Genomic DNA, 127,604 nt, shown 5'->3' on the forward strand with positions numbered 1-127,604 from the left:
CTTTTCTCTTAACCGTTACCAGAATTAATCAAGAATTTATCTTATAGCATGCAGAAATTCGCACAACGTGCTACAGCCAGCTACGGTTTTCTTCTTCTTCTAATAATTTTTCTGCTGTCTAAACCAGAGTGTAACTCACAAGCCACCTGCTGGCGGTTTCTGGTATGACAAGAAAACTCAAAATGAAAATATAAACTGAATTTCTGGGAACATTTAATAACAAAACAAAATCCTACAGAAATAAAATACTACTAACAGTATCACACATATACATGTGGGTTACATCCTCCCCCCCATTAATTGCATGCGTCCCTGCATGTCAACATCTCCTAAGCATCAAATACAGGGGCATAAAAGTCACGTTCAAGGGCTATTTGTAGTGCTTTGTCTAAGCCACTAAGTAAAGACTGCATAACTACCACAAGTGGGTTTCCTAAGGATGGGTAGGTGAGTCTCTTGGGATGGGTTCTTTCTCTTGTTGATCTCCGTACTTCAACATTCTCTTCATGGTTGTCCGTTCCAATAGGGATAACAGTTTCAGATGTTTCAGGGTTGTCAATATCTATTATGACATGGTCTGGTGGTTGGATGGACATTCGAGGTGTGGGTGACTGGGTTAACTCACCCTTGAGCTGCTGCTCTTCTGATATGGTCTCTTTTGGCTCTTGTGGCTCAAATGGTGAAGCTTCAGGATTAAGTGATGGCACTGAAACATGTTCGTTTGTCACGTCCTGTTCTGTATTGTCAGTTTCTGTTCTCTCACTGGCAAGTTCATTTATGTCCAACATTTGGTCTTCAGATCCAATTTGCATGTCTCTGTCCTGTTCATCATCGTTTCGGGTTCCAACATCAGTCACCATCTTTATTGGAGGATAGTAATAATACTCCACATCTTCATCCTCGCTGTCCAGCAGCGAATCCTCTGGAACTTCATTTCCAGCACCTCTTTTTGTTGCACTTGACTGTAGTCTTTTAGACTTCCTTGTTTGGGTTTGTGTTACGGGCTCAGGTTGCTCTTTTGCAACTGACAGAAAACCACAGGGCAGTAACAAGTCTCTATGCAAGACTCTTTCTGGACCCACATCATCAAAGGGAGCTACTACATAAACAGGGAGGTTTTCCATCTGTTTGATCACTTTGTAAACAGTGTTAGTCCACCTGTTGGAAATCTTGTGTTTACCACGGAGACCTACATTTTTCGCTAACACACGATCTCCCACTTCGAGTTTAGACTCCCTCACCTTGTTGTCAAATCTCTGTTTGTTGTAAGAGGCAGTCTTTTCGCTATGTTCAATAGCAATTTTGTAGCTCTCTGTCAAACTGTCTCTGAGGCCTTTTACATACTGACTATGTGTTTCGCCCCTCCCAGTAGGCTTGTCGAGTCCAAATGCAATATCAATGGGTAAGCTTGGTTGTCTTCCAAACATGAGCTGATAAGGTGAGTATCCAGTCGTGTCATTTTTTGTGCAATTATAGGCATGCACCAATGGCTGCACAAAATCTCTCCACCTTAACTTATCCTCTTCTTGTAAGGTGCCCAGCATGGCAAGGAGTGTCCTATTAAATCTTTCCACAGGATTTCCACGTGGATGATAAGGAGTCGTTCTTGTTTTTTTTATTCCAAGCAGATTGCATAGCTCTCTGATCAGCGTGGACTCAAAATCCCGGCCCTGATCACTATGCAAACGCTCCGGCAGGCCGTAGTGAATAAAAAAATTATTCCACAAGGCTTTGGCCACGGTTTTTGCTTTTTGGTCAACTGTGGGTACTGCCACTGCGTACTTGGTGAAGTGGTCAGTGATTACGAGTATATTTTTTGACCCTTTTTCATCAGATTCCAAGGACAGGTAGTCCATGCAGACTAGCTCCAGCGGTCTGCTGGTACAAATGTTCACCAAAGGGGCACTGTGTTCAGCTCTGGCTTTTTGTCTGATGCACCTCTCACATGTGTGTATTTTGTTGTTTATGTCAGTGAGCATGCGTGGCCAATAAAAGCGTGCACGAACCAGATCTGTGGTGCGATCTACACCCATATGTCCCATACAGTCATGTAGGCTGTCCAAAGCCTCATTTCGAAAAGTCCTCGGCAGAACTAGTTGGAAAGATGGTACACCATTTAGAAGTCTTTTCCGGTAAAGCACTTCATCTCTCATAACTAGTTGGTCCCATAGCCGTAACATGAGCTGGACTTCTCTGTCTTCCCTTTGTTGCGTCCTGTGAGGTGGTCTCCTCCCCCCCATTAGCAAGGTTATGACCCTACTGATGGATGGGTCTTTCTTCTGCTCTAAAGCCCAGTCACGTTGAGACATTTGTGGTAAAGTGCATGAGCCAGGCAAATTGTCTGTGTGGCTGTAATCTGGTGGAATAGCATTTGCATCAATAGCAACACACTCAATAAAGCCAAGGAAGGGCAACTCAGACTGTGGTTGAAATTCTGAGTGGACAATGTGTCGTTGGCATATTGCACGTACTACTTCTGGAGAAACAGTTATGTTCTGAGTGATGTCAGACATGAACCGGTCAATACGGTCGTCCTCATCTTTAGCAGAGTTGTCCATTTCATCTTGTACATGAGGTCTGCGGGAGAGACCGTCGGCATCTTGGTTTGATTTTCCAGCCCTGTACTGAATACGAAAGTCAAAGGTGGCAAGTGCAGCCAACCATCTGTGACCAGCTGCATCTAACTTGGCAGACGTCAGGACATATGTTAGAGGGTTATTGTCCGTCACAACAGTAAACTTGGCACCATAGAGGTAATCGAAAAACTTGTCCGTTACTGCCCATTTTAGGGCAAGGAACTCCAGTTTATGTGTTGGGTATCTTTTTTCACAGTTGGACAGACCCCGGCTTGCAAAAGCTATTACTCTCAGATGCCCATCTTGCTCTTGGTAAAGAGCTGCACCAAGTCCATGAATGCTTGCATCCGTATGAAGGATGTAGGGCTGTTTAGCATCTGCAAAGCCTAAAACTGGAGCTGTTGTCAGTTTATGTATCAGAGTGTTGAAGGATTCGTCACAGTTTGCAGTCCACTTATCATCAAAAGGTTTCCTTGGATCTATAGTAGAGCTGTGCTTTGTTCCTGCTCTGTTAGACTTTCTGGGGGGATAATAACCTGCAGTGAGATCATTTAAGGGCCTTGCGATTTTAGAGTAGTCCTTAATGAACCTCCTGTAATAGCCTGCAAACCCTAAAAACGATTTGAGCTCTTTTATGTTTCTGGGTTTTGGCCAGGTGGTGAGGGCAGCTATTTTTTCAGGGTCAGTCTCCACACCCTTCCCCGAGACAATGTGACCGAGATATTTAACAGACTTCCTGAAAAAATGGCACTTGTCCGGGGAAAGTTTGAGTCCAAATTCTCTGAGTTTTGACAGGACACGCATGAGGCGCTCCTCATGCTCCTCCAATGAACTTGAGAACACAATGAGGTCGTCTAGAAAGACTAGGACCTCTTTGAGGTTGAGACTTCCCATGCACTTTTCCATAACACGTTGAAATGTGCTAGGCGCATTGGTGACTCCCTGGGGCATTCTATTGAACTCCCAAAATCCCACAGGAGTAACAAATGCTGTCTTATGTTTGTCACTTTCCTCAACCTCAACTTGATAATATCCGGACTTTAAGTCCATAACAGAAAACCATTGTGAGCCTGTTAAGGCTGAAAAAGCTTCTTCAATGTTTGGTAGGGCGTATGCATCTTTGATGGTTTGATTGTTTAATTTTCTGTAATCGACGCATAACCTAATGGCCCCGTTTTTCTTTTTAACCACCACAATCGGTGATGCGAATGGACTCTCAGATTCACGAATAACGTTACCCTCACAAAGTTCTTTTAAATGCTGTCTGACAGCTTCATAGTCCGAGGGGTGTATAGGTCTGGGTCGTTGTTTGAATGGAGTTGCATCCGAAAGTCGAATGTGATGCTTCACAGCAGTTGTGTGTCCATAATCCAAATCATGCATGGCAAAAACATCTGACATTGAGTTGAGCTTTTCCATAATTCTCTGCCTCCATTCTTCGGAGAGAGGAGTATCAGTTAAGTCAAACTTAAGTGGGCTGTCTGTAGTGATGTTGATGTTATCAAACTCAGCAACAGACTTGGGAGGCTGAGAGCTAGTCCTTGTGTTGCTACTCAAGCCTGAAGCTAAAGAGCACACTGACAAGGGGGCATACAGTTCAGCCACTGTTTGACCAGCAGGGATTCTGATTGTATGAGCACTCTCGTTCTTGACCAGAATAGGAAGCTTAAAGGAAGCCTTTGAGGGAGCTGTCATAATGTAGTTGCAAAATAGGAAACCCCCAGGCAAGCATGATGCTGCGGATTCTACTAGCAGAGGACTACCTGGGTTTATATCAACATGTCTGGCATAGCCTGTCAATACAGCTTTTTCACCAGCTGGTACTGCGACACATTTCCTGCTCAACAGCTTGACTTTTCCTGTTTTACCACTCCTCTTATCAACCTTGATCCTGTTGAACATGGTTTGGATCACTGGAATGCTGTCACAATGTCTGACACTTGTGTCTGACTCTTTGTAGGATGTGAATGTCTCATAAAGCACATCCAAAACATTTGTCCCAATGAGAACTGGAATCTCTTGGTTTGATCTGCAGTCTGGTACAATGAGTGCTAGGGTATTCACTTCCTCAGGTCTCCCAGTAACCTCTTTTGGAAAACACAAATTGAGTTCTATGTATCCCAAGTAGGGTACTTGCTGACCCCCTGCGCCCTCTATGTCAAGCAATTTGGCCACAGACTGAATCGGGCGTGCAGGTAGGTGTAGTTTGTGAAATGTCTCTGATACTGTGGTTACCTGGGAGCCAGAATCTAGAAGACACACGCTATGAACCCCATCAATAGTCAAGCTAGCAGTACGTTTTGATCCAACCAGAGCACTCAAAAGAGCCTCCTCCGATAATGCTGAACAGGAGTTGGTAATGTCATCTATTTGTTTCAGTCTTTTATTCTCTTGGTTATCTTGTGCTGGCTTTGGACTTTGCTCCGAATTGGGACTAAACTCTGGTAAGGTCTCAGTGCGTCCCTCTACTGAAACCCTGTCCAGTTTAAAGCTGGGGCATATTTAGCTTGCCACTCTTGCTGTTTCGCCTTTAATTCTTTGTTCTTTTTATCAACAAGGTCTTTGTTTGGAGCATTGATGCACTCTCGGGCAATGTGGTTATTTTCACCACATTTAAAACAAAACCACGCTTTTGGAGCTGACCTGTGTACAGGTTGATGTGCTTGCAGTTCTGTAAAATGTGGTGGTTGAGGTTCTGAAGCACTGGCATGTTTCTGTTCGTGTTTCTTTCGTCTTTGGGCTCTTTTTTCAGTTAGCTGTAGTTTAAGTTCAGCCACTTGTTTCCTTAAGTTCTCAGTCTCTGATATATACTTCTGCATTAAATCTGTGTCTTGATTAGTTGTGGGGGTGGGATCTGGAATGCCATGAAACTGGGCAAGAGGTTTTGCTTTAAACCCTCCAAGGTGACGTTGCATTCTGTCTACTTTTAAAGATCTTCTTTCTTCTTCAGTTCTTAATTCAAGAAGAAGCTCTGAAAAATTTGGGGCAGGATCATTTCTCAGTTTCTGTTCCAGGGTCAACAGTAAAGTCTGGTCCCAGCAACCACGCACAAACTGTTTGTAAAGTTGTCTATTAGCATTGGCCTCACTTACACCACCCCGTCTGATCGCAGTGCTGAGAAGTGTCTGCAGTCTCTGAATGTATTCAGATGCTTTCTCACCTGCGTCCTGATGAGTACTGAGGAACCTGGCAAAAATCTCCTCCCCGTCGTCAACAAGGCCATAGGCTGACTGGAGGAGTTTTACATAGTCTTGAGGAGGTGACTGAGAGCCTAGTTGTTTTACAATGTCTGCTGCGGGCGACAGTAAGCTCTCCAGAATCAGTCGTCGCTGCACATCCATTGTATAGCCATCCTGAAACATAAGTTCAACATGTAAACACCATGTTTCAAAATCCACTTCACCAGGCGGTTTAGGAACTCTGCCTGAGAAGGAACGCAGTCTCTTGGAGCCTGGAGCTGTCGTAGCTTCACTCTTAATGACATGCTCCACTATTATTCGTTGCACATCTGGTGGGTTTAGTATGTCAGAGTCTAGGGTTGTGGCAGTGCCCTTGGCTTGTTCTTTTGGTCGTACTGCCTGTCCCTTTCTTGTCCTCTTAAGCTTCTCTGTTCCACCTTGTGATTTGGAGGCAGATTTTAATGGCTTACTGGGTGGAGGTGGTGACTTTTGAGGACTGAATATAACAGATGATCCACTGCTGTCTGATTCACTTCCCGTACTATCTGAGCTACCCCGTTCATTCTGCACAGTTTTAAAGGAACATGTGGCTTCAGGGTTTTCATCAATGGCTGACTGTGATTGTGTGGGAGTAGTTAAAACCTCAACTCTGTCCAAACACCATTTTGAGACTGGGTTCTTAGGAGACTGTAGCACAGAGGGGAAACTGATGAGCTTTAGCGACTCTTCTGAGTCAAACTCAACAATCACTTGAAAGCCTTTGAGTCTCACTATTTTACTGACACTACCATATAATGATACAGCCTCTACAATGTCTTCATCTGTGTCATCATCAAGTATGCCCTTCAAAAGGATTGATTTTCTGTCATTTACACCATGCTCGCTACCAATGTCAGCAACAGAAGCCATATTTTGTCTGGTTATTATCAGACAATATTTGATCACACTGATCGCTAATCAATCATTTATGTTGATTGTTTATAGCCTAAAATCCTCCTGGCTGGCTCGCCACTTATGTAACCAACTAGTGTAACTTACGGATAGATAAGTTGAGAAAACTTAGATTTCAATGTTGAAGTTACAGTTAGTCTATCTTTCTAAGTTCAAAAAGGAGGATAATAAGCACAAACAACCATATTATCAAGAATGAACAGATTATTTAATACAACTTGAAACAGAATGTTACTGTACAGTTTTTTTCCCTTCCTTTTTGTTCAACATAAAGTGTCCACCTTTTTTATATCAGGCAGTGTATTTTCTTTGGTTCAGATTCCTTATAGTTCAGTTCGTCCTTTGGAAGTTTTGTTTTCTTTTGTTCAGTAATTTAAGTCAGTCAGTCAAGTCTTTGTTAAATGGCCATGTGTTTCTTCGGATCCAAAAAAAATCTTATCTTATCCAGTGCAAAATAGGCGGCGGTTCCAGCAGTCCTGGGTCTTGGGTTGAAACCTGGAGCTCAGCAATCCAATCCAGGCCTGCGATGTTATGCAGCTGGACAGTCTTCAAAGTTGAATGGGGGTTCTAAAAAAACCAACCTGCATATATATAGAACTTAATTAACTATTAAGTTTCAAAAGTATGCAGGAAGTGATAAATTCCATTTATCACAAAAATAATATTCAACTAATGGCAAGCTTGCAAAACAAACGTATCACACTGTATCCGACCTCTTAGTTTGTACATAACAAAAAATGCAATACAGTGAAAATCATCATTTTAATCTCACACGTTTCTCCGATTGGTTTTATTTACGTTTCTCTGTCCTTCCTTGTCGGAATATATGAGCAGTAATGCCTGTGACGCCAGTTAGCATTAGCTTAATTTCGGTTGCAAAAACACGTTACAACACTCACCAGAGAAAAATCACAGTAAAATTGTGTTTTACTGCCAGGGATCAGGTCACGGATCTTCTTTTCTCTTAACCGTTACCGGAATTAATCAAGAATTTATCTTATAGCATGCAGTAATTCGCACAACGTGCTACAGCCAGCTACGGTTTTTCTTCTTCTTCTAATAATTTTTCTGCTGTCTAAACCAGAGTGTAACTCACAAGCCACCTGCTGGCGGTTTCTGGTATGACAAGAAAACTCAAAATGAAAATATAAACTGAATTTCTGGGAACATTAAATAACAAAACAAAATCCTACAGAAATAAAATACCACTAACAGTATCACACATATACATGTGGGTTACACAGACAATCAAAACCCCACGAACCCCATTTACATAAAACAGCCACTGGCTCTTTTTTTCCCTCTAAAAATAAAATCTTTGAAAGGAGTCTGTAATAGATTTGTAGGATACATCTGTTTATAGGTATAGAATCTATTGCCTGCTAATTTACCTCACCACATAACAGGATATTTTTGCTTTTGTCTGCTTTAATGTAGAAAGCAGTTTCATTTTGCATTGTTGTACATGCAAGATTTTCCACTGAAGAGAAAAGTGGTACATTAAAAAAGTCAAAACAGGGAAAAAGAGAAAGGGACTTTTTTTTGGCTGCTACATTTAACACCAAATTTAACAAGACCTTTGTAAGGCCGTTAGCAGAACCCTGCCACGCGTGCAAACAAACAACTTATCAGATCTATACAAACATATTGGTTGCTGTTGCCCTTATTCAAATTTGCAATGGCTGCATAAAATACGCATGAAATGTGGCTTACACTTTGGTTCTAAAACAGAAGCTTCTTCTCTACAAAGAGAACACGACAACACAACTTAGATTTTTAATTTTAACTGGAAAAAACACGTAACTTTTGGAACAGTGTTCTTTGGACAGATGAAAATAGATTAAAGACATTTGATTTTACTGCACAATACCACATTTAGCAAAAAACACAGAATTCAAGCTAAAGCCCCATACCAACTGTCAAGCATACTAATGAGCAGGTAAATATTTGGGATTGTTTCGTAGCCAGAGGATCTGGGCATCATGTGGTGATTGAATTGACTATGAATTCTTCTGTAAACTGAAGTATTTCAGAGTCACATCTGAGGCCATCTGTCAAAGAGCTGAAGCTTGGCTGACATTGGGTCATGTGAAAGAACAATCTTAATCAAGCAAGCATATCTGCAACATAATGAATGAAAAAGAAGAAGAATCAAGCTAAAATGGCTCCTTCAAATTCAAAAAGTCAATCTGATTGAAATACTGCATCAACCCTGAAATGAACCAATGTTCATTCTTCACAATGGGACTGATACGGTCATACAGGAGATAACTAATATGAGTTGTTGTGGACAAAACCTAAATATGAAGTATATTCAATTTTTAGAAACTACTTTTGTAATTTATCCTAATTTTGATCAAATTGATAATGACAGCGTCTAACATTTTAGGTGTTGGTCATCAAAGGTAGCATTTTACCTAAATTTACCTTTTTACTTTATTTTTTCTGTTATTTTGCCCCAATACAATAAAACTTTAGAAACTTTAGAGATTCTGTTGTCTTTTAATGTCAAATATAGGTCATAATTTCCTTCACGTAAAGAAAAAAAATGACAAAATCACCAGCCATGGGATCAAACAGTCTCTGCACACATGTGCAAGTAAATAATCATGAGCTGCAACTCCTCATGTGCCTGTGAGATGGAGGCTCATTTTCCTTGGCTGTCCTGCCCCATCAGACAGGAGCTGACTGGTGTCAGAGGCAGTCTGAAGGAATGCTGGGATTTTCGTGGCTTCAGAAGCTATCCGGAGCACACAGACTCTGCTGGTGACACCGTTTTAATGTGGGGGGGAGACGACAGGTAGACAAGGCGACGCAGGTACCGAAAGGCTATTAGAAATGTGCAGGAAAGGACTAATGAAGATACTGGGCGCCACCTGCGCAGACAAAACCACAATTTATTCAGCAGACATCTCAGATAAGGCAGAGGGTGTTCTGTGTAGCTGGCAGACAAATGAAAATTCAAGTTGTATGATGGCAAATTAATTGACAGCATCTCTATGGTGTCCAGGAGGCTAATATATCCCTGTGGTGGCAGCCACATCATCTCTTCCTCTGTTTTCTCCTAGGATTCAAATCCCTTCAGAAAACCAATCTCACTGAAGCCATGGCTGGATTGTGAGGATTTTCAGGATTTTTACTCTTGGGCCAGAAAATGGATCAGTGTGCTGTTAAAGTGAACCTAAAGAGTTAAGCTTGAAGGTCATCAGGGTCTACTTTCAACCTCTTTGTCATCCTTTTTTACCTCATCCTAAATTTATACAAAGAAAACAAATATTGAGTAATAAAAGTGCACATAAAATAGACAAAACTATTGACGTTTATCCCTGATGAATACATAAAAACTTAAGACAATAATCTTGCCCAGTTGACTTAGTAAAGTTTGCATCAAGTTACATGATGCTGAACTGATCTCACGGTCTTTTAATTATTTTTTTATTTAAATATAGATTTGAATTACTTGCAAATACCAAAATTATATTAGTTTTTATTTGTGTTCCGTCACTGTTAGAAGTAACTCAAGTGATGCATCATTCTTATTATGAGATTTTACTTTATACGTTTTATTTATTTAACAAAAACAAAGATGACTACATTCTGAATCACTTAGATTGAATACAAACAAATGTATTTTTCAGTTGTGTTCATGATGTGTTAAGCCTTTGTTTTAACTTATTAGAGTTTTGTTTTACAGTCTCAAAGAGCCTTATGTTTTTTACCTTTTTTCTTTCAGAATATTTTGAATACACAAGTAGGCAAAATACTGAATGCAAACAGGGAAAACACCAACAGAAAATAGGCATTCTGGTCCAGGTAATGAAATAAGTGTTGAATAATGATTTACAAAAACAGCCAAGCAGCCAAACCCATCCAATAAAGTGGCTTTGCAGGAAGCAAATAACACAAATTAAATGACTGATCATGTAAAGTTGGTGACCTTTGGGAAGCTACTCAGGCTTCATATCTGGTTAGTCATAACTTCATTATCACTGTTTCTCTTACAGGATGAAGGATGACATGAATCTGTCTTTTTCCTTGTAATATAATGGTGGTTACACAGCAGCAGTCAGATATAAGGTCAAAAGTCCCAAGATATGAAACAATACTGCCATCTGTTGGAGGAATTTAAAGGCAGCGCTTTGCAGCAGTCATGTATTGTTGCACTGTGGGAGAATACCAACAAGCAAAACAACATATATATCTGGATATGTTTATCTCTAACAAGTAATTAAATTAAAAAATGATTATTCAGTGTATTTAAAAGCTTTATTTTTTTCTTTTTTTTCCAGAATGGTTTGATTTGACCTTACAATATGAAGAACCAAGACCTTAAAAATGCCTTACAGAAATAATTTTAACATCAGATTATGTGACTTCTCACAGGGAAAGATGCAATTTTTTACAACTGAATCACTGGATTACATTTTATGAAATACAATTTACCTTCAGTTTTTGCTGATTTGAAGTGAGAAATTTATTTTCAGTTTCAATATTTGTTCTGATTAAACTGAAGTTATACTAATGAACATCTTACTTTAAACTCAAGTGACTATTTTAAACAGTGCCATGCCTTAACAAAACTAATGTTTAATGTGTTTTTTTTTTTTTCAAATAATACAGATATTCATACGATCTTTCCTGCATGCCTAGGAGTGTATAATAAACAAAAAAAAGATGCAAATATGTTGCACATTAAAGCCAGTTACAGTTGCGGTAAATATGCAGTGAACAAGTACAAAAGCGAATGTTGGCAGTCATTCAGTCACTTAGAAACGTTTCAGCTGAAATCTTGGTCCAAGTGCAAATGTCTTGCATTTTTGTTTTTAACTGCAATAATTGAGTTTTAAGTCTGTTCCCTTCAATTCTCCATCATTTCACAATGTTGTCAGGTTGTTTTAGATGTACTGGGAATCCATGATGTCCAGATACTTGGATTCAATCACTCTGGGAAGCAGGCTGGTCCTGAGCAAAGCACAAAATACATTCATACCTATCACTTTTAAAAAGAAAACTTTGTAGTGTGGGTAAATGTTCAGGAAAAAAACAAATTGTGACGACTTGTGCTGGGAACCTGCAGTCTAAATGCTCTCAGTTTCCAAAAATGCAAACACTTCTTTTTATTTTAAAGCAACATGGCAGCTTCTTTCCGGTAATTCTACTTGACTCATAAACAATACCCTCCCAATCCCAAGACTTCTTTGACTAAACATGGTAACTTGTGAGCTGATATTGATGTTGAGAATTTACCCCAACAAACTTATGTCATCTAAAACCAAAGCGCTCCTTATTGGCCTTTTTTTTTATCTCACCTGACAGGGACCAGCAGGATCATCAGGAGAGGGAAGACCATCTTCATGTAGGGCAGAGGATACATCCCAAAGACACATAAGATGATCAGTTGGATCATCTGCAGCCCGGTGAAATAGTGAACCTTCCTCTGAGGTACACGGCGAATGTAGTGAGTGGGAGGATAAGATGTCTGCACAGACAGGAGCAAGCACAGGCAAAAGGCAGATTTGTATAAGTTTATTTAGATTTAGTTCTGATTAACTATCAAAAACCTAATAACAGAAGTATTTTAGAAGCAAATCAAGAATAAAAATACACATGTTCTTGTCACACATATTACCAGCTCATATATTAAAAAATAGCTTTACTTTCATTTATAAATTGAAACTTTCCATTTGCAGAAATTAAATTATTTTTTCTCCACCTAGTTCTGCTTCCAGCCACACACAAAGGGAACGCATAACTCTGCCTCACTGTATCAGAAACTCAAACATACCTCATGAAAAGAAAAAGTTGTTCTGCTCATAACAAGACAAGTTAGGATGTTGAGCACCAACTTACCATCCAAGAGTTTCTTCATATAATACCGTGGTTGCTCGTCATGTCACAAATTTGTGTTTATTTTCTAAAGAAAGATTTAATTCATTTATAGTTTTAAAGAGTACAGGTGTTTCCCTTGACAGCCAAGTTGCCTTATATGTTTGTTGATTAACTTTCCAGTTTACTGCCTATTTTTTATGCAGCTACTTCTTGTCAGGGTGCTACAGCAGGGAGGAAATGATGATACAAAGTGGTAGAAGCAGGTACCAGCAAATAGGAAACAGAAAAATCTGACAAACCCTTCTCTGTAAGCTCTTCCTGCTCACCTGTTCCTTTAGCAGCAAGGTCATGCGGTCCACCATCTGATTTCCATCAAGTGAAGTGGCTGCAATGTAAAGGAAGAGGCCGTAAAGGACAGGCTTGGGGATCCACTGGAGAGGGATGGGCAGCATGAATGTAGACAGGCCAATCAGGATGTAGGCTGCTAACGAGGTTAGACGGGTCTCTTTCACACTGACGATCCTATTAAGACAAAAAAGGAGGGAAAGTACTCAGCATGTTAAGTGTTTCTTGACTTTATAGAGTGTGTGCTTATCTTGATTACAAGGAACCATTTCTTTTTAGCTGTGACACAAGCTAGGGGACAACAGTGACAGTCGAACCTGAAGATAATGATCCCTTCATGGATTTGAAAAAGTTATGTGGAGCCCAGAAAGTGACAAGTTTCATACAGACATTGAAGAAACGCAGTTCCTAAAATCCTGAGTGTAATAAACTATACACACAGATCGAAGTTTAGAATATTTGTGTGAAAGTTTATAAGTTTTAAACTCACTTTACTTATTTTTATATGTTCATAACCCTGTCTTTTTTAATTTGACACATAGCAATAATTATATTCATATTGTATTTATTCAGAAAAAACACACTGCTTTAATTTTACCTCACTTTCTACAAGCAGCTCTTTTAAATGATTTCACCAGAAAGACTCTCCTGCCTGCACCAGGTTTATGGGGTGAAAGGCACCATTATGGTCGGCTAGAAAACCTTAGGAGTGATGTGTGTTGTGTGAGAAGGTTTTTAATGCTGGTATAAGATTTGGGTATACTTTCTATGCCTAACAATGCCGTTCAAAACAAGGAGAAGAATACAAAGAAGCATCTTTAAACAAAACATTGTTACATATTTAGTATGCCACTGAATTAAACATTTGTTCTGGCATAAATAAAATAAAATGCTCACACTCTTCAGACAGACAAAATGTGTTTACCTGAGAACTGTATATTGTGCTATTTAAGTTTTTCAAAAAGCTAAGCTTGTCATCACTGAGAACTGAGCAGACCATCAGTTTATAAAGTTTATGTAATATAACTTAAAGGCCAGAGGTCATTTTTCCAAGCTCAAATGTAAGCATCTAAACATTACTCTTTTTGTTTGATTTCCTGTTGATAATTTGTTTACATTTTAGAAAACATTTGAAATATCTGCAAAAAAACAGCACCACATACTAGGGTTATTTCAGAAAGCTAAATTTGAGGCCTGACTGTGGAAAGTCTTCCACATAAAGCATTAAAGTGATTTATACAGCTTGCTTTTTGTTTGTCCTGTGTTAACTTTACTGACGTTGTGTAGAGGTGTCCGTTCTCTACGTGCTGTTCTACTTTGGCAAGCTGACGGGCATGTAGGGAGGAATGTGGGAAGGCAGCATGCATCCATGGCAACCCCAGACAAGACATGAGGATGTTGATGAAGCCAGTCAGCATTAAGTCCCAGTGGAACGCTGTGCCTTTTAACAACCTGGTGCAAATGTACACACACACACAGAAAGTTTCAACTTGTTTGTCAGTGTAAAAGCAGTAATATTTCTGTTCAAATTCAGGAGCTACCACTGAACAAACAGAACAAAAAAATAGGATATAACTTTTTATCTTTTGCACCAAGTAATTTTATTCAAAGAAATAAAAGAGAGTCTTACTTGTGTTCTGGAACGTGTGTGAGAGAAATGACAATGTTCTGGTCAATAAAGATGAGCAGCGCGAGAAGAAAACCCAGCCCGACTGCGCTTAATGCATTCAGTCCTGTCAGTTTTTCAAATGAAGGATATTTGAAGACAGGGCCATCATGGACACTGAAAACAGGAACTGACAGAAGCAAAACAAATAAATATGACTCACATTTGCAAAGTGTAAAAAGCTAAACATAAAACCTACAAAAACATTATTTAAAACAAATCCTAATAGGAACCTTTCTTGCCTGAAAGTTCTATTTTCCAAACATGTAATATCTCCACATTTGGCAAACATCAAAACTCACAGAAACATTGAATCTTTAAAAAGGTGTGACTTTAAATCTCATGGGTAATCTTCTAACAATGCTTTGATTGGAAGGATCTGTACTCACGCTGTATGTCAATGAAAAGGTAGGAGCCAATGAAGGAGAAAATCACCACAGAGATTGGCAACGCGCAGTCAGACACCACCTCTCTGATTTTACCATTCAAATATGGGCTGGAGGGAAAAGAAGCACCACATATCATATTTGACCTTTTTTACAACCTACAGTAAATAATAAGCAAATCCTACAAGAGGAGTCACAGCAGTAGTTACTCTTTCAGATTGAACAAAAGTAAACTCCTGAATGTCAGTAACAAGAATTAACAGTGATGTTTTCAAGTGGGTCATATACACCTGTTTCATTTATTAAACATAAGTAAATGAAATTCAATTTCTGCATAATCTGGAACTTGACACTCTGACTTTTTCCTTATGTCAATGCCCTTACACGAGTCTACATTATTTTAAGAAAATTTGAAAAATAACAAATCAACCTAAATATACCATAAGATACTTCTGCACTTTTATTTTCTGCTGTATCAAACAGAAATGCTCAATTAAAAAGGCATTAAGAATCTCATTGAAGTAAACAGCAACACTCAGATCTAACATGTACGTTTTAAAGATTTTGAAGTGAACATTGCTAACCTTTACATATACAACCCCAATTTAAAAAAGTTGGAATAGGGTCTAAGATATAAGTAAAACCAGACTGCAATGATTTGCAAATCTCATAAACACAAATTTTAGGCTCAATGGAACCCAGTAAACATAGCAAATGTTTAAACTAAGAAATTGCACCATTTAAAAAAGTTTAAAATAAATAACATTTAGAATTCTACAGCAGCAACACAGCTGAAAAAAGTGGGGAGAGGGGCAAAAAAAGACTTGAAATAAGTGGTATGAATAAAAATAAGCTGGAAAAACAGTTTGCAACAAATTAGGTTGACTGGCTACAGGTCAGTTAGAGGACTGGGTTTAAAAAGAGCATTTTAGAGAGGCTGAATCTGTCAGTAGTAAAGATGGGCAAAAGTTCACCAGTCTGCAAAAACTGCATCCTGGAACAACTTCAGGAATAATTTTACTCAGTGGAAAATTGGGAAACTGAACACTCGATTATCGACATTGTATCATCAAAAAAATGAGAGAATCTGGAGAAATCTTGGACAAGGACAAGGCTGAAAGTCAATCTTCAGGCCCTGAGGGGCCACTGCATTACAAACAAGTCTGATTCTGTTCTGGACATCGCTGCATGGCCTCAGGAACAAACACAGTTCACCATGCCGTCCACAAATGCAGGATAAAGTGAATAAAATATGGGTTTATGAGACTTGAAAATAGCATTGTGTTTTTACAATTTGCTCTACTCCCAACTATTTTGGAATTCGGGTTGTAAGTTCACTTCACAGAAACTTTTATTAAATGTTAAAATAAGTCTTAAAAAATGGCACGTATATAAAATGTTCATGAGGCGCCTTCCAGGCACAACCAAGGAAAGAATGTTTGTTGTTGTTGTTGTTTTGCAGAGTTTTAATTTGAAAGTAAAAGCAGATGCAACACTGCCTATACCACATAATCATGTCAGGATTTCTTTGCTTAAGCATACATTTTTAAAGCAAGATGCACCTTATTTGAACATTTGTGCATGTACTTTAATACTGTATTTGTTCCAGTGTAATGTTGGCACTGACTGCAGGAACTGTCTCTCTAACAAAGAGATGCTTTACTCAAGTGAGGCACAAAGATAGGATTATGAAATAAATCTGAATAAATCACTACTTCATAAACAGAAGGCAATAAGTGGATCCACTGTACCTCCTCTTGATGAGATAGAGAGTGTACCCCAGCCACAGAGTCCCCAACATGAGCAGCAAACAGAGGACGGGTCTTTCCCTTGTGCATACTACCAAAGACTCCGGCAAGAAGACAAGATTGAGGACTGACATTTGACTTTTACCATGTCCATGCAGGGACACATTCCCAATTTGATGCTCAAGCACGTTTGTTGTCTGGTTCTCAAATTTATCCAGAATCTCATTTATCTCTTGAAGCACCACAGTTCTGTTTGTGGTTGTGAGTGTTGGCCCATAGTAGAAGTGCTCAAAAACTGCAGGGAGAAAAGATACAAGATGGAAGGGATAAAACTGAAGACAAAATACAAGACTAAATCTGTTCATTTAACATCCCGTTTCTTTTTTCAGTGTTGTACTTTTGTATCAAGACTTAGTATAAAAAATAAAATCATATTTTGTTCTTATTTTATTTCTAAAGACTAATACTTTATAAGACCACAGTAAACAAAAAGAAGGTCATTTTATGCTTATGTTTACTTTTAAGACTCCCTTGTGGTTTTTTATAGGCTACATTACCCGTTAACACAAGTATTCACTGCATGTTCAATGTAATTTAACCTTGACTGATCTCACTTTTGACTGTGCCTTTCACTGCATCCCCAACAAAGGCAATGGAGATGAACAACGCAATGACTTCTTCTGTTGAGCTGAGAAAATAAGCAGAATAATGGAGGCATATCGTGACATGTTTATCAAAACAGGGTTTTTTTATGTTCACACAGACATAACCGCCTGTTCAAGGTAAACCAATAGCATTTGTCACAATTGTACACTACATAAATTGTAGAGAAATGTCTAACAAACAAGCCTTTTTCTCAAAAATTATTTAACAGAAGAGCATGATCATGTTGGATAATGTCTGGTTTTATATATTTATGTACAAGTACGGGTCTGAAGCATTTATTAGAGAAAGTCTTGTTGTGCATTCACCGTTTGAAGAGTTTCATCAGCAGGCTGACATTGAACAGGCCTCCGAGGATAAGGAAAAAACTGTTCCATAAACCAATGCAGGCATAGAAAGCATCAAAGTCGAGGTTGTAGTCATCACAGATACCCCGGATAACTATAAATTATACACACAAGACATCCACAAACACTGACTCATAAATATTTTTCATGTTCACAGAAGCTTTTCATTTAACTACTTGGGAAAAAAATATTTAATGACTTGTTCTGAATAGTAAAGGACTTTTAAAACATCACATGCAGTTACTGGAGATGTTAAGTAAGCCTAAGACTTACAATAAGTTTGATGTAAAACAAAGAAACTTTTATAACAACTTCTACTAAAATATGATATATTAAGTTATATAAGTCACCCATGAAGATGGCAACATTTCTTTGTTTAACTTTGCCTGAAGATTAGCATCTAACTCAAACTGAGTTGCATTTGGTACTCAGCATGTTATTATCTGCTTTACATTAGCAGCTTTGACAGATTTTTGATGCAACAGATTTACATAACTCTTAAATAAATGACATTTTCAATCTTTTCTTTAGTCTTTTTTTTGGTGAAACAGCTGGATACGATGCACGCACCGCTTATGAAGATGGCCAGTGGTGCAGTGGTCAGTGGAATGACAAGAGGTGAACCAGCAAACAGAGCATAGATCACTCCTCCAATGCTTTGGCCAATAATGGTCTTCTGAACATCTGTCAAAACAGAAAATACACCCCCAAATTTAGTGCATATCACATTCCATTAAACCCAATTTCAATAGATTATATATGTTGGAGTTTCATACTCCAAATGGCTAAATTAAAGACAGCATCATTACCTATCTCCCCTCTTGTGCTTTCATCATTCAGTGAGCCAAAGGCAATGGCAGGAAGTAATATGGCAATATAGAGGAAGAGAGCAGTGGTGGTATACTTCAGCAGACAGCGGTCTTTCCCCGTTATACCTAATAATTGGATATACCAAAGACACATGAAACCCACAATAGAAGCATGTCTACAAAACCAATATTTTCTGGTGTTTTTAATACCATCTGTGAAGTCTGAGGGATAAAGAGGCAGTCTGCGACGAAGATCATTATAAACCCCTTTACCAGCTTTGAGGAAATCACAAAACTGTGAAGAACAAGGCAGGACAAAGTCAAGACTTATTTAGCACATATAAAGTAATGAATTCAGGGAACAATGCATGGTCATATACTGAAACTCTTATATTAAAACTAATTTGATACTAATTAATACTTATTGTTTAAGAACAACAGATGAAAGCTCAAATCTTCTGATAAACAAACTTGGGAAACCATTTTTCTTCAAAAACTAAAGTAACTGCCTCCTTGCTCATATAATTGATTGCATGTATTTGTTTGAGAGACAGAATCTGACAGAAACTCAGTGTCAAAATATTCTACCTTACATAATGAGGAAAAAAAGAGGGAATGGTCATTTATAAAAGAGGTATTTCATTTGCAAACTATTTCTCATTTTGTCTGGCTGGTTAATTGGTGTTTTGAGCAGTAAATATAGAATGGATATAAAGTCAAACATACTGACATACCTTGTTATCTTTTGTAGTTATTTTGGAATTGAATAATAGTTTAAAAGTCTGGCTTGGCAGCAGCAAACCTATACTTAAGTGCTGTTTTCATCCCCATCAGGACATCAGGTGTAACCACAACCTGTTAACTGCAGACTTTTACAACCCAAATACATGCTTTCTCTCTCAGAACCTTTTAGGGGTTTCCATACACTTTAATTTAAAAATGGGACATAATAAATTTCTTCATCATTCCACAGGGCTGCACACACTCTGTTCTCAGCTCCATGGAAGGCTTGGCAGCTTTTTTATTCTGTTTCCCAGCTGCTCCTCATTTAACATGCCTGGCTAATAGAGTGTGGAAACAGGATTTTCAGATAATTTGACTCAACTACTTTACTGCCCCACATCTTTATGTGCCTGGGTAAAGTCAGAAAACATGATGGTGGTCTCCACATCTGGAGAGATCTCGCAGTTAATAAAGAGTCTAAATGTTGTTTGCACAAGTAACTCTGTCAAACAGATTTATGTGCCGATAACTTTTTTAGGTTGATGTGTTTTGGCATCCATTGTTCATCTTGTTAGTTTTTTATTTCAGTAAATTCTACACTGATTACAACTGCCTGGTTTAGGTCTTCTTTGCTCAAATCTCACACCTCGAGTGGTTTTCCTTTACGTGGATCTGAGTCCTCCACTTCCTCTACGACTGGCTTCTCTTTGACTATAGAGAGCTGGTGTCGCTGGAGGACCAGCTCCTGTTTGAACTCCTCCTGGGTTTTGGTCTCCAGAAGCGTTTGCCTGAAGGAAATGTCAGAGAACATTGTGGAGAATGTTCTACCTAGTTCAATGGCTGTCTTGGTGCTTTTCTGAAAAACATAAAAACAGAGTAACAAGAAGCTTAACAAACACTGTCTGTTCTGTGACATTACATATTTTTTTTGATAACATAGCATGACACAAAGGTGCAGTAGTAGCACTTTCAACACAGAGAATGTTCTTATTTGGCTCCTGCTGTCCAGTTAAGGCCATTTTGTAGAGCTGACATTTAGGTCTCTGCCAGTGCTAAAGCTTCCCCGCAGTGTGTTGATGTGTTAGGTCAGTTCATGAGCCTAAACTGTGTGAGCATGCCTGGTGTGTCCCTGTGTTAGCCCTGCATGGCTCATATCCAGTGGCAACTGTCCTCCAACTACTCCTCTGCAGGACTACATGGTAACATAAAAAAACAACATTCTGTTAGGTGTCTTGCTGTCCATTTGATGCTCATTTATCTTTAACAGTGCAGAACTATTTGTTTTCTTACCAATTTAACCTGTAACAGCAACTTTCAAACAAATTTACTTTTTTATATTCTCACAACATTGTCTTTTTTCTTTCATTTGGTGGTGTTTCTGTTTTGCATGATAGAATGGGTTTTTAAGGTGCCAGCAACCCTCAACTTACTGTATAAATCTGCAGTGTGCAGACTTATACAGTAAGTTGAGGTTTGCTGGCAGAATAAGAACTAAAGTCAAGTTTTAAATTTAAACCATGCTCATAAAAAGTTTACAAGCATAACATATAAAAAGCTTAGAAATCCAGCAAATATACACATTTTAGTGAAACAAAATGGGGAAATAATATCAGAGACAGCTGTTTCCGTTTTCTATTAAATCTTAGACTTACCGTTCTAGGCGGAGCGAGAATAAGGATGACATATCGAGCCTCACAGCAGTTCACTCCCCAGTTTTGTGGCCTCTCCAAGCGAGCAATGCAAACATGACGTCTCTGTAGTTTACTCATATTGGAGCTTTAGGAAAACAAATGAATTGATTTTAAAGCATTTTGTAAGGGCAGAGTATCCCACTTTCAACGAAAAAAAAGGTTGCCTCTTTAGCTTTTTTGTTTTATGCAATCAAACAAATTCAGCTATTATAAATGAAAAAGAGTATTAAAATTTAAGCAAAAACTGGATTCTAAAACAAGCTAAACAGTTTAGTTGTTGCAGAAGAACTCACAGAATGCAAAGCCAGGACTGCTGGTAATGAATACCAGTTGTAGTTGCAGTCACACCCTGAATGGTCTCTGACAGAAGGTGAACTAAAAAAAATACAAAACAATACAAGGACAAGTCACTAAAAAAACTTGTGCAGATTTTAAGGCAACATTTTCTTGTTATTAAATTAAGTGCTTTTCCTAACTTGTTTTGCTCACCATTATTGTCTTTCCCTCCAGCGTCTGTAAACAAAGAGGTTATCACCTCCTCCACATCACAGCTGCCGTGGCCGTCCTCCGCCATGTGAGCAATCATTCGCCTCAGGACTTCATCCAGAGTGGTAGCTTTTGCATCCAAAAGGATGCTTGCCTGAGCCAGGAAGCTGTCCAGATCTCTGTGAGCCCTCACTTCCTCTTGGAAGTTCATGGGCTTTATGTACTGGAGGGAGCAACAAGAACCAAAAGAATTTAGCTGATGAGTCCAAATTGGCAATCTGTTAGTATTATAAATTTGCTTTGAAGTTATATATATATATATATATATATATATATATATTATATGTGTGTGTATATCATTCTGAATGCCACTGGGTTAAAAAGAAGTTCATTCTTTAAAATTATACAGTATCTTTATTTACACAATTTTGACCTTAAAAATACATTTTTAGGATAGACATTTATGTTATTAATTGTATGTAAATATTTTGTATTAGCAATACTTATTTTTTTAAATGCAGCAAACATACAAACAGCTCTCAGCAGATACAATATTTTTTCATTGTGGTTTTTGGTATAGACACTATACCATCCTGCCCACATAAAAGCTACACTGCTTTGCTAAGAAGTCCACTACATATCTGATACAGGATGTCAGTTCTCAGTACGGACTGTTAAGAAACTATGTGGCTCGTGCAGTGAAGAATGTGGAATGTTTTGTTAACTGCAGAAGAAGTGTCTTTTGCTACATTGCAGAAATCCTGGCCTCATTTTGATTCATTACGCATTTCGTTAAAGTTTTTTAAATGTATTTGATTTTTAAGTAAAGCAGAAATTTTACCAAAGTATGTAAACAGTTGGGCTATAATAAATTATATATGCATATGTTATATGATTTAATCATTTTCTGTGCTTAATCAGAAACCAAACAGCAGTTTATATTTTTAAGTAAATGTTTGGTTGTTGTAGTACTCATTGCCTCTGCTGTGATAAAGGTATTCTATAATTTCATAAATGGAATCTCAAGATTGTGTGCTTTTTATGAGTATGTGTCTTTTCATGGGTAAAGGTGAATCAAAAATAGGAGAAAACTGAAAGCTTCATATTTAGTGGTTAAACATGTCCAAACAGACCAAAAGAAAAACTAAACAAAAGAAGACGAAAAAAAGAAAAGAAAAACAAAACAATACACTGATTTGAAAAGAAACCTTACTTTTCTTGTTGTGTTTAAAAGTCCAAACCCAGGTTCTTCAGAATCTGCAGCACAAGAAGACAATGAAATGTGATTTTAGATTTACAGCCTTTAAGTCTTTGCTTAATTTCCTGTTTTCAGCTTCAGTCACTGAAGAATGACAGTTTTCTTGTTCAAATGAACTGTTTCTCAGCTGATTTGAGTTGATATATAAATGTTGATTCACATTAATTCCTAAATTAATTCAAATCTGCAGATTTATCTTAAAGAACAAGTGTTCAAAAGAGGGATTCAGTATAATGAGTAATTCTCAATTTTTTAAAAACAATAAATATATCCCACTACGGCTTAACCATCTTTGTTAACTTTTAACCCACACCTGATTTGTCATTGTCATATATGTCCATGTCTTTGTCATATATGTCCTCCTTGTCAGTGGCCGGTGAGCCCTCCTTAAAATCCTCCTGCTCTTTGTCCTGCAGCTCTGTAGAACAAACATTAATGGACACAGTCACAAAACAACCAAGTCTTAGTAAATTCATTAAGACTGCAATATTTGAACGTTTCCTTTTACAGCTGAGCTTAACAGGTAAACTAAACAAATTTCCAATAAATGTTATTAGAGAGCATAAGACAACGCTGACTTCTCATCACCCTGACTTTAAACCACTTTTTGAGTAAATGTTCATATGGGATGCTCGCCACATTAAGAGTGTCTCCAGTAAAGGACAATTTATTTTGCCCTCCCACCACTTTGCCATCTGTTGACAAGAACACAGCAAGAGGGAGAGAGGGAGAGAGCCAATAAAAAATCCCCCTTTAAGCAGACATGCAGCAATATAACAACAGCAGCCTCTTGTAAATTCCTTCATTGTATGGAAGATAAATATGGCTTCTTGATTGCGGGTTTTATGGGAGGGAGAGAAACTGCTGCAGAATTAGATAATTAACCCTTCACAAGCACAGCTTTGAGCTATTATTATTCTTTCACCCCATCATTAACTCAGAGATCATCTGCCTTGTTATTTACCAATTAATTAACCTCCCAACACACAGAGAGAAGGGACTGAATGTGCTCAGCAGCATATGAAATGGGTCATCAGAGAGCAGTCAGACACATTGACATTAGCATGAAGAACTGATTAAATATATTGGCATCTGTATTATCTTCAGCGTACAGGAGGAAAAAGATGCAGATAAATTTTGGTTTAAAGTACATCATACTAGGTTTGTAAGTGAGCAGAAGTCTGCTGAGAAGCACGCTCTCAGTAAATATATTGTTTGACTTCAGCTACGTACCCATTTCCTGGAAAACATATCCATTCTTAGACCTCCCAGTGGATGGAGACTCTGTAGGAGTGAAAGAATAAAGAAGTTTACACAACTTCAAACTCAATTTCAAGCTGACACTTTCTTATATTGAAGCTTTTTTTATTGTTATGTTGTTTGCATTGTTTGAAAAGTCACCAGCCTATGCATAAAGTATGGAAAGGTTTGAGATGTATGTAAAAAACACAAACAAAGGAAAATAAAGAAAACATCTATTTTCAATTTGCATCATATAAAACACACAATGAAGAATGTTGACTTTTGATTTTTTCTTTTCTTGTCGTATAACAACAACAACAACCAGTCTGCAGGGGGTTAGGCATTTAGCAGACAGATAGGAGCATTTACATAAAGTTGTGGTTCATGTATTTTGCCTTATTACATATGTAAATAAATAAGTTTAGTTTAAATACATGCTTTGGACATGAACATATTTGGAGAATAACAATTTCTGCTGTTACAAAAATATGCACTGTATAAATTACTGTTGTAACTAGTTTAAAGTACATATTTTTAGCTTTATGGGTTTTGAAAGAAGGAGCTGTTTATTATTCAGATTGTTGTTTCTAATGGGCTGAAATGCATCTGTGCAGTTGAAAGCCTTGTGAACAGGTGTGGGGTGTTTTTTTTTAATATATTGCTTTAACTAAGCATAGAAAAGAAGATAACGTGTTTAGCATTTAAATTTAAAAGCTACAAATTACAGGCTACAAACTACGAATACAGCCCTGAAATTAGCCACAACCATGACAAATGTGACTATATCCATATGTTTTTGGCATATGTCATGTTAAAGCATTCATTATTTGATAGCAGTGACGGGATGACAACATGAGGTCTTAGAATGATGATATTCACAGAGATGTTTGAAACATTAAAAATAATCAAATATTGTGTAGGTAATTGCCTTGTGGGCTGAATTTCGTGTGGACTCACCGAAAGGCCTATTGCAATAACAGATCTCAGTTCAGAAATGATGGGAAATGTCAGTCTGCACCAGAAGGACTTCAGACTATATGAAAATGTCAACACTTTTACTGATTTCATATTACATGATGACAGTCTTTGTGACAATAAAACGTAACTTCCTTGTAAGATCTGAGTTAAAAGAGTTTTTGTTTTTTGTCTTTTGCTTTTTTTTTCTGTTGTGGTAATTTGGCTTTAAAATTCCTTACCAGATTAAATATTTAAATACTGAATATGGGTTATAAAAATACTAAAGAGGCAAACCAAAAACAACATGCTGAGAAGCTGAAAAGAGATCTTTTCACATTTAGTTTAAACAAAACTCTGATACCAACGGTGTGTGATGTTTTTACAGGCGATCGTGTATCTGCAAGGTGCTGCTGCAGGTGTACAGATGGGTTTCTCCTAGCCTCGGGCAGAGTTTGGCTTCAGGGGCTCCAGAGCAAGGCTACATTACAAATCTGATTAGACGAAACATTCCCAGGCCTCCTCCACATCACAGGAGTCTGTGCAGACAACAGGGTGCCTCACAGCCTCTGCATAGAGCTGTTTGTGCCAAGGTTGGCTGTGAAAAAGGATGTTTGACACATTTCAAGTCTGCTCTCAGAAAAAGTAAAAATGAGCTTTACAGTAAATTGTTTTTAATTAGATGTTACCAGATTTTAAAAAAATGTACAGTATCAACCAATGCTTGCTTTTTAAAAATGAATGAAGTAACCTTTAACTGAAGAAAATGACAGGACTGTAACTGAAAACATCATCGTCCTGTCTTCACTGTCAGTCAGAAAAATGTAAATACAGTAATTAATATAGCAATTTACGTTTTTTTCCATAAACCTGTGTTGTAGTGGTTCAAGTCATTTGCTTTGCTGCTGGGAGCCAGGCTCAGTTTCTCACATATGATGCAGTCCAGCAGAAGAACTGGAAGGTTTTCTGTAGGTTTTGATCAAAAGGATCACTGCATCCATGGCACTGAAACCAAAATAGCCTGCTCTATACGACCCTCGGACTTTGCTTGCTTGGTGTTTTCAAGCACAAGAAGGTTTACATTAATTATGCACCGATGGATTCACTGCTATAATGTTAGTAGTAATAGCAGTTTTTGCCCCAATGATTTATAAACTGTGTAAACATAAACATTATTGCGTAATGAACTACTCTTAAATTTGTACATTTAGAAGCAATCCTTTTCCATTTGCAATTAATCAGGACAGTTCTGTTTATTTTCTCACTGAGCAGGACCTCCATTAGTGGGATGCTCTCATTACTGTTGCTGTTCTTAAAAAATGGGGGGAAAAAAAAGAAATTCACCATGACAAAGGTTTATTTAAAAAAACAAAATATGATGGTTAATAGCAACACATCCACATTAATGGACTCTTAATTAGTTTTATTTTTCATAAAAAATAATTGCAGATTTTTTTTTATTTATTTATTTGGTGCAGCAGACATTATTTTCACATGAACTGTGACCTATATTGAAATGAAAAGTTAAAACCCCAACACCAAAATGTATAAAATGTGCATTTGTGTAAGTTTGTACATACAATGCACATCACAGCATAACTATTTTAACAGGGTGATGTCAGCTTGTGTGTTTTCTAACCATGATCTTGCAGCAATCATTAGTTTGAAGCCAGAGATTACAAAATATATTTGTCTATGTTCATCTCTTTCTTACAGTTATTGCTGTACAAAGACAAGTAGTTTTGATGTAACGTGTTTTGCTGCATCAAAGTTAAATGATCATACAAAATCACAAGGTCAAATTCCATGAAACCTGATGAAAATTGAACCATGGGCAAAGAAAAAACTAAATTTGGCATAATTCTAGATTAATGAACTACATTACAGGACCCTCAGTGCTTCTTTCTAATTTAACTCCCTGTTCTTCAAATCAGAGATGCCAGAAAACTGCCATGTTGACAACCATGACCAGATGTCTGAAGCTGATGTATTTTCTCTTGACTTTCTAAGCCATGTTTTGTTATTCTCAGCCTTCCTATCTGTGGCTAGACGGTGTCCTTGATTAAAAAGAAAACAGGGAAACTTGTTTGGTCTCTGGAAACAAAAGCACAAACAACACACACTTAGGAACTCTGTGCTGAATTTGAAAGGTCGTACTATTAGAAAAGGCATGGTTTTAATAAATGTATGAAAGCCAAATTTTCTGACATGTTTTATGTGCTGTTTCAAAAATATATATATTCAAATGGGTCATAAAATCTAATCAAGCCTTGAACTGAACCATAACTCGCATGGAAGTAGTTTAAGCCATCAGTGTCACTGCACACATTCATATAACTTTGTTATAAAGCAAAGAACAGGAAGGAACCGGAACTGCAGCTCATTCCACTTCAACACCTCAAAGGCTGCCGATAAGGAAAAGCTAATGTTTGTTTGTCAGAAGTACTGAATATGACCGCTGGACCAATTTAAATCCCTGCCATAACAGATGAAGTGAAGCAGCCAAAGAACATGTTCTGTCTGAGGGCAGTTTTTTCCTCACTCATCCACCAAAGCAGTCTGTGACATGTGGTACTAATCCTTGTCAGACAAACGGGTTTCAAACACCCAACTCCTCTTAATTACAGTGAAGAGATAAATAAACCAAAAGTTTGAACAAAACACTGAAATGTTAGTTTTGTGTCACTGTACATATATTTGTAAATGATTATATTGTAAGCTTTAAACATAGAATGAAGCTTTGAAAATAGGATTTGGAATTTGCCAGATTAGAATATTTTCTACCAGTTAATCTTCTTTAATCCTTGACCTGCAATAATTCCAGCAGTACTTTAACCCAATAATGGCACTGCATAGAGAATAGCCTTTTTAACTATTGCCATTATGCACTGCAAGTAAATATGTCTCAACTAATATGTAAACTAACACTGACCAATGATAAAAACAAAAACAACAAAACATAGTCTGAAGATAATCTGCAAAAGACAAACAACACAGGGAGGCATCTACTTCTACCAGAGATGCACGAGCTTTAACAATTTAGCATTTGAAACTCAGAAAAAAGTAACAACTTTCTGATCCTCAAGAATTAAAGAGTATCAGATTAATTTTCTGACAATTGTAGCCTCTGTTTGGTGTTCCAGATCAAGTGCAAACTGAGAAAATTACAGTTTAAAAGTTTTGTCAAGGAATTACCTGGAATTATATTAAAGTATTTTATTTGCCGCTGCGTTAAACAGACGGGCTGTAAATTTAACACAGTTGCTGTTAAAACCCTGCTTGAAAGACAAGTGTATCATTTATTGCTATAATGTAAATATTAACCCATTTGCTTATCTTTAGACTGACAAGCTGTCCTGGCAATGAAAGCATCTTTCTTGAAATAGTATCTAAATCACAACCACATAGGACCCAAATAAAAAAACAAGACTAGAAATGACTTGACTTTATAAGTGACCATAAACTATTTTATATAAACTCAAAAAGTACACATAAAGATTTGTAAAGAGGCTTTCTCGTGTGTTTGACTCGCTCAGGTTTCTCCATGAAAAAAAAGCTTCTCACCCTGTTTCATCCCTGTAAAAACTTACCAGATGGAACAAAATGGAGGACCTTTTTGGTGTCCATGTTCTCCAGGCTTTCAAGGTAGCACACTTTCCAAAGGTCAACCCATCATCTTTTTCTATTTCTCCAGTCCCCCGCACCCACTAGTGATCTTTGAGTTAATTTCTCTCAGACACACACCCATGCACTCTCATACTGAGGCAACATCATCACCCTGCACCTCCTCCAGGAGCACATGGGTTAGGGGAGGAGGAGGTGAGGGAGGGGGGGGGAGAGAGAGAAGGCACAAGGGTGAGAGAGGAGGTTTTTTTTTGCTGGGTTCTTGTGGTTCGTATGAACTTAAAGATAATGAGCAAAACTTTAGTTATAGTTAGGATTTGGGAAACATTAATGAAAGATTTAATTGGTCAGGAAGTGGGACATTATTCCACTTTTCCTCTCCCTGTCTTGGACTTATTAAAGGTGCTTTTCTTTTCTTGTCGTTTCATTTCTTGTCTCTTTTTTCTTTCTTTTCCTTTAAAGTGAATGTAGCAAGTAACTGTGTTACTGTGAAATAGTTCTTGGTTTTCTAAAAGTTTTCAGTTAGTCATGGAGAAATGGGTAACAGCATGCAGAAAGAGTGAGGGAGAGATAATGAGGAAAAACTGTCAGTTAAAGCTAGAACGAGTTCGCTCAAAGATCTAAATCTAATATTTACTTTGCAGAGAATTTATGAGATGAAGAAGAATTAAATTAATTTTGTAAAGACCACTATAAAGCTTTAGATGTTGGAGTGTCTTTTCTTTTACTTTAGCTAAAGAAATTAGATTGTTTGATTGATTGAAGCACCAAGTTATTGAATTCATATGATGGTTGTTAAAATCTGTATTTAAGTTCTGAAATTACACGCAGTAATAATTCTGTAAGGAGCTAACATGGAGTATTGAAGGTCAGTGTCCTTCCGGAGGACTGAAAGTACGGTGGATTTGCTCTCCCAAAATGAAACCTGTGCTGTCAAAAAGACAAACAACAAATCTGAAACATGTTCGTATTTTATCTGAACCTGCCAAATCATTTACATTTTCCATGCCTTTCTGTCTCTCATGAAAAACAAAAAGAAACTGTTTCGTGTCCAAAACGTGTAGTCTTTTGTTTTGATTTGTTGTTAGATTCATGTACTGTTCATTTCTGTCCTCTGCACCCTCGGAGCAGAGGAGGCAGGTGAAATAAAAATTCAACCCTCGCCACCCAGTGGCATAGCCAGAAATGAGTTTAGAGGTGAGCCTGATTAAAAGAGCGTGGCCCACAAAATTTAATATGGCTTGTAAAATACACGGAAAATAGAAACATGGTCAGGTTGACCCTGTTGTTTTTAGGAATTCACTCAGCAGTTCTTACAATCAAACCAGACTGCTGTAGAAATGCTTAAAAAACTAACTGCATTCACAGTTAAAGCAAATATCATTGAGCCTATTTAAACATCTTAAGACTCAGCAACCGTATAAAAAGTCATAAACAAGTATTTATATCATATCTGTAATGTGAAGTTGTAGTTTATCAACAAGTGATGAGAGGATTTGACCAAAATTTTAGACTTAATACATTTTTTAATGGATGAAAGAAATAAAAGGGTTGATATTTTGGTTGACTTCAAGGTCAGAATTACTGGGTAGGAGTTAGAATTCCAAGTAAAATGATTTAGGGACCAAAGTCAAAATGAAAATACAATTTTGGAGTAAAACAAATAACACGGACAAATACGATTTAAATTATTTAATTAGGGTTTTTAACTGGTAGCCTAAAACTGCAAAACATTTAGAAAACTTGGTCAGGTAAAAATCTCTGATCTTATGATGTAAAAGGCCATTAGGTAGTCACAATTAATGAGGGTAAACAGGAAAGTGTTAAAACAAGCATGAGTAATCTGAGGTTTACCGCAAGATGGCAGCAGAGGCTGTTCTGATGCAGTCTGTGATCTGTCACATGTGAGGATAATTTAATAAGCTTTCATTAAAAACCAGATTGTTTCTTTTTTATTTGCTTGTTTTTGTTTTTTTCTTGCACTTTAGGAATTGGTCTCAAGGTTGAAATTAGTAAAAGAGACCAGTCAAAAAATTTACTTATTTTATTTTTCAAGTTTTTTGTGGTCATTTAAGCTTGCTTTTAGTTTTGCATGACTATGAATTTTAAAAAGATTTGAAGATTTTAAGCTTGTGCTTGAGATAAAATGTTTCTGATTCGATATTTGAATAAAAAAAAAAACAACAACACTGGTTTGAGTGGCACAGCGCCAACACAACAATTATCCTTTCAGAGGTTTTAATTCCCGTTTCCTCCCACGTTCTCCTACGTGGTTTTCAGTGTTCTGTATATAGGGTGATTATATATGAGGTGATAAGTCTAAATCTAAAAAAATTTTAAAAGAATATGAGTTTCCCACAGAAAAAAATAACTAAGGAGTTTCCTAGGTTTGTTTGTTTATTTTAATTGATTGATTGATTTTCAGTTTTATGGCTAAAGGCTGTCTTGAAAAAGGTTTTCAATTCTAATTAAAGAAAAACACACAAACACACACAGTGCTCACACACACACGTTCACATTTTGTATGAAGGAATCATTTTCAATTTGCTAACCAGTTCAAGCATGAGATCATTAAACATTTTAGCAATTTCAAAAATTTACTTATCAAACTCTGCACATTATCTTAAAAATAATTGATTCTTAACATTGAACAGTTCTATTTTAGCATAACCTAATGTTCTGTGGTGAAAAACAAACACAAAAATATTGCAAATGCACAATGAGTTTGGCTCTGTTTACTGTGAAACATTAATGAAACTCCACAGTCACCTGCAGGGCATTATGGGTCCAAACACTCAGGTGAACACTTGAGTGGCAGCAATTAGAGGCAAACAGTAAAAGCAGACACTATCTGCATATTTGATTATACCACAAACAAGAACATGGTTTTAGGATCAAATCTTTGAAAGAAAAAACTGGAGCTAAAGAAGTTTCAGAATTTAGTGACGTCTCTCCTGCAAATGAGGCAATTGGGTCTCAATGAGCCAAACCTGTATAAATACGAAAAGTACTGGATGACATATAAGAGCTACTGAATGCATTTCTTGACAATATTTTACTACCTGGAAGCTATAAATGTGTAACAGGGCACATGTCAGAGCTTACAGTGATCCTTATTGCAGTCAAATATTAAATATGGACACACGTGTGGGCAAACTGTTCTGTGTGATTGTACAGATTGTGAAGCCAGTAAATTTTTACGCTCTGTTGATTTTGTGCAAACTGTCTCACAGAAAGCATTGTGTTACTTATAAAACTGCAGCATGTTTGAAACGACACAGTGCTGTAGGCCGTTATCTAATGAGACGGTAACTTCAAGCATTTGCCTAAAGATACTGTCCACTCTGTAGCGAAATTATTCTAAAATACACTCCTTACATTATATCAGGATGCATAAATGTTTTTGAATTTCATTTCTTACTGATTAGTATTCCATTTTTAATTTACAATAAAAGTCAATTAAAAACTGTAATGATTTTTTTTTAATATACAAAGTAAAATGGATGAGATTACACACACATGTAATGTATATTTTAGAAGCACAACATCACATATTTGTTCAATTATATTTTCCAAATAATGCATTTATTTTTAATGTGTTTAAGGCTGCATAATTTGGCTCCAGATTGTTACAGACAGGTAAACTCTGCCAGGAAAATAACATCACTTATTGGAATTTAATGAGCAAAATCAAGGTAAACCTTAGTTGATCTGGTCTAAACCACCAAAGCAAATTGTGAAAAACTGAAGCTCACCCACAGGTGGTATTTTAATTGCACTCTGAAGTTAATATATTCTCATGACCCTTACCTTCAGCAAATTGATTCACTGTGACTTCTGGCATCTCTTCCACCTCCTTTTTGGTCTTCATTATGCTTGTAAATTTTTGCAATGCAAACAAAAAAGTCTGTGATATTCTTGGATATGGCAGTAAAAATTCTTATTAGATGTAGGAGTAGTTAAAGTGGTTCCTCTGACAGAGCTGCCGTGTGAGTGGACTCACAACAGGCCCACAGGTAAACGGGAGGAGGGTCACTGGTAATGAATAACATCCTAATGTCTTCCCTGCCAATCACAGACGAGCTGACTTTCAGCAGAAGATAATGAGGAAGCTAAAGGTGAGGTTTGAGCAAGTTAAAGATAAAAAAAGGAGAAGGAAGGTACAATGAAACTATTTTTAGCACATTATGTCCTTCTTTGATCTTTAATGTGATACTCATTAAAAGTTGTTTAAGACATTACTGTTTCACTGATCAGTTGACGCAATAATGTAACTCATTGCTATAATAACATAAATAAGTCAGTCCAGTTGGATTTTCAGCTAAATCCAAAGCTGTCAAGGCATTTATCCATGTGAACTCAGCTGCTACTGCGGATTTCTTCAACCTATTTTTCTTTTTAAATTTATTACTTTAAAGATGACAAGGTTGTTTACAACTTTGCTTATTGTGAATTATATTCAGAACACAGCTGCTAAAGAAGTTTATCTGACCGTATTAAAGCAGGAAACAAATATTAAATGGCAAAATGTTTGTTTTTTAAAACTGCTGGGGTATATCAAAAGGAAATTAGTTCAGAGACATTCAGTCATCATGATATATATATATATATATATATATATATATATATATATATATATATATATATATATAAGCCACACAATATAAAACAAATGCAAATATTAGTTTTATATTTGTTTTTAAAAAGTAATTTCTGCATGAATCCAGTCATTATATGCATTTTTACAATAAAAGTTGTAAAAAAAAAATGCACATATTCTATTGTGCATGCTCACATGCGCCTGCCTTTTGATTTCATGTTTTTCATTTACAGGGCATCTTTTTCCACAAAAGAGCTAATGTATTTCATGTAAATTTATTGCATACTGTATTTGATCTTGATCTGACAGAAAACCCAATTTAAAAACCCTAAAACTTAATGAGGGGGTGTCTGTGAGCTCACGACCTTATTCTTCTTCTGCTGTCCAATGAATACTAGTGGAACAAAACATCTGAAAGAGGAGCATACGCCATCATTTATTCATGTTTGTTATGCTCTGAGTGCTAAATGAAATCAATCATTTTCATATCTGGGCTTTCAATCAAAGCGTAAAGTGACATAGGTTCCTTTAAACTATGCAGTTGAAGATAATTCAGAGTTTTACGACCATCTTTCAGAGGGGGAGATTCTGCTTCTCTGATCAGTGGTGCTTGCACACCTTGAAGTAATGTTTTTGATGAATTTATCCTTTTTATGTAATTTGTTAGTGTCTTAATTGTCCAAATTGAAAGCTGGTGTGTCTGCTGGAGGTTGGCACAGATACAAGATAATGTTTGTAAAATTTATCCATGCTGGCTAAACCAAGGCAGAAGTCATTTTGAATGTAAACATCACCTGGTTGTTATGAAATAACAAAACTTCGCAGTGCAGGATAAACAGACTCTCTTCTTCATCTGCATCTGCATTTAATTTCTGCTGAAATGAAAGCTAAAATTTATAGTAGTTCTTTGTCTATCACTCTAAATAATCTGTTAAAGTGGCAGCATTCAGATTTTTCCATCATTAAATATTTGTTTATAAGAGAATACATTTTCCAATATGTGTTTTAACAGTGTTTTGGTGAAGGTAGTAGTAAATCTTACTCTGTCTGACTCAACACCCATAAACCCCACCTCATGTCTCTGAATTAGTTACTAGAGCTGTTCGACCTCACTACAGGTCACAGGTTTTCATAGCTGTTTGAATTAAACACTCTGAATAACTTGTTTTTAAAGAAGCAAAGAGTAAACTAAATGTGGAAAGTATTTGTCAAAGATTTGCTCCTTTTTTATTTCCTAACATGTGAAAAACATTAAGTTTAACAATACTCAATGATAGGCACATTCAACAAGTACCCTGTCTACAAGGGTGGCTAATTTAATAAGAGACAAAAAAACAGTTACCGGTATGAAAAGGGCTTGAATTAAAAATAAGGACACAAAAATACCAAATAACTTGGGGTTTTGCATAAGAGATACAGTGGAGAGTAATAATAGAGTTTATATTAAATGTGTCAAGGCTGTACAGAGGTCTTTAAAATTTTATGACAACGTTGACAAGCTGCCAAAAGGCTGAACCAGCTGCCTAAAATAGTTAATCTTTATCGAACTGTTCCGGCATAAGCAGAGAGTTATTTATGTACAGACTGTTTTTCTTAATGTGATTGAAATGGAACAATAGAGGCAGCTTCCGTCCCTGGCCTTGTTGTGATTGTCCAATCCTCAGTTTGTGTTAATTAAATAATTTAGGTGATGGTGGGATTCCTTCTTTCCTTTCATTCATGTTCCTTCAGCTTGTGGAGCTCTACACAGACATAAGTTCTTGATGGTTCTATGCATTAACTTAGATGAGCCTTGGACAGAGATCTTTATTGTTGCTCCTCAAATTGGTTGGAGACACTATCCAAGTTTGGAATCACTGCCACATGTACTCTGACACCACTAAGGCCTTGACTTTCAACTACTTTCTTTTTCCCTCTTTTAGTCCTTTGGACTTCTCAATCTTCACGTGTTTCTTCGGCTTGATGTTATTGATGACGTTATTATAGTGGCTAATCAACCAGACATTGTTGTGGTTGACAAACTACACATGACAGCTAAAATGACATGTAGCCATCGCAATTCAATAGCAACATAAAGAAGAAGGAACCTGAGAAGCTCGAGAAAGACTGAGAGCTGAAAGAGGAAATGCAGACATTGTTAAAAGGGAAGTTGGTGCAGTCGTTGAAGCAGTTGGGGCTTTGAATCTTCATCTTTTGTAGATGACCATAAACTGATTTATTAGTTATCAGCAATGACTAGAAATGCGTAGCCTTGATTGGTAAACAGGCGAATGAATTGCTTTTTCAGAGCACTTTGGTCCATCCTAGAAGTTGGTATTTTAAGAGAAAAAATATGGGTTCATGTGTTCTGTAGTTAATGAGCAACAATTAGGTAATGAGTGACTCTAGATTTTGTTGACCCTGCCACACATGTTAGCTCTCTGTCCTTAACTGGTAAGTTTGAACAGGATAATAAACCACAGAAAGACCGAGAGGTGATCTGGGAGCTTCACAAAAATAGTGCATAATAAGTCAGATGGGGACTTATTTTCTGGTTGAGCAACCCTGAGGCACTGAAGCAGCACTAATAAGATGGCAGGGAGAACTTGAATCATGGTAGCATATTTTTACAATGCACTATATGTGACACAAACAGCTTGTGAAGAAGTTCTGCCAGTTTTAGGATTGCATTCATAAAATTGCATTCATTTGTTTTATATTAACAAGTTAAATGATTCTCAGATCAGACTGAGGATCCTGAAACAAATCTAAAATCACCTCTAAACCTTACTGAAAATGTGATTTTCTTTCAAAATTTTAAGTCTCACTTGCTGGGAAAAACTAAAACGAATGAAAAAGTTTTTTTTTTTAAGTCAGTTGTCTTTTCACAATCTTAAACTGGGATCAAAAAATTATTCAGTTGTAGCTCAAATGATTAATTTCTGCAAGTTTCATCAAAATCTGAGATATTCTGCAAACACACAGATACTCAAACACACACAGACATGACTTATCACCAGCTAACACTTGAGTTCTGGATTCTGAAATGATGTACGAGTTGTATTTTAACATTAAATAAATATTTGTAGGACTTTTGACTATAACTTTATCTTGCTTCACCAGTCAAACTGTGTCTCATTCAGACAGATGACACATATTATCTCTATCAGTTTGATTTTTTTGAGTTTTAGTTTTGTATTGTGTTTCTAAATTTAGCAAAAACAACTGTGACACAAAAATAAAATAAAAAACAAGGATTGATGAATATGGCAAGTTGGAGACATTGTTACTGAAAGCCAACCTACAGCTGTGTAATGTGGCAGAATAATATTATTTAAATGTGGCTTGTTGCTATTTGATGTTGCAAAGTGTGTTATTGCAGTGCCTCTTATTCTTCGTCTGATATATGTTTGTATCACCCATAATCACAATTTGCATTTCCAATTTTGCTGTGGCATTTCCCTCAGTTTGTGTGTAATTAAACCTGTTTTATTGAGTTCGTTTGAGCACCAAGACTGTGTTTTCTTTCCAATGGTTGCCATGACTGCAGGAAGCACAGGTTATTTCAGGTTCCATTAAAAAGATCTAAATGTTTGACCTCTGCTAGAGACAGAAGCTTAAGGCTATCACTGATACATTGATTTAATTTGATCTGACTTTATTTAATTTTACTTAGAGCGTTTGATTTTAGTGACTCTGATTTAGAAGTTAAACAAACTCGAGTGAGAGGAACCACTGTTTAGATGTGACACTTGTACTTATTAGCAGAATCATTAGGGGGCAGTGTAGGCTAAGTACAGATAGCTACTTTTTTATCCTTTTTTTTCAATTCATCTCTTGATTATAGGAGTTAAGTAAAGTTTCCAAGAAAAAGAATAATGATGTCAAATTCATATTTCAACAAGAGTGTTGACACCAGGAGGAGATGCTGTGGCCCAAGCACATAATGACCTTTTAAACTGTGGCTGATTAGGAAGGGTCTGTCTTTTGACTACTATGTTCCCTTCATTTATTTTTATAGATAACCCCTCTTATATATGAGTCTGTCTTCACAGAAATCTTTAAATAAACATTAAACTGTTCATACATAAGAAACACTAAATTAAACCTTTATCTTTAAATCAGATATCATATGTTGAAAAGGCTGAGATGAAAGAATCAAATAATCACTTTAGTAATTTAAACAGGAAAATAAATATACAAACAATAAATACCCCACTTTCTCAAATGTGATTATTATGTTGTGTCTAAAAAAATAGTGGTTAGACTCCTAGGAAACGAAAGCATTTCATGTAAATCACACTAAAGCACATTAACATGACACATCTAAAAAATAATCATTTCAAGGGATAAACAATCATTTATTTATCACTGATCACATGAATTTGGCCTGAAGCCCTTTATGCCACAATTTTAGACTAAGATTATCTTGTGTTTAAAAACGAAGGAAGTAAAAGTATTTTGGTCAAACCTTGAAATTATGTGCAATCACGTGATAATGTATTATTTCAAGTGATCTGTTACTTCTCAGAGTATGAGTTGTAAATCACTGAAAGCTACAACCAAACCAAATTTTAACTAAATGTTTGTTAAATTCACTGAGGTATCGCAATGACCATCTTGAATTGGAGTAACCTCACAAGTTAATCTGTTATAGATGGACATACAATAATATTTTGCTAACAGGCAAACAGGGTTGACTCTGACACTCAATGGCAAAGTTTTAAGCAAAAATGACACACAATGTTGTGCTCGAAGTATGTGCTGTGGACAATACTCAGCTGCTGCCACACCAAATCTTAGCTCAGTATCTTTAAAACTAGCAAACATATAGACATTTTGTGTTTACTAAGTTCAGTTGGAAATGGTGGTTATCTCCAAAAGTTATTTGGGTGTAAATGTAAAACCAATAAAAACTTTCTGAATTTTTTTTTTAAATCCATCCTCAAATTCATGAGATACTTTGCTGACAGGCATGACAAAGTTTTTTTAAAAACATGTTCAGTGTTCAGAGTATGAGTTGGGAATGACTCTCAGTTACCTCCACACCACAGTTTAGCTTAGTATCTGTAAAACTGACTTAGTTAAAGACATTTCTGTTTGCTTAGCTTTGGCAGCCATTTTAAATCAAATTGACTCCAAAAGTTAATCAGTTGTGCTTGGGAAATAACATATCTTGAAAATTTTAAAAGTTGTTTTGTCAAGACTGGCTGAATCAAGTGATGTGCTTCCACTGAGCAGGCATTGACTTGATTTATATCTGGAACTAAACCTGTGAAAAGGTTGCTGGATGTCTGCAGGAAAGGAGGAAACGTTTAAAGAATCCCCAGTTCTTATCTTTGCCCATTTGCAGTCTTCTCTTCAGGGCAAATTGCTGCTTGGTCTATCTAGTCCAAACAGCTTCAGTGCAGTGATTTTGAGGGCGGCGGTATGAGAAGTGGATGTAAACTGACATCCCCACACACTCAACCAACCAGCTTGTTGCCTTCAGACTGTGTCATTCAGCAACCGACCAGAAATGCTTCAAACTATTACTGTCAGGGAATAGGTGTAAGATTAATGTTTCGAATCATCAATGTTTTACTTTAAGTAAATGCTTGTGTGTAACTGTGTATCAGTCCAAGGCATTTACTTGATGTGGGAGCAAGTGAACACTTTATGTGATGGTGTGGTGAGCATTAGGGGGGTTGAAGAAGTTTGCACTTGAATGTCTAACTTGTTGGATAATGAATCTATTTTAAAACACTTTTCTTATAAATGCATGTAATTGATGTTCACCTGGAATCTTGTTTTACCACTGAAGAGCCATTATTCTAAAATGAAGTGGGCTCCTTTCATCAGGTCATCTAATTAATTGCATCAAAGGCTATGTTTCTATCACCTCTGCTCGCTTTCAACCTGAATTACAGTTCCCACTAAATTACATTCCATGGGAATAAAAATACATGGATGAAGAGTTTCATTTAATTAATGCACTTCAGCTCAACTAAGGCCGCCTATTTACAGACATTTCTTTGTGTTTTATGCAGTTTAAAAAGATACAGTAAGAATGTCTTATCGCACAAAGACCTGAAGTGAAACTGGAAACTCCAAATTCTGCTCCACGAGAATCAAAACCTCATTCGAAATCCGTTTTGTGATCATAACCTTGAGACAGGAGAGTTTGATATTGTTGTTAGATAAGTGTCAATTCCACTTCTTTAGTTTAATTCACAGGAAAATTAATTCTTGGAAATATATTTGCTTTCATGGTCTTATCCCTGTTGTTGCTGTATTATAGTCTGTGGTTTCTGAATATATTTTGTAAAGTTTTTTTAGTGGTTTTTGTGTCCGTGTTTTACTTTCACTCTGTTTTGGCTTTAGCTTTTTAGTTGAATTCTTTTCTTTTTATTTAGATTTTCACGTATTTGTACATCATAGGCTCCTTGTTAGGTTTTGTGAAAATCATCTCTTTTCTTATTTAATTTCTCGGTGTGTTCCTTGGTTCAGTTCTGATTTCTGACACACCTGGACCTGTTTCTGATTCTTACATTTGCATATTCTTTATCATTATGTCTGAGTAGCTGGTTTCATTATCCCTTGTCAGATACTGGTTTATTATTACTTTATAAACAAATTGGCTTTCGTTTTGGTTGGGTGGGGTTAACTTTACAATTTGGATTTATGTTTTTGAACCTTCTGCTTTTGTATCACATTTAGTTCCAATTTTCAGTAAAGTCAGTCTGCCTTATATATTTTCTACCTGTGTGCCTCCTATACAGTAACAGGTGCTTTTTAGTTATGAAAGGAGACCAGCATGGACCCCAAAAACAGACGTTATTAATATTCTGAATTTTAAACTAAAATACTGACTTTTTAAGACTAAATGCAACATACACCGAGCTTGCTGCTAGGTTCCTTTTTGGTTAGCCATGCCCTGCTAGTTAGAAAATGAGTTTCCTGCAAAATTTTGTGAGTTATTTACAGAACCATGCTGTGATGTTTTTGCTTTGATTTAAAGGATCATTACCAAGTCTTCTTAAGCAAATCAGGAAAATGAAACACACTCAATGTAATTTTAACAACCATTTCTCCTTCATGGTCTGAACGTACGCCAAGCTTGCTAAGTAAAGTGCATGCAGCACAGCAGCAAACTTTCACTGTGTCTGCAAACCTTTGGAATAATGAGTTTCAAAGAGCAGTGATGTCATTATTGCACGACGTCTTGAAGGTCCTTAAGCCTGATTGTAGTCACAGGGCAAGGATGCTCAAATGGTGCTGTTGGTTGGTGAACTACTCTTGTGAAAGCTTTCACTTTAACAACCAAAAAAGAAATGTAAAGCATAATCAAATAAAAGCCTAGCATCCTTAAAGGAATACATATCATCTGCCACTTTCCATGCCAGAGTTTTAAACTAAGATCATCTTATAATGAGAAATGATGGAGCTCTAGCTATTTTGGTCAAACTTTTATATGAATATATTTAAGATATCATGCAATATTATAAGATTGAGCAAGATTTGTTCAGAATATGTGTTGGCTATGACTCTCAGCTACCACCACATAAAATGCTAGCTCCATATTGGCTGAGTTATTTTCTAATGTCACCCATCTTGAATTGGGTTGACTTCAAAAGTTAATCAGTTTTAGCTGTAGGCTTACATCCAGGAATTACTTTCTGCAAGTTTCATGAGACAATCTATGTGTTTTATGTAATAATTTGCTTATAGACAGAGACAGTTGACTCGAAAGGTTAATGGTAATGTTTTGAACAAAATTATTGTGCAATCAGTTAGCATTTGGAGTATGACTCCAAATGCTAACTGATGGTTCCCAGTTACTGAAACAAAATTTAAGCTCAATATCTATAACACTGACTGAGTCATAGTCCATTTTATATTTGCTAAGGTTGGTTAGCTGTGGTGATTATCTTAAATTAGACTGACTCCGAATATGAACCATTTTATTGATTATATTCACTTCTTTTGAGTCCAGTTTTCAGAACCTAAACCCATAAATTCATATTTACACATATTCGAAATGCTCTTCTTTCTCAGATTTCCCTATGTAAAATCACTGTCCTATAAAGACTATTGGATGCTGTGTCTTCTAGAATGTGGAACATGATTCAAGCCCAGTTAAGATTGGGCATGGCATTTTTGAAATGTCAAAAGGGGTGAGGAGTTCAGAGCTGCTGGCTGGCTTATCTGTTGTTTGTCTTTGTGTTGTAGTATTGCAATATCAGGGGTGTAAAGATTTCATTTCACAGTCAGCTGTGTTAGGGGATTGTGGGTGGGCGCCTTTGTTGCTGGTGGTGTTGAGGAAACAACAAAGAATATTAAAAACTGTTTGTTGGAGCAACAACTACACATTTGTATGAAAGTACCTCTATTATATATTTATTTTCAGTCTGCAGCAGAGACTAGACATTGAGTGAGGTGAGGTCAGTAGCCCTTCTGGTATTTTGAGATGTTTGTCTCATGGAGTCTCTGAACATTATGTGTTATTAGGTTCCATCAAAATGTTATTGACAGTTATCTACAAATATAAAACCAAAAGTCTTCACACCTTCAGAGTTTAGCACAAAAATTATGAAGGGACATTCTTTAAAATACTAATTAACAGTTTATGAAACACATATTTACTGAAGATGCTTTTAACATTCATCAACTTTTTTCAGTTATGTTTTTCTTTGATAGCTGCACAAAACAGTACAGATATAGCTTCTTAAGTTATTGTTTTGTATGTTGTACAAGACAAACTAACAAGAAATCTATTCAGAGGTGTTACTTGTACTGATTAAACCAAAGAAATACCACCAAACCTTGAGAAGTATTTTAGCATTAGTTAGTTTTTAGTTTAAGTAACTTATTTTAATTTATATCAATTTACATTTAATTTTTAAAAAACACACTCCTTGTGCTGTTTTTAAAATGTGTTCAACCACCTATTTGAGCAGCTTTTTCATTTTCAAATTTTGATATTGAAATGTTTGTCAACAGTAAAAATGTCCCCTGAATGGGCACACTGTGTAATGCCACCACAAGTTTTTAACATTAATTGGTGATGAACAAACAAATAAATTCAGTCAGAGAAACATCCTGAATTTGTAGTCTCATCTGAACAGGAGCTTTAATAAGTGGTCAGCCACAGACTTTCTTAATGGTCACTTTTTGTAAATTGTTGACACTGTAGACGTTTTTAATCAATGACTGACACCAATGCAGGCTGTTCATGTAAGATTAGACTTGTTAGGGAGAGCAATATATTTGGCCACATCAAGCATTCCAGTCAATTCCATTTATTTTACCTACTTAATGCAAAAATGTAACATGTAAAAATGTGAACTGCTATTATTGTCATAAGTTTACTCATAAGTTGGTAGAAATAGTAAAGTTTTATGTACCGGTACAAAGATAAATCAAACAAACAAAAAAAAAATAATAATAAAATTTTACATGCAATACACAACAAACCACTTAGTTAAAGTTTATGACACCACAGTTACTGCCACATTACAAACTCTATATTATCTATATATCTTGCTTTCTTTGCAGCATAAAGATCATGTTTTTTGCTAGTTCAGTCCTTCTGATAGCTGTGGTTCAGGTGAACAAAAGGACTTCCAAGAAGTGAAGGATTCTGAAGGTCTGATTATCCACATCTTTGATTTGTCAAAGTGACCTTGAGGAAGAAAATTAACCCTGCAATGTCCTTGATATGTTCAGTGTGTAAGTGTATAGAAAAAAAATGTTAAGAACTTGTTACAGGTTAGAATAGATATAAAGCATTGATGACTGTAAAGGAAAAATGTGTGAATGTTTGAAAGAATGAATATGTGTCATGATTTGTGTACTAAGAACCAAATTATGTGGACCACACAAAGGTCCCGAAAAACGGCATGGCACGGCATAGAGAGCATAAATATTGAAGGAATAGTGAGGTAAGTGGCAACACCTGAGTCTGATGATTACAAGGAACAGGTTTGAGATGAGGGACAGGACAGATTAACAGAGGAAATAAAATTAGAGTGACTGAAAACAAACTGAACACAAGGGATCTCAAAAAATAAGGGAGAAAGTCAACACAAGACAAATAAAACAAAACAGTAGAGAAAAACCACCCAAAAACCGCAGATTACGACAATATGAAACACTCTGTAGGACCAAGGCATGGTTAAAAAGTTGCTGTATACAGTAGGTGCATCAGATACACTGTGAATAGAACAAGCTTCTATGAGATCCCAGTTGTTACTCATATAGGCAAAGACCAGTGAAGGCTGCGTGAGGAGAAGGCAGTCATTACTGTTCAGCTGCTACGGCTCTGACACTTTGCTGCTTAGGGACTTGAATGTGTCTTCTCCAGCTGCAACATATTGAAAATGTTTGAACATGTCAATTTTTTTAGGTGCATTTGAGCACCTTGAAGTAGGTAAAATACACCACAGCAGGACCGGGTATCCAGAGTACTCTTCTTTTTAGAAAACATACACAGAATGAGCAACAAGAATGCTTCTTTAAAAGGCAGATTCATGCTCATCTATTCATGCATATTTGCAAAGACAGAGATATGCATGGACATACACTGATCTCACACACACACTAAGCAGATGTTTGCAGACATACGCCTACATGCTTCACTCGCATATGCATGAACACAGACTTGCACAAAACCCAGATGTGAGTAGACAAATGAGAAAATACGTACATGTACATTCTGCAGTCAAATTTTTAAAAGCAATTTTTAACTCACTGGTCAAAGATGGTAAGAAACACAGTTTCATTTTATGAATACTCACTGCTGATTATGGACTATAATTGATTAATGGAGTAATGAAAAAGAAAGGAAGGAGAAAAGGGAGGAAGCAGGTTTCATGATTTAATAGGAAAGCACAAAATAAAAAGACCTGATTAACCTCCTATAAGGTAGGCATCCACTTTATATAGAGGGCTGTGCCTTTATTTCTAAGGACATTCAGTTTTGTATAATGAATAACAAATACCAAATTGAAATGGTGTCTTTGAATTAATTTGTTTCTGTCTAAGAGGACTGGCCACAACCTTTGCCAGGGAAACACACATATGTTATTCAGACTGAAATACGCCATGAGGTAAATGTCATGATCTGATGCAGAAACTGACATTCTGATGAGAGGCCTGGTTTTAATGGCGTGTGTATTCATCCCAGGCTGTTTGGTGGAGGATTTCTGGTGCATTATCATCCTTCTGTTCAGAACTGTGATCCAAATAACCCCTTTGATGATAATCTGTTTATGACTTCCTATTTGCACTCACAGACAGTAAATCCTAGAGTATCTCCCATGCAAGTCCATCTTGTATGATGTGTAATCTCACACAATATGCATTTCAGTCTTTTCATGATCCTGATCAGTTTGATCAAAAGGTAAATGTAGTAATAACCCCTGTAGTCAATGTTAGATAAATACAAAGGAGAAGCTTTACTTTGTATGGTTCTAAATGTAATATTTGCTGCTGGAGTTGATGAATAAAATCAGTCCTGAAAACTGCATGTGAACTTGGTGTCACAACAAAATGTATAAAAGCTTTGCTTTCTTTGATTTTAGTGTTTCTGATTAGTTTTGTTTTTAATAGAAATTTTGACAGGGTTTATTTTTAAAATGTTTTTGTATTAGGTTTTAATATTACAGTTTTAATGTCATTTCTCAAAGCTCTCCTTTATATTTTTTCTCAGCCGCCACAGTTTCACAGTTAGGTTTGTTATTTTCTCACCAATGCTGTAAAAGGTCTTTCACTTGCATTGTAAAGCAACATATACAGTAGCTATTGTTCATCATGAATAAAAAAAAGGAATATTTTGTCATTTATATCTTATCTTAGAATATTCCAGTCTAGAAGTTGCCATAAAATATTACTGATGTTAGACTGTTTTTAACAACTTTATGAGCACAAATTGAGAACAAATGTATTAGGTACCATTGTTTATGTAAGAGTGATCGCCAGAGATATTTTTTTTAAGTTTATACTTTTTTATTAAATTTCAAAATTCATTTTTTTCTAACATTAGTACATTACTGAATGCCGTTGGATTCACAGCCACCCCAGGTAGGTGATGAACTGAATTCAGGGACAAAGACAGTCCCTGATACAGATAGATACAGGAAAAATAGATGCTGTATACATGATGACATTTTCTATATCTTAATAGAAAAAAGTATTTTGTCATTAGTGCATTTAAGGAGTTTTATAGCCCTGAAAAGGAGGTTGGAAACATTCCTCTGGAGCAACATTAGTGACATTTTTGATGACCATCATTAACAACTGAAGCACATTATTGTCCTACTGCTGGAGAACACAGCAGTCAAGTTTAGCTGGCACCATGTGGCGTAAAACTGATCTGTCACAGTGTTTCTGTAGGTGGAAAACCCAAACTACTGTCTATAAATGTTCTTAGGAAATAGCTTTAAATTTCATGTTAAGTTTGGAGGGGGTGTACATCTCTAAGGGCGGATATGGCAGTAGCAGCCTCTCTGTCACTGTCTGAGGGCTTTTATGTTTTTGTGTCATGCTGTAAGACGTTTCTTTGTATTTCACACTGTTTCAGTCATGTCTATAGTTTTGTTACATTGCTTTCCAGTTTTCCCTCAGCTCTTGTGGTTACTCAGCACCTTAAACACCTGTGGTTCGTCTGTTATTAGTACACCAGTTCTCACTCAGGAATCACCCGTGCCAGCAGATATAAGCTCTTTGTTGTTGCTCAGCCTTTGTCAGATTCTTAAATGTAAGCTTGTTAAGTCCTGGAGTTTGTTGCCTGCTTTTAGAGTTTTCTTACATTAAACACTTTGGATTTCACCTGCCTGACTGCACTTTTGGATCGTCAGCAACTAGCAACTAGCAACAACATCAAAACATTACACTCTCTGCCCTTTTCAAATCTGCTTTTTAGTTATGCTGTAAAACCCATTTCAGTTTTACCTGCTTTTATAATGACTGGCTCCAACAGGAAGAGGCTATTTGATTATTCTGAAAAAAGAAAACAGACAAATGAAATCAATATTTCTTTATTTGAAAAATATTTGTAAAATAGAAATAAAAATGTCTCACTGTCTTTGTAATTGTCTGAAGCAGGTATGTTAACAATGCTTGAAAGAATAAATATATTGTGTTGTTGAATTTTGGGTAAGTGGATTTCTTAGTGCAATTTAATATAAAGATCCTACTAGCAGAGAAGCTCTTGATGCATGCTAATTGTCTGGATCATGTTTTTATGCATCTAAAAGACAAGCCTCTCAGTAATGACTCAGTCCATTTCTATTCAGATGAACAAGCAAACTAAACGTTACTGTCCCTCCTTTTAACAAGTTAAACAATTTTAAACAATTAATAACAATGGTGACATTTAAACTTCCACTAATGTTGTCTGAATGTGCTTAAAATCAAATTTCCACATGACAGTGGCTTCTTGATTTGCTGATTTGATAAAAAAAAAATAGCAAACCTGTTTTTGATCTCTCTTGAATTTGTAACTTCAACTCCTGCAAAAAGCATACACTCTGTCCTAAAACACAGCTTATATTGTGTAGGAAGTTGAGTGGTGACACTGCATCCAGGTCAGTAATCCACTCCAGTGGGTGTTTATTTTGTAATTTAGCAGCACAGTTCATTTTCTCTAAGGTCCATTTTCTTTTTCTCTGCCTGCTGTTTGTGTTGATGTAATAACATGCTTGTCGTGGTATCATCACCTGTAATTTATTTCGGAATTTACAATGAATGCTGTTTTCTGATTGAATAATAGAAGCTCATTAACTCATATAGAATATATTATAACCACCCATCATGAAATACTGATGGTATTTATTTATTTTTTTATTTCCATTAGGAGAAATACAAGATGTGATTCGTGATCATGTGAATCGGCTGAAAAATGTTTCTCACGATTATCGCACAAGAATTCGGAGCCACAAAAATCAATGTTATTTATTTGGCTTATGTAGCCTTAAAGTTGTGGCTAACCAATACACATATTTATGTTTAATTACATCTGAAGCATTGCTGTCCAGCTGACCTTGTTGTCCAAATATGAATATATTTGACCACAGTGGTGAAGGCCAAACGCAGAACTAAAATATTTAAAATAGTGTTTAAAAAATGGTTATAACATTACAGCAACATTGTTTATTTGCAGTTAATTCTACTGTCTGAACATGCTTTATTAGTGTATTGTTGTTTAAAGTAACTTTATTAGTCTTTTAGGAATTTATATCCATTTACCAGTGTTTTCCTTTCTGGGTGGTTGGGGAGCATCTCCAGCAAGAGAGGCAGGATACACCCTGGACAGGTCACATGTTGGGTTTTTATATGTGGTAGGAAATATTTGTTATTAAAGAAAAATGACCTGAACATTATTATAAATATTGATTGAATTCTTACTGCTACTCTGGCAATTTTCCACACACAGAAACTTGTATTCATGACCCACCTCAGCACAATCATCTTAAAAATACCAGGGACGTTATCATCTAACTAGCTCATTTATTATCTTGCTTTACATCTTGCCAGATAATTATTCTGCCTTTTCACACAATAATGCTAATTTCTTTTTGTTGTGAGAATGCATATAACAACTTCAGCTACATATAAAATTTCCCAGGAGTGATCAGATAAATGATTAATTTGATTAATTTTGTGAAAAAGCAAACCTAAAAACATGTAGCACTGATGCTCGTCGGCTTTATATTCCATGAGTCGAGTTTGTGCAAAAGCATACAGATGGAAAACTGAGGATCCCTGTGAGCTCTGATCTCTGAAGGGACCATTTTAACAAACATAAAGGCTAATTGGTTTAAAAACCTTTTAGTTTTTCTTGTTGGGTTAGTACACTTTGTTAGAGCTGATGTGAGAGCTGTCAGTCAATTTGCCTAAATTGCTATAATAATTTTATTATTATTATATTATTGTAGAATAATAATATTTATCAAAGTTATTTTAATTTTAAAGTGCAGATACATATAAGGAAAGTGAACGAGTTGAGAGTCTGTTCACATTAATTTTAAAGTCAGCTCAAGGTTGAAATCCTGATTTTTACCAAAGTGTTGAGATTAAATTTAAAATCAGCATTTGTTGAAACTCCAAAGAATATATATTTTTTTAACAGATGTAAAAAGAATAAAAACGAACAAAAAAAAGACTAAACACCAACTCGTTGCAGTTTTACAATTAGTAATTGTAAAGTTATAGTTTTCAAGTAAATGTGCTTATTGCGTAGAATATCACCTTTTTTTGTCATTTTACTCCTTTTAAAGTAACATTAGGAACTTGACAAGCTGGTGTTAACTAGATAATTAGCCAAATACTGATAATAGTGCCAGCAGCACATTACTTCACTGATAAGCATGTTAACTCATGGCTTGTTGTAAACATTTGTTTTGCCTTAAAAGGAGGAATGTTTTCGGTAGAAATGACCATCTGAATCATTTTCAAAGAGTCCACTTTTTCTTTTTTAACAAGAGGAAATATTTATAGGAACTACCTTTTTTCAGCCATCATACAGATGATTGACAGCTAGCAACAACAGATACAGATGGAGATATAAGACCAGAGAAAACCCCCCCTCGGGAACAAAAATGGTATAAGTTGAAATTTAGTGGTTTTGTCACCATGAATTTTTTAAAGCATTTTATATCTTTAAAGCAGCTTATAGATAGATGGCTCTCTTGGCATTCAGTTGTTTGTCTCAGAGCAGAGATCACTGTTCAATTTTTAAAACCAGATTTTATATAATAATCTTTTATTCATCGTGTGTGGCCAATAACACATTTCTCTTTGGTGTGACAAATTCAGAGTGTGCATTTTTTTATTTCACACACTCAAAAAGCAGTTATTTAAATGTGTTTATAGTCTTCACCCCACACTGTATATTATATAAGTCTGGACAGATATGGATGCAAACTGCAATTCTATTAGCCGTGGTAACTGCGAGGCGGTAATTCTAATTTATTCTTGTTACATGCTGTGGTTGTGTTAGGAGTGAGTGATTTGTTCAGCACAAACCTTAAGTTTGACAAATAGTTTAATGGGTCATCAGAGATAAGAGATGATTCTAAACTATGGTGTTTATTTTCAGAAGGCTGCGACAGGAAAATGAAAAAGCATCACTCATGGAGTAATGAGTCTATTATAAATCAACTGGGCAGATTGTATTCAGAACATTCAGATTCATCACAGCAATCTGTTTCTCATTTACACTTGTAGTATAATGAACACGGGTTCTCCCTGTAGAGTGAAGCTTTGGAAGTTGCTACTGTGTGGTTTTGAATTCCTGCAGTAAACTCTCACTGTGTGTACAAATTGTTACAACCTCAACTTATTATTGATAAAAAATATATATATATCCACACGTCTCCTTTTTCTTAAGCTGAGTGAATACTCTGTCTCAGTACAAGACCTATTTTCTTTCCCAAAACCAGCACTTGAAAAATGTTATCTCAGTTTTATTCTGTACTACCTTTTATGAAGTTATTTTCAACACTCTGATTAATTTATTAATTTAATAATTTCAACTGCTTTGCCTCCTAACTCAAAGCAGTTACTCTTTATTTGTTTCCCATGTGATCAATATAAAATCTGTAAGTTTCTGATTTAATGAAAAATATTTTTATGTATTTTTTAATATGTTTTGTTAATTAAAAGAAAGAAAAACAAAAATGTCACAAAAAAGCTAAATGAACAATTCCAAACTTTAATTCATTTTCTCACATGTGGTTGTTTATTATAATAATTTAAGTTCAAGAATTAAAATATAAATTTCTTGTTACTGATCAACAAATAACAACATTTAATGGACTGAGTTACTGTCTTTGATGGATGAGATTCATATCACTGTCACAAAAATATAAATGTTCCTGTTTATTTGATAAAACATAATGTAAATGCAGCTTGTTTTTGACTGGATTGCTGTCTTGACCGTTCATGAAGAGGTTTTTTTTCAGTATTTCCTTAGTCTTTGTTCAGCTGTGTGCCTTATTTATGTGTTGTAGAGTAAAACAAGTTAACATTGGCAGGAAGTTGGTATTCATCAGGATTAAATTTGTTTAAATTTGTCCTGAAGAACTTTGTGTCCTGAGTAAATAAAATAAAAGCACTTGGCTCAAAAATGAAGCAAGTCATTTTTGACACCAATCATATCCTGAAGGCTGGGTTACATTTCAAATCCTGTTTTATTTTCTCTTAAAATAATGCACTTCACAGTGCTTCTGGTTGTTCAGTTTGCTCAAAACTTAACACCTTTTTTAGCTCCTGTGACAACAAACAACTTTCCACTTTAGCTGTGTCAAAGAAAGCAAATGATGTTTATTACAAATACCGAATGGTGCAAATAGGTAATGATCTGAGAACGTTTATTTAACACTTGTCTGATTCTGTTCAGAATTCACCGCGTGTCTACCTTTTCTCATGTTTCTGAACAAAGAAGTACTGAATCATTCGTTCAGTCAGCCTCCATATTGGGGTTGGCAAGACAAGAATGAAGCATCACTTTCTTCTCTTGCACAAAAACTCAGAGCGCCATGTTGCAATGTTCACTAACACAGTAAGAAATAAAAGGGTATTACACTCACAAACACACAGCACAGCAGCTAACGGTAGAGTTACTGCTTTTCTGGATATTTCCTTTTATGTCCAACAACATGTCTTTGCTGATAAAAGCCGGAAACTTATATCTTCTGTAAAGTGTGACGTTATCACTGAAGCCCAACAGTCTTGATGGAGAGAACTCTTACAAAGTTATATCGGCTTCACAGAAAGAGTGATAACTGTGTCAGAGTTTTTTATGTACTTCAAGCTGAGGCAACTCTTCCATATTGAGTTTCTGGACGTGGAATCAGATCTTTATTTCAGGATGTCTGAGCAGTATGTAGGTCCATGTTGTTCCAGTTCTGGTCAGAAAATATTGTTCTTCTTTTGGCCAGTTGAGTAGAGTGTTGTTACTTGTTGTTCTTTTCTGATTTAATTTTTTTAAATTTTCTTAACGCTTATGACACTGAGAACAGTGCAGACAGAGTTCACTGGTTTTCTTCCATAAGGTCTCTATACAAGTACATACATCATGGCATTGTACAGAATTACATATTTGTGTTACAGTTTCAATATACTACAGCTGAATAGCTGAAACTGGATTTGTCCATAAAAGCAGTACTTTGATTACAACTCAGTTTGGCTTGATCACAATGTACAAACGTACAGATTGGCATTGGTCTGCAAAGGCCTCACCACTGTGAGTGAGAACACAGGCAGATGAAAGCAGACGGTTTTGACACAAAATTAGAAAAAAAACAGAATCACTGTACATGTTTAGATGGAGAAATAATAACACATGGTCCTCTGAACCGAACCAGTCCTCCCATCTGCTCAGAGGGTCCTCAGCGACATTCCCCATGGTGTTTATTGTCCATAGAGGAGATGAAGAAGCGATAACACCAGGCTGAGTGCAGCTTTAAGCATTAGCTTGTGAGATGAGGCTGAGTTTGGGAGACCGTCGGAGGGCAGGGTGGCGAGGCCCACAAGTAGTTCATTTCCAAGGATCTGGAACAAACAAATTGCATGCAGACAGAGTGTCAAAAAATGGTTTACTTTGAAAGAAGGATTTTAACAATTTATCTTGAACTCAAACAGCATCTCCAATTAGATGCAATCTCTTCAATAAATTAACCCACCCATTAAATAAAACCTCAACTAATTGTTATCTCATTTAAGTATTTAAAAGATTCAGAAGATGTTTTACTTGGATGAGTGTGTTTGAATGGAGAAATGTAGATGTTTCATGTACATTAATATTCACAATGTGCTTTAACTTCTTTGAAATAAATAACTTAACGTGAAATAAATAACAACATTCAGCAATGACTAGGCTTCTTGTTTCTTTCTTTGATTGGATGATAGGTAGAACTATTAAATGTCTAAAATACAATTTAAAGAAAATGTTATGTGTTTTAAACCAGTTTGGTTAGAATATTCTGAGGGATTGACATAATTTGTGTTTTGTTTCATATGATCCATGTTTTGCAGGTCAGGTAAATTATTTAACTTCAATTCTGTCCTCCACCTCTTTCTTTTTTATTTTAGTGAGGAGCCTTGACAAAAAAGAGCTTCAATTAAAACAATGCAATATATTTAGTACATGGAAAACATAGGTGTCAAAACTGAAATGGTTTGACCTCAAATGTAGAATTCTTTGAGCTGCTGTAGAGACCATAAGAAGACTGCACACCTGTGTAGGTATTACTGGATCCAGAATGTTGCTCATTGTTTTGAAAGTTTCTGGTTGAGATGTGCTGCTCCGGTTTTCTCCTCTTCCATGGGTGGGAGTGCTGGTCTGCTTGAGGATCGACTGCTGGTCTGATTCACTTCCGAACATCACAAGAGCATTCTCTGAAACATGAAACATGAGAACATGAAAAGAAAAAATGTCACTGGACTTCATCAACATTTAGGCTTGGCGTGTTTTCATTGAGTTTCACTATCTCATTCAGACAGATGCCTCCTGTTCTGCATTGTAAATTTATTGTCAGAGCTTCTGCTAGCCAAAAAAATATTTTGGATCAGATGAAGAAAAGAGAGGAGGGGAAAGTGAATATTCAGTATTCTCTTCAGGTATCCAGACAGCACCTGCCTGTCAACAATGACCTCATTACCTCTTATACCATTTACACTGACCAAAGAACTCTCAGACCTCTTTTTGGATCTCCAGGCAGGGGGCCCGAAGAAGGACTCGCCAAACACTCACCTTGACACGTACACAAAGAAAATCACTGTGTGCACAGGTTCCATGACAGATAGATCAGTACAGACTCACTGAGGTCAGCGAGCAGGGCATTAATTATTTACCCTTTAGGGAAGGGGGTCACAAGAGGCTGAAGAAAAAGGTGAAAGAATGAGAATTAGAAGGAAGGAAGGGAGATGCATCAGCAGAACAGAAGCTTTAACAAATTTAAAAGTAGTGTGTAACTTCCTAAACAGAGCAGATGAATCACCCTAATGTGCCAAAAAATTTACTTAAAGGTTAGGATTAATCTTAGTGGACATGATGCTAGTTCTAAAATGTCTAAATTCGTAAGCCTAACGTTTTAAATCACATCACACTGATATGTATATTTCAAGTTTTAGTATGCACTCCACTTTTAGAGTCATAGTTTCAATTGATTGATTAAAACAAAAAACATGACATTTCTAATAGTTTATAAATCTACTCTACAGGCAGGTTTCAGTATATATTTTTAGAAAATGAATTTATTTTAGCAGCGATATACTATTTATGCAAAGACGCATAAAGTATTTGCATTCTTGGCAGAGCAGGAAGTCATATTCCTTTTGTTAATCAGATCTTCTCTTCCCAAGTTTTGGTAGCCCCTCCATCTGTAAATGCATATTGGTATTTGTCTTTTTTTTTTTTTTTTTACCAAAAAAGCCCCTTACAAAGCAGAATCAAAAATCTTCTGGCATTGTTTTAATAGAGAACTTTACAAGCTGCTAATGATAATGATAAAAATAAATAATTTTTTTTTTAATTATTGATATAGTCCTTCCTGGTGGTAACCGTAAGAAATAGTTACTGTATGTAGAGTCACAACATTATTGGGAGTTTTTACCATGCTGTTAATGCTTTGCCAGTACTTGTACTTGAGTGAATAATAGCTGCAGCAGCTGAGGATAAAAAAGTAAAAGGGAAGTAGTTCAATTACTTCAGTGACATAAATGTGGTTCAATCCTTCAAATGGACGTTGCACAGCTAAATCATAGCAGCCCATAGGATGACCTTGATTATAGGACACTTTCAGTCACCATGATGGTTTTTTCTTCCTATAACACATAAGCCTTTAGAGACTTCCACAGGTTAAACTGAGATAATGAAATGGTTATGGCTGGCTCCATTAATGTGTGTATACATTAGTGTGTGTATATGTACATATATATATATATATATATATATATATATATATATATATATATATATATATATATTGTGACTCAAATATTATTAGGAAAAAAGCTTGTCATAATGCAGATTTGTTTTTTTACAGGATCTTGTTGCACTTCTTCTATTCAAACAACTTTAAAGTAGACCTCACTTTTTCAAATCTATTTCAATAATAAGTAAACAGTAAACAAGATTACTGTAGATAAATGGAAACACAGTGAGACACACGAACAGGAATGAAAGCATAATTGTATTATACTGAATGCCTTTGATTAGAGTAAATAACATTGTTAGAAGTGAAGATTTTGCTCCAGTAGAAACCTTAGGTTTCAGCATTCTTGTAGATGGTACTTTGAGGTACCACCAACCTAAACACTATTGCAGACAAAACACTCCCCGTGAGCAATATTTAAAATCCAAGTGTGTGAAAATCAAGACTTGCATATTGTGCCTATTTGATATTTGAAAAATACACAATAACCCCAGTCTCCGTGGGCTATAATTTACTAAGATGAGACTATGTGAGCTTAGAGGTGGCCTTACTAAGTAAAATATGTGTGTGGGAAATCAGTAATAAAAAAGAAGAATGTCAGCATGTAAATTGTAGATAGAGAGCATGCTGTTAATGCCGCAAAAACCACAGAATGTCTGATTTAAATACATTTTGCTCTGCTTCCGTAGGAGCATGCTGAGAAACATCTGTCTAACTAAACCCAGACGGCTCTGTCCTATCACTGTTGCCAGCCATGAAGCTCACTTTGATTTTCATATTAGGTCTGTTTGAATAGCTCCTGTTACAGCTTATCAATGCAAATTATTCTGATTAGTAAATACAGTTTTGTGTTTCATTTGAATGTAAATGCTCTGCTGTGCCAGCAGTGAATTTAAATGACATAAACCTAGGAAATCAGAGCGAGTCACAACTTTCTCTTTTTTCCTTCTTGTTTATTAGTCTTAAAGCGTCCATGTGCTTACTTTCAGCTGTCAGGCGAATCGGTACTGCAGCATATGAAGCATAAATGCAATGAGGACCTTCAAGTTTCCCTATTTTTCAATCTGGTTTGCAATAATAATAAAAGCATTACCCAGAAAAGTGCCACTATAAACATATATAAAAGCAAATTCTCAATATTCTCTTACTCTGCATTCACACATCCACTCTGATTCAACAGATTTCAGAGCTGCAAGGACATTTGTGATAATAGTTTGAATGAGTCTCAACATTATGAAGAAAAATTGTTCAAGTCCTTGGAGTTGAATGAACTCTATTTATTCATGTTTAATGGTTGCTGTCGTTGCTCTTGGTCTAGTTTTCTTGTAAAGCGTTTTATTTTCATTTAAAGCATCTTGTATTTTTCCAATGTAAAGTTATGGTTTCTCTAGCCATTAGTGTAAAAAAATTATAAAATTGAAACATTTCTTATTTTATCTTAGATTGAGCCAATCATATTTGCTGTTTGCACCCTTTTTCTCCTTGGTCATTCATCTTGTTGCACAGATATGTATTTACAGTATATAGCGACTTCTCTGAGCACTCATAAACCAACAGCTAAATGTTTTACTCACCCATTCTTTCTATTGAGGCTATAGAATTGCTACGATCTGGTTGTAAAGTGAAGTTTGTGAAGGAAACTTAAAAAGCAATTTCAATAGCTGCAGAAACTTGTCGCTTCTCCAATTTTGTTTTTACAAAGTACTGTGCAAGTTTGATGAAAGTTCCTGAGGTGATTCTCAGTTTTATTTAAATTCAATTATTTTTATTTGTTGGACTCCACAACAAAGGCCATCTTTACAGTACATCTCAATTCAGTTATGAGTAAGTTTCATTTCACTAAGTCAAATAACATTGTTGATGGCATCTTAGTAATTTGTGCCTTATTTTCAGGGGATAAGATGTTCCTCAAAATTATAGATGTTAAGTCAAACTCAACAACAGACAGAACTTGGTTCCTCAAAAAGCTGCATTACTGAAGCAAGTCATTTCTACAAGGTCAATTTTACACACTGCATGTGTTTTACCTGGCTCTGTATTCCTCTGCCATCTCTACATTAATTAAGGGGTGAGGGCCTTTTGGCTCTTGGCTAGGGTTAGGGTCTCCTTAGGGTTTAAGGGGTGAGGGCCTTTTGGCTCAGGGCTAGGGTTAGGGTCTCCTCGTGGTTTAAGGGGTGAGGGCCTTTTGGCTCAGGGCTAGGGTTAGGGTCTCCTTAAAGTTTAATGTTAAGAGTTCCTCTATTCAAAAACTGTAGAGCAGATTCCTAGTTCTAAACAGATATAGAAAAACTGTGAAAGAAATGCAGAGAAAGCTGAAATAGAATAGTCAGAAAGGTTGATAAAGAACTTTCCAGTTTTTGTGGATAGATTGACACTCACTGAGACAGATGTTGTCAGTAAAATATCCCAGAAAATGATCACACTCCTCTCTCGTGCTCCCACTTGCTGAGCAGGAGCACCATGGGGCCACATTGGACGTTGAGTTGTCGACATAGTTGGGAGTTATTGTACTTCCTGCAGACAGACAGCAGCAGCCTTCGATCAGTATTAAATATTCATCCTCCTTTGAGTTTTACACTACATTCACAGTGCTTTATTTTCTAAAACATTAATGGACACCGCATTTCCTGTACACAGACCTGCACCGAGGAGATAATAATAATGTCATTTTACAGGTCTGAGAGCTTGTGCACTGACTTGAGAAATGGAAAGATGCAGAGAAATGCTCTAATTCTTTTTCTTTTTTTAGGTCACTGAAGTTTTTTTTTTATTTTTTGTTCCAACACAGCGGAGGTGGGATTCAAGTGCTTTAATAAATACAAGACGGGAATGAAAATGCCAAGTGTGTGTTTGTGCTGAGGGGCACCATTTGACGTTCTTGAAATGCATTAGGGTAGCGCCTCCTTCCAGTGTGTGGAAAATTATGTGCCTGTTCTTTTTCTTTTACAGACTGTTATATGGCAGATTGAACCTTACATTATATAAAATACATTTGTTTTTCCATAATGAGAAATCCTTATGCTTTTATGAGTTATGCCAAACTGAACTTCGTCTTTTGGTTTATAAATTTAAGTTTCATTTCATACTCCCACTCGCTCTCAACCTGTTGTGTAAACATTAATTTACCTTCTAGCCAAGTTTCACTCATTTCTGCTTGTTTTTTCTTGCACATATGCCACATACCTCCACTCAAGTACTTTCTCCTCCACTTGTTCATTTCATTTAATTTCTTTTTTCTAAATTGTAAAATGTTTTCTAATTCTGTGTGTTACATCTCCGAGGCGTACCTACCTATAAGCCCTGTGTAGGCGAGGAGACATGCTCCATAGTTCCCTTGCTTGCAGCCATTGGCAGATGTTTCTGAGGGTTCGCAGTCATACTGAAACTGTGCCAGGCGAGACCTGCAAGAGCACACTAGTTAGCAAAAACATGATGGAAAACAGGTTGTTGTTGTTTTTTTCATCTAAAAAATGTTTTTATTCCATTTTTTCTTTGCTATAATTTTAATTACCATGGCTAATATGAAGATATATTCTTTTCTGTGGTGAAGACTGAAAGCACTGAACTGTAGTGTGAAAGTGATAGAAAGAGTAATATATTTCATCCCCCAGACCTGGGATCATTAGTAAAGCCCTCTGAGTGTAATGGGCCTGTGGAAAAATAATGGCTATGCACAAGAGATAGCAATGAGCGATAACTCTGATCCATCTGGTTCTTTATCTGCGCTAAATATTTAACATGTTATTCCGACAGTCTCTCTGGGGTGTTCTTACTAATGGTGGCAGCAAGCTTTAAGGTAAAATAGTGGACCATTTTCTTGACTGAATGGCTGTTTATTCAGTAGAACCCTAATCCTGAATAGCATTGGTCAAAGTATGGCAAGCATCTCTAATACCCATATCCAAGGAATGTCTTAATATAGTGGGATATTTAAAAAAAAATTGCTGAATCATAAAGCAGAATCAAACTGGGAAGTACAGTTATATTATAGCTATGTGTCTTTGGATCCAAACAAGATAACTAAGTGATATCTTATACAGACATTTGACAGAAACTATACATCAACCCATTTAAAAGCTTTCAAACAGCTCAGTTCTAACCTGCACACATAGTCAGCTTTACAGATCCTCATATATGCAATGCAGTTAGGTTTGTCCACTGTTTCATAGGAACAGCTGGGTACAATGGTCTGCCTCCGACGCTCTGCGCATGCTGTGTCCGTACAGGGGCAGAAGAGCAGCTGGTGTGTGTAGTCTGCAGGAACCCGGTCAAAGAACCTGCGCAGGGCCTTATTGCATTTTGGCCGATTGCACAGGCCTGATTTGGCAGAGGGTTTGATACAAGCTGAAACATATTCTGTGCGAAGCTTCTGGCACAAGTCGTCCACGTTGCAAGCCTTGGCTGCATCCAGGCAGCGATTGACTGTCGTCGTGCCAACATCCGAGTCTGTGAATGAAAGTAGGGTCAGAAACAAGATGTCAGTGGAACGGTAAAACAGTAAAAAGTCAAAGATGTTTTGTTGGTAACTGCAAATGACTTGTGGCATTTATTATTTATTATTTATTAATACTGAGAAATATTTTCCTTGTTAAAAAGTCATCAGACAGTTAGGCTGAAGTCAAACATCCAGTTCTGAAAACAGCTGTAGGAAGGATGTAAACACAGACAATGAAGCTTTCTCTGGATTGTATTATGAGTCATTAGTTGTTTATGTCATTGTAGTCAGGCCATGTGACGTAATAGATTAGTCACATTTTTGTCTTATAACAACGTGATTGAGAAACATGTTTCTACACATTACATGACAAAGCATCATCAAGTAAAATTTGTTCACGAGACGCAAGTAGCAGCTGGAAATTTAGGAAGTTTGGGAGCATATTGTTTAAGTTGTGGTGACCGCCCTTATACAGTAAACATTTTAACATGTGGTGAATGCTGTGAAAGTATTCTGATTGATTTGAAGCCAAACCTCTCTTTTCTTCAACTTAACCAATCAACTTCGGAGCTTGTCTCATTCTGCCTCTGCACTTGTGTATAAAGGCATTTTACATGGAATTAAGGACATTTCAGGCTAAAATAATAAACAGTCACAAATGATTACATTACTGAAAAACATAAAATAAAACAAGACTGTTGGAAACTCACTACTATTTTATAATAATACTTAACATTGAATAATGATTTTAAAATTCTCAGGTAATTCATTTATGATGTAAAATAACTGCAATACACCATTCAGCCAAAATTTGGTGTGACTTTTATGGAAAAATTTTCTGTTTAAAAAAAGTTCTTATTTAAAAATGACTGTACAAAATGAATCTTAAATATTATTTCACCTAACAGTATCTGTTATCCTTCATAAAAAAAATTAAAAAAAAGTTGTCATTTATAGTACTCATTGCAAAATCATGAAAATGGGACTAAAAATTAGTAAAAAAAATGCATTCAGCATATCTGAAGAACCACTGAAGTAAACTCTTTCAAACATCACTGTTTGAAATAGTTCAGGAGTAATGTTTTTATGTTTGATTTCATACCTTGCAATGAGAGTATTTAACAAAAATATTCAATTTGCCGTTTAAAGTTTCAACAACCAAACAATTTCAGTCAGTAAACTCATGCTCAGATGTGTACAGTTTTGAAGGATAACAAAGTATAAATGAAAATGAAAGGTAATAAAGGTATTTTACCTGCTGTAATAGAGGCTAAACGTACATAATCATAATCCCTCTGCACTGTCTCGTAGGGATAACTTTCCACAAGGTTGAGTCCTGAATAAAGAACAGATCCAAAGGAACATTGGTTTAAATGAATTAACAATTCAAAAAAAAAATACTGATCACAATCATTTTTATTTAATTGCTGGTGGACTCCAGGGGACTGGATCATAAATTATACTTGTCAGAGTTATGTGCTGTTTTTTAACAAACTGATTACCAAATCCACAGACCGTGTATGATGGACTGATGAAGACTCCAGTAGATGCTCAGGCAGTTCTTTTCCTTCTTCATTCCCCGTTTACACTGGCAACCATGTAACGGGCTGGACAGAAGGGCAGACACTGCATTGGCACACTGGCTCCTGGCACCTGGACCGAGCTTCATGCTGCCGTCGCCCGCTACACACTGACGTAAAGTACGTAGACGAGGACTACATGTCTCATCGCTGGAGCATGAATCTCCAGCCACCAAACAGTCTGTGCCGGCCAGAATCACATCTAACAAGGCTGCAGGAGAGGAAATCAGAGCACAAAAGAGCGGAAAGATTAGAGGGAGTTGAGAGCCCTTAAAAGTCAAATTGGTGGTCAGGAATATAAAAACTCCAGAAACTCAAAAACATTTTAAGGAATAAATCTAAACTGTTGTATGGTAATGAGAATTATGTTAAATCAGTCAGAGTCTCTTTGTGAAATTCTGGAAACGTGCAAATGCGGAGGTGAGGTTCTCTTGCAAGTATGCAATTATCATAGCACTGCTCTCATACAATGTGCTGAAATTTTAATGGGTTTAGCTCATGTTTTTCCCTCTCTCTCTCTCTGCAGCTTCAAAAGCTGGGATGTATTATGAATTTTAAGTTAGTTAAAACACTGGGAAGACATCAGGCTGCTTTATTTTTGCTGTTTTCAGTGTGGAAAATAATTAAGAAAGTTTGACTGGATGATCAGTGTGATGAATATATATTTTTAAGTAAATAAAATAATAAAATATACTAGATAAATATCTTGCTACAGGCATGTCCAGAAGCAGATATGGTGTTAAATCTCTCTTAAGTTTTGTAGTGCATGGATTGTTTACCTTCAAAACTTTCCCAGAACCTAAAAAAAAATTCATTTTCCTATTATTTTAATGTATTATAGTATCAACATGTAAAAGTCAAGAAGCCAATAAAAATTAATCAGCAGGGCCCAGAGTGGAAAAATTTAAGGTGGCTGTAGAGTGAATGTCTGTATGAAATGTTTTCAATGTTTCATCATTCTAGTGAGTCCAATATACAATTTATTGCTTTTTGAGCTAGATAAAGTTTAATGTAGGTGAGTTGGTGGGCTTTGGGCTGTCATATAAATTTAAGTAAAGTCCATAAATAAAAATCTAAAACCTACACACAATATGTTCTCTTCAAACAAGAAAAGCCACTTCTTTTTGTACTCTGGGACCAAAAAAAGCTACTGAAGGAAGCAGATTAAACGTTTTCCATGTGGTTCCTAATTCTTTTCACTTAGTTTTAGAATTATATGTTTACTTCTGAAAGGTTATATCTTACCACCTAAACATGATGCTTTCCTAAACCTAACAAAAAAGCAACATAAATGTCTTTTTAGGAATAAACCCAAAAAAGCAACAAGGAATATAACTTTACCATTATCAGAAATTTTCACCTTCTGGAAAGAAGCTGTAGATTTTAATGTGCATCAACAAAGGTGGATTCAGGATGTTCAAATGTGACAAACTCTGGACTAAACATCGATCTGTAATGACTTAGAGAGACTTTGTGTTGTGTCAATGGCTAATATCTTATGACACATTTATGTCTTATAAATAATTGTCTGTGTCTTGCAACATTTGTGTTAAATGTCAAGAAAATGGCTTGAAAACTAAAGAATTGATGTATTTAGCTATTATGTTAAAGTTCAGTGGTGCCAGAAGTATTTTGCCACTGCTCCCCTTTTAATAATTCACCTGTCTTTTAAGTTGCTTTGATTCCCGGTTGTACTGCAAAACTTAAGTCGATTCATTGAACCAGATGTCTTAACTTTCAAGCGTATAATGTACAAAAAAATACAGAGAATATGAAAGACTGAACTACATTACTACTGAGGTGATGATTCAAAACAAAAAAGTAAAACATTTGTTAGCAGAACAAGTTGTCTGATGTTTCTCAAGCCACTGAGGATGACAGATAAAAATTACAACTTTATTGTATGACTTTGGGATTCTTTCTTACCTGGAAGGGGATTAATAATTTAAATATCTGGTATTCAGTGTGATTTAAGGATTCTTTCAGATTTTAAGTGCAGCCAGACAGCTTGCATAACTCAGAGACATTTTATCCTCTGTAATTCTAGTCATTTTTTAATAAAGACTTTTATTAAAAATTCATGGTCACAGAGTACTCATTCATCATCTAAACGAAAGTGTTATTGATAAAATCAGGAATAAAAGCAGACCTTAATGATACATAAAAATGAACATCAAACAAAGAGACTTCCATAAAAAAGGAAATCAGACTGAACAAGCTGCAGTGCAGCAATACAGTTCAGAAGAGGTCATTCATGGTTTAAGGTTCATGGTTTAAACCTGTTCAATATCAGTCCATCGTAACAGAAAAACAGTGACGAGAGGAGTATAGGTGGTACTTTAACTGCACTGACTTGACTGTGTTGCTCACAACTCGGGAAAAGACCCTAAAAAAGACACAAATATGAACATATTTAAAACAGAGGACCCTGATTAAGAATAAAATCCTGTTTTGTAAAGCTATTTTTTAATTGTATTTCCTTATTTACACCTAAAACAAGTCAAATATCAGTGTGTTATTTTGCATTCCATCCATCCATTTTTTTTTTCCTGGTTATGAATGATTTGGTTGAAAAGGCAACAGGTCCAGGAGAAAATGTCCAGATGTTCTTCACTACAGCTCATTTTGGGAAATCCCAAAATGTTTCCAGGTCAGAGAGGATACATAATTCCTTCAGCGAGTTCTGGTTCTGCCCTGTGGTGCCCAGTAAAACTCCAGATGGAGCCGCCCAGAAGGCATCCTGGTCAGATGCTCAAACCAATTCCACTGACTCAAAACTACAGAATGGATTTATCTCAGATGCTATTTTCGATGTAGAGGAGCAGCAGCTCTACTCCAAGCTCTCCCAGGATGATGGAGCTCTTCACCTTATCTCTAAGGCTGGCCTACCACCCTAAGAATGAAGCCCCTTTCAGCCACTTGTATTCTTTCTGTAATGATCCATACCCCATGACCATACATCAGGGTTGAAACATAGATGAACCAGCAAACTGAGAGCTATGTCTTTTTGGCTCAGCTCCTTCTTCACAACATACCAGGCCCTACAGACGAGGCCCCAATCTGTTGATCCATCTCCTGCTTCATCCTGTCATCACTTGTAAGCAAGACTCTCGGATGCTTGAATTCCTAAGCCTGAGGCAGAAACACACCTAAGACCATTAGGGAGCATTCCACCTTTTTGGGGTTGAGAACCATGGCCTCAGACATGGAGGAGCTGCCTCTCATTTCAGTTGCTTCACGCTCAGATGTGAACCATCTCAGCGCACGTTGAAGGTCATGGCTTCAATCCACCAACAAAATCAAATCATCTGTGAGCAGCAGAGACAAAACCCTGAGATTCCCAAACCTGAGACCTTCCTCTACACAACTGTGCCTAGAGATCCTGCCCATGGAGACCATAAACAGAATCAGAGACATAAGACAGCCCTGGTGGAGTCCAACTTATTGTGCATTAACTCTACAATAACCCAAATGTTCACCCATCTGACAAAGAGATCCTAACAAGAATTTGTTGTTCCAGATATAATGAATGTTTGTGAATCCTAAGCTTTTTCTAGCTCTATCTTCCTAAAGTTATTCTGAAAACATATTTCTCAGAATGACCCCACATAGTGCATCTTATCATTCAAGCTCTGAAACTGCAGATTATCTGTGTTTCAGATATTTTCTGTTTACCCCTTTCCTCAAATTCACCTTTTTGTATTCAATGCTGCAGTTCCCTGTTTACACTGTACTCTGAAGCGATATTGCTTCAGTTATGTTTAGATTTCTAAAACATACATGCATAAAAGTAAAAAAAAGAAAAAGAAGAAAGAAAAAAACTATTTGCAGTTTTGTCATCATATTCTGTCAGTGTAATAGCTTGAATTTTACTCAAACCTTACAGGCAAACTGAGCTTCACATCAGGAGTAATTCAAGCTCTCAACAACTTTTCAGCTCACGTCAGATAAGCACATTTAAAAAAAATGTGTGAATGGGGGTAATAAAAAGGTGTCAACCTTTGCCAGTGACCTGGAGGTGGAGGAAAAAAAATTACAGGAACCTTTTTTTTTTTTAGCACCGAGTGTCAGTTTGTGCTGCCTTGGCAGATGCTGAAATAGACATCATACATCATGAATGCAAATTAGTCACTTGATTTGACATTTCCAATAAGCTAGTCTCAGTGTACCAGGTTTAGGCTATTAACCACGTCAGTAATCTGTGTGTTCTGAGCTTCAGTAAGTTCTCAGTTTCCCTGCCACATAAATCACAAGAAGATTAGCTGATCAGTTACCCTTGCGGACCGACTTAATGGTCCTCTTCAGCAGAGATAAAATGGGGAAAGGAAACCTAATGAAGTCAGCTGGAATGTTACCTTCACTCATGTATACCTTCAAGGATGTGAAGCTTTGGGTGAAAACGTGATGCATTAATGCACAAAGTACTATTGTTTACCTACTCTTAACATTTGTAAGTTATTAGGAGTGGTGACATAATTAAAGCTATTTGTGTTTAATCACTTGTACCACTATACCAGTTTTACAACAGTTTCCCATCACATTAGGTTTTTTATTTTGAAAATTTGCATTATTTAAGTAACTTTTTTGGAACCAAATATGTGGGTTAATACCAAGTTACAATTAAATTTGTTGCTTGTTAAATGTGGTCTTTTTCCATTTAAAATGAATGTTTTCTATTTCCTGCAGTTTATTATTGCATCAATAGTGAATTTTAATGTAATTGGTGGATTTGTACCTGTAACACCATCCCCATGAGTGCAGTGCAGCTTTAAAGAAACAAATGATGTTTTCTTTGATAAGTTGGCAGCCCACAGCTCTTTTTCTGTGCAGTTAAATTGGTGTGGTCGTTAAACAGAAATAAAATGTGTGTTTCATCTGAAGTCTCTTACTTGAGGGAGGGGATGTGGTAATTTGCAAACGTTAGAAGGTAGCAACTTTATTTCTTATTTAAATTTGCAGACTTAGTAGCGTCTGCTTGTTTCCCTGTCACAGTGAAGCCTATAATTTTGCTGTTTTCTCGGTTGTATTTGATGTCATATCACTGACGCCACAAAGTCATTTATTGTTTCTGCCACCAGCAAGTAAAAGCCTGTTAGTGAGAGAGAAAAGAAAAATCACAAAAGACTCGGGTTAGCACAGCCTTGCCTGTTCTGCACCTGTAATGTTCAGCAGGAATGATGGCTCAGCAGCAAACTGCCGAAGAGATGACTCATAATGTTGATTCAAATTTTAACTAGACCCTGAATTTAAAAAACGGGCTTTGAGGTCCAAACTAGGCTGTGACTAGACTGATTACAGTTGTAAGGATTCAGACTAAAAAATTAAAAAGCTAGCATTCTTTCAACAAATACTAGACTTCTAATTTCATGCCAGAGTTTTAAACTAAGATCATCTTATGATGGGGAGAGAAGTTGTAGTCAGTTTGGTCAAATCTTGAAAATGACTTCATGTATGATCTCATGCAGTACTGCGAGGTGTGTTAACACTTGGAGTTTGTGTTGAAGAGAACTCTAAGCTACTACCATAAAAACTGAGTAATTTTTGTGTTGGCCCAAGGTTGATTAGTTCTGGCAGCCATCTTGAATTGAGTTGTCCACAAAGGTTCATCATATATTTTGCTCACACGGCAGATGAACAAACACACACACAAGCAAAACCATAATCACCCTTTAGCTTTTAGCAGCAGATAATTATAACAACAAAAACTAAGTACAGCTGAAATGTGCCGGATCTGAAATAAAATTAAGACTTTATTAGTGATCACAACTCTTAGTAACACCATTAACATTCCACCTTTGCTTTACAATCCATCAGTGACACTATATTTGGAGCAAATGTGGGTAAATTAAACTACTTTTTTGAAATATTATTTTTATTTCCAGTAAATATATATATATATATATACCTATAAATGTATTTTTCTGAACTTATTTTATCTGTTTTTTCTTTTTTAAGTTATCTAATTTTGTTTTACCAGAACAGACAGAGATTAAGTTTAAAAACTCAGGGAAAGAAAGAATAATAATTCTCAGTAAATCCTGAGTGTCTTTTTTGCCTTTAAAGTCTTCAGGCAGGGTATATTCACATAGTTTCATAAGTTTCTTCATAGCACTATTTAACCTATAGTAGGTGTGTGTGCAATTATAAATAGTAAATGACTCTTAAATATAATGAAGAAATCATTTTTTGTAATTCTAATACTTATATTCGTTTGATAGTTTGCACTAACTTATTGAAACAGTTCCAGCTAATCTGCCCTAAATTGTTAAAATGTTGATGTCAGAATATAAAAAAGTAAAATAGTTGCATTTTAATTAAATGTTTGTTCTGTTTTAAAATAATTTAACATTCACAGTTTGTCATCAAGTCTTTCTTCCATTGTTGAACGTTTCTATTAAAATGTCATTGGTTCTATTAATTTTTTTCTAGATAAATTAACTTTTTTGTGAGTTTCTGAGTAATTTTTTAAAAACTTTAACTTAAACTAAAAATGAGATATCTTAGTGGCAAAAATTCATACTTATTAATATCCTTTAGCATTTTAAATTTTTTATCAAATGTCATAAAAATATAAGGAGTTCAAAGTTGCACAGTTTAATAAAATTCGAGTGACTGTTATATTTGATCCCATTCATTATTAATCTGCTGATGGGAAATATGATATTTTAAAGTAAAGTAAATGTGCCTCTCATAGTGTGAAAGTAACACAGAGTTGTAAATATGAGGATTTAAGTTATTGTTGTGAGCATAATTTGTTCTTAATGCGTAAGAGTCTTTCTAACAAGATGTGGTCTTTATATTCCTGATGTATCTTTGCCGCCTCGTTCTCTGCATCTGACAATATTACTCGATTTCAAGGCACAAAATAAGCAAGTTCCAACATCAAAGTAGAGAAGATTGAATTTGCAAAAATGAGACTGAAATATCATCTACATTCAGAATAAAGCAATGTCAGCTCCACCTTTTTTGCATACATCAAACAAACAAAAGACCCAGAAAATCTCCATAATTTGGCTTCAAGGTTTCAGAAAGAAAAGCCATTTGCTATTTCAGCAGAATACTTTGGGTTACGCAGTTCTAAAAAAAAAACCTATAATTCTTTTCAAACAGCAGCTACTTTCAAAAGTTGCAATATTACCAAATTAAAGAATTGTCAATGACAATCAAGCAAAAACTGATGTCATATAAAAGTATCAAGCATATTAGTATACTATAGTATACTGTGATTTTTATCAAATATTTCTGACTTGAAAACATTAAACGTATAACATATTATCATACACCACAAAAGACAAAATAATAAAACTTTCACACAATTATGTGCAAACCCAAAAGGTAAAGGGAGTTCTGATGACAAACAATGGAAATAATTGTAATTTAAAAACTTAATATTTTAACTAAATCAATAAAAGCCAATGCTCAAGTTCTGAACAAGTCGAGTAACGAGTCTTTAAGCTTGTTGTTGTGTCTCTAGAGACACTTTTTGCTATTCGCAGTGCATTTGTTTATTTGAATTTACATGACTCATCATACCATTAATTCAAACCAAACATCTACACTTCTGCAGGGAAAACATTCAACAGAAACCAACCATTAAACCCTTTTTTTGATGCAGTTGCAAGAATCACAAGACAAATTTACTAATATTTGAGCTGATTGTTCCTTAAAATTGTCTTTAAGAAATAAAATAATGGTTCTGTATTACTTTATTTGATAACGGGTGCTTTCAGAATGTTTTGTAAAGAAATGAAAAAAGCTGGTCTGGTCAAAACATGCTGTTAGACATTTCCACTTTCAGTGGGGCTGCTGTAAACTTCTTATGCAGTCTGCAACATGAGGTCAGATCACAACTGCAGCTGTGCAATTGCCTCATTTGAGCGGCATTGACAGAAAGCGCCTAAAACCTGTATTCCTCCAAGTGATCTCTCATGCCTCTAAGATTGCATCAGGTTCTGGATAGAAACCATTTAGTTTTTTGATAACCATCTCCTCTTCTCCATCCTTGCAAAAAGAACCGTCTCTTTATCTGGTGCTTTGACTCAGAGAAGTTTGAGCCAAACACTCTGTCTCTCTGTGACTGTTGCTGAAACTCACACCTCCTGTGCAATCAGTGTAGATTCAAACTCTATGCAGGAACGTTTGAGTAAAAAAATCATAAATACCTAATTAATGCTGGGTTTTCAGCTCCTCTGGATCATTTTAAAGAGGAGAAGCAGAACAGACATGAGTTTTAAAGGTAGATATACAGATATTATGGTCTTATACAAAATATGCTATCCTAACTTTCAGGATAGTTTCATACTGTAGCCGTAAACCACTCCAGGAATTTTTCTCACAGGTTCTGGTTGGTGTTTTTATCACACCTCTGAGCTGCTTTAGTGAGAACAATGAGCTGATGAAGTGACCAACACAGAGCATAAACATGCAGATGCTCGTCATTGTTGCTGGGGAATTCTGCCACAATCTACCATAACACACTGCTGACGACTGCACTGATCCTGACATTTTTAAAGGATTTTCAAACGTGGAGAAGAGTGAAGAAAGTCTGCATTATCGCTTTATGTCAATGAGCAGGAAAAAAAGAACAAAACAATTTGCAATGAACTGTTGTAAAGCCATAGCAGTCTTAAAAGTCTATTTAATTACCTCTCAGTGTTGTAATATTGTTGTCTGTTCTGTTTGTCATGGGAAATTAAACAAATAATTTGTATCCCCATCTAATTTCAAATCAAACAGCGATTGTAACAGAGAGTTGTGCTCTCAGTTCACACTAGTCTCAGCTGCTTTCTGGTATATTTAATCTGCCAACATATTGTTTATATGTTAAATAATTCATGTACTGATTTTTAACTATGTTATTCTGCTTAGAGCACATTAAATGTTTCAACAGGAATGAAAACAGTCAACTTATAGCTGGCTTTATGAGATACAAAACTGAATGCTGTCCACATCGTGTCCTCTTGTCTTACAAAAAGGCTTTTGACTGTTTTCAAAACAGAGAAATTATTGTAAAATAACTTGTTACATACTGATGCTGATAAAAAGCCAAAAAAAAAATCTTATTCATCAAACCAGCCTACACAACTGGGAACAATATCCTCTAGCCTTCAACGATAAAAAAGATAGATCTGTGTTGGTGATTATGATAAATATTTTACCTTGAGTCTCACTTTAACTGATGTCCACGAACAGTTTTTCACTTGAAAGAATATAAATTTCTTTTAAATTTGTACTGAAAGAAGATTTGAAATGTTTTTAAAGAGTCTTACATGTGTTGTGCACACCTGCAGACAACATAGAGGCACAAAACTCACAGTTTGCAGTTGGTAATTTTTGTTAACATCTCTGCCTTGTCTTTCTCCATCTCTTTATGCTTAACTATTGATTCAAATCTCGCCAAAGGCTGTCAGATTGACAGACATGTTTGTGTGACTTAATCTCCATTACTCAGGACCAAAACATGTAAACAACAGGCCTATTATCTTTGTAAACATGCATATTTCATGCTTTGCCTCCTTTATGTCAAATTACTTTCCATCTATTGTTTAAAATTTCACAAACTCACAATCCTGCTTGTGACAGCAAGAAACATGCAAATTGATCCCCAAATGCCAGAGCTGATGTGTGAAGGAAACGAATCATAAACAAAAGATTATATCTGAATGAGGCAAAGAACATAGTTGTTATTCATGACTTGAACTGCTGCTTCAAGTGAGCATCAATGTCAGCTTGATCCGACGGCTCGATGCTGTAAAAAAGACCAATGCTGCACCAAAGGTCCCCTAGCACTAAAGTTTGTCTGGCTCTTCATGGTATGACCTGACTAGTAACAACTTGACTGTGAATGTGTTTGTTTTACGTAGTACATTTTTTAGAATTGTTGTGGGTTTTAATCTTTGAATGTGAACATGTTTGCGGTGAAGAGGGTTGTTAAGGAGCTCAGGACTTAAAGGCATTTATTGGCATTATCTATCAACAACAGCTTTAACAGGACTCAGACTATAAGTCCTGTCAGTTAAAGTCGCATAAATCACATCAGTGGCAGTCTGGAGGGTTATCACTGCCACAGGGGAAGACTGAAGACTTACAGTAAAGCAAAAACTCTCTAGGTCTTATGGGAAGAGTATATCTCTCAACCCCATCGGATTTAGTCAATGATTTAGTTTGGCCCGTGTAGTCTCTGTTTAAGATCTATGCTACATCATTTTCTGAGAAGAACAAAGGTTTACAGGCCAGGCAGTGGAGCCTTCTTCACTGTGTATGTACAGTTAGTGTTTTACATGTTAAAATACTACCTAACTGGACCCAAGCCAATAAGGAAACTACAGTAAAATTGTTCCTTGTCACTGCAACCTAACTTTCAGCAACGTCTGTGTGCCAAATAAATTTAGAATTTCACTCAAAATGAAAACCATTAAGTGACTCCAGATGCAAAGTTATGTACAAGACTGTGGTCACTTGAAATGCTCATTAGGTTATCAAAAAGAAAACTTTTGACCTTCAGGTGGTGTTTCCCTTCATACTTGGGGAAAATGATCATACATGTTATTATTTTGACCAACTGAATGACTAGCACAGCCATCTACACCATCAACAAAGCTGAAGCCAAAACAACAACAGAAAATCGTGCTTAACTCATCCCCTTTCCTAACAGAACAATCCACCTTGTTTTAAAACTATTAAAAAAGGAAACATGAAAATTTAAAATGACCTGAGAGATGAACTCTCAAATACAAATCTGTTCTTAAATGTGCAGTTTTAAAAAATAAACAAAACAATTTACCAAAAAATGAAGTACTTACTTTTTTATATGATTGCGCTTGTCTTTATAGCAACCACGTTTTAAAGTTTACATATCTGAACAGTGAAAAAAATGGTCCTCATTGTTGTTCATTTAGGAAAAGCTAAGCAAATATGCAGAAGTGGTTTGCAAGAAACTGCCCTCATCACTTTTACGGGAATCCCATGGTTAAACAGCAAAAGAACCAGGTGCTGCTAATAAAATAATTGATCATGACCAAGTGTCACGACAATTTTAAAAGCAGATGTTCGAGCAGTTTGGTACTCTGGAGCATCCAGGTGTTTGTTAACAGAATCTGATCTTAAAGAATCAGTTGTTGCTGCATATAAAATATGGAACACATTTATATATAATTTAGACTCCATCGTTCTACAATAACAAGTGTTCATAAGCAGAAAAATTTCAAATAGCACCGCAGATGATCAAAAACTGAACACCATATACCAGTACAGTGGTGGAATGCTGATTATTTGGGATCGTTTTGCAGCCACAGGGCCTGGGTAACTTGCAGTGAGTGGACCATCAACTCTTTTGTATAATAAAGTAGTCTTTGAAACAAATGTGTAACTGTCTGTAGATGAAACTGAGGGCAGTAATTGTAAGCACAGCATCAAATCTACAACAGAACGGCTACAAAAAAAGGAAAGAAAGAAAATGTAGGAGTTGCAGTGTCCCAGGCAAAGTTAAGACTGAAACCTGATAGAAATGCTGTGGTGGGACTGAAACAGAAGGTTACATAAACAAATTACTTCAAACTTCAATGAAAAGAAGCAACCTTGTAAAGGGAGGGGGTGGGGGCACAGAATTCCTCCATAACAAAGTCAGAAAGAGTTCACGTACTGTGAAGCAGAAATACTTCTGGGTATTGCTTCTTAAAGTGATACTTTAGGCTAATGAATCACAAAATGTACTGTTTTTATTTGTTTCTTTTTGTCTTATGTATCTGTGTATGTGAAATGCCATGTGATTTTCTACATTTAAGGTTGTATCCATCTAATCTGGAATGATTTTATGATTTTAAGACCTATTCTATCCAATAATACTATAGTACTTTGCCACAAATGTTTAAACTTCAAATTGCTTTGCTTTTGTTTCCTTTGTTGTCAACTTATTTTCTCTGTTTGTGCAGTTCTCTGAATATCTTATTTTGACATTACTGTAATAAACAAAATTGTCTTTATTAAGTCATCCTTCTTACCTAAATGATAGTAATGATGTTTACTGCTTACTGCTTTACAAGATTATTTGTGATAAATTAGGACCACTGTGTGTGCTATAAACAGCAAAAAATGAAGTATCTCTGCATTGTTTCTAGAAGATCCTATATGTGAAATCATCCTTTCAGTTTTTTGACAGATCTTTTGTTTCTTTTGACTGACTGAACAATGAAGAAGGGAGAGAAAGAAAGTCTTAATCAAAAAATAATGGTAATGATTAACTTAAACACTAAAATTCAACCTATGCAGCAGAGAAGATGTCTCATAAATTTAATCCCAATGTTTGCCTTCACAGCTTTTGCTACTAAACTAAAGCAGAATGAGCAATATCTCTTCAAAACTCTCCACCATCCATTGGGTTGTTTCTTAAGGCATTTTCAAACCACCTGAGGCTAAAATCGCTGGCAGGCTGAAATTCTCTTGAAGCACTAGGCCAAGTGCCAAAGTTCATACCAATGCAATGCCACCCACCTGCAAACACACTCACAGACACAACTACAAACCTGCAGCCTGTTCTGTTACTTTGAGCCATAAGAAAGACAGTGGGAATAAGTTAACCTAAACAAAAATGTAATTAGTAGCAGACAATATGCTACCTGGAACAGATTGTTTATAAACTTTACACAATCATTTAGATGAGCCTAACAGGTATAAGATAATAAATCTCTCTCCTAACTGAGGAAAAGAAAACTTGGACAAGTAGAGACAACTGTGAATATCATATCAAGAAGTTCACTTCTTGATTATTTTTATTTTCTGTTCACAGCAAAACAACAAGAACTCAGACAAATACTTTCATACAATGAATGTCTTTATTAGACCCAAACCTTCATTTAAAAGAATTAGTGTTGACTGAATGTTCTTCATTACAGCTGTACAAAATGTTATTTGAGCAAGCTTGTTTAATTTAATAATGCTTAAATGTTCTTTTAAATGCAAATATTACCAGCTGGACATTTGAAAGACTCATTTTCAGGTTTATTAAATGCAGTCCAGCATCGTGCCAAAGCATTCAGTGCTGTCAGTCCACTCAGTGTAACACATTACCTTGCCTAGCTGTAATTTTAAAAAGCAATTAAATTAAAAACTGTTATTTTAAAAACACATTTCCATCAAATTGCATAAGAATCTAAGGAAAGCTTGTGTCTCCAGTGAGTAATTAGCTGTGCATAGTTTTGTCATATTATTGTCAGATGTTCTGATATTTTTGTTTGCTTTTAGACATTTGGGATTAGCATTTGTCAATATTTGACTTTATGCATCAGATCTCATTGCTTGTACATAAGGTGTCAGTGTCAAACACAGCTCCACTCTAAAAACACACTGGAACAAAACATAGATTTTGACACTGAGCTGAGATTTAAAAAGCACATTAGGTACAAAAAGAACAGTAAAATGACAAAAGTAACACAATTGTGAAAATGTGAAGGTTGTCTTAAAAAAAGAACAAAAGATTGCTATCATTCAAACTGCATCACTTTTAGTGACTAACACTACAATACATCTCAGCAATCTGAAACCACAATTGTCTGCCTGATCCTGCTACTCAGCATGTCTAAATTTATGCTTTAACACACTCGTATTTTCATCAGTCACTACTGATCCCTGTCATTTTCCACCATGTCACCTATAACATGCCACCTATAATTCAATGTTAGGAAGTGAACAACATAACCAGTTAGCAACCTGTCATATAATTTGGCAAAATAACACAAACTCTCAGTAATGTTTTGTCATGGCAACAATGCAGAGCCATCCAAATCCAAACTGCAATACATATTATTTTAAGGAATGAAGAAATTTTAGTCTTTTACTGTATGATCCACATGTATATTTGCAGGGCTGTCGCATCCTTTTGCATGTTGTCACATTTACCTGGCTAAAATCACGAAGCAGTGACAATTAAACTGCTGTGGTTGGGAAATCTTTACGGATTTTTTTAACATGACAAAAAAGGACAAATTTACAACTGCTAATTAAACTGAAAGCTTTACATAACTGTTTTTACCCCTTGTTTTTCTGCAGAAACATTTTTTCTGTCAAAATTAAACAGGCAGTTTCCAACATTTGGATTGAAGTTGGAAACACAACTCATTACCGTTAATGAAAAAGGAAATTATAAAAAAGCTTCTTTTGATATGCAAAGCAGTATCCATCAGACTGACTTGGAAAAGCTGAATTTTGTTACTTTTCTCAGATGTGAGCAAAATAAATGCTGTGATTACTTGAGGGCAAAACAGAAGAAATTAATGTGTGTGTGTGTGTGTGTGTCTGTGCGCCAATTTGTATGTCAGTGTGATGATTTGTCAAGTACAAGCTCAATGTCATGCACAAAAAAAAAAATGCTTTATCTTCACTTGGAAATGGTGACGCTGGGGGTGAATCAACTGTAATGATTGCAATTAACTTATCAGCATATGATCCTTTGCTTCCAGAGGGAACGTGGTGGCACATGGTCTTTTCCTTCCAACGTGAAAGCTCTGTCTGTCTGCAGCTCTAAGCAGAACCGGTGCCAGCTAGTGCAAACAAATAATACACAGACATCACTGATCTGATTTGAAATATATGTCAGCGTACAACGTGGCTGCTAATTTATTCAATTTTATGACAAAATTGGAACGTCGCCTAAGCAGCCATTAGCCTTATTAAATTGCTAATAATCATCTGAAATGTCTTAGTGTGATTAGATCTGGATAACTTCATGTCACCAAATTACATGATATAATTTCATCCTCTTGGCCTTTAATGTGTTAAGAATACACACTAGCACTAGCAGATTTAAACCCCAAAACTCAGTTAGCCAGACTTCCTTGATGTCTCATGATTATTATTTCATCTTATGCTTTTTATTGGACACGTTTAGACAAGATTTTTTTTTATTTTTATTATTATTTATCGATCACAGCAGTTCATTTGTGTTCTTCCACTTATCCAAGGTTGGGTCACAAAAGCAACAAGTCCAGGTGGGAAACCTTTTCCCCAGCAACTCTCTCCAGCTCCTCCTGAGGGATCCCAAGCCAGAGAGGATACATAATTTCTCCGTAAGTTCTGGGTCAGCCCAGAGGTCTCCTCTCTGTGGATGAATCCCCAAAAAATCTCTAAAGGGAGGTGTCAAGGAAGCATCCTAATCAGATGCAAAACCCATCTCACCTTTCCATGTGGAGGAGCAGCAACTCCAAGCTGTCCCTGGATGATGGACCTCTTCACCTCATCTCTAAGGCTGAGCCCAGCCACCCTACAAAGGCAGCCCATTTCAGCTGCTTGTATCTAGGATTTTGGTCTTTTGGTCATTATACCATGTCTTAAGATCATAGGTGATGGTTGAAACATAAACCAGTAAATCAAGAGCTTCAGGCTCAGCTCCTTCTTCACCAATACTGACTGGAGTACTGGCCTTATTGCTGTGAACAAGGCCCTGACCGGTAGATCCATCTTCCACTCCGTCCTACCATCACTCATGAACAAGACTCACTGGAGCTCCTCTACTTGAGGCAGAGATCCACCCCCCACCACCACCCCCAATGTTTTTTAACAATAATTCTGGTCATATACATAAAAAAATCAGCAAAATTCGTGTTCCTTTTAAAAGAATGGCAGGACCATTAACAATCAAAAGATGATGCAATTAGATGAAGCACATAAGTGAACTTCAACACTTGCTTTTCTTTTAAATTAAGTTTTTTGTTTATGGTACATGGGTCACACTAACTGCACAATTAACTATATAAAAAAGATTGTTTCATGTTGCACAGTGGATTATCAGTGTAACTATTTATTTTAGATTAAACACTCGTTACAGAGTGGCACAATTAATCTAATAATAAAATTAGATATTATGAGAAATTTTGAAACAACATATCTTTCTTTTTGAAAATCATTGACCTATATGATCCAAACTGCACTTCACTTAATGTGTAAACTGAAAAAAAGTAACAACAGTTTCAAGCCACCTTTACCAACAAGAATTTAACAAGCAGACAGTTGTTTAACAGTATCTGTCTTTCTGTCTACTGAATTAACTTTGCAGTCTGTAAAGAGTTCCCATTTTAAAAAAAGAAGAAGAAAATAAAAAAATAATAAATAAAGGTCAGTGCTGCCTCAGCTCTTCGATGCGTTAGCACTTTGTTAGATCTGATGTTGCAGCAGCGCTGTAATATATTCCAGCTGTGGCTGCCACTCGAGAGTCTTTACCTGTCAGGGGAGGGGCTACACATTCCAGTACATTGATTGATTGGTACTTTTACTGATGAGAGTACATAACGGCCTTCTGTCCTCTGCGTTGCTCAGGCTCCCAGCATGCCTCTAGTCCTTGAGAAGTGCAGCAAAAACATCCCACGATGAGAGGAGCTCACACTTGAATCTTGATAAAGAGCTTTTTGATTGATCACCTTCACTTTTTTAATGTTGCAATAAAAAGAGGCACCATGGCAGCCCTTTAAAAACATCACACTCCTTTTCAGTGGAGCAACTTTTTAATAAATATCCATTTAAAGCCTTAATTTTCAAAATTCTTTGGCCACATTTTTAAGACAAAATAATTAAAATGATTAGGTTGATTATTTACAGTAAAAAGGAGAAAGTAGTTTAACCTTTCAAAGTGTTATTTCATATTTTTAGATCCTTCAGATGTTGAATACACCACGAACCAAGTGACAGTCACAAACCATTTTATTAAAGAATACTTGCATTTTAGAATACATTTTAAGCAATGTGTTATACCTTAATTAAAAGCATACTGCCTGTTGCTTTTCATGTTAGAGTTTTAGACTATGATCAGCTTATGTTGCGAAATAGCTGTTTTGGTCAAACCTTGAAAACACCATCATGTGCAGTCTCATGAGATCTTGCATGATCTGTTAGTGCTTGGATTATGTTTTGTGAATGACTGTCAGCTACAATCACACCAAATTTTACCTCAATAACTGTAAAATTGGCTGAGGTATAGCCATTTTTGTGTTTGCTAAAATTGCTTTGCCGTGGCGGACATCATGAATTGGACTGACTCTAAAAGTTAATCAATATAGATGTCAATTCATTCTGTGGATCCTGAGATGTTTTTGGTAACAATACAGACAGACGAACACACACACAAGGGCAAAAACATGATCACTCTGCCTTTGTTGGTGGGCAATAATGAATTATTATAATATCTTTTACCACATTTTTCTTTTTGTTTTTTTGTTTTCTAACAGGTCTTGCCACAATCTGCAGTTGATGTGAAGCAACAGTCCGGTCTCTCAGCTGCACGTCATTTAAATGTGCTGCATGCCTTTTACAAGCAGCACTGAATTGGGTCTCAGTATGATTTCATGGCTCTATTTGCCTCCATGATTGGTGTCCTCACACGTATAATCAAAACTCTTTTTGAAAGAAATCGAGAAATTATCATTCACCCAGAGCCCACATTAGGATGACAAAATGTGAAATATGGGTCATGATGACCAGTTGTGAACCTGTTATTGTAGAATCTGAGGCAGAGGACTCAATCATGCAGGCCCAGGGGGAAGACAGAGTGATCTGCAGTGGCTCAGTAACAAAACGTAAATGAAAGGTTGCAGAGGGATGTGAGACACAAAAAGGCACAGCTTAGGGATCAAAAAGAACATAAGTCTTCAGTCAGCTTAGGAATAAAGACAATACAAGGCTGACACTAGCCACTGCAATTCATCTAAGATCTTCCTTTTCTAAAGTCTGGCCAGGTGTAAACACAGCTGTCAGCTCTCACCTTCAAATATCCTTTTCAATAATACTTGGAAGTGTGAGTGTCTAAGAAACTATTTTTATTTTTAGAGTTGTCAGTCATGCAAACAACTTTTTTTTGAGCTGGATAAAATGCACCACAACACAAACTCTAAAAATTCAACAATATGAACAGAAGGATGCCATTTTTCTCTTCTCATTAGTAAGTCATAGGAGTCATAACATTTAGCCTTATAAGTGTAACATCGTCATTTGGTTTGATGTAAAATGGTATGGCAACATACTTCTAGTATTCTAGTAAAAATTGCTTCATTTTTTTCAGAAATTTTGCAAACAGCATCAGTGACTGGCAGAAACAGCCATCCATTATTCTAACAAAAACCCATTACGCATTTCTGTCTCAGCATGTAGAGCAAAAGCACTTTGTATGAGATGATTACAAATTTTCTCTTTCGCTCACTTCAGTTTAACTTCCATCGGCAATAAACCAAAACAATGTCCTAATTAATTTCAGCTCTGAAATTCAAAGTTACACAGTCAAACTGACAGTCTGGATTATAGCTTGCAGGGCCAATCCCCAACCGAAGCTAAAGCATAATTTAACAAAGAGATTCAATAAACATGTTGACTTTCTGTCTGGAAAGGTGATGATAAAAATTATAAGTGTTTTGGGACTTTCTAGTAAAACGTGTATGTGAGGAACAGAAAACAATTAAAGACCTAACATTTCTTGAAATAATGCTTATCGCTCGCTTCTTTCATGGCAGAGTTTTATACTAAGATTATTTTATGATGAGAAGGGATGGATGTCAAAGCCCTTTCAATCAAACCTTGTAAATTATAGCTATGTGTTGTCTAGGGTCAGTTTACTGTGGTGGCCATATTCAATTGGGTTGACTCCAAAAGATAATTAGTTGTAGATGTATATCCAATGATTACTTTCTGAGAGTTTCAATGAAATCTGTCCAGTGCTTGGTGAGATATTTTGCTATTTTATATTTTGCTTGATTCTAACAATTAATGGCAAAGTTTTAAGAAAAGATGTTTCACAATGTGAAGTGCTCAGAGTATGAGTTGAGAATGATTCTCAGCTACTACCACAGCAAATTTTAGCCTAATATCTGTAAAATTAGCTGAGTTGTAGCCATTTTGAGTCTTCAAGGGTCAATTGGCTGTGGAGGCCATCTTGAACTGAGCTGACATTCTACACTCAGTGATTATTTTCTGAGAGTTTCAATATAATTCATCCAGTGGTTCATCAAATACTTTTGTTAACACAACAGCCAAACGACCACACACACTTAGACAAATACACAGACAGAAAGCTTTCAGACCTTTCGTCTTTAGCAGCAAGAGTTGCTGAATAATCAAAATGTGACAAATTCAGGACTGTTATTGGACTTCCAACATCAATTCTGTTGGTTTTATCAAACACATTTTTTTTTTCAAATTTGTGCTACTATAAAGGCAAACTAAACTAAACTTTTGATCTTCACTTTGAACTTCAGCTTTCGTCACAAAAGTTTGAGTTAAAAGCACTTTAGAACTTTTCAAACCCTGGCATCGAAATACACTTTGAGTCCATGTACTACAGATGGACTTCTTTAAGTACATCACTTCACATCTGGCATTTCTGTGTCTCAAGTGACCACTTCTCATTAGATCTCACTTCCCCTCTGTATTTGAATAAACATGTGGATTATTTACAGTTCCAAAGCACATGGTGGAGCACCACTAAGGTCCAGTTTTTCAACTCCAAATGTGACTCATCCTCATAGGTCAACAGAACACCACAAAGGTGCACAAACTGCCACACAAGGACTGACCAGCTATCTGTAAGAACTTACACTGGTGAACAATCTAACAACAAGGCATCATGTCAATAGTTATATTTCCATGGACAGTGTTTAATTAATATTTTGGGATTGATCATGGCTCAGAAGGTGGAGCAATAATCAACCAAAACATCTCCAGATCCTTAATGTGTCCGAGTATTTTTGTGCAAGAGGCTGAACTGCACATTTTCCCCACAGTTTAAAAATTAAAACATAAATTGCATGTAAAATTAAACAAATTATCAGTGAAGGTATGAATAAATGATGAGAAACTTAAAGAGCTTTGCTGAGGCGTTAGCCAATGCAAAAAAATAAAAAATAAGTAAGTGTTTGTTGCAATGTACAGACATGAATATAATTTGTTTGTCTCCTTACAGGTCATTAAAGCAATACTTAATTTCTTGTGAAAACTGATTTAGTTAAAAGCATTTGACTAATGTGTATCTGCATGCCTTCAGTATGTGATAGAGTAAATATGGAAAGACATGATTTGCTGTTTATTTTACAAAGATATGATAAATAGCATGGACAGATTTGTTGGTACTTTTAAAGAGACTAACAATCATTCAATTATAGTCATCTTTCAAACTAAGTGTTTGACCTTAGTTAATATCACAAGTGCCTTCAAGCTTTTCATCAGCCATTCAGTCTATTTAAAGCGAACAAACAGCCACTTGGTATCGTTGGGTGCACCTCACTGAACATGGTGCAGAGAAAGCAAAGGCAAGAGCTGTCTGAGGAGCTCAGAAAGAAGATCATAGATATCCATGTTAGAGATAAAGGCTAACAGACCAGTTCCAAGCAGCTTTGTGTTCCTCTAACCACATCTGCCAATTTAATTAAAAAATATAAGGTTAATTGGACTGAAGTCAACCTTTCAGAATGTGGCCACAAAAGAAAATGCAGTCCCAGGTTGACCAGATGATAGTGCTGATGGTAGAAAAAGAGCTAAGGAAACTATTTTAGCTGAACTCCATGATCAGGGTATGTTTTTTTCTGATCACCTGTCTCATTTTGAATGATAATGAATTTCATGGAAGAAGACCCTAGAAGGCTCCGCTATTGGTAGAAAATCACAAAAAAGCCAGACCAGACTTTGCCAAAATGCAAGTAAACAAGAACAAAAGTTTCTGGTAGAAATTCCTGTGGACAGCTTTTTGGCTTCAGATGTATTTTTTTAATATTGTGGAAGGTTACCAACTAATTCATCTGTGTCTGTAACTTCTTTAATGGAAATGGACTGATGGAACTAACCAAAACAAAAGAAAAAGGCTTTTAATTTAAGTTTTTTTCCCCAGTTACCTAAGAAACAAAATAAATTTAACCGTCATGAACTAGCAGCAATTTCTTCTTTTGAGAAAAACATTGGGCCAGTTATAAAAAAGTAAATAGTAACAAAAAGAGGAAAATAATTCTGTAGATTTCTAATCATTTTTCTTTTATATGGAAAAAATAAATAGGTTCTGTTTGTCTTTTTCTCCAAAGATTTGATAGCAGATATTGTGTTCATTTTAACTCTGCATACTGCAGTTTGTTCACTTCAAATCAGACAATTAAAAAAGTGCTTAAAGTGATAATAAGAAACTTTATTGTCATTGTACTTGTGCAACAAATAATTGTTTAGTAACTTTCAAACAGACCTGTAGCAGTGATACAAGTATAAAAATTGAGATGTAAATATTTACAAGGTTGTAAGGTCAAGTAGTGGATAGAGCAATAAGTACAATGCAAATTTCTACTTTACATAAGGTGGTTGGTGTTACATCAATTGTAGCTGTTTTGCACAAACTTTAACAGATGTTCACATTTCCTTTTGAGAAATATTTTATAACTTCACTTTGTTTGAGGATTCTACAGATTCATGGGTAAAAAGAGCTTGTGGAGAAAATGCCTCTCAGCTGGCTCTTCCCAGTGCACAAAGTGTCAAAGTTTTTTATGGCAAGGAAAAATAAACCTAACATTCAACAAATTTCTCCTTTAGGTGATAGTTACAGAGAGAGCTGTCATAGCAAATCTCTCATCTTAACCACCAGAGCACATCATTATCTTCTGATATCTTCTGCAGATGTGTTCTCTCTGTTGGAATGGCTCTCCTGCTGTCGTTTGCCTCGTTCAAACTAACGCAGGTTTCAGATCGAGGTGCAAAGCAAGAGGAGCTACTTCAGATGCTCCTGCTGAAAAATAAGCAACAATTCTCTCTCTCTGTCTGTCTCTCCCCTCTTTCTGTTGACAATATTGGGTGAACCAGTTCAAAATGAATAAGCTGTCTTTATTTGATTATCAACTCAGTCACAAAACATTTGAACTCAAAGGAAAATGTACAAACTTTTCTTATTTAGGTGTAAATGAAGGGGTTAGATTTAATAACGCAGGAGCTGAACAGTCTGAGTACACTGCTAACATTAGGTGAAAGCAAAATGCACAGCCTGAATAAATTCAGCTTCAGGTTAAGTTTGAATTTAGCTCTGGAAAAAAACATTTTGTCATGTTTTATATATTTTTTTCTGACTCAAAACAACATTTTTCCTGAAACCGATGAGTCACAAAAGGCTTCAAATTAATAGTAAGAGCAGATGTGGCTCATTAATATCACACTTTTTAGAGCATCCTCCATAACAAGCTTGTGAAAAAATAAACATTATTTATCAGATATTGTTGAAATAGTTGGTAATAAAAACATACTTTAGAAAGTTTGAATTATTCATGGAACACTCATGTTTCTAATGTTGAATATTTTGGGGTGAGGAGGACTGAAATCATTATTTATGCTGGAGAGAAATACTTTCAAAATCAACTGACCTCCCACATGTGTGAGGCTAGATACAAGTCAGATGGAGAACTGGCTTTTTTATGATGAAAATTTGCTCAGTGACACCAAATTCAAAATGTAATTTAAGCCATTTGCTGCCTAAACGAGCATGACAGAAAAGTAAAAGCAGAAATTGCAGAGGGGAAATGAAAAACATGCAAGTGTGGGTTAGAGAAAATGAGAGGGTGGGACGGTAGCAGGGGCGCGAGGGAAAAGTTCAAATCTGATGCATTTAATGTATTTTAATGTAAAACACAGTTTAGTGATGAAAAGATAAGACAAGTGTCTGATTTACTGATAATCAAAGTTGAACTTGGTAGATGCCTTCAGTGCACTGCAGCAGTCTGAATAAACTCATGGCATAAGCAGGTCTATGGAATGAAAAAGGTTTGAGTCAATAAAGGGGCAAAAGAAAAGAAAAAAAGTTGAAAATTACACAGGTACAGCCTCTAAAATTATTCAGCAACTATAACATTGTTCAGTTAAAGTGTGCACTACATTACCATTTGTATGATAATCACATAGATTGCTTTCCTTCCTTTCCTTTGTCCCTGAATACCAAGACTGTCAAGGCTTGCTCATACTGAATGCAATGTGTGTCACCTCCCAACAATCTGTTCAAGGTCTCCTAGTGTGTTAATCTGCTCTAAAATGAACTTATATGTTCTCATAAATGTGATTATTTGCATACATAATAAAAAGCAGTCTTTGTTGATGATGTTGACTCAAGGAAAGCTAGAAAATAACTACGTGTTTTATAAAAATTTTTAGTCTGAGCTGTGTGTTGTATTATGTATAAGAGGAATAATGTACTGACCAGGAAGGTCACAGGACACTTTACTTTCAAACCACAGTCACAGAACACAGCAACAACAGAAATGTATAACATATATTATTGGTATACTCCGTAAACACAGATATGGTTCAAGAAAATAGGACTCCAAGCACTTTAAGCAATAATCACAGATTTTTGCCACTTTAAGAGGGTAAATATCTTCAGCTAAAACCTCAAAACAATAATGGACACAATTCATAATGAAAAAATTGTCAGTTTACTCTGAGCTTGCAATGCTGTGATTATTATAGTTCAACTAAGCAGTTGTGAAAACTAAGACTAAATTTAAAATGCCTAGCTGGCTTCTGGAGTGTTATATCCTGTCATTTTATGATTTTACTATTTTACATTAAATATCAGAAAACATTGTGTTCTAGTTATTACCACTAATTAAAGAATCACTTGCATATAAATTGTCATTGCTGCAGAGTGAAATTCATTCATGAAGTTAAATGTGTTGTTTAAATGCAGAACCCAGAACCAAGAATCTCACTAATACTTGGCATAAGATCTAAATCATGAAACTCATTTTGTTTCTGCAGGCAAATATGTGGCACTCCATTGACGTCACGCTTTGTATGGTATGCCTTCTTTGTAACCCTAAACAGATGTTCTACAAGGCTGAAGGACATGTTCGGATACCTGCGCCCTTCTTCTTCTTCTTCTTGCGCTTACTCCTATCTTATTAAAAAGACTCCTTCCTCTTTGATAGTCCAAATAAGGGATTCTGTAAGACATGTCGTGCTGTGTCTTATAATGATGCAAACCATGTGAAGTGCAGAGCAATAGATCAACATCCTATTGCATAAAACTTAGATCTGAGTTCTTGCAGTTTGTCTAACCTCCATAGGTCATGTTAGGCGCTTTAACATGAAGAGAAGCCATTCTTCCAGCATGAAACATTAGCCCTATCCAAACTCAGCAATGTAAGTTTGTTCTGTTACTCTAACAGTCATTAGCAACCATATCGAAGGATATTAACAAAAAAACAGTTTATAGTTAACTACTCTAAATTTTAAGTCAGGATATATAATGCTCAGGGTGTTTGTTGTGAATCATCCTCAGCTACTACCATATCAAAGTTTAGCTCAATATCTGTAAAACTGACTGAATTATAGGCATTTTTGTGTGTTTTTAATGTCAGGTGGCCTTGACAGCCATATTAAATTGGGTTGGTTCCAAAAGTTAAACAGCTATAAATGCATATTCAAATACTTTCTGAAAGTTTTATTAAAACACGTTCAGTGGTTCAAGACACATTTTGCTAACAGACAGACACATCTGACTCTAAATAGTTCATGGCAACATTTCAAGTTGTAAGTATTCATCCAAAGATTACTTTCTGCAAGTTGCATTAAAACTTGTCCACCGGCTCAGGAAATATTTTGGTAACAGACTGGCACATGAACAGGATCAGTCACAGCGGCAGAATATAAAAATGTCTGAACAGTTGCTCAACTTTCATTTACTACAAGTCAGAGCTGTTCAGCCATTTATTTTACCCTCTGATTATCAGAACATTGACCAGACATTCACACACAGATACTTTTTACAGGATGGTGCATAAAGTTGAATAATCCATGATTTTGTTTTAGAAATGCCAATTATCGAGGGAAAAGGCACTCGGGCACAACCTGTTTTCCACTGTCAGATTTGACATTGATGGATCTAAAAAAGCCCTCTAACTTATTTTTTGCATAACAATATTGGTGGCAGCTCCATCACTGACTGGACATGAGAAAAATAACAAAAAGGGTGACAAAGGATGGATTATTACTCATTTGTTATGTCAGTTATTGCTTTTCATGTGTCATTACTTAGGACCACTGCAGTTATGGCTAATAAAAAAGATTGTATCAAACTTTGTACACATGCCTGAAAACCTCCATTGTGGTGATATCTCAGTCCTAATCTTCTGACATCAGAAGGACACTTAGTAATTTATTTTATAACATTCATATTGTCATACAAGATGCAAAAGCATATTTATCACCTGCCTCTGAAAAGCTAAGGCAGAGAAGGTTTTGTGTCCATGTTTGTGTGTGTTTATCTGTCTGTTACCAAAAGATCTCATAAACCACTGGACAGATTGTAATGCAACTTTAAATATTATTATTATTATTATTATTATTATTATTATTATTATTAATAATAATAATAATAATAATAATAATAATAATAATAATAATAATAATAATAATAATAATAATAATAGTCTTTTGATGTACATCTACAAATGATTAACCTTTGAAGCCAATCCAATTAAAGATGGCTGCCACAGCCATATCACCTTACAAAAACACAAAAATGGTGACAATCCAGTCAATTTTACAGATATTGTGCTAAAATTTGGTGTGGTTGTAGCTGAGAGTGATTTACAACACATACCCCAAGTGCTACTCATTACTCATTGCTTAAAACTTGAGCATTAACTGTTGGAGTTAATCTTGTTTGTTTGTTAGCAAAATATCTCAAACCACTCAAAGGATTTTTATGAAACTTCCAAGAAATAACCAGTGAATGTGGCTCCACAAGTCATTAATGGACTTAACTGCAAGATGTCCGACAAAGTAAATCCATATTAGCCAATACAAAAATTGCTATAATTTGGTTTATTTTACAGATATCGAGCTAAAGGTTCATGTGATGATAGCTGAGAGTCATTCAGAAGAGAGACTAAGCTTGACAATGCTGCATAAGATTGAGCATGACTTTATTTTTAAGGTTTGACCAAAACAGCTACAGCTCCATTATTTCTCATCATAAAATGATCTTAGTCTAATGTTCTGGCATGAAAAGCAGTGGCTGGTATGCATTATTTTAGGAAATGTTTGGCCTTTAATGCTAATAATAGATTTAAATTGTGTTTATGAAACTACAACAGTCAGATTTGTTTTTTGAGTGTGGAAAACTATTTATGTTAATCTACTGCGTTAAGTATTACCAAGTTGTATATGCTGAATGTTATGACAGCACCGCAGAAAGAAAAAAAAAGAAAGAAAAAAGAAAAGAAAACTTCAAACCCGCTGCAGCTTTCAAAGCCTGCACCCTCCACCCCCCCTCCAGCCCCAAGCTTCTTATCACAGCAGCAAGGTTGAATCCCTCAGGATGTGTGTGGCAGAGAGTCAATGGACCTAATTTGGAGTGCTTCTTCTCCTGGGGCAGATACATAAGGAAGTGGCTCCGGTTTCACTGTTATCACTCACAGAGACTGTCAAATGCTTAGTGGCATTCTCTTGATCTAATTAATTAGGACCTAAGAAGGCATGGAGAGGAACCGGATTTGGATCTACAGGGTGGTGACAGAGTCAAAGGCCTCCACAAACACAGCCAACTTCTTATCGCACACTGACCGTTAATGAGACGTGTGAACATGTAAAACATGATGAAACGGTGGCCAATCTCCCTCTAAAACAAAGCAATTTCTACTTAGAGAATACATTTTAATTCTAACTGTGCACACATGAAAAAAACTCTTGATAAGTTGGAGGTTTTGTAACTTTTTCTTTCTTTTAGATTAATTTCTAAGTCAGACAGTCATCTCAGTTTGCAGTATTTTTGCCTGCGTCATTAGCTGCGTGAAATGGAGGTGACGTCCTGTCCTGCATGAAGCAGATGTTGTAAATCTGATGCAGCTCACTCAGACAGGTGCCCTCCAGCTGGTTCCTTTCTGCTGCTTTGGTCATAATGTGTTTCCTTTTCTGGAAGACTACAGGAATCAAGTAACACACACTTAGTCCTCCCGCTATAATCTCCTCATTAGGAGGCTGTACAACACAGTTCAAATATTAACCTTTACAAGGTTCTTTTTAGAAGAGAAATGTTTGCTGCATAAAAGTGTCTCATATGTCCAGAAGGTTGAGTAATTTTCATTCTTTCAGACAACAATAATTTAACATTTCTTTAAGTTAAAATGATGGGTTTGACTTATTTTGATGTTTTATAATGAAGTGCTCATTCCAATTTGGGTCATTTTCATTCATTTAGGAACTTGTGCTTACAACTGGGTATATAAACTCTGCCCAGGATTGTGAATCTACAGTATTGTAAAACAAAGAATCTATTGTCCAGCTGAAGCTTGGTATTTATTGTTTTATTGGAAACTTTATTCCACAATTTGATTTGTCCCTGATGTCTTTGGTTTGTGGAAGGAAACAGAAAAAATTAAAAAAAATAAACCTCACATGAAAACCAGCAGGACAGTGATTTTATGTGGTTTCATTTGTTTCTGTGAAAAGGCAATGCTTTCATGAAAGTTTTTGTACCACAAATGTTAGTCTTTACAAAAAGTTATCGTGTGTTCTTACCGTCTATGAATATACAGTCTTTACAGACATAAACTTAAAGGTTTTAGGATCTCTTACACAAGTCAGATGATTACTGATTTTGCTTGTCCCTCATATAAGTGTGTAGTTCCTGTACTAAAAGAGAAGAAAGGGCTGACATTTGGCTGTGTTAAAATTAGATGGTTTTCTCTCTCTCTCTCTCTTCAAAGGCTTTACAGGAGTTGTAACGGTAATTATAAGAGCATATGATTCAGATGATTCAGAATACAAGGTCTCACAGGGGCCTTGGATTGCTGCTAGATAATGATCTCAGTCATTTTTCCTCTTTCCTTCAATTTTTTCAATCTATACAATAATTCAATTTAAATTTAAGGAAAACAAGCATTTCCAGTAGGTTTATTTTTATTGTTGTAGCAACAATGAGGCCATAAACTGATTTTGCTTTTTTGATTTATTTAGGAGATGTTTCTAGCCATGAGATGGCAAATTAATTCCAGTGAAAAACTGTTTGCTGCCATAGCTTAGCTTGTATATGGTCTATGTGAGCTCTGATCAGAAACAAATATATCTTTTAAGGCTGCACTATGAAGTAATTCATTTGCCTGGGAATGTAAACAAACAACAAAACAGTAATTAAATCCTATAAAGTCTTAGGCTGAACCTAATTTAGTTGAGTTATTGCAGTTATGCAGCCTATTGTACGTATGCAAAGCTACCGATATCAAACAGTTCTGTCCGTGAGCTCATTCATCCTGCATGAAACCCTGTTTTGGTGCCACATTGATACGAGGCTGCAGCATCCATCATTTGAACACAATGTTGCTTTGCTTTTTTTCTTTTAGCTTTGAGACTGGTTTTATTTCAGCTGTTGCCACAAATTCATAAACCTTAAGGATTATATAAATGGTTAACCTGTATAAACAATGTTACGCCCAATTTTAAGCTCAGAGTATGTGTTGAGAATGACTCTAAGCTGCTACCACATCAAAGTTTAGCTCAGTATCTGTTAAATTGCCGGAATATAACTATTTTGGTGTTGGCTAATGTTAATTAGCTGTGGCAGCCATCCTGTATTGGACTGACTCTAGAAGCTGATCAGTTGTTGATATCCAATGATTACTTTCTGAAAGGTACATTAACACCCATTCAGTGGATCAGGAGATACTTTGCTAATACTACAGACAAACAAACACACACACACACACAGAGACAGGCAAAAACCTTATTACCTTTGCCTTTGGTGGTGGGCAACATTAAAGAGAGGAAAATTAAACTTGACACATTTTTAGTTTTTTAGTATTTCATTCAATTTAGGTTGTGATTCCTTTAGAAAATATAGTCTGCAGAAAAAGTTTTGCTTTATATAGTGTTTTAGTCTTCATAACAAAAGTGATAAGTGAATATTATACACAGCTGTTTTCTTCTGACTAGAGGAAGAAATGTGAGACAAGTGATCATTCCTACAAAAAGTCATCTTTTTGTTGTATTTTACTAATGCCAAACAGTTAAAAAGAAAGCAGAGGAACCATCCATATTTTTCAAAGTGAAGCTCAACACTGAGGCAATGTTACTACATCTAAATAGGAGCAAACGCTAATATTAACAAGCACATACTTATCATTTTTGAGAGGATTATGTTTCTCTAAAGCTCAGCAAAGTCAATACAACTGCTGTGCTTCCATGTTGTTTTGATGACACGCTGTATTTTAAAATCCATGAAAAATATTGCAACCATTGACAAACAAGTGTGGGTTTTTTTTTTTTCTTTTAATGGATTTGGAGCTTAAGGTCTGCATTTAAAATTTTGTCACAATGAGGCTGTAATACTAGTGTGAAACAATCTCTCCCTGGATACCAACCATACACACACTCACACACACACACTCAGTTAATGAGACTCAGTTTGGCCCTCAGAGGCCACTAGATGTCTATAACCCGAGAGGCGTCTTCTGAGTTCTCTAAAAAGGTCTAATGGATAAGGAGACACAGCGTTTTGTGCGGTCAGTTCTGCGTCTGCAGCTGGAAATAGGCACCAGCTTCCTGCAACCCTGAATTGTAAAGAGGTTTAAAATATGGATGGATGTATCGTTTTTTACCTTCTGTTTCTAAACTTTTTATGAGTTTCATTTTATTTCTTTTGTAAGGGAGATTGAGTATCACTATCATTAAAAGTGGAACCAGAGGTGTTCATGCTTTTCGGTTTCCACGTAGGCAATCGTTTGTGTGCTTCAGTGCTCAGGTTCGTAGTTCAGCTGCACCACAGCGTTCCACTCAGGACCCAATAGTTTTCACTACAGTCATAGGTGGAAATGATGCATTAATTTGTTAACTGTCTATTCCAACAAGAAGAAGAAAGAAAGTTTGAGTGATTTGTCACCACGAATAAGACAGTTTTTATATCTTTGTGATTCCCGAGTAATTAATTATCCAAATGGTGATGGCAGCAAGTCTCCTCACACAGCATTTCCTCAAAACAAGGGCCCATGCTGTTTTTCCTCCTCTGCTCTTGGTTTGAGTTTGAGTTTTTTTTGTCTGTTGGACTTTTGGCATCGCCATTTTAGATGGTAGAGCATGTCCTGCTGTATTCAAAATCTGGGCTGCAAGATGTTATCGGACAGGAAAAATGGCAAAGTTTACGTCACAGACAAACTGGACACAGAAAGCAGGAACAATTCTGTTTCCACCTTAAGAGTATCATTTTAGTGTGAAAACTAACAGCTGGTGCTTTTTATAATTCTCCACATTTTTCCATAATTTAAAAAAAATCAATCCTAGAATAATAAAGAACATTTTCTTCCATTTATTGAAGAGTTATAATCTGAAAGATTAGTTACCGCCCCAGGACATAACAATAGGTAAAGTAAATGCTACATGAAAAACTAGTGGGTTTTTTTTTCTATATTTAACCAAATTTCTTTTCAAAGAAACTGTGCAGCATCCACTTCTCATAGTTATTTTCAGTGTTCATGCCTTTCATTGTATTCAATTACACTACATCCACATTTTCATCCAGCACAACAGCTACTGGACCAAGAAAATCATTTTGCTCAACACTGGCATAAAGAGACCCAAATCAAACAAAACAAAATGTACTTTTGAGAAGACTAATGTTCAGACCACCAAGTATTAGGCTTTTTTTCCACAAACAAAGCTTTTAACCATGAGCTAGATTGTTCCTCCAACTTCAACCTCACTGGCCTTTCTTGCCAAAACCTTTGTCAGTGGTTGCTACTGCAGAACCTCCAGGCTGATCCAACAAAATACGGGCTTTGTTTTTTACCAGCCATCATGTTTCTACATTCAATTAGGGGGGAAAAGAGAGACATGCATGCAGTACTTTTGCACTTCAATGCATCTTATGCAAATCCTTGGAAGCAGACTTTTTCTATTTTAATTTAGCATTTATTATAACCTCTGTGTTTCATCTTATTATTTTCATATACAAATAATTAGCTTGTTTGCATTGGTATTAACTAAACATGTAAATGCAGTTGATAGCAAAACATTCAAAATTGGAACAAACTGGAAAGAAGAATGGTTGGCATGGTTTTGTAGCTAAAAAAATGTTATTTACTGACATGACAAGAAACTAAAGTTTCAAGGAGAATGTATTACTGAAACAGCTGAAAAAACAGACTATTTATATTATCAATTTTAACCACTGGTTCTTTAGAATTATCTGAAGAATTCTCTAATACTTTCATAGTTTGTGGTCAAATTACTGTTTTCAAAACACCACTGAAGGGTATAAATGCATTCAGCAGATATGAAATAACACCGTCTTTTATTTGGAGTCTAAATAACTTCAGCATTCACTTTGCTTTCAGCTTAGTTTTCACAATTTGAGATGACTTTTGTGTGTTAATCTCTTCTTCTTTATGCTTAGCTGTAAAACACTAACTTTGATTGTCTGTCATTTGACTGTGGGATGGAAAACACTAAAATCCTCTGCAGAACTGAGGGAAACTGCAGCTTTAGGCAACAAAAATTGCATTTGTGCTTTCATCTTGTACAGCAAAACATATGAGATGAGGAAGTAATTTGTTTTTGATTGTACCTGTATATCAAATACTGGATGCAGCAGATTTAAACACCTCTGCTTTGCCTCTAAATAATTCTTGCTCATTGTCCTGAACGAGAATGTCTTCAGTCACATTAATCTCAAAATAAAAACACTTGCTAATTAGTTAACAGGGATATTACTGGAGGCATTTGATTACAGTAATGGATTAGGGCCTTAAACTCATTCATTTTGCACAAGCATACATCAGTCCTAATCAATGGTGTGTCTTTGGTTTCCACCCTCCCCCAGCAGGCTCTGACAGTGGGTCTGTTTCAGCCTTTCAGACGTTTGGCAACTCCTTTGTTCTAAAACTTTATGTACTGTTCAAAGTTATCATATTTTAATATAACACAAAGACTGTTATGTGAGAAACTGAATAATGTCACCATTAAAGGTCAGAGCCATCAGACTGACTGATATCAGGTGAATGTCAATGTGGAGATTTTGAAACTTCAATAATTAAATAGTGAAGCTTGGTTTTGGACAGAAAAGCAGAAGCAGTCCTCAGAAAAAGTCCAACAGGCATTCTTCCTCTAAAAAACTTTTAACCTCCAGCTCTACCTGCAAATAACTGCTCTCATGTTCTTTAATGATGGGTTAGATGAAAACCCAACAGTCTTTAAAGTTTTATATTCTGTAGCCTCTGAGATTCATGGGATATAATATTTTTTATATCTGTTTTGAACCTGTTCAGGGTCAGGGATGCTGATTCGAAGCTAACACTGTATGAGAGCTGGATTAGACCTGGGCCAGGCCATCACACCCCCTCACAAGGTTCACATTCAGCAAATTCAGACTCATCAATTAGTCTGACACGCAGGTGTTTGGATTGAAAACAGAGGTTCATGGAGAAAACACATGGTGGTAATGAGAACATGGAAAGCCCACACAGAAACGTCTCAGCCAAGCCACGTTGTTTTCCATCTACTGTACCAATGAACAATCTTTTATCCACACTGTATTCATGTAGTGTTTCTATTTCTTCTTGGCATTCAGTAAAAAGGCTCTTCAGGAGAAATGTGTTTCAGTTTGTCTCAGTTTCAATTATCCCAGTTAGTAGACAACTCAGAGATTAAAAAGGGCTTGATAAAACAATTATTAGCATCAGTATCAAATGTTCTGCATTCATGTTAAAATTAAAAACTATATCTGTAAACTACATGGCCAAGTTAGGTTTGATTCTGTTTCTGCTGACAGTAATACTCAACTAAACATGTAATGCTACCAAGATGTCAGTAAATGTGACCTATAATTATGGTAAATGCTGAGCAGGGTGAAGTAAAGGGTTGCCTTTGCTAAATTTTCTGAAAAGGTTTGCAAAATTCTTCTCAAAAAACCCCAACAGGCAGAATGTGTCTCAAGGCCGCTAATTTTATCAGGCAGCTCATGAAACCAATGCTGTCACAATCTGAGGTGAGAGCCCAGGTGCAAACATGCAAAAATAAATAACGTACTTAAAGAGGTCCTTAACAGAAAGCACTGCAAAGCAGGCATCGAGAATAAGTAAAACATTCAAAACAGCAGAGAGGACAAGGTCAGAATGAAAACAAGGTGGTAAGAGGAAGAGCTGACAAAGTACAAAGAAAACAAGGCAGTATAAACACACAGGAAGGTCATCACAAATTAACAGCAGGTGGTAGCAATCGACTAACTGAAAACAGGTGAGAGGTGAGCGAGGCAGAAAGCCAAAATCAGTGGAATGAACATCGAAAAATCATTTCAAGGTAATACAGGAAGTCGAGCTAACAGACATACAAACGTAAAAATCCAAAAACTAAAAGAAAAAAAACATCTGAAACCAGAGAATAAACAAATAAGCCAAATATAACAGTTTCTTGTCCACCCAGACAAGCTCTACTCACTTAACCTCACTTTAAAATAACATTATGACGTCCATTTTTGATAAGGTCATAGTTATTTTTTTAAACGTCCATATGATTATATAGATGTTGTGGATATTGGCATAAATATTTACTGTGCAATGCAAGGACTTCTGGGAAACATCTTTTTAATGAATTTATATAAATTAAACTAAATCAGCTTTATGTATAAAGCATATTTAAAACAACCAGAGCTGTACAATAAATCCCAAAAATCACAACCATGAAAATAAAACTGGGACCAGTTAAAAGTCAGAGTTCTTAACCAGCTACAGACAACAAAGACTGAAGCCAAAATAAAGAGAGTTACAACAATTAGGTGCTGCATAATCAGTATTTTAGCATTATTGTGAACCAAGCTTGAACTTGACAAGCAATAGATTTTAAGAATAAAATGGATCTTGTGTCATATGTGGAGTTTTTTTTTTTTTTTTGTGGTAAAAATGTCTCAGCAGTGCTCTCCAAACAAACATCATTTCCTCCACATCCATCCATCCTACGTGAAGATGACATGAGAGCATGCTTGGCTGTTTATGAGTGGCCACATGCATATTTACAATGAGATTAGACCCAAATCCCCATGCAAGAGCCCAGCAGGTTTGTTATGAAATAGCATGCTTAAAAATGTTTATCTTTTAAGGATGCAAGTTATCCACCAATGTAAATAACATTACATCAGAGGATGTAACAGGATGGCAAAAGATTTTTAAAAATCCTCCATGTTGGAAAAATAATCAAAAAAGTAAACAGTCCCTTAAGAGACCTTGAAAACCAAATATCATGTGGCTTAATAAAACAGAAAAACTTTATTGCATGAGGAGTAGTGAATGCTAAATCTACAGTAAGTGCTTTAGGCAGCTCCTAGTGGATTTCTACTAGTTGTGTGTAGTAGTGTGCCACTTGAGATTATTTCTTATGCTTTCACGTATTATTAATATTATAAAAAGTATTCATTTTACCTCAATACTGGGCCTTTTTACCTTGACGTGAAATGCTTGAGGTGTGATTTCAGTGCTCATTCTGTCATTTTATGCCAATACTGCAGGAAAAAGGCTTTTAAAAAGATCTAACTTGGACCGTCAAGCTTAATTATATAATTTTGAGCTTCAGTGTGTATGCGTCAAAGAGACTTCCAGTGTACATTTATCATGTAGATAAGATCAAAGCATGGACACTCAGCTATTCGCTTCACAACAGGGGTGCCACCACTGGCCCAGTATCAACCTGCAGCTTCTTTAAATGACCTTTAATCTCCTCCTCAGGGCCGACAGACTTGAACTGAACATCACCGTGGCTCAAGGTTCATGAGCTCAGTTAAACCAACACGATCACAACAACGCAGAGAAAAGAAATGCTTGTCAAACCAAGATCAGAGCTGATGGTAGAACAGACAGATGATAATAAATGTAAATGATCAGGGAAAACAACAAATCACCATGTTAAAGAAGTCTGTGAGCGATTCATAGCTACACTTTTCTGGTATTCATATGAAAAACTAAAAAAAGCTCTTTTGAATATTGAAGTTGCTCTCATAAAGTGTACTGTGTGTGTTTGCTTCCACAACAATTGCCAAGCCTCAAACATTTCTTATTCCCCTAAAATGTTTTTTTCTCTTTTTGAGAAAACTTGAACATCATCTGGCTCTATCTCGCTGTGCTTTTATTTGTGAGCACACAAAACTCTTTCACAGTTGTCTCCTGATTCNCACAAAAAGAGGCAACAAAAAGCAACCCAAGAATGCCAGCATTTAATGGCTCTCATTTCCAGCAAGAGCTTCTTCTGGAAAATTGTGGTCATTCTGTTGTTGCTTGCAGGTATCTTAGAAGAGGTAGATAAAGTGTGTCTTTTTTTATGTTTTTTCTGTCCAAATAAGCTATGGATGTTACAGAAGCTGCTCAGAATGAGTTGAGTCATCCAAACAGATTGTGGTGGCTGACCTTTTCTCAGTTTGATCATTTTGGCTAATTAGTTTGAATGGATGATGAAACAAGCAAAAGCTGGCAGCAAATAACAGTGTTTTTATCACATTCCCTCTAAAATTCATCATGAATGTAGAGGTTTGCAAGAAGAAATGTGAAAGTGTTGTTGTGTTTAACCATCTGGTTGGAAAACATTAAGGCCTCTGCCTTTTTTTTCCTAATAAATTACTAACCAAACCATTAAAAACCGGTTTTTGTTCAAGTTCGACAAACAGAGAGTAGGCAACTCAAATAGCAAACCTTTTCCATTCAGTATTTCTTCCTGGCATCTCCTTTCATGTCTTTAATGAATGACTTTAAAAGAGGATGGCTTATTAATAATTAATAACAGGGTTAAGATATGCTGTAATGTATTTTACTGCCTTTGTTAAGCAGGAAAGTTGGTGCCAGCAGAAAAAAAGAGGAAGAAACTCTCTGCTGATGCTGTGGCCATCAGTGGATGTAATCACATAAGTTTTCACTGAGACACCAGGATCAGAATGGACACATTTATCTAGTAGGGAGAAAAAAAAACCAGGGAACCAACAACATGCGCCTCTCTGTTCTCAAAGTCTGTGTACTGTTGCCACAAAAATCAATATTCCAGCTTCATTCAGTTACACACAGAGCAAGTAGCACAGTGATGACTGATGCTCTGCTGCCAGCGGACACTGTGGAGGATTAAACAATAAAACAATTCTACCATAAAACTTCATATGGAAGGTTATACACCTGATATTCAGTGTGGGCGTAAAGAAAAGATTAAATGTAATGGTTAGGCATATGACCCATCCATTTATATCCCACATATTTCTATATAGACAGGTAATTCACTACGCTCAATAAACGCAGAAATGAGGGAGCAGAAATAAATGTCCTCACACAGACTCAAAGCATCCCTGCGCACAGATGCCCACACAGCGAACACGCACACTTTGGCACATGCGTGTAAATGGGAAACTACTTTGCGTTCCTATATTACCATATTGCGCAATTGAATCCATCTGATTTGTGACCCATAATCCGTGTCTCGTGCGTTTTTGACATTTCATTGAAACGCAGCAACAATAATCACACAATTTTGTGCAGAAAACCCGAGAAAATAAATCACAGATTCTCCGTCACACCCGAATGAAGCAGGTTGTTTTACTAGATTTTATCCCTCTAATATGTAACTTCAGACACATTTAGTCAAATAAGGCAAGTTATTACTTACCAAAAGTTATGAGCAGGAACAGATGAACTCCCCACAGATCCATGTCCGTCAGAATTTCAGTTTAAGCGTCGGAACGACTTCACCTACAGCGGGATATTCACAAGGTAAGAAAAGGATATCCCGTGGTGCATTTGGAAATCCTCATTTGCGCAAATATATTTTTTTCTCTCTCTTGAAAGGGGCCCTGTTGTAGATTTGGAGCAAGATGCGGTGTTTCTGTGTGCCTCAGAATCCCGTCAGTTCCCTCGGAGGCGCTCTGACGATCGCGCTTTTGCGCAAAGGCACAGCCATGCGTAATGCTGCGAGTGAAAGTTGCCCCGTGCGCTGAACGGTCCGGGATCGTGGGGGAGGCTTGTGCTGGCGCGTCGAGGTGGTCGCAGGAGATCTCGAGTCCGATGCTGGAGAGATGCTGAGCGCTGGGAAGCGCCGAGAAGGTGGGAGAGAGTGAGAACTGTTTGTGCAGGAAGAGACATTAAGCAGTCTGGTCACACAGTCAGGGATTAGCCGTGATGAAAAGTGACTTAATGGTAATTCTGCAACGGAAACATCATTATCTCTCCCCCCCGGAGATCTATACTGTGTGTGTATACTGGTTTATTGGGCTCATCTTAAACTTCTCTGTGCAATTTTATTCCAATTACTTGAACTTAAATGACGTTTTATTTTGTTTTCCTCTCCTATTGATTTCTCATATTTAATAATCAAACAGTCTAAATAGTTTTCATTGTAAGCTTGATTATCTTGAACAGTTGTGATCTGAAGGTTTCCCTTTTCATAATCATTTCTATTTATCCCCTTCCTATCACCTCAAGGTCTAACACTAGCCACTCAGTTTGCTTACATAAGATGATTTTTTTATGTCAAAGAAAGCAAATAAATGAGCTGCAGAAGAAAAACTTGTTGAAACTTGTTGAGTTGAGGCTGAGGATGATGTTGAAAACCTTTCTCTGTGTGTGCAGTTAAATGTCTTGCTGTAACTTTTGAACTCTTAGCCCCCCACAGTGTTACACACTGACAGAGTTCTTACTGGACCCAAAGAAAATGAAACAAAAGATTAATGGCACCACATGATGAAGCAGAGCGCTCTCCTCTTGACCTAAATTGTATTTCAGGTCTCTTTGCACAAAGTTTTAGTTCTTTTAGTCCAAATGTGGGTTGTTAACATGCCTGTAATTGGGAGTAGGCCTACAGATAAATTGACAGCCTTTGCTAAATAATATTTTTAATCAGGTGTGATTGTTAAGAGGATCGTGTTACTCTCATTTTTTATCTTAATTATAATATCTGATGTGTGCAAACCTGTAAAAATTTGCTATAACACTTCTGTTGAAAACCTAAATATTATTAATTTGAAACTGTCTCTATTTTTTCACACAAAAACTCTTAAAGGGTGGTGGATCTTGGATTACAGACAACATGAGCTAAATTGCAAAAAATTCTTACCTGCTCACCTAAACAACTAAAGGACTAGCATTTGCTTGTAGGGTTAGGGTTCGGGTTAGCCCATCGCCCAAGTTTTAAACTAAGACCATCTTGTGTTGAGAAAGGACAGAGTTGCAGCCATTTTGGTCAAACTGAAAATAAGGCGCTTGAACTCATGCGATTTTGCAAGACGCCACACTCAGAGTACGTGTTGCGACTGACTCTCAGCTACTACAACAGCTAATTTTAGCTCAATATCTGTAAAATTGACAGAGTGATAGCAATCTTTGTGTTGTTAATGTTGATAAACTGTGGCATTCATCTTAAATTGGATTAACTCCAAAAGTTAATGACTTGTAGATCTACATTCAGTTGTTACGTTATGAAAGTTTCACTCAAATTCGTCCTGTGGTTCATGAGATATTTTGCTAACAGGCACACAGGGTTGACTCCAAAAGTTGATATTAAAGTTTTAAGTAGAGATCTTGCAAAGTGAGTAGCAGTGGGAATATTTGTTTCAAATGACTCTCAGCTACAATTACACCAAACTGTAGCACAATATCTTGTAAACTGACTGAATTATACTCATTTTTGTGTTGCTGTTGTTTTCAGTTGACTGTGGCAACCATCTTGTATTGTTTTTAAGGTCAGTTGGTTGTGTCAGTCATCTTGAATCTAGTTGACTCCAAAGGTTGTAGTTGTACTTAGTCAGATGTAGATGTACACCCAGTGATTACTTTCTGCAGGTTTCGTTGAAATCCATCCAGTGGTTAACGAGGTATTTTGGTCCCAGCAGACACCTGAACACACACATACACGCAAAAACATTATCACTCCACATTCACCTTTTGCAGCGGGTGATAAAAAATAAATATAAAAAAACAGACAAAGATTTTCCTGTGTGGGAAAACTCACAGTTTTCATCATCCTTTGATTTTATGTTTCAGAGGTGCACCTCAGTAGATCACGATCGTTTAGATTTTATTGGCTCGTTTCTTTGCTGCACCTTCAAAACAGCAACAACAGACGCCGTTTCCAGATGATTCGTGCAAACAAAGCTGGTGAGGAGCAGATAACAAAGGGTCACCATGTTGGATCACCCAGGCGCAGTGTGTGCTTTACTGTATGCGTGTGGAAGTGCCTGTAAACCAACCCAGAGGCTCAAAAGGATGATCCAGCTTTGTCCAAAGACGAACTGAAGACTTCAGAAAAGCTATTTCAGCTGCTCTGCTGTAGTTCTCCACTGGACTTCCAACACTGGCTATATTATTTGAAGATTTTTATTCTGCTTTTTTTTTTTTTTTTTTTCTGAGGAAACAAATCGAAAACACTGTAACTGTAAAATGTCTTTACGCCTGAACAATTGTAATTTTCACTCTCTAACAAGCTTGCTGTGAGAAGATCTGAAACAATATATTAAACATCTCCATTGGGACTTGGAGCGCTTAAACACGGGGAGAAAGGCTCTGAAGCTGCTCTTTGAATCTTAAAAGAACAACTCTGTGCCATGGGGGTCTCTTGGTACAGTACATATTTGCATTATGTATCTATAATTCAAGTCAACATCAAAATGTACAAAAAAATAAAGACATATGGAGAGAATTAAAAGGAAGGTTTATATGTTTTTCCAACACATTAAAGTATTTGCCTTCTTCCCAGTGGAGTTTGGTTACAGAGAACAGGCAAACTAATGTGATCTGAATCACCTCAGCTTGTAGAATGTGGCATTTCTGTCTCTTAAATGAGAAGCTCCAGTCTCTCCTGATTAATTTTACTATTTTGTCCTACGGATGCCAACAGATCCAAGATCTTTTACCTGTCTAATGTTCTCTCAATTTAAAGAGGAGGCGCAGTGTAAACAGGAAAGATGGACAGCTCTCATTCCTTGCTTTAGGCTAAGGCACATTGATTTCCTATCTTTGTGAGCCATAGCAGAGGACACAACATTAATCAGTAATTAGTTACTTTACCTATAATCATTTGTGTGTCAAAGCATCAGAACTGTAAATATTCATTGAAACCAATTAGCAGCTGTTGTGACTGCCAAATGCTGATTTCACTTTGGTCTTTTTATTTTATTCAGCCATTAAGAACATCCCATTTAATGTGTTGTTTATGTGTGTTTTTTGAGATGTGGTAAACTTTCTAAATGTCGTGCCTTATTTTAAAATCTCCTGTGTTATTTGTTCGGTCAGTCTCTATCTGTAGGCGAATTACTAACAAGCCGAGTAGAACAGAAGTAAAAGTAGGAATTCATTAACTTCTTATGTGAAATACGATAACATTTGTCTGAAAATGAAATGAAGAGTGGTGACCTCAGTAAAGGATCTGTTCTCTGGGGTTTTGTTCATTTTTAGGACTTGACAATCCAGGTCCTCTCATCATTACAAAGGGACTGGAAAAGGGAAGGTTGTGTCAAAAATTAAAAACAAAATCTGTTCGGTCAATGGGTGAACCATGTGTCAGGTTAGTCGTAACCAATAATATCAACAAATTGGGGCTGGCGAACAGCAATTTTGACGAAGTCTTCAAAATGTCTCGAAATGTTGGTAGTGGTTATCAATTTCCTCATGTGAGTCACAGAGTTTGCACATGGGCAAAATATCTGAGACAAATGTTTCTCTCAGAACAGTCACAAAGTCCTTGTGGGTGTCCGAAACCCATCTCGATTCATTCTCAACTTTGTTGTGTGCATAGAAACCACACCAATGATGAATAATTATTTAAAAAAAAAACGGTTCAAATCTGCCAATCTTCATTTAAAAAGTGTACACCGGTAGATTAAACCATCAACATTGGGGCAGCTGTCAAGGTGAGCACAATGTGGGCAGTGGTGGGTAACAAAATAAAGTCCTCAGCCTAGAATACTTTTTTTGCAAGTCATGCACACAGAAATAGGCCATGATTCTCAAAATGTGACCGCTCAAAATGCAGACACATGGCTCACAGGTTGCTTGGTCACAAACACTCAAAATTCAGTGAGACTGCAACAAGAAATTTGCATATTTTCTCGCAATTTGGAGTTGCCAACTGCAGTGAGATACAGCACACCTGAGACGAGCTCATCTGACCCAGATTAGTTGAAAAAAATATTGCTGGGAAACAAAGTTTGAGCTTTGTTTTGCAACAAAGTTTATTTGCACCAACAAACTGTTTTGATATAGCATATTAGGTTGTAGAAAAACTGACTGCAAGAACTCACAGAGCTACAGTAGATGGAGTGTAGCTATTGTAAATGTTATGTAGCATGCTTTTAATTTGTCAGACAGATGTACGCTGCAGTACAAAATGTGTCTCTTGAGATAACAGCATGTCCCAGGAAGCTGTCACAGTGAGCCAGCAGGCACAATAGCACACCTTGAAAGTGAAGCACCTAAATGGAATTAAATTTCAGATTTACACCCCTGCTTTTCCCACTGCAACACTGGCGAGTTCCCAGTAGACTATAATGAGGTGGTTATCGCCCCATCATCTGTGATTTACAAATTAGCCGCGCGTGAAGTCAACATGTCACCAGGCTTCAAGCACAACCTGAGTCATTTGGACATAAACCTTGGTCCATCACTTTTTGGTGTCATTGAAGCTCAATAATGATGAATCCCCTACTTATCCTGTTTTAGTATTTGCATAAATCAAGACAGTCAGGGTGATGTCAGTCAAACAGTCTGTAAAAACTTACAGAAACTTGAATGAAGGTCTAAGCACGTGATATTAGTGACAGCCACCTGTGTGGGTGTAATCTTTCACTGGTTTGGTTTTAATTATGTGAAAACCATCTTTATTGCTTGTCTTCTTTACTTACCACCATTTCTTGAGATATCACAACTTACTATTTAGAAAAAAAAGGAAGCTGCCAGCTCCTATTTATTCTCAATACTTTAAAAAGAAAAAAAACACTGCAAACACTTGAGCATCTTCCAGGTTGGAATATCTAACAGAGTAAACATAAAGCATTTAAATGCCAATACTCTGCTGCCCAAGTTCAGATGTTTCATATGAGGGCGTGCATCAACTGTCAACCATCTGACATTCACTGGAAAAAGCAGGGCTTCAGCCAGAAATTATGCCTTGAAAGCATGTTACTTCACCTTTTCTTAATTCATGTCACCATTTTTGAGACATTTATGTTTGTTTGGATTAAAAATCAACAAATCAGCCACAAAATCTTTCTTTTAAATAAAAAAGGTGGGTTTAAAGTGGATGCAAAAGGTTTATGGTGATTGCACATGTTTGGGGCTTTATTTTAGAGCTTGTAACATTTACATAGTTGACTACAGAGCAGGACACATATGCATACTGCTTCCAGGATAGTGATGTCACATCTGTGCTTGATTGCAAACAGTATGGTTGTTGTTCTCTGTGAACCCTCTAACACTTCCTTTTTCCTCATTTTGCCCTTTTCTAACAACTGTAAGTGTGTTACTATGGAACAGACATGAAACAGTTTGCAGGAGCTTCATTTAAATGCCAGAATTGTCTCATTCTGGAATATTTGAAGAGGCTTAATGTGGTTTAGTGAGGCTTAAAATCTTGCAAGCTAGCCAGTATTAGCAGCAGAGTCTCTTTTAAAAGGCAGGGATGGAAAATCCAACCTGTCATCTTTAGTGTTTGATGACGAGAGTCTTGAGTATCTGTCAAACATGCCAGGAAGTTGAGGTGTATGTTGTCACGGCGATCTGGGAAGGCTGCTGCATAGGCCATGCCAAGCAGAACAACTCTACACTGGTGCTAGACGGTGTGCTGGATATTTGCACAGACGGTGACTCTGTTACTTCTCACTGCAACAGATGGTGCTGCACACTGTGGAAGGTTATATTACTGCCCTGTGGATGACTAGTTTTTGTCCTAAACTTAATTTGGACCATTCAGTTGCAGGCTCGAAGACACACAGATGCATGCAAACTCAAATTCGTGAAAAAAACGTATACTGTTTAAAGGATTTATTGATTTGTTGGAAAGATAGCACAAAAAAGAAAAGTGTCAGCATATTCTACTGCAGTAATAGATTCCCAGAACTGTGAGGTTCAGTACTAATCCTGTCTTTAGATTTTGCCTGTGTGTGTGTGTGTGTGTGTGTGTGTGTGTGTGTGTGTGTGTGTGTGTGTGTGTGTGTGTGTGTGTGTGTGGGTGTGTTCGTGTGTGTGTGTGTGTGTGTGTTCATTTGTCTGTACATTTGCAAAATATCTCATATGCTAATGGATTCATCAGAATGAAACTCTCAGAAAGTAAACATTGGATGTACATCTGCAACTGATTTATATTTGGAGTCAACCAAAATCAAGATGACTGTCACATCTAACCTACCTTTACCAAAACAAAATTAGCTATAATTTAGAGATAAATTACAGATATTGAGGTTAATTTCATGTGGTAGTAGCTAAAAGACATCCTCAACACATACTCCGAGCGTTAACATCTTGCAAAATGTGGCTGTGGCAGCCATCTTGAATTAAAACTCTGTCATGCTTTTCTTTAAGAAATGGTAGGCCTTTAATTGAATATAATACATATGAAGTTTGTTCTTATGGTTCATACACGTTGTGTTTCTCCACCTCAGGGTTTAGGAATTATTGTTCAGTGGAGCAAAGGGATCAGGTTACTATGGGTGCAGCAAATGTACAAATCCTTTCTCCCTTTTTCAGTAGAGGCCATCCATCTCTGTGGGAGGTTTAAAGGGGTGATAAGGTTATCCAGGAACATCTTTCACTGATTTCCTGACGTTACGAGTGGCCAAAACAAATCAGGTGGCACCTGGATCAACAGCTTTGTGTTTTAACTCATCTCCGGGGATTTAGTGAATGTGAGTGCAAACTCCAAAAAAAAAAAATGTGTGGGGGAGTGCAAGTGCATGAGCAGAGGTGTCCTCTTGAGTTTTCAGCGAGAATTTGCAATAATCCTGCCTTTTCAAGCGAGATGTGCTCAGCAGATGTTTGTAGGAAGAGCTGCTGCTGGTGAAAACTAGTGTAAAGTAAAATGTGCTCAAGTTTCAATTTTTCCAACTTGTGGGAGTCTGTGCTTCAGACACTTGAGTCATAATTCCTCCCACTCTTGAGAACGCTTTACCTGACTTTAGAACTTTTATTTTTGACTACTGCATAAAAAAGTGGCACAGGTGTTCATAAGAGTATAATGTAACATCAATACCACTTGATTTACAATGCAGTAAATTTAAAAGTGTATAATGCACCCCTATTTTATTTCTGCATGCGGTAAACAGTTGAATGCTGATTGTGATTTAAAAGGTTCACCCAATGCAATCAGAAAATAAAAGGCTAACAAGTAGCTAATATATATCACCTTACAATATATTACATTAGTGAAACAAGAAAGGTCACATGTGATATTTTCAATCAGGGTGACTCAATGTAAATAGAGTGTTTGAAAGTTTGTTTAAAACTCTGACAATATTTGTTTGAGTCAACCCTGCCTGTTTGCAAATTAAAATATGAGCCATTGGATGGATTTTAATGAAACTCTCAGAAAATAATCAATGGATGTACATCTACACCTGATTAACTTATAGAGACAATCCAATTCAATATGTCCACCACAGTGAATCTACTTTTGCCAACACAAAAAAAATGGCTAAAACTTTGTCAAATTTACAGAAATTGAGATGAGGTTTGTTGGTAGTAGCTGAGAGTCATCCTCAACACAGCCTCTGAGCATTAAGGGTGCTTTTGTGGTTCTCTTTTATTTCTTCGTTCAACAAACTTCATTTTTTTATCCGTTTCTTCATAATGAAAAGAAAATCTATTTAGGAATAACACGTGATGCAAAGATCAAGATTTGTTGTCTAAACTTGTCAGTTCTCCCCCCTCTGGCTCGGCTGTCATGTCTTGTTTTAGTAACATTGATTTGTTGGGCCACTGTGGGCCACTGATTTATTTAAATGCAGATTTTATTTTGATTTTTATAAGTGGGACACACAGAACAGAATTCCAAACATACAGAACAGCAAAAAAAAAAGCAGCAAATTAAAATGATTAAATGTAACGCACACACACGTCCTTCTGTCAGTTAAAAGGTAGATATAGACTAAAAAAAATCTAATAACTATGAAATACAGCTGTAATCTATAATTCAAATGAAGTCAATGTAGACTGAAATCCCAAGAGGTTTAAAAAGAGTGGTCAAGCTTAATGAAGAGCTTTGTGTATATTCATGGATCTCCAGTTATCACACTGTTTTTGCTCAGAGGGGACTCAGAAAGAAAACTGCTCCCTCCATTAAAACATCACGGGGGGGTTGTGTTATTAATGATCCTGAAACAATGAAATACGATCCAGCAAACTGAGTTGGAGTAACATTTAATGTGTTTAAAGTTTATCAGATGTCAAAACACTCCACAGCAGTTTATGATACCATGAAACAGTATCTCTGAGGAGCCGGCTGGTTAACACCAAACCCTGACAAATGATATTAGGTCGCTTGGCTGCAAAAAGTGACTAAGGTTCAACTCATTTGGCAAAGACAACATTGCTTGTTGCTGAAAATCCCGGGGTTTTTAATTCTCACTTGGATAGACCTCTTTAACAGTGTTTTTTTTTTCTGAATATATCCTGAAGGTTTTGGATCAGTCTGACCCCATGGGGATGTAAGGAAGCATTCATTTAAATTTGTGGATATTCAGTTCAAGACTACAAAGTGTTTCCAAATGATGCAGTCAAATTTGGAATTGTTTTTATTGTCTTGTCTAACCTTTTATGAACTTTCCCTTTGTTGGTGTACAAATGTTGTTGTTGTTTTTTTTCTAACAAGGCTTAAACTGATATAAAAAGACTAGTATTAAACTATTATATCGGCTGACTCTGAGAACAAAGTTGCTCTCAGAGTGGTTTGAGCTATCAAAGCACTGCTTGAACAATGACTTTACCAAACAGTAAATCTATATCAACTAAAAGTATCCCAATGTTTGTAAAAGTGAAAAAAAAAAATGAAATGAAAACCTGAAAAGTCTGATGGATATCCGTTTAAGAGCTGGGGGTTATGTAGACAGTCTCTTCTCCTTTTAGAGGTTTGTGTTGTTACAAAAAAAAAAAACTAAATGCTACAAAGTCCAGACTTCAGTCGACATGCAGGCTTAATAATTTATTGGTAGTTTGATGTGAAGCATGGCTCTGGTTGTAGGCCATGAGCTGTGTTTTAACTCTGACCCGACGTGGACACAGCTTCACTGATGTTTTCCATGCAGGTCATGTCCCCGGGGGGCAGAACGCAATTAGACAAATTAGAAGACAGAATCTGGTGGGGACAAAGGTCAGAATGGGAACCAATGCTGTTTCTCATGCTCCCCGTAAAACAAACAGCTCTGCAGCCATGTTGTTTCTAGCGGTTTCAAATTGAAACCACGATTACACAGGCTGTCATGGCACCAATAAATCTCATATCAACAAACTTTCACTGTCACCACTTTATTGCTAACTTGTCAAACACCTTCTGCATTCATGAGGACAGAGTGCAATAATGCTCCAGAGCTTACATTTCTTTTATTCCATAGAGAATTTTACATTTTTTATTATTTATTCTGTCCCAAACCTTTTATAGTCACCACCACTGTCATTTTTTTTCTCAAACAAGAAGTAGCAATTTACTTTGTGTCCTCATTTAATGGGCTTCAGAGTGAGTGGCTAAAGTCGAGTGTCAGCTTTCTCCAGGAAAATGATTCTGTGGTTTATGATATGTGTCATACAAGTGGTTATTTAGGAAATTAGCTGTTTGGCAGCACAAATGGGTGCAAATGTATAAACACACAAAACCATTTTCGTGCTGTTTTTTGTGCTTTTCATTGCGTTTGTTGATGTAACAATAGTTAATATCAACAGAGAATTGCATGATACATGTTGGATGCATGGCAGCTCCAACATATCTGCTGTTTGTTCGGTTTTTCAGGCCTGCAGCAAAGAGACGTTAGCCTTCAACTCACGCAGCATTCAGCCCTATAGGTTTATCGCCATCCCTTGCATTGCTTATCCTTGCCTGAGGTCTTCATGAATATTGCACCGCACTATGTTCTATGGTAAACTCCATGATGTGAGGAATGTATTCTATTACTTCATGAATTATAAATAGGGGTTATTGAAGAGGGGTAGCTCACATTCCGTGTGGTCTTTTGGTTCTGATTTTGGATAAAATCAGGATACATTTGCCGAAATCCAAATGGACCACGGTTTTATTTTTCAGTTAAGAAGAGGAATGTCTTTCATGTCTTAACACTTTAACTCCTGAGTAAACATTACTTTCTACTAATCACTGTTTCTGTTTCAACCCATCAACCAAACCCTGCATACATGGCATTATCCTAAAAAAAATGGTTAAATATATTCATGACTTGTCAAAGTCACCACTGTTGTTCATGTAACACTTTGGCTTTTCAGTGAGCAAAGAACCTGTAGCTGTTATGAGTACAATGTGAAAAAAACAATGATTCTAAATAAATAATCAACCAAACATCAACCTAAACAGTGTTTCTATCTTCTTTATTAAAAATTACACCTCGAGTAAGTGCTACAGATTTGGCAGTCAGTCGTTTGTTGTGTGAGGGCTTCTCATCTCATTCACTTTTCCCACATTGGAGCGAAAGTTTATCAAAACATTAGTTTGCCTCGAGTTACTGTATACCTTATCCTAAATCGGTCCAACACTCTGTGTATATTTTTGTGTGTCTGTGTGTAAATAAAGTGTCTCACATTTATTTTTCTTTATTTAGGCGCCAAAAAAACAAACACAAACACACACACACATAAAACATTATGCCAAAATCATTTCCTGGTACTTTAATTCCAGCTAAATATTTAGCCAAAAACAAAAGACTAAAATGCTGCTGAAATGTAAACCCAACAGGCTAAGGTATAAAAAACGTTTCTGTAATGAAATCTGTCATGACAAATCCAGAAACCGCAAAAAAAATAAAAAGTACAAAAGAATAATAGTTATTGTAGGCTTGTAATGATTTTAAAAAAGCAAACATTTAATCTAAAATATTTTTTAAACATTGTTGTTGTTGTGTTCCAATACAAAGAGGTTTGGCATTTAAAAATACATTTTTTAAATGATTTTAAAAAAATTCATTGGTTTTTTTAGCAAGACATCTTTCAACAACAACAAAAAAGGGGGTTTAAATACAATTAAACTGAACTGGACTAAAATGGACTGAAAACTTTGCATAGAGGACAAAAAATATGTTGTTAAGTGACACTAAACACTTGTGAATCATTTAAAATTTACAAGGAGCTTTTTTTTTCATTAATGTTATGGCTCTTCAGGAGTTGTGCCCAAGTCCTGCAGGCCATTAGATGATTAGCTGGTTGTACAAATGTTGGCCTCTTATGTTAGAAAAAAAACAACTAAAAAAACAGGCTTAATCCCAAATACAAAATCCTGTAAATAATCCAAGAATTTATGCCCCCACTTGAACAGATGGTTGTGTTTATTTATGCAAAGTTATGATTGCATAGCTGGGAAAAGTCCATTCTTGCTGTCAAAACAAAACTAAAACAATATTACGACCTGATTCATTTATTTATGGCAGTACTGTTACTGATCAAAGTTATAATTGTATTTAAACAGCTGTTAGTCAAATTAAAAGGATTTATTTCTTAGATCAAAATAATCAATACATTCAGTGAAACATTAAGTTTAGAGGTATATTAACAACTCATATTTTACATTCTGCACATATTAATAAAATGTCTTAATTCCAAACCACTTTCAATTTAATTGTACTTCATTCAGTATTCAGCATAGGTTGCATAAATCACTTGAAAACCCCTAAATTAATGATTTGTCAGTAAATGCCACAAGAGAAGTTGTCATTTTGACTGAACTCTCTTCACAGTAGTGCTCTCACGCGCCGCTATTGTAAAACCACTCACATAACACGCAGCAAGCATTATAAATAATAAGGCAATCTGCTGTAGGTGTCATCCCTCCACGCTTTAATAAATAACGGCTCCAGCTCTGCAGTCCCAGATCTCGTACAGTACTGCCTGTGTTTTATTGTTTAGGCGGAAATCACTGTAATGTACTGTAACTAGATATTCTTTGCTTGTTAAAATTATGATAAATTTAGTCCTCTTTTTACCTATATGTCTATGTAGGAATATTTGGAGGTATTTAATGGTAGTTTAACTTTACACAATTTAATATGCAGTGTAAAAAGCTGCTTATTGATGTTTATTTGTTTCATTTTGTGTTTGACTTGTTGATTCATTTACAATTACTGTTAACAGCAGAAACAGCTACCTTCAAGACATCCTTGCTGGAAGGAAAAATGTACTCCTGCATAAATTGTTAGTTGCTGAAAAGTTTCTCCATTAATATCTTTGTTCTTAAAATATTAGCTTCACGTAAAGGACCCGACGCAGTTGTCGATGTCAGAAATTCGATTGGACGGTTAGAAATTTAGTTTGCTGAGGTGCGATACGGTGGGATAAAAGTTTGGGGGTTTTCTTCTAACCATCTGCTGGTTTGTTTGGTTTTTTGAGTTAGTGGCACATGATGACAGTTTTATCTGCAGGCACTGAATCAAATGGTTTATTGTCTCAATATGTGAGAAAAGGAAACAGTTTTTTTGAGATTTGCGCTTCAGTTAGTTTTCGGCTTTTCTTTTTCATCACCAGCCAAACGAATGCGAGGGCGATAATATTTTTGTTTTTGTTTGTCTGTGTCCGCTAAAATAATTTAACGAAACTCTCAGAAAGGAAACACTCGCTGGACAACTGATTAACTTTTGGAGTCAACTCCATTCAAGGCCACTACAGCTAAGGTACTTTAAAAAACACAAAAATGGTTTTAAATGTGTTCCTTCTCCTTCAGCTCAGGCTAAGCTTTTAATCTTAGTTAGCCCAGTTTAATAACTACTAACTAGCTGGTGGTTTTGAATGATAAAATTACATCCTGTTCCATCACTTTCATAAGCTTCCACGGTGTGATAGAATTGGGAGAAGAGAATGCATGATTAACAAGCACACTACAAGTTTTATTAGAGGCTGTTGTGAAGAGGAGTCTGTGAAGCCTTTTAAATGCTTGAGAAAAACCTTCATCTGAAAGCTGTAAGAGAACAAATTCATCTCAGTTTGAAGGTTTCTTTTTTACCTTTCCAGAGATGCTTGATAGGAGTGCTGTTGAAGTGGAGCTACAATCAAAGCTTATTGAGACAATTATGCAACGTCTGTTAGCTGAGGTTATGAAAAATCATATTACCTTGTTGAGAGGCAGGTTAGTGGCAGCTACAGATTAGAATAAATGTTACTCAAGAAATTTACTAGATTCTTCCCAAAAAATATGAAACTTTAACAAAGTTTCATGATTAAATGAGAAATAAGCTAAAAACTGATCATAAATCGTGCTTTTTAGTACAATAAATTACCAACAAAGGTTTGTAACCTTCACACACAAAACAGCCATTTCAGCTTCTTTTCCCACTAAATAAAGTTTGTCCAGAGCTACAAAACAAATTTAAAGCTTGAAATAAAGATAAGACAGCTCTTTAGGTTTTATACAAAAACTACATATTAAAATCTATTGTTTGTCACATTATCAAATCACAAATTAGACCTATAATAATTAGTTGGCATTAATTGGTATTTTTGTATAATACAACATACAATCATAAAAATTAGACCATTCTGTTAGATATGTATTTGTGACTTGCTCATTTCCTTATAATAAATGCAAAAGTTTTAATCAAAAGTAAGTGTTTATTGCTTAACAATATCAAAGGAACTTGCCATATTTTTGTAGATAATTTTATTTTAATTCAATATAATACAATATGTGCAAAAGTGCACTTTTCTGTTATTCCATTCAACTTTAAATGTGCTATAATGTTGAATTATCTGGCGATTTTTCGCGAACAAACATCCTGCTTGGTAGGATGTTGGATCAATGAAGTGGCCAACAGGCTAATAAGATGCTAGCATAAACTAATTAATCTGCTTTGCTTGTTGTATTATTACTGTCAGTCTGTCACCAAAGTTCTATTTACAGATTTGCATAAAATTTGAAGGAAGAATTGCTAAAAGACACCTATTAAAGTACTATTTCCATGTTATTTTTGGTTAAAGGTACAGAGATCTGCTGCAGAGGAACCAAAGAGCTGCAGATTCCCTCTGTATAGGGTCTATACTGTCTCTTGTTTATTTGAATAATGAAAATAACTGAATAAGATTTAACAATTTACTTAAAATAAATTTACATTAAATTTGATGAAGGTAGATTTTCATAAAAATGACTTCACTCTACTGGGCAGATGTTTTTTTTGAGCATCCCATTGACAGCCACAAAGGTCTCACCGAGGGAAATCAGTGCAAAGCCCCACTTAATCACAAAATATCTCAGAATGTTGTTTGATCTGAGAATTCAATTATTTCCTCACTGTGTATGACACACGTATGAATATTTATGTGACGGCGTAATTAATGGCGAGCTTCCCATGTCACGTGAATGCTTCGTGGTTTAAAAATAAACGCTCCCCCTCCACGAGAAGACACTGTAATCTAAACTGCGTGCGTCGGGGAGTTTCATGATGCAAACATCTTACCACATATTGCACAAACATCACAGAGCACACAGTTACTCAGATCCACGGGAAATGTGCCCGTTTCTCTCAGGGAATGGAAGTGAATGGGAAGCTTCAGGATCTGCTCGGCTGAAGAAGGATTACATCCCACAGGGTCTCGTGGGGGGAAAGACACAGATGCTGCATTGATCCTGCTGATAAACGCTGAATGGCTGGAAGCCTCAGCAAGTGTCAGGTTCCCGAAACGGAAACACCAAGACAGCCAGAGATGAACTTCGAAGTTTTGCATGTGGGATTTACAGATAAGCCTGAAATGATCAGAACTAATAGGAGCTATTTGCCAGTAATTTCTTTAACTTTTACACTGAAATGTAATTGATGAAACATGACCTTAATGAAAGACAGACGTGGATTAGGTGTCGTTTCCAGAGCTGTGTGTGGTCTCATGGCATGACTGTCTTCTGCATAAAACTACAGTAACATTATTTATGTTTCACTTTGTGCTGTCCAAAATATGAAAGAATGTTTCTCTCTGTGCAATTTCTAAACATAATTTGAGCTTTTTGAACTGGCTACAGCAGCGTTGAATCATTTATTTTGTTGCCACTTTTCAGTCACGTTAAGATTAAAGAATTTAATTTGGGGGAAGGTTTACTTAGTTTTACAAAAAAAAGACTAAATATTACAGTTTAATAGGGGTAAAATTATATTTTTGCTGGCTTTCTACATTGTTAATGCCAGAAAATTAGGAGTTTGAAAAATGATGTGAACAAAAAAGTTTGATTTTGATTTCACTCATCGTTTCTAAGCAACCAGTTCACACTTAGGCTGATGCACCTCTGCTGCAGATTGGTGTAAAAGGGAAGAAAGCCTGAAAGTTTTTGAAAAATATTTTTAAGAAACAAAAGTAAAATATCCAGTAGCCTTTGGTTCAGCTTGAAAGGATCACTGGCTCACTACGATAACCATGATCAGGTAATGGTTGACAAACATATATTGATTTTTTTTTTTTTTTTTAACTGAGCAGATCACAGTTTATCACTAATTATCACCTGCCGCTGAAAGGCGAAGGTGGTTGCCTGTGTTCGTGTGTCTGTCTGTTACCAAATATATATTGAAACCATTATACAAATTACAATTAAACATGCAAAAAGTAATCATTAGATTTACATCTACAACTGATTAACTGTTGAAGTCGGCCCGATTTAAGACGGCTGCCACAGCTAATCAACATCAGCCAACGCAAAAATAGTTAGAACTCAGTCATGTTTAAAGATATAATTTTGGGTTCAAATTTAAAGTGGCAGTAACACATCCTCAGAGCATGACATCTCACGATGCACGAGGTTAAGCATAAAAGCATTTTCAAGGTTTGACCAAAAATGAAAACAACTCCATCATTTCTCAATGCAAGATGATCTTAGTCTAAACCTCTGACATGAAATATGATATGTGATATGCATTCCTTCAAGGAACGCGAAGCCTTTGATCTCTTAGATGCTTTAAAAACAAATAAACTGATTGGTTTTAAGACCCTAAAGAGTCACACTTTCATGCAGTTTTTGGCATCAATAAAAATCAGCAATATACATCAAGGCAAAAACAAGACTTGCCACAAAAGATGAGTCACCTGACAGATTACAATGGCAGGGGGAGGGACAAGGAACCTTCACAAAGATCACCCAGTGGAACGGAGACCTCCTGACCACACACAAGAGGACCCTTCATGAATAAGACAGGATGTAGCAGAGCAGAGGAAACATAACAATCTCACCCGTGCTGCTCTGTGATTTGCTCAGCATGAAATGACTGTAGTGTTTGCATGAACCATAGCTGCAGCCACCCGTCAGGTAGGATCTGTGCAGAGAGGTCCAACAGGGCCTTATGAATTAAGGCTACATTTACCGAGTCTCCGGGGAGGTCTGCTGATTGCCTGCAGCACTCCTAATTGATTTAGTGCAAGGTCACAGCCTGAGTGACAGAGGGTAAAAGAAGGAATTTCCTGTTTCTGCATCCATAATTCAGTGGCTTCCTGTGTGAGAGAGAGCGTGGAGTTGTATAGAAACACATTTATTAATTTACATGAGACGAATATGAACATCTGCTCAATACTGTACATATACAGCTCTGTGCAAAAGTCTTGATTTTCCCCTTATTTCTTTGTATTTTTCTTCCAACTGGGCTTTCTTACAATCTTTTAAACTAGTTTTGAGTAACAGTTCTCCAGGCTTTCTGAAGATTTTCTTTTCAAAGTATCGCTATTGGATATTGTTTTATATTTCTGTGGATTTGTCATGTTTTGGCTTCCCTCCTGTTCTGTTTTCTAGTGATTTTCTTTTCTGCAGGTTCTGACAAAATCCTGTGTTTGTAGTTGTTGGTTTTTCTAAGTTTGTTTCAGTTCATCTTGCTTTCTGTTCACCCTGCGCACCTGGTCCTACCTTTGTCCAACTCTCTCTTTTAATATATAGTTTCTAGTATGTGTGAGTTTCTTTTTTTTGTTTTGTTTTGAAGGGGGGAGGGGGTGCTCTTTTCTTGATTGTGTTTTAGTTTGATGTTTTCTTCTTTTGTACAGCAGCACAGCACTCCTGTCTTCCATTTATCCCTTAGCTTTTGAGGTCTGCTTCTTGCCTGTGTGCCTTTACTTTGGTCCTCTGTCCAGCACTGCCTCATCACACATCAGCTGCAAATTTTACAAATTTTCAGTCAAATACTTTCTTTTTAAACGAACGTCTGTATTGGGGGGCTTTTCAAATCACTTAACACTTAGTGCTTCGTGCATTGAAAAGCATCTAACTCAAGCAGTGAACCAGTGTTGTTTACTAACTTAAAAATGATTTAAAGTTGTTTATTTTTGCACTTTGTTATATATGGCAAAGGCACATTTTGTTTCTTTCACTGTAGTTTCCTCTTATAGCGAACAGTAACAGTCCACAGCAGATCAACCATAGCTCCAAGCTATGTTTTTAAGATGTAAGGGGGAAAGTACAGCAAAGACCTGACACAGGACCTTAAAGATGCATCTGGTCTTTCATTTTATCCATTTACTTTGTATTCTATGTGTTTAGAAAATAGCTTTTGGGAATCACATAAGCAGCCTTTAAATAAATATGAAGTCAAATGGAAAATTTATTCCTTTCCCTCTAAGTCTCAAAGGGACTCTGTAATGATTTTTAACCCCCACTACATTTTCACTTTTTGTCCAAAAAGCATTGTTTCCAGGATATTCTTTATTCCCACGTTGTTTCTTTCCTTTTATCCTCCATTTGAACTTTTTGCACATTCATTCATTAATTTTGAAATCAGTTTTGTAACAATCAGGATTGTGGTTGGCTGAAGCCCGTCTGAGATGTTACTGAGAAAGAAGCAGGGTACAGGGTACACACATACTTCTAAGATTCATTTAAATTCATAAAATAAACTTAACATGGATGTTTTTGGACTGTGAGTACCAGGAAAACCTCCAGGTACTTTACACAAGCCTCCACAGTCGGGACTCTTCTTTATCAGATTGTGGTCAGAATTTAAAATCTTTTATTAAACGTTTGAGTACTCCCAGTTCAAAATAACTGAATATATACATGGTTTGCTCATCTATCAGTTGTGGCTAATGCTTTGTTCATTGTGTGCAGTTCTAACGGAGCTTGTGTCGTACACATTCAAGCTGTCCAAACCAGCTGTTTGCCAACACTCCCCGCTGTGCAGTCCCTTTGAAGGTCTGATGGATTTCCCTCTGGTGTCTCAAGACTTTTCAACCAGCCACACAAACTGACTGCCAGTCTCATGAGAGAGAGCTTTGTTTTCGCTCTCTTCGTCATTACTTGAGCCCACTGCAATTAGACAAACATGGCTGTGTTGCAAAAATCTGTAATGCAATTCCACAAGTTGGCAGCTGAGGATGGTCCATCATCTGAAACAAAGAATGAGGTTATTCCCATTCAAGGTACTTTAATAGCTAAAAAGTGTCTTCTCAAATCCCAGAAGCAATTTGGTTTTAGCAGAGACCTAAAACTCATTTTCAGAAAGAATGTTGGTGTTCTTTTTTCCAAAGACAGAATTCACTCGTATTTTATTTCTATGCCAAACTATTTCATTTTTAAAGCACCTTAGTTGAGACACCAATGACCCCTTAATCCAAAGTGTGTGAAATAACCTCAAATTGTTTTTTTAACTGATGGTCTGTGCAACAGCAAGAGGAGGGAGAAAACGAGAGACTGTGTAGTTTATTTGCTCTCACACAGGAGTGTATTTTATTTCAACATGCAAGCTGTTCTCCAAAAAAAATTTAAATTATGAAATTCTGCATCACGCTAAAATTTTAAACAGCCTGAAGCAACCAGTGTGTCTCAAGCACACAAAATTTCCCACACCCACCCGAAAAAAAAAAAAAAGTAATTTCCATCGTTTTTTAGAAAAACATCTGTCACTTTAGGGGGCTTCATCCTGTGTCGCACTAAACAGGTTTATGCTAACAAAATGGCAAACATCTCCTGAGGATCCACGGCAGAATTATAGCGGTGGGTATGGTGGGATTTGTTGAGTGGGATCCGCTACCTCTGAGGTTTAGGCCTTAATCACATTTCCAGCCTGTGCTTGATTCTCGCATTTTGTCCTGGTGGATTTTGAACCCAGAAACTCTAATAAGAAACTTTTTGGAACAGCTTTGTTTCAGACAGTGCAAATAAACAAGATGTGACTGATTCAGCAGTTTATCTGGGCTGAAAATGGTCATGGAGGATTGTGACGCTGCCATTTGGGAAATTTTTACTTAGATGTGGCGCGGCGGCGCTCGTGTTGTTGTCTTTGAAAGTGGTCCCATTTAAAATGTTTCATCTGTTCATCTGATGAACACGCATTAGATGGGGGATAAAATGTCTGTATTTCAACAAAGCAGTGCCCTGAAGAGTGGAAAGAATGCATTTAATTACAAATGTTTTAAACTTTTAATTGGGCAAAAAATAGCTACATTTAATGGAAACTATAAAAAAAATGTTTTTATGTTTCAAAACCTGCAGGTCAGGTCTGCCAGCACATTACATAACCTCTTTTTTTTAAAACACTTGGGTATTTGGAAAGCAAAGGTTTATGGTACATATTCAAAATTGCTGGGTTGTTTTGATTAATTATTGGGTTAGAGCTGTTGGGTCACAGGGTTGAGATGGTTTGACCAAATATTGGGTCAAAAAGTTGAACCTAGTAGCTGAGATGAGCCATTTTATTCACAGGCCACCATTTTAAGCCTGATTGAACCTCTGTTTTAAGATGTAATCAGTACAGGTGAGATGGTAAAAACAAACTGTAAGAATTTACTTAACCTGGCTGGCTGGAGTTTTTCTTTTTAATTCAACTTTTTAGTAGCTAATTAATCATTTAAATCAAGTTTTTGGTCTAAAAACTTAACCCAGTAGGCTGGGTCAAACCGATAACCCTGTTAAGTTAAAACTACCCAGAGTCAGCTTGGTCCAAATCTCACCAAGCACTAGCTTATACATTTTTAACTCAGCAGTTAAACTCTAAATGTTTACTGAAGAGACCTAATATTTTCATTGATTACACTTTTTCTGTGTTAGTCATTTTCTTTTACTCCATTTTAGACCTTTTAATTTAAACAAATACTGATGTTCCAGCATCTCAAACATGGTGGAAAACTCTTTCTATTTAGTGTATTTAATACTTATCATTTTGAGTTATACTGGTTGTTGTAGTACTGGTGGTTTTAAAAACTAAATATTCCTTTTCTTGCGTAATAGAGCTTTTACTCATATCAAGCTATGAAAAATGCAGAATGTGTTTTTTTTTCATTATCTAGCTGAAAAAACGCCTTCCCCTAAAGAGCAAACTGGCCTGATGGTTGCAAAAATGATATTGTTGAACATTACTGATGGTTTAACTGGTGCTTAATGTAGGATCCTGTAATAACAGTTGAACAGTTTTAGTGGTGTGCTTCTAACAAGCTGGATAATCTATGGCAATTTAATTAGGCTCAAAAGCTGACACCACTGAAAAACCACAAGTGTGGATATAACACGTTTGCATAAAACAGTATTTACAGCCAGAATGTTGTCCTTGCCAGGAAGTTCTGCTCTGCATGAACAAATGCTCTCTGGAGAGCAGGGTTCTGCGATGCAGACGTGCTCAACGCTCCTGCAGGAGTCTTAACTGCTCAACACACACTCAGGTCGTCTTCGGGGACTTCTGAGGTGGGGAGAATAACTGACTCAAGTCTGTTCTCCTTCAATTAGATAATCCTTTTCCCCACATTCTCATCCATCACTTCTAGGTGTTGGTATCACAGTATCAGCTACACCAACAGTATTAAAGGTTTGAATACCCAACACCTTTTGTTGATATATGTGTTAATTGTGGTGAAACTGCTGGTTTTAAATACGATTTGTTTGATTTGTCAAAATATCACAGTATTTGTAATATAGTAAGCGGTACCAACGAGATAAAGGGCTGATCAAACATTGGCTTTGCCTCTAAAAATCTTAAAATGTACAAAGAGACTCATCTTTCTTTTTCATCTTTGCTTGGAAACAGGGTTTTATGCTTGTTTATTCCAGGAAATCATTTTGCTCATAATTAATGTGCTTAAGGGATATTCATAATTAACCAGATTTTCTCCAATAATGTGAGCCTTAGGCATGATGCAATAAATTCAACAAATTAAGTGACAAAAAATATTTATTTGCACATCACACAGCACAAAAAAAACAATATTCAAATTTTACATTTGCATACCGTTTTGTTTTCTTTTTACTTACCAAGTGTCTAGGTCAAAACTATTATGAATATTTCTGGAAGTAACACTTGGTATGTAGAAATTGGTATGTGGGTTATCTCACCATAAAAGCATGATAAAGGAGCCTTGTGGAAGCGTGGCGCCGCTGTGGTCTTTTTATATGTAATCAATGGAAATGGTGAGATCCTTAAATAACCCCCCGCCCCACGCCAGTCAAACCATGTCCTCGGGCTTTATGTTGATGTGGGAGGAAGGGGAGGCTGGCTCACTTTCACACGCAAGCCAATCCATTTGGGACGAAGCAGCGAAATTTGCAGATGATGGATCATTTTCTTTTGAGTTCAAATATGGAGCCCATACATCTTTTAGAGGGTTGAATTACAGCGGCTCCTGCAGACATTTCCATCAGAGACTGATGAGATGACAAATTAGTTTAGTTTAGTGTAGAACCCAGGGACCAATTCACTCATCTGTATGTACAAACCAAATGGAAAGAATAGGATACAAGATAATTTTGTATTAAATATTTTTCATAGCTTTCTCTCATGTTGTCAATCTTAAACTGACCATACTGTGTTTAGCACTATACTGAGCTTGTAATATTGTTGTCTTCAATACTGAACAGCATCATTGGAACCTTTATAGTGAAGAGATACTTCAGATCTTTAGAAGCAGGGTTCTGTGAAAAGGTTATGTACAATTATTATCTAACCTGCTGTAGACAGCCTCAGTTTGAAGAAAAAGAGAATAATTCTGACCAGACTGATGAGCTGACGGCTAGTTCCAGCAGGGCCAGGACTAAAGTGGATTCCTGCCATCTTAAAATAGCTCTTGTCTCAAATATTTCATGAAACGTTTCATCATTTCACATTACATTTCATATTACAAGGTTATTCCAGCAGACATAACGTGATATTCTTTCTGGAAGATCACCTAGCTGCATGGGAAGTGCTACAGCTAGCTGCTATCTGCACAAGCAAATCACCATAGAATTCTTTATAAAGGTGGTATATCACTGGGCTGAGAGTATTGGAGGCGATTGGTGATTCCAAGTTGCATGAAAATTGTAAGAAAAGAGACATTTATATCATTGCAGTCTCACCAAATTCTGAGCGTTTGCGCCGAGGTGATCAGCGAGCCGTGCAGACACATTTTGATTGACTAGTTTTTGAAAATCACAGCAAATTTTCATGTCTACAGCTTTCAAAGCTGTACTCTAGGCTGCGCACATTATTCCGTTTCCCACCTCTGTCCACACTGAATCCTCAGCTGCCCCCACATTTAAGATCTACTGGAGTACACTTTAAAAATGAAAACAGACAGATTTGTTCTTTAATAGTTATTACTCATCGTACGTTTGGTTTTTTGATGTGGACAGAAATGTCCATGACAGCATTTATATAGTTATGACAAATCAGTGACGACTGAGAGAAAATTTGTCGCACAAGTTTTTGGAATGAGTTCAAAATTTCAAGTGGCGATGGGAGTTGTTGGCAGAAGAAATTCACTTTGGTTTTGGCCTTGCACAGACTAGCCATTTGCTCATCAGTCCAATCAGAATGAAACTTTATTTCTCCAAACTAAAGTCATTAAAAAAGCTAATTGCAACAAGTAAGATTTTGTTTATAATCTCTCCACAGAAAAACACTTTATAAGATTTGAAATGTTTCCTTAAAAATAAATCTGTCCTTAATTTCTTATTATTATTTGCTAAGTAAAACTATTTATTTGCTGTTTTAAAAGAATCCATTTATCATGTAAATATTTTGTCACCGCACAGTAATAAAATGTTGAAAGATTTTCTAATCTAATGGTTCAGATTTAAAGGCCAGACATTCGGCTTGATGTTTGTAAAGATATTTTATTCAGATAGGCAGAAATGTCTCTTGTGTATTTGTCGGTTTTAATGGATGATGTTACTCATCACCAATTTAAAAGTAGCTTTTATGTTTTCATGCGTCCACTTTCTTTGAATGTGGCCGTTTCATCTCCATCACCTTTTCTAAACCTAAATGAAGAAAAAGCTAAATAACAGAAATATCTTGTCTCATTCATGTCTCACTTTGTAGGGAAAGATTGTGGTTGTAATTGGTTCACAAATGTGACCTTTTGTGTGATGAACAGTCCATTAAACAGCTGCCCACAGGCTGTGAAAGAAGCCCTTGATATTGAAAAGTGCCTTATCTAGCTGAACTATCTTGCTTGCATGCTTATGATTCTGACTGGTGAAAATAAGCTGCACATAATTGGACATTGTTGTTCCTTTTTGCATCCCGGATTTTGAAAGGCCACAGTCCAAAAGAAAAAAAATGCATTAGTCTCATCTAGCAAGGATGTGTTGAATGTCCTGCAAGAGATGTGAAAATGAGATAGCAAGAGATAAAGCTGAATAGTCAGAGTGTTTCAAATGCCTCATTTGCACCACATGAGTCAGACCATATTTGGTCTCAGTGGGAATATCTGGCATGACCTTAAAAAAAACCCATCTAGACATTCACAGTTGATCACATATGACCTCTTCCACATATAGAACAATAGTCTTCTTTTAATTGGCCAAATATCAAAGTCAAAGTAGACTTTTGGGACCACTTTACAATAAGAGTACTCTTATAAATTACTAATTATAAGTCAAAAATGCAGTTATTCAGCTGTAAACACCTAATAAACCATTAATAAGCAGTTGCAACATATTAGATTAAAAGGACAACAGTGACTTCTTGCCATATTGTGAGTCAACATTTATCTGTACTTTCCATTCTTACTGTTTACCTTTATTCTTCAAAATAAGTTAGATATCACACATTTGTCAGTAAGTTACCTGCATATAAAACACCATGTGCATTTGTGGATACAAAAGTTTGTTTTGGCATATAAAGTGCAAAGCATAAAAGAAGATTTAATGCAATCTCTTAGAGCTCAGAATATGCATTGGGGATCAGTCTCAGCTACTGGCACACCAAACTTTAGGTCAGTACCTGTAAAATCGATTCAGTTATAGTTATTTATGGGGTTTTAAGGTCAGCTCTGACAGCCGTCTTAAATTGTGTTGACTCCAAAAGTTAATTGACGGTGGTCACTAATTAAATATGTTTCAATGAAAGTAGGGAGGCAAAGAACCACCAGTCCTTCTCAATCTACAGTGAAGGTGTTTTGAGATTTAACAGGGTGCGTAAAATCTAAATTAACTAGATGAGAGGTCAGAGGACCAGGCCTCAGAGAGCAATAATTACCTGGATCAAATTTCATAATGAATTCCCACAGAAGATTAGGTGGGATTATGAGCTGGCTCTAAATATCAAGGTATTGTTGGCGAAACATTTGGAGAAAGACACAGACTATTTTTAAAGCAAGGCAATCAGCTCAGTATTTCAGAATGAAGAGTGACATTTAGGAGTTCATGTATTCATCCATCGCTGCACATTTCTCTGTATGCAGAAAAACGCTGCATTAGGACATTATCTTTCACCACACTGTAAGGTTGCTTTTTTTACACAAAGGAATGTGCTCACAAAACTACTCCAGCTATAAGAAAAATGTAATTTTCAGATAGTCAAAACCGTGTGCTATTATATTGTGGGGTAATGTAACAGCCTCTGTTTGAATGATTCACAGCTCAATTCTTCATGTTCCGTCCCACAGTCTCAGGCAGCACCGCAAGATTTATTTGATGCCAATGAGGCTTTAAACGTTTCTTACCGAAGATGAATGTGAGGTTACTGAGCTGCCCACAATGTTTTAAAAGCATCACAGATAACTACATGGCAGAGGAGCTGCTGATAATTTGTAATATTCTGATGGTAGCCAAGAACATTATTTCAGCAGAAATGAACCATAGAAATCTCAAACATTGATCAAAGCCATCGGGTCACTCAGCAGCCATGTTTTTTTTGTTCTCAAAACAGTGTTTATTTTAATGCAGGGTGAGCTAAAGTGCAATAACTTCTCCTCAGGTCGGCTGATTTCACATGAAGCAGTCATTCATCAGTTAATTCGGAGGCATCCCTCCAAGGCAGCAGTGGTATCTGTTGCGGTAACTGATGTGGACAGAGTTAATGTTGGTTGCAAATTGTTTCCATATGGGGGCCTGTTTCGAGCTGAGTCGCTTTGTTTGGGTCTAAAAAAAAAAAAAAAAAAAAAACAGCTCTCATTTCATAGTTTGACCACTTTAAGCATCCAAAGAGACATTTAGAAAACTTTGCACCAGCGGTCATAAACAAAGCTGACCTCAGCAGATAAATCAACAGCAGGTTGGTGGAAAGTTTCAGTTTAGCAAGATGGGTGAATATGTTGGAAATTAAGGCCTAGTGTTCCTACAGGGAATGCATAATGCCTGCCACCGTTCGTGCCAGAGTTTTAGACTAAAATCATCTCATGACGTGACCTGAAGTGATATTATGAGATCTCAGATTAGTTCAATATCTGTGAATCTGAGGAAGTCATTTCCGTGTTGCCAGAAGTCAATAAGCTGTGGTAGCATCTTGAATAAGAGTAACATTGAATTTTAGGTGTAAGCACTTTTTATGTTTGTTAAGTCAGTGTGGCCTGGGTGGCCATTTTGAATCAAATTAACTCTGAAAGTTATTTAGTTATAGATGTACATCCAATGATTACTTTCTCAGAGTTTCATTAAAATCTATCCAGTGGTTCAACGCTACAGACAAATGAAAACCGGCACAGGCAAAAACAATACTGGCTTTTTGCCTTTTAAAGAGGACAATAAAATATTCTTGTGCTTTTAAAGGAAGCTTAAAGTGTAATTGTCAAAAGCTTGTAAATTATCTTATACTGGATTCTGTTCGCTGTAAAAATGTGCAGCATTAGTTTTGGAATTTATTCAAACAAGTCAACCATAGTATAACCATAACCATAACCATGATATAATACATTTCATTATTTTCACGCTATAAAGTTTTTAGAACTACTTAAAAGACCCAGGCTGAGAAACTAGAAACCCTTTGATAAAACCATGTGCTGTACAAGTAATGTTACATTTTTCCTGCTCCTACCATTAACTGTAATAGTTTGCAAATGCCCACTTTTCTGTTTAAAAAGAGTCAAGTACTCTTTCCCTATTTCATTTGCATAATATGGCAACGACAGTAATACGCCACTTTTAGTCTCTGAAATACATCTGAAGTGTTTTATACTTGATTTACCAGAATAAAAGGCTCTTTCTTTGCATAGTCATAATGGCCCTTCACAAAACTTCCCTCTTTTCTTTGCCTCTCCTCAAACACTTGTGTCACTTCTCACCCCTTCTGTCCTCAAGCGAGCTTCTATCCAGCCCTCTTCTGTCACTGCAGGCTCTTTGACCTCCCAGCTTTCCCTACTTGAAACAGGCAGGCTCTGTGATGTGGAGGCTCGTTTAACAAAGATGGCTGCTTGAGTCCAACTCCTTCTGTGGGCTGCTGCTCCAGCCTTGCTCCTGGAGTCACAGAGGTCCTGAGGAGATTCTGACATGGCTTTACTGAGTAACATCTAAAAGGAACCTTCAACCTGAAGATCGGTCCAACGGTCCAAACCTCTGACACTCTGGGTTCAATAAGTGCTTCATTTCATAAAAAATAATCTTCTCTTCTTTCCATCTACCTCTGTTCAACCTGTGTGGAATTACATGATGCAAATGAGGTCTGGAGTAAACTCGAATCAGTGGAGAAATCTACAGATTTAGGCTTAACTAGATGTTATTACTGTCAGTTTGTTCAGTTCATTAGAATAAAAATACTGAATTATACTGTGAATGCTGATTCAGCATTTTCTTATTTATAATAGGATTCTGCCTAATCAGTCAGCGCTCAAGTTAAATGTTTTTAATTATTCTCAGCTACTACCACATCAGATTTTAGCTCAAACTGAGAAAGTTATAACCTTTTTTGTGTAGGTAAGGTCAATTAACTGTAGCGGCCATCTTAGATTGGGATGATTTCAAAAGTTAATCAGTTGTACACGAACATCCAATAATTACTTTCTGCAAGTGTCATTAAAGAATCCATTCAGTAATTCATGAGATATTTTGCTAACAGTTAGACAAATTAACACAGAGACGGGTAAAACAGTACTGCTGACTGGCAAAAGGTAAAAGATGGGCGATAATGTTTTTTGGGTCTAAAACAAGCCCAACAGGAAGTCTCAGTGTTCAACAAGCAACGAGAGGGGAGTCACTTTCTGCAAAATTATGGAAAGACAATTTTATTTATTTATATTTTTTATATAAAGTTATAAATAAATTTGAAATTTCCCGTTAAAGGATCCAGAAATCTGTCTGCGAATGACAAGCAGTCCCACACTTCCCTTCCTATAAGCTGTAATGATGTAACTTCACCGTTCAGATCTTAAGTTGTGTCGCGCTGAATAAACATCTCTCTGCCTTTTCACTCAAAGTGACGTTTATCTCGCTGACTTGTGTGTGCGATAAACACCAGCACGCTAATCTGTCAGTGTTTCTTTTATTGTCTCTCATCTCAGTCTGAATTCTCAATCCAATATTTATTTACAGCCAATTCCAAAAACAATTAAATGTGACTTTTAAACATAGAATCTCCTCCCTACAAATCCTGTCCTGAACAGTCTTATTACAGAACGTAAAATGGATCCATTCTCTCTAACGGAGATTTAGCTTTATGAAGGCAGTTGTGTCACCTTGAATAAACCCACTTTCATCAGGTTTTAGGTATTTACTAACTTTCATATAACCCGTACGTTCTGGCAGAGGAGGATGAATGGCAGCTAAAGACGCAGCAAATTGAGTCTTTCATTAACGAGAAGACGTTTCCTGAACTTGAAAGCAAAACTAATTTGTAAATCTTCGTAATGCCACAGTCTCTCCCCCTTCAGAGAAAGACTAAAGACAACAATTTTGTTTGTTTGTATTTAGCTGGTCTTTCCACAGGGCTGTTATCTGACTTATTATTACTGCCTGACACCGAGGGTGATAATGTTGTTGTCCGTGTTTGTGTGTGTATGTGTTTGTCTGTAGCATAATATCTCATGAACTACTGAACAGATTTTATTGAAACATTCAGAAAGTAATTATTGGTCCAATAACTTTTGGGGTCAGCCCATTTCAAGATGGTCGTCACGGCTAATCAACATTAGTCAACACAAAGATGGCTATAACTCAGCCTCTTTTACGGATATTCAGCTAAAATTTGATGTGGCAGAAGCTGAGCATCATTACCAACTCAAATCTCAACACATTGTCCAAAATTTTGTCTTAAAACTTTGGCATCAACTGTTGCTGTCACCCCTGTCTGCCTGTTAGTAAAATATCTCATGAACCACGGGACAGATTTCTGTAAAACTAACAGAAAGAAATCATTGGATGTACACGTACATCCAATTAACTCAATCTAATTTAAGATGGCCGCCGCAACTAACTGGCATTAGCAAACAAACAAATGGCTAAAAATTAGTCAGTTTTACAGACATTGAGCTAAAATTTGACGTGGTAGTAGATAAGTAGTAGTACAGATTATGCAAAATCTTACAATATTGCATGAGATGTTTGACCATATTTGCTGTTATTCTGTCATTTCTCAACATAAGATGCTCTTAGTTTAAGTCTCAGTCGGTCTTTAATGGTTAATTTCAATATTTATTTTAAAAATAATAACGGCCACCTTTGTATTCATTTAATTCCTTCACTTAATTAAATGTTTGCACCAAAAAGTGACTAAACCTGCTCACTGCTACAGTCGTATTTGCCCTAATTATGGCATTAAGATGGAACATTTAATGGTATTTTGCCAAAACTCTCTGTTTTCTGATCTTTTTTTTTTAATAACATTTGATGTAAAATATGAAAAAAAAAACATCTTTACTGCAGGTGCATCTCTGACAGTTCTATAGATAAAATGAACAAAATATCAGCACTCCCTCCTACAGCCCATTTGTAAATACTGCAGAGATTTTCTGAAACTTCCCTCCAACCCAAATGGAATGTCGAGTTGATATATATTGCACCAGCCTCTTCCCAAATGGCTAAGGACACTGTTGCTCTGCCTAAAAAGAAAGTATTGACTCGGAATAGGTGCACTCCTTGATGCAGTTTTATCAAATCTGAAAGCCTTGAAAGATTGCTTCATAACAAGAAAAAGGACGAAACTCCAACACGCCTCACAGCTGATTGAGAAAATAAGAATAATCTCAGGTTTTTATTTTCCACACTGTGTCCAGGAGCCAGTGGTGCTGAACAGTTTATTCCCTCAGAGCTTAGCAGCAATGATTTTATGGACTTGTTTACTGAGAAAACAAATTCTGTCCAATAAAGAAAACAGTTTTTTTTGTTTTTTTTTCTTCTCCCACAGCTGTTCTGTTTTGACACTACAGTTTCAGATAATTAGGTTCTAATTAGGATTCATTTTCAAATGATTTTTTTCATTGATATGCCTGTGTAAATGCAACAATCAGGACCCATTCTTGAGCTTGATGTTTTACCCAATTATACAGCATTTCAAACCTTTTATGTCAAACATTTTGGGGAAAAAAAATAGCATTTATCTTTTGGACTAATTGTCCATTGCAGAAAAATTGACAAGTTAAATTTAGAGTGCATCACAGTTTTGAAAGTGCACTGAATTAAGTCATAAATAATCTAATTGCTTCTGACAAGCATCTTGTCTCTTTATCGATCCTGTCTGTGCTGCATTTGACTGACCGCAAAATATAATCACGAAACATCAGGATCATCAGAATCAAGAGGGCTGTTCTGCATTTATTTTAAGTTCTGTATGAAAGATTCATGAAGTTACGGCCTTCCACAGGGTTCTGGACTGGTTTCTTTTGTATTTCCAGTACATATGCTTCCTTTGTGCGATAACATGATTTCTGTTTTCATGCTGATCAATAAAACTTGATGAAATAATCAGTTATTAAAGTTACAGGCTTGTATTGAACACAGAAAGACCTGGATAACTCGTAATGTTCAACATTTCAGGTTTAACCAAATAAAACCCATGTGGACATTCTTGGGGGTACTATCTTGGTCACACAGTGGTGTCCAATCCTGGTCCTGGAGGGCCTCTATCCTGCAGGTTTTAGATGTTTCCTTGCTCTTCAGCAGGTTTTCAAGTTCTGCAGAAGCCTGTTAATCACTCAGTCATTCAAATCAGGTGTGTCAAAGCAGGGAAACAACTAAAACCTGCAGGATAGTGGCCCTCCAGGACCAGGATTGGACACCACGAGTCTCTTCTGACCAGAACATGTCTTTAAATTCACCTAAATTTCCAGGACAGCCGTCTGATATTTGTATAATGGCACTAAAAAAGCAACATCTTGTCCTAAAGTCTTTTTCAAAAACAGAACCACACAGGAGCTCTTATTTCCCTGCT

At 36.3% G+C, this 127,604-nt stretch overlaps 3 protein-coding genes across 4 annotated transcripts; all 3 read right to left on the reverse strand.

Annotated features, from left to right (window-relative positions):
- Window positions 1-249: 249 nt before the first annotated feature.
- On the reverse strand, window positions 250-7,863 carry LOC119617379. Its single transcript, XM_037977556.1, has 3 exons — window positions 7,606-7,863; window positions 5,669-7,287; window positions 250-4,811 (listed from the first exon to the last, which is right to left on the reverse strand). The coding sequence occupies exons 2-3, from the start codon at window positions 6,662-6,664 to the stop codon at window positions 330-332; spliced, it is 5,478 nt and encodes a 1,825-aa protein (XP_037833484.1). The 5' UTR covers window positions 6,665-7,287; window positions 7,606-7,863; the 3' UTR covers window positions 250-329.
- Window positions 7,864-11,275: 3,412 nt separating this feature from the next.
- LOC108231193 (sodium bicarbonate transporter-like protein 11) lies at window positions 11,276-32,475 on the reverse strand. 2 transcript variants are annotated; one of them, XM_017408101.2, is made up of 20 exons: window positions 32,288-32,475; window positions 23,891-23,941; window positions 22,971-23,075; window positions 22,613-22,656; window positions 21,403-21,622; window positions 21,207-21,288; window positions 20,875-20,998; window positions 19,869-20,078; window positions 18,710-18,794; window positions 18,500-18,625; window positions 18,261-18,374; window positions 17,652-17,784; window positions 17,295-17,368; window positions 16,684-16,975; window positions 14,936-15,042; window positions 14,511-14,676; window positions 14,159-14,332; window positions 12,862-13,057; window positions 12,016-12,185; window positions 11,276-11,668 (listed from the first exon to the last, which is right to left on the reverse strand). In XM_017408101.2, the coding sequence occupies exons 1-20, from the start codon at window positions 32,346-32,348 to the stop codon at window positions 11,602-11,604; spliced, it is 2,601 nt and encodes an 866-aa protein (XP_017263590.1). In that variant the 5' UTR covers window positions 32,349-32,475; the 3' UTR covers window positions 11,276-11,601. The 2 variants fall into 2 exon arrangements, with proteins under 2 accessions (XP_017263590.1, XP_017263591.1); XM_017408102.3 differs by lacking the exon at window positions 32,288-32,475 and adding an exon at window positions 28,444-28,593.
- A 17,918-nt stretch (window positions 32,476-50,393) lies between these two features.
- gfra4b (GDNF family receptor alpha 4b) lies at window positions 50,394-98,633 on the reverse strand. Its single transcript, XM_017408030.3, has 8 exons — window positions 96,593-98,633; window positions 59,928-60,203; window positions 59,668-59,748; window positions 58,078-58,423; window positions 57,269-57,378; window positions 56,357-56,491; window positions 52,279-52,439; window positions 50,394-51,593 (listed from the first exon to the last, which is right to left on the reverse strand). Exons 1-8 carry the CDS (start codon window positions 96,633-96,635, stop codon window positions 51,453-51,455), a joined length of 1,293 nt encoding a protein of 430 aa, XP_017263519.1. The 5' UTR covers window positions 96,636-98,633; the 3' UTR covers window positions 50,394-51,452.
- Window positions 98,634-127,604: the final 28,971 nt, after the last annotated feature.

The sequence above is a fragment of the Kryptolebias marmoratus genome, linkage group LG9 (assembly GCF_001649575.2).
Source record: "Kryptolebias marmoratus isolate JLee-2015 linkage group LG9, ASM164957v2, whole genome shotgun sequence".
Classification (NCBI taxonomy): domain Eukaryota; kingdom Metazoa; phylum Chordata; class Actinopteri; order Cyprinodontiformes; family Rivulidae; genus Kryptolebias; species Kryptolebias marmoratus.

What these genes read in the sequence shown, in the direction of transcription:
- LOC119617379 (XM_037977556.1), bottom strand. Translation starts at nt 6,664, where the DNA reads ATGGCTTCTGTTGCTGACATTGGTAGCGAGCATGGTGTAAATGACAGA. An exon ending in CTGCGATCAGACGGGGTGGT is followed by an intron (nt 4,812 to 5,668) that starts GTAAGTGAGGCC and finishes TCTGGCTCCCAG; the next exon opens with GTAACCACAGTATCAGAGAC.
- LOC108231193 (XM_017408101.2), bottom strand. Translation starts at nt 32,348, where the DNA reads ATGAAGACCAAAAAGGAGGTGGAAGAGATGCCAGAAGTCACAGTGAAT. An exon ending in TTCTCGCTCCGCCTAGAACG is followed by an intron (nt 20,079 to 20,874) that starts GTAAGTCTAAGA and finishes TATGTTTTTCAG; the next exon opens with AAAAGCACCAAGACAGCCAT. An exon ending in TCCCTCAGACTTCACAGATG is followed by an intron (nt 18,626 to 18,709) that starts GTATTAAAAACA and finishes TCCAATTATTAG; the next exon opens with GTATAACGGGGAAAGACCGC.
- gfra4b (XM_017408030.3), bottom strand. Translation starts at nt 96,635, where the DNA reads ATGGATCTGTGGGGAGTTCATCTGTTCCTGCTCATAACTTTTG. An exon ending in TTTAGCCTCTATTACAGCAG is followed by an intron (nt 58,424 to 59,667) that starts GTAAAATACCTT and finishes TTTCATTCACAG; the next exon opens with ACTCGGATGTTGGCACGACG. An exon ending in AAAGCTGACTATGTGTGCAG is followed by an intron (nt 57,379 to 58,077) that starts GTTAGAACTGAG and finishes GTGCTCTTGCAG; the next exon opens with GTCTCGCCTGGCACAGTTTC.